The sequence below is a fragment of the Microcaecilia unicolor genome, chromosome 1, assembly GCF_901765095.1.
Source record: "Microcaecilia unicolor chromosome 1, aMicUni1.1, whole genome shotgun sequence".
In the NCBI taxonomy this organism is placed as follows: domain Eukaryota; kingdom Metazoa; phylum Chordata; class Amphibia; order Gymnophiona; family Siphonopidae; genus Microcaecilia; species Microcaecilia unicolor.
In genome coordinates, this window is record NC_044031.1 from 714,332,739 (window position 1) to 714,476,917 (window position 144,179).

General features: G+C 42.8%; 1 protein-coding gene across 1 annotated transcript; it reads right to left on the reverse strand.

The window, feature by feature from the left end:
• Window positions 1–28,236: 28,236 nt before the first annotated feature.
• On the reverse strand, window positions 28,237–113,406 carry LOC115461704 (aromatase). Its single transcript, XM_030191736.1, has 9 exons — window positions 113,208–113,406; window positions 108,617–108,767; window positions 91,418–91,572; window positions 81,791–81,967; window positions 74,364–74,478; window positions 62,172–62,286; window positions 59,586–59,748; window positions 40,295–40,536; window positions 28,237–28,509 (listed from the first exon to the last, which is right to left on the reverse strand). The coding sequence occupies exons 1-9, from the start codon at window positions 113,365–113,367 to the stop codon at window positions 28,237–28,239; spliced, it is 1,551 nt and encodes a 516-aa protein (XP_030047596.1). The 5' UTR covers window positions 113,368–113,406.
• Between the last annotated feature and the right edge of the window lie 30,773 nt (window positions 113,407–144,179).

Sequence of the window (144,179 nt, forward strand, 5' to 3'; positions counted from 1 at the left end):
CCATTCAATAAACACAGTCTCAAGCAGGCCTCTGGCTGACAGGTCCAAACATAGTCTGTGGCTGGTGGGGCTGCCACACCCCGAACATAGCCTGTAAATTCTTGGTTCTTCTCTATGTCCCAGGTTTGGCTCTAGCCAGACCTCAAAACACAACTTGCAAGTCTCAGTCAAATAGCAAAAGTGGCTTCCCACAGCCAGGTCACAATCACTGCACATCAGCAAGGGAACCCTTACACTACAGAGCAGCTTCTCTCCTCCTAGGGACTCTGTATCGGAGCCTCCCTGACCTATTCAGCTTCAGGGCTTTTAGCTCCATTCATATCTGAGCACCGCCGATCTGACTGAGCAACTGCCTCAGCTTCAGCCTCTGCCTCAGCAGAGTACAGCCCCCTGCTGCAAGGAGGCTGAACTGCACCATCTGGGAGGGAGTGCTCCCTCACATGTCATTAAACCTATCTGTGGATCCGCAATCTTTAGGGCCACTGAGAGGGGATGGGGGTCGGGTGGGGGGCAAAATTCCCTGGGCCTCCAAGGGGGCCTGGCTCTGGGGTCTTTCTCTCTCTCCTGCTCCTGACGAAACCAAGTGATCCCAACTGCTCCTGATGGGACCAACTCTGGTGCCAGGATCCCCTTGGAGGCTGGGTAGGACCCAGAGCTTCCTCCAGCGCTGCTCTCCTGCCCATTGCTTGCTGAGCAGCTGCTTTTCCTCTCAGGCGCACATGCTCAGTTTTGACACCGAGCATGCCCTGAGAGGAAAAACAGCCACAGGGGTAGGCAGTCAGCGCTGGAGGAAGGCATCTTCTGCTGACGGGACCTCGGGATCCCCGCCAGACAAGGTATTTAGGCAGCGGCAGTGATGGGGGGGAGGGGTGGCAGCGATCGGGGTGCTGCAGCAGATGATGATTGGGGGGGGGGGGCGGCAGCGGCCCTGTCCTGGTGGCAGCGGCCCTGCCCTGGTGGCAGCGGCCCTGCCCTGGTGGTGGTGGCCCTGCCCCTGGCCCGGTCTTGGCTGCCCTGGCAATCTTTTGCTATTGGATGTGCTTTCCCAGTGGTTACTCCCTTTCTCCCTGAGGCCATCTAGCTGGGGTCCCCGATTGTGAAGCTTTTAGGATCCTAATTTCGCAAGGATTTTGGTTATTCTTTGCTGATGGCATAGTTGAACTGCTCATATACTATCACTTTTACTGCACCCAGTTCTTGAGATGAAGCAGCAGCTAAGCTATTGGAGTATTCCAGACTTTAGAAGGAGTGATTGTATAGAATCTGGTAAAACACAATTCTAGACCCCTAAGGCAGGTGGACTACGCTGAAACACAGCTGTGTTGGGTCACTATGATTTGCCTTTCGGACACTACAATAAATCCTTACATCTATCATGGACTTTTGAGTCTTTTGTTCTTCTGGGCCATTACCACTCTTTTGTGTATGTTGCCTATTGGGGGGAAAACTAGTCCTCTTTTCTTCTTCTTCTATTGCTCTGTACCTGCCCAGATTTGGCATTTGTTAACAGAGCAGTTGTATGTGTTGTGATGAATCAGATATATGTGGCTATGGCAGTAAGACTTGGGCTTCCAAACTCTGCTCCTCATAAGCTGCAAACAATCCTGGTTTTCAGGATGTACATGATGAATAAGAACATAACATAAGAATAGCCATACTGGGTCAGACCAATGATCCATCTAGCCAAGTATCCTGCTCCCAACAGTGGCCAATCCAGGTCACTAGTACCTGTCAGAAACCCAAATAGTAGCAACATTCCATGCTATCAATCCCAGGGAAAGCACTGGCTTCCCCATATCTAATATATAATAAAATAGGTATATATATAAATATATATATAAACAACTTCTCCATACTCCACAAATCGCAGTCAGGTTTCCGATCCCTCCACAGTGCAGAAACAGTACTAGTCACTCTCCTAGCCAAATTCAAGCAGGAAATATCAATAGGCAAAAACATCCTCCTCCTCCAATTTGACATGTCTAGTGCATTCGATATGGTAGACCATAACATACTTATCAGATTACTAGATAAGTTCGGGATTGGAGGAAACATACTTAATTGGATCAAGAGTTTCTTAACCACAAGAACATATCAAGTAAAGTCAAACTCAAACATCTCATCACTGTGAAAAGCAGATTGCGGAGTACCACAAGGATCACCCCTGTCACCCATCCTCTTCAACCTAATGATGACCCCACTAGCCAAGTCCTTATCCAACCAAGGCCTTAACCCTTTTCTATATGCAGACGATGTCACAATATACATACCTTTCAAATCTAAACCGTCAGAAATCACCAATGAGATAAAGATCAGCTTGAACATCATGGACTCCTGGGCAATGGCATTCAAACTAAAACTCAATAAAGAAAAAACACACTGTCTCATTCTCTCATCCCAACGCAGCACTGCCCACCCCACAACTATTAATACCCCAGACTACTCCGTCCCCATCTCAGACAGCCTGAAAATCCTCGGCATTACCATTGACCGCAACTTAACACTAGAGAGCCAAGCCACAACCACATCAAAGAAAATGTTTTAGACAACATGGAAACTCAAATGTGTGAAACAATTCTTCCCAAGGGGAATATTTCGCAACATGATACAATCAATGGTACTAAGCCCCCCTTCCCGCCGCTAACCCTCTCCCGCTGCGTACCTTTGCTGGTAGGGTACCCCAACCCCTGCCAGCCGAAGTCCTCTTCTCGGCTGTGTGGCGTTGCTGACCTCCCCCGCAACCTTCTCAAACCCCTTTCTGCTGCCAACCCTCTCCCACCACGTACCTTTGCTGGCGAGGGACCCCAGTCCCCGCCAGCGGAAGTCCTCTTCTCGGCCACGTGGCATTGCTGAATGATCTGATGAAGTTTGAATCTGTCTCTGTGCGTGTAGGATGTCAGACGCACACACAGAAACTTGATCAGATCATTCAGCAAGCAACGCCGCACGGCCAAGAAGAGGACTTCGGCTGACAGGGGTTGGGGTCCCCCGCCAGCAAAGGTGTGCAACGGCAGCGGGGAAAGGTTGGCAGTGGGAAGGGGGGGGTCAAGAGGGTCGCGGCAGGGGGTCCAGGGCCAAATCTACGGGGGCCCAGGCCCCTGTGGCCCCATGATAGCTATGTCCCTGGTTGCACCACATTAGCTTTATCTAACTAACCACAACATCACTTTGTATTTGTCTACACCGAAGTCCGCAAGTGCCCCTCCAAAACTATGTAAGCCACATTGAGTCTACAAATGAGTAGGAAAATGTGGGATACAAATGTAACAAATAAATAAATAAATATCTCAATAGCAGACTATGGACTTTTCCTCCAGGAACTTGTCCAAACTTTTAAAAACCCAGATACGCTAACTGCTGTTACCACATCCTCTGGCAAAATGTTCCAGAGCTTAACTATTCTTTGAGTGAAAAAATATTTCCCCCTATTTGTTTTAAAATTATTTCCATGTAACTTTATTGAGTGTATCCTAGTCTTTGTACTTTTTGAAAGAGTGAAAAATCGATTCACTTCTACTTGTTCTATGCCACTCAGGATTTTGCAGACCTCAATCATATCCCCCCCTCAGCCATCTTTTTTTCCAAGTTGAAGAACCCTAACCTCTTTAGCCTTTCCTTATATGAGAGGTATTCCATTCCCTTTAGCATTTTGGTCACTGTTGTTTGAAACTTTTTAAATTCTGCTGTATCTTTTTTGAGGTACGGCAACCAGAACTGAATGCAATACTCAAGGTGAGGTTGCAAAATTTGCAAACATTTGCTTTTAGAATCAGGGTCATTTGCATATTTTGGATATTTTCAGAATCATACCTATTTGTGTGGCCATTGAGGACCTGAGCTGAAAATCCATGCTATTTATGCAACCCGCTCGAATTTGCTTTGCAACTTTTGCAGTATATCAAGCTCAATAAACGATAAAGTATCAGATACGAGGCATGAGAGGTTGTGTAGTTTAGCACAGATAGATAAAAGAGAGACAGAGTTTAATTGATTTTAGCTTTGAATATTATTTCAATTTATATTTTATATTATATCAGCAGAACAGGGTGGGCCACTGGGGCCATGGCCTGACCAAATTCTTGCCCATATCATATCAACAATTAGGGATCCTTGGGAGCCAGGAACAGATGGTTTGTTTGGGCCCCTGATATGTAAAGTAAGATTATCAGGCTTATTTTTGAAAGTGATCGCCGGCCATCTTCCGACATAAATCGGGAGATGGCCGGCGATCTCGCAAAAGTGGTGAAATTGGTATAATCGAGAGCGGCGTTTTTGACACCATCGCCGCTTTCCCGTCGCCGCACTGGCAAAAGTTCAAGGGGGCGTGTCGGCGGCGAAGCAAAGGCGGGACATGGGCGGGCATGGGCGTGGCTACCAGATGGCCGGCTTTTGCGGATAATGGAAAAAAAAAGCGGTGTTCATCAGTATTTTGTCAGGTTTACTTGGTCCTTTAATTTTCACGACCAAGCCTCAAAAAGGTGCCCCAACTGACCAGATGACCACCAGAGGGAATGGGGGATGAGCTCCCCATACTACCCCAGTGGTCACCAACTCCCTCCCACACTAAAAAAATAAAAATAAAACACTTTTTTGCCAGCCTGTATGCCAGCCTCAAATGTCATACCCAGCTCCCTGACAGCAGTATGCAGGTCCCTTCAGGCAGTCAGATCCAGGCCCATCCCCCCCTACCTGTTACACATGTGGTGCTAAGTGTTGAGCCCTCCACACCCCCCAAAACCCACTGTACCCACATGAAGGTGCCCCCCTTCACCCCTAAAGAACATGGTAAGGGTGTAGAGTTGTGGGGAGTGGGTTGGGGGGGGGGGATTTGGGGGACTCAGCACCCAAGGTAAGGGAGCTATGTACCTGGGAGCTATTTGTGTATTTTTTTTACATTTTTAGAAGTGCACCCTAGGGTGCCCGGTTGATGTCCTGGCATGTCAGGGGGACCAGTGCACTACAAATGCTGGCTCCTCCCATGACCAAATGCCTTGGATTTCGCCGGGTTTGAGATGGCCGGCATTTTTTCCATTATCACTGAAAAAAAAAACTGGCGATCTCAAACTCGGCGAACTCTGGCATTTGGCCGAGCTAAACCGAATTATCGAAAAAAAGATGGCTGGCCATCTTTTTCTAAAATATGGTTCTGGCCAGCTGTTGCGCCACCGCCAAAATAGATCGCCGGCGACCAATTTCGCCGGCGACGTTCGGTTATCCCTTCTATGTTCCACTAAAGCCATCACATGCTGAATTATCTCTGCTTCATTCAATGAGACATCTGCAGTAGTGTTGTTGAAATGGGTAAATGGGGCTGTTTTGCTTCTTCTAATTAAAGCTCCTTTGATGTGAGCAAGCTTTTGAACCAACACATGTCATGAATTCAGCAATTATCCCCCAGCAGATTCCTCATCATTACATTGCAGGTTATGTTCATCATGGACTTTTGAATGGATGGAAACTTTCTTCTTGACTTTCTCTTCCTTTTCTTTAAATAATTCATACTCTATCTTATTGCAAAACATTGTGTTGATATTCATCTCTTTGCTTACGAGCTACCAAGATCAATGGGAAAATAAAGGAACTGAATCTCGCGCTGTGGTCACAAAGGAGGACCAGCAAAAGAAACAATTATTGCAGGCTTAAAAATCTTTAACATTTCAGTATATTGTCCATTCATCTTTTTTACAAGGTACTTTTTAATGCTGAAGATGAGAGAAATGCACATTTTCTGCCTGTTTGCACATGTTTACATAATGGGACTATAGTCTCTGCCAGGCTGGGGCCCCTCACAGAAGCTACTTTCTGCATGTGACAAACCAGAAATACAACTTCAGGGAGATACTCTGACTAGCAGGTTTAACTCTCTGATCATTCAGGGTTTTAGTTTGGGACAGATCTAACCAGGAAACCACTGGCATTCAATTCCACTCACTCCACTTCTTCACTTCCAATAACTAAGTGCAAATCCAGGTTTGTTCTGAACCACATTTGCATAAGGTCTTTACAGATCAAATCAATATTGAAATAATTGTCAGAGTAAAAACAAAAAAAACAAACCTATGACAAGAATAGCACCTTCCTTCTACTGGGACTACTCTCTCTTCCCCATAAGTACTTTCAGGAGAATGTTGGACTCAGATATGATCACAGGCACATCACTTTAGTGAAGCTTGGCCATCGTAGTATCTGATCCCAGGTTGTCCACTATATCCTCCTTTCCTTTTTTTTTTCAGGATCAGGTTTCTCTTTCTGGATACTGTAAGGCAGTGTTTCCCAAGTCCAGTCCTGGAGTACCCCTTGTCAGTCAGGTTTTCAGGATATCCACAATGAATATGCATGAAAAAGATTTGCACACACTGCCTCCATTATATGCAAATCTTTTTCATGCATATTCATTGTGGATATCCTGAAAACCTGACTGACAAGGGGTACTCCAGGACTGGACTTGGGAAACACTGCTGTAAAGCTTCTTCATTCTGCTACGCCATCTCTTCAAGAGCAGGAGTGTTCTGGTGTAATTAACCAGAGCACACTTTCAGTGAAGTGCAGAGGCCTTAGCAACCTCTGGCTTACCCTGGTCTGGCCTGTGGACCCTAGTTTGCCTGCCCTATATTATAGGGTTTCATCACAGCTATACAAGTAACACAATGCAGAGAATTAGACCCATCTAGCCTACTTAACATGGTAACATAGTAAGTGATGGCAGATGAAGACCTGAGTGGTCCATCCAGTCTGCCCAACAGTCACATTCATTATCAATTCAAGATTTAAATCAACAATGAATGTGATATATGCTTGATTATGGTCTTTCTTTGGTGTTTCTGGGACATAGACCATAGAAGTCTGCCTGGCTCTGTCCTTATGTTCCAACTACTAGAGTTCAAAAACCAAAAAACCAAGACTCAATATCTGCTTTAAGTCCGGGCTAATAGCACTCCAAAAATTCAAGGGGAGGCCTATTAATTGTGAAACGAAAAGACATCATCACGTTATTCTGATAAGTTCACATTATGATTCACATTTATTTTTAAAGCACTAATGTGTGGGGCGATAGCACATATAGAAATAAAATGAAAGGGAGGCCCGATGAATGAAGTGCTATACCACTTGGCAACGAAACATATTGCCTTTTTACAAAAGAAAGTGGTGTTTTGGCTGAGGGCTCCCTTTATCACACACATATATATGTATTTATAAAAAGGTAAAAAAAAGGTATTTGTGATATTTCTGTCTGTACTGAACAGCAGTTTTTTGAATTTGGAGTGCTATTAGCCCGGACTTAAAGCAGATATTGAGTCTTGGTTTTTTTTGGTTTTTGAGCTTTCGTCAGTACCATAGACTGAGGGATTTGTTTTGAGAATTGCCAACTACTAGAGTTGCCATCAAAGCCTACTCCAGGCTATCCAAATCCATCTTGTCATTTGCAGGACAAAGACTGTAAAAGTCTGCCTGATGCTGTCCTCACATTCGGATCGCCATATGCAGGACTCAAACCGTACAAGCCAACCCCGCACCGGCCTTAGTTGATGCAGCCAGAATTGCCATCTAAAGATCCTCTGTGTTCATCCCACTCCTTTTTGAATTCTGCCACATTTTGTTTCCCACCACCTCCCTTGGGAGGTCATTCCAGACATCCACCACCCTCTCCGTGAAAAAGAATTTTCTGACATTACTCCTAAGTCTACCTTTCTGCAACCTCAATTCATGTCCTCTAGTTTTACTACTTTCCTTTCTCTGGAAAATATTTGTTTCCATATTAATATCTTTCAAGTATTTAAACGTCTGTATCATATTTCCCCTGTCCCTCCTCTCCTCTAGGGTATACATTTTCAGGTCTTCCAGTCTCTTCTCATATGTCCTTTGGCGCAAGCCCCATATCATTCTTGTCGCCTTCCTCTGGACCACTTCAAGTCTTCTTACATCTTTAGCAAGATACAGCGTCCAAAACTGAACACAATACTTCAGTTGGGGCCTCACCAATGACTTTTACTGGGGCAACTACACCTCCTTTCTTCTTCTGCTTACACCTCTCTCTATACAGCCTAGCATACTTCTGGCTACGGCCACCACCTTATCATTCTTCTTGCTTATCAGGATCCCCAAACCAGTGAAGATGTTCCAAGATTGAAGCATTTCTCTTGAACATTTTTTCTATCTCTTGCCCTCTCTCACTATGGATTTATTTATTTATTTATTTCTGCCATTTATACCCCACATTATCCCAAACAATTTTCAGTTCAATGTGGCTTACAATAAACAGTATAGGATACATTACAAAGAATAATGCATAAGAAAGTAATTTGCTGTAAGAATCCAATTTTACAGTACAGTATCATAAACATACTAGGATAACTATGGATATTTAACATTTAGAAAATCTATTATGAATGAGAAATTGTACATGAAGCAAAGAGAAAGTTAATGGTAAATAGAGTAATAACCAATTCAGGAAATAATTAGTTGTTTGAGATATGGTTGTTCTTTGTGAGGGTTTCTTTGAACAGGAATGATTTGAGGATTTTGCAGAATTTAGGATATTCCTGTATATTTCTTATTTTGGGTGGTAAGGAGTTCCGCCATTTGGTTCCTAGGTAATTGAAGTCTGCAGAGTGGTCAGTTTTGTAGATCACTTTTTTGTGATTTGGGAGGTGTAGTCTGAGATAGTTTCTTGCCTCATATTTAGTGTTTCTTTGGGGTAAGTTTATTAATGGTGCCATAAAGTCTGGGGTTGTGCCATTTAGAATTTGAAAGATAAAGGTACATAATTAGAAGGTGATTCTCACTTTGATGGGAAGCCAGTGTAATTTGATTAATACAGGGGAGGCACTTTCAAAATGAGAGATTTTATATATGAACCTGGCTGCAGTGTTTTGAGCTGTTTGGAGCTGGATGAGATATAAAATCTGAATCCAAATACAACAAGGGAAAGCTTGTGGCTCACAGTACTCTATGGCTTTACCCATGGGGGTCAAATTATTTTTAGTCATTCTGATTTGTACTAAACACATCCGCTTTCAAAGCCTAGATGTTCATATCTAGGCCACTAAACTTTGAACATTTTTTGATGATGGGAACTAAACCACTGGCACACCCTCCCTATCATTTCCAGCACTGATATAAATGTGAGGATGTGCTATAAATAGAATTCTGGAAAACAATTTTATTTGCTTTTAATAGCTGAGGTTTGCACATGGTCAGTTACATAGGCACAGTTCCTTTATGACTAGCAGTGAGAACGTGAGGAAAAGAACAATTAAGTTGCGGATCAGCCCCAATGGCTGTGTTATGCAATTTTCAAGTTTCAGATTTCTTTAATATACTGACTTTCATTCAGATAACTTAAGTGGTTTACAATCTGAAATATAAAAATTGAGCAGTTTAAAACTGATACAATAAAAGAAAACATTCTGTAATGATAAGGTAAAAACACACCATAAAAGAAAACTTTATTAGCAGCAAACAGAATCAAACATAAAATGAAAATGACAGAAAACTACATATGATGAATAAGCTCAAGGCTTCCCAAGTGCCATGTGGGGAGGAAAGTGTGTGTGTGTGTGTGTGGGGAGGGGGGGGGGGGGCGGGGGCTGAGATTCCTGGCTCAGGTCTTCCTCTTCTTGGGTCACTCACTGTTGGAGAGGCTGTGCAGATATTTTTCACAGGCATTGGTGGAGGGAATGGATTGATATAAAGGGTAATTCTGTATGTGGCGTGTGTAACTGCAGAATAAGCACCACTTATGTGCACTTCTGCCCAAAGCACTGTTCTGTAAGCTCATGTAAAAGTGGCATAGCATCTAATTGTGAAGGGGCATACCTGTGGGAGAAGCATGGGCAGGGCATGGGCATGTCAATCATCAGTGTGCGCAGCTTATAGAATACTGTAAGTTGCGTGCGTTGATTGGTGCATCTAGGTGCACCCACTTACAACTGCCATTGACTTGTCATAAGTAGGCGTGCCTTATTTTTGGTGCACTAGTGGGGGTTTGCGCAAGTATTCAGTGCTCAGATCTCATAATCTAACTGGATTTAACAAAAAGTGCTTTAAAATCCTTTTTTTTTCTCCTTCCATAGTGTGTGTGTCCATAGAGCCCCTCCCCTCCCCCATCAGCTTTTGTTGCACAGGTGGAGCTTCTCTCCACATGGTTTTTGTCTGCACAGAAGCTGGAAGGATTTGGGAGCGCTCAGATAAGATTATTTTCTGATTACCCCTACCCAACAGTTGTGGCGTTGGGCAACTCTCTTTGCAATCTTACTCTGTCACTGTATTTCTATTATACCAGGAAAAAAAAACAACAAACCCCCCCCCCCTTTTTTACCTGCTCAGATCTCATAATCTGTGTTTCCTAACTAATCTGTTTAGTGGCTATTTCTAATTGATACCTGTATTCTATGTAACAGATTTTAAAACTGCTTATTGGCTATTTATATTGATAGTTTATAATCTAACTGGATTTAACAAAAAGTGCTTTAAAATCCTTTTTTTTTCTCCTTCCATAGTGTGTGTGTCCATAGAGCCCCTCCCCTCCCCTATCAGCTTTTGTTGCACAGGTGGAGCTTCTCTCCAGTGTTGCCAGGTGGACGGTTTTACCGCCCAATTGGGCGGTTTTCCGCCACCCGCCACGGGAAATTTTTGCCCGCGGCGGGTTGCGGTTTTTTGGGCTTGTTTTGTGTCTTTTGGGCGGTTTTTTAAGCGTTTTTTTTGGCCGCGGGGGGCGGGGTTAGTGACATTTTGGGCGGGGTTAGTGACGTTCTGGGCGGGGCCGATGATGGGGGAGGCGGGGCCGATGACGGGGGAGGCGGGGCCGATGACGGGAGAGGCGGGGCTGATGACGGCGGGGGCGGGGTTGATGACAACGGGGGCGGGGTTGATGACGCAGGGGCGGGGGTGATGACGCAGGGGTGGGGGTGTCAGGGGCGGGGTTTGAGTTTGGGCGGGTTTTGGGCTGGATTTGGGCTCCTTTGGGTGGGAAAAAAATTTTCCACCTGGCAACCCTGCTTCTCTCCACATGGTTTTTGTCTGCACAGAAGCTGGAAGGATTTGGGAGCGCTCAGATAAGATTATTTTCTGATTACCCCTACCCTACAGTTGTGGCGTTGGGTAACTCTCTTTGCAATCTTACTCTGTCACTGCATTTCTATTATACCAGGAAAAAAAACAACAAAAAACCCCCCCCTTTTTTATCTGCTCAGATCTCATAATCTGTGTTTCCTAACTAATCTGCTTAGTGGCTATTTCTAATTGATACCTGTATTCTATGTAACATATTTTAAAACTGCTTATTGGCTATTTATATTGATAGTTTATAATCTAACTGGATTTAACAAAAAGTGCTTTAAAATCCTTTTTTTTTCTCCTTTCATAGTGTGTGTGTCCATAGAGCCCCTCCCCTCCCCCATCAGCTTTTGTTGTATTTACATTGCACAGGTGGAGCTTTGACCAGACTGTACCATTTTGGTCCATTCAGCTAGAGAATTCCCTTGACAACAGCACTTAGCTGACACATTGGGACCCCCGACACAATTGGAGGAACTAGATAAAGATCTGATCGCTGATATTCAAAAGTTGGGGAAGAAAAGAGAGGTGCTCTTGTTGGGAGATTTTAATCTGCCGGATGTAGATTGGAAGGTTCCATCTGCGAAATCAGAAAGAAGTAGAGAGATTGTGGATGCTTTCCAAAGTGCTCTGCTCAGACAAATTGTGACGGAGCCCACAAGGGAGGGAGCGACATTGGATCTGGTGCTCACAAATGGGGATAGTGTGTCAAATGTCCGAGTGGGTGCACACCTGGGAAGCAGTGACCATCAAACGGTTTGGTTTGATATGACGGCTGAAGTGGAGGGCGGCCACTCTAAACTCAAAGTCCTGGATTTCAAGCGAGCTGACTTCAATAAAATGGGGGAATACCTGAGGAAGGAGCTGATGGGCTGGGAGGACGTACGAGAAGTGGAAGGACAGTGGTCCAGGCTGAAAGAAGTAATAAATAGGGCCACAGACCGTTATGTAAGGAGAGTAAATAAAAACAAGAGAAAAAGGAAACCGATATGGTTCTCCAAGCAAGTGGCTGAGAAAATAAAGATTAAAGAGTTAGCGTTCCAGAAATATAGAAAATCTCAAGAAGAGGAACACGGGGAGGAATACCGGATAAAACTGAAAGAAGCCAAGAGAGAGGTACGTCTGGCGAAGGCGCAAGCGGAAGAACAAATGGCTAGAAATGTAAGAAGGGGAGACAAAAACTTCTTCAGGTATATTAGTGAAAGGAGAAAGACAAAAAAGGGAATTGTAAGACTAAAAGATACAGCGAAACGCTATGTAGATAATGATTAAGAAAAAGCCAATTTGCTAAATAGATACTTTTGTTCTGTTTTCACTGAAGAAAATCCTGGAGAAGGACCGCGAGGGACTGGCAAAAGTACACCTGAGAATGGAGTGGATAAAGCACCGTTCACGGAAGAGAGTGTGTATCAACAACTTGGAAAGCTAAAGGTGGACAAAGCCATGGGACTGGACGGGATCCACCCCAGAATACTGAGGGAGCTCAGAGAGGTTCTGGCGGGTCCTTTTAAAGATTTGTTTAATAAATCCTTGGAGACGGGAGAGGTTCCGAGGGATTGGAGAACGGCGGAGGTGGTCCCTCTTCACAAAAGTGATGATAGGGAAGAAGCTGGAAACTACAGGCCGGTAAGCTTCACTTCGGTTATTGGAAAAGTAATGGAAACGATGCTGAAGGAAAGGATAGTGAATTTCCTGGAAGCCAATAAGTTGCAAGATCCGAGACAACATGGTTTCACCAAAGGGAAATCGTGCCAAACGAATCTCATTGAATTCTTTGACTGGGTGACAGGAGAATTAAATCAAGGACGTGCTATGGACGTAATCTACTTAGATTTCAGCAAGGCTTTTGACACGGTTCCCCACAGGAGGCTCTTGAATAAACTAGATGGGCTGAAGATAGGACCCGAAGTGGTAAACTGGATTAGGAACTGGTTGACGGGCAGACGCCAGAGGGTGGTGGTGAATGGAGTTCGCTCAGAGGAGGGAAAGGTGAGTAATGGAGTGCCTCAGGGATCGGTGCTGGGGCCGATTCTGTTCAATATATTTGTGAGTGACATTACCGAAGGGTTACAAGGTAAAGTTTGCCTTTTTGTGGATGACACCAAGATTTGCAACAGAGTGGACACCCCGGAGGGAGTGGAAAACATGAAAAAAGATCTGAAGAAGCTGGAAGAATGGTCTAACGTTTGGCAATTAAAATTCAATGCGAAGAAATGCAAAGTGATGCACTTAGGGAGTAGAAATCCAAGGGAGACGTATGTGTTAGGCAGGGAGAGTCTGATAGGCACGGACGGGGAGATGGATCTTGGGGTGATAGTATCTGAGGACCTGAAGGCGACGAAACAGTGCGACAAGGCGGTGGCCGTAGCTAGAAGATTGCTAGGCTGTATAGAGAGAGGTGTGACCAGCAGAAAAAAGGAGGTTTTAATGCCCCTGTATAAGACGTTGGTGAGGCCCCACCTGGAGTATTGTGTTCAGTTTTGGAGGCCGTACCTTGCGAAGGATGTTAAAAAAATGGAAGCAGTGCAAAGAAAAGCTACGAGAATGGTATGGGATTTGCGTTCCAAGACGTATGAAGAGAGACTTGCTGACCTGAACATGTATACCCTGGAGGAAAGGAGAAACAGGGGTGATATGATACAGACGTTCAAATATTTGAAAGGTATTAATCCGCAAACGAATCTTTTCCGGAGATGGGAAGGCGGTAAAACGAGAGGACGTGAAATGAGATTGAAGGGGGGCAGACTCAGGAAAGATGTCAGGAAGTATTTTTTCACGGAGAGGGTGGTGGATGCTTGGAATGCCCTCCCGTGGGAGGTGGTGGAGATGAAAACGGTAACGGAATTCAAACATGCGTGGGATATGCATAAAGGAATCCTGTGCAGAAGGAATGGATCCTCAGAACCTTAGCTAAAATTGGGTGGCAGAGCAGGTGGGGGGAAGAGGGGTTGGTGGTTGGGAGGTGTGGATAGTGGAGGGCAGACTTATACAGTCTGTGCCAGAGCCGGTGATGGGAGACGGGACTGGTGGTTGGGAGGCGGGGAATACTGCTGGGCAGACTTATACGGTCTGTGCCCTGAAAAAGACAGGTACAAATCAAGGTAAGGTATACACATATGAGTTTATCTTGGGCAGACTGGATGGACCGTGTAGGTCTTTTTCTGCCGTCATCTACTATGTTACTATGAATCAGGGCACCCTGATGCTGTTACACAATTAGCGCTCCCAGCACTACATTAGGGCACCAAAAAGGAGGCACCAATTTATAGACTTACCCCCTTAGTAATCATGCAATAGCAACACCTAGTGGTCAGATTTAGGAGCCATGGTTGCAGAGTTGCTGTTGCAATGAATAGTCTAATGTAGGTTGGGAAGGGGATGGAAAATATGTAAACAAAAATTCCCGTTCAGTTGTGGTTATGATGCTGGTTCTTAGTCCTGGTTCTGACTGAGCTGAGTGTGTAAGGCTTACTAGGCCTTCACTCTGGGACAGAAGGAGTTGATGTCCTGGAGGTGTGGAAAGAGGCAGAGGTTGCTCCAACTTTTCCAGCTTCTAGTAGGAAGATCACCTGTCTTAATTTTTTGCTTTTTTTGGTGAAAGTGGGTGAATGCCTTCTTGCCTTTCAACCAAAGGAGAAAAGCTTGAGCATATTTTCTTTTGAGGTTAAGGATCTCTGATGTATGTTAGAAAACTACACTTGTGAGCTATATTTGATTGTTTAGGAGAAAACGTTGATGAAGACTCCATGGGTACAACCTTTTGAGAATATCCATTGTATGGAGAGGAGAAAGGAGTCATTATTGAAGGAATGCACCACTTATGAGTACAATAGAGAATCTGTAATAATAGCTTAGAGCTTGCTATGATTCTGGAAAAAAGCAAGAAAGGAGATGTGTTGTCTCCTTTTCTGCTTTGGACTTTCTGAGTTAATCTGGCAGGAGAGGCTAAATTGTGCTGGCTTGCTGAGGAGCAGATGATATTCAGTGACACCTCCCTGTTTACTAAGGTGCGCTAGCGGCTGCTGTGCGCTAATGCCGACACAGCCCATTCACTTTGAATGGGCTGTGTTGGCATTGCCGCGCAGCAGCCACTAGCATGGCTTAGTAAACAGAGGGGTTAATTGGACAGTGTTGCTGAATATCTGTTCTTACCACTATGGCATTCTCTGGGCAGAGTCGAAGCAGAGCTGGGAGTCCTGTGGGCATCGGCAATATAAAGTGTTGGTGCCCACATAATTAACTGAACACGTTGGAGAGCATATAATGCTGTCCTAACTATGACCAATTAGCTATGTGGGTATGCTGACCCCAGCTGACTAAATATTGACCCCCCTATTTTCTCTTGTTTGGCCCAGAGAAACACAAACTTTAAAATGGACTTATTTTTACAATCACTTTACAGAATCTTTTGAGGACACCAATGGTTTTAAAAGGTGTTGGAAATTGTATTTGAGTGACTGTGAATAATCCCTTTGTACCCAGAAGCTATGCTGCCCCTCCCCCCCCATTGGAAAATCCTTCCTTACTCTGCATCATCTAAGGTGGCTCCATATCTTCTACACAGAATGACCAGGGAAAGTGGGCTAATAGAAGTATTGAGGAGACAATTGCCAGGTCAAGAAATTAATGAAATAAAAAGGAATTTGATTCAGCTTGTTACAAGACCATTTGGAAATAGTCTCTGGCACTCAGGGAAAACAACAATCTCCATGCTACCTCCATGGTATAGCACTGGATGTCTCACAGAACTGCTAATCACTGCAGGCTTGTGCTGCCATGGAGCGGGCTCCCAATTCATTTCCCAAATCAAGCCTTCTATACCCCGAGATGCTGGGGCTGGAGATGTTGCTGAGGTAATATTCACATCTCCTGGGCTTGAGTCATGGTTATCATAGAGGATGATACCTGGTGCTCAGGTTCTGGAAGGAACAGTGGAGCATGGCCTCTGATCTTAAGGCTATAGCTACATGGATAGACTAGGAATTGCGGGAGGGTCTTTTCAATAGGGGAAAGTTCTCCATGTAGCTGTGAATGAAAGGATCCCAATACTGGTTCCAATGGAGCAGCCACTGGTCCCCTTCCTCATGAAAATGAAAAGAATCATTGGTTAAAGGAATGTATTAAGCTGGAAAGCCTAGCATTTATCCTAAGAGAGAACAAAATTGATCAGTGTCTATGAGGCAGAACAAGTGACAGCTCTGTGTCATATCTGGTAGCTGTTGACTCCATGTGGGAGATCTTACGAACTTCAGGGGCAAATGTGACATTTGTAAAATAAATTTTCATCCCAATTGTTTTTGACATTATGCCAAAGAAATGGCATGGATTATTCATTAACTCACCATCTGCTTCTTTTCTAAGGCTATTACAGTGAAGAATGGACAAACATGGATCCATGGAAGAAAATGGTCCACTGAAGGCCTGACATGAAACAGAGTGCTCCAGGGCTCTATTATTGGCAGTATAACTTTAGAATTGGATGGATTCATAAATTATAAAGCAGTATGTTAAGCTTGACAAAAGAGGTGGGGAAAGTGCCAAAAAGAGTCACCTTTCTATTTCAGCTTTCATTTTTCTTTTCTACATCTATCAATTTTACTTGGTATGTTAGATAAAAAAGAAAGAAAGAAAGAAAGAAGCTGAAAGGTACAAGCTGCAAGCATTGCATGATGGTATGTTTCACCAAATGGCTGACAGTGGGTGGTGTAGGCAGAGTGTTAAGGGCTGCAAGGCCAGAAAGTAGCATTTGTCAAGTTGATGGAGTGGGTAGATGAGACTCTGGCTGTACATGGCAAGGAGTAAAGAACACAAGAATATAAGCACTGCCATACTGGGACAGACTAAAGGTCCATCAAGCCCAGTGTCCTGGTTATAAATAGGGATGGGCATTCATTTGCAAAGATATGAGAAAGGTCAACGACATATCCCATGCCCTGAAGAGAGAAGAGGTCTTCCATCTTATGCCTCATCAGTTGTGTAAACTGCAGAAGCTCCACTAAGGTAGGTCAAGCTTATCTTGGAATCTTGCTGGAAAATGTAACTATGGTCTTTAGGGCTACGATAGGCCTGACTGTTTTGAATACTGAAGGACTGAACTTTAATTCTGGGACTCCAGGCCAAAGACCAGCTGTTTATGCTGTCTTTTTGTTTTTTTTTGAGAGTCAGACTAGTGCATGCTGTGGCCAGGCCACAGGGAAAACTGACCTGACTTTTTGCATGTTTATTTCCCCTCACCTGTGAAAGAAACAGGTTAGCCCTCTCCCTCTATATCAATAAACTGCTGTTGTTTTACTTTTAACCCTCTGTGTGGCTGTAGTTATTAAGGGCACAGGCCTGTCCGCTAGCCTCACTTCCACAGCCATTAATTCAGAATATTGAAAGCTGGCCATTTTCCTGCTGGGATAAAAATGGATTTAGTGCGTGGGAAAGACCCACATAAAGACGTGCTAAGGCCACTTTTTTACTGCAGCTAGGTAAAAGGGTCCCATAATGTGCCCTCTTTCAAAAGAGTGTGTATTCAACAGCTTTGCTCCTGTGATTGAGCATTTATAAGCCAGAAAGAAGTGTATATGGACAGCTAAAAAATAGTATTCATTCCACTTTATTAATATCAGATCGTCTATAGAAACTGCTCTTTATCTTCATGACTGAATGAGAAACCCTGACACTATCCTGATGTGCAGTACTGAGTCTTAATGCGATAATAATGTTAACTATGTTTTGGAAAACACATATATCCCAGCAACATAAGAACATAAGAATAGCCATACTGGGTCAAACTGATGGTCCATCTAGTCCAATATCTCGCATCCAACAGTGGCCAAGCCAGGTCACAAGTACCTGATAGAATCCTAAATAGTAGCAAAATTCCATGCTACCAATCCCAGGGCGAGCAGTGGCTTCCCCATGTCTAGCTCAATAGCAGACTATGGATTTTTCCTCCAGGAACTTGTCCAAATCTTTTAAAAACCCAGATAAGCTAATTACTTATACCACATTCTCTGGTATCGAGTTCCAGAACTTAACTATTTAATGAATGAAAAATATTTCCTATTATTCGTTTAAAAATTATTACCATGTAATTTCATGAAGTGTTTTTTGAAAGAGTAAAAAAATCGATTCACTTCTACTTGTTGTACACCAGTGTTTCCCAAGTCTGGTCCTGGAGTACCCCTTGCCAGTCAGGTTTTTCAGAATATCCACACTGAAAAGAGATTTGCATGTAATGGAGGCAGTATTTGCAAATCAAGTTCATGCATATTTGTTGTGGATATCCTGACTGGCAAGGGGCACTCCAGGACTGGACTTGGGAAACACTGTTCCTACACCACTCAGGATTTTGTAGACCTCTTATCATAGTCTCCCTCAGCCATCTCTTTTCCAAGCTGAAGAGCCCCTAACTGCTGAAGTCTTGCCTCATATTATAATGCATAATGCTTAAAATGGAGTAGAATGGGGTCACCCTTTTGGGGCAGCTTTCAGTATGTATAGGGCATAGGTTATCTTCTGTTTTATTTTTAAAGATAAGACCTCCTTGGACTAGAAAATATCCTCCTGGGGTTTCACTTCAGAGTGATTGTCTATGCATCCGCATCTTGTATAGAGTTCTGCTACATTAAAATGAGTTCACAGAATTTAAATTACATTTTTTTTCCTCAGGGCTGAATTAGAAGTGGAAGTCCATAGCAATGCAGCCACCCACAAAATTCCTTTATGATTCCATCTTGGCACTGCTCAACCTGGACTGCAGAGAAAACAAGATGATTCAGACTAGCCTTAATATTTGTATATATTGGCTAGAGCAAATCTGAGTAATGCTTTCTTGGTAATTAGCTTTGCAATGAACAGAATGATAATTGGCACTGAATCCCATTGCTCTGTTGGTTCAGTTTTACTCTAATGAGCACACTTGCTGAGGAAATGTAGTTTCTGAAGCATTTCAGATGGTTCTTGTAGGAAAAGTCTTAACAAATGTAAGGAGCACTGCCTGGCCTGTGTCCTATTCATCAGGGATTGTCTGAATTGTTTGGATCAGGATCTGGTGTGGGTACAGCACAAGGACAGCCTTACCCTTCTTAATAGATAACATTAGATTAAGTTTGGACAAGGGGACATCCTCAAAGTTGTCTGCAGGATCAATGGGCTGCTTTTTACACCCCATGAGGTTGTGAAGTCAGTGGGGGAAAAGGTTAATTAGCAGTTTGAATATTGTTTTATCCGGGGGCACTGAAGTTAGATTGGTTATCTTTGAGCGCTGCTAAAACAGAGATCCTATGGAGTAGGGACTCCTTTTTGGGACTGGTGTGAGGGTTGTTAGATCTGGATTTTAGCCTGGAAATATAATTTCACTGCATTAAAAAAAGGCTCTGACTGGATCCTAACATTTGATCTATGTAAGTAATATCTGTTTTAAAATAATTATTGCCTACATGCGTCACTCCTCTGAACCTCACAGCATTACACCCACTCAGTAACATTATTATTAATTAATGAGTGCAACCCAAAAAATTAATTGGGGCCAAGAAGTACAATTGCTTTCTGTTTATATGGATGTTTTCTCAAAGATATAAACTGTATCACTTTAATTGGTTGGTATTTTCTCTTTGTCATATAGGACCGATATTCAGACTGCGGGAATTAGCTGGAATGTCTCCCGTGGTCAGTGGTGAACCAGGAAATTCAATGCCAGGCCATATCCGGCAACCAACATTGAATTTCTGTTCTTTTTGGCTGCTATGTCCATAGCCGGTTAAGCCAATATTCATCGGCTGACCGGCTAACTTATAGCAGCCAAAGATAGACTCACATAAATAGCAGGTCCATCTGGCTGCTAAACTTAGCTGGTCAGCTAATGAATATTGGCACAAATAATCTATGTTGCACGACATAGACAGTGACCGGACTAGCCACTAAGGGCCTGATTCTATATATGTCTCCTAAAATTAACATGCGTTAGGCAATCACACCTAAGCATATTCTAAATACCACTCGTAAATCTACACGTGGTATTTAGAATACGCTTAGGCATAGTTCATATGACAAAATCTAGGTGTGCCCATTTACGCCAACGAAAAGCTGCTATAAATCCCTGCGCATAGATTTACGCGGACTAGCCCATATTTTATAACAACGCATGTAGATTTTGGAACACCCACGAAATGCCCATTTCCATGCTCCTAAGCACGCCCCTTTTTGCCTGCGCATGTTAGAATTTAGGTGCAGCACATTACAGAATATGCTTAGCAATGTATGAGCGTAAATTCTAATTTTTGCCAATTAGTGCTTGTTATTGTTTGTTAAGAGCTGCTAATAATACTGATTGGCTTGTTAAAACAATCTGCACGCATAGTTATAGAATATGCCTAGATTTACGCACAGAATCACACATAACTCTAGGCGTGCTATATAGAATCTGGGGGTAGGCGCTATCAGTATCAATTGTTCTTCTATTGTTAGTTGTTGTTCTTCCCCACTGTTTCATTCCCCTTAACGATATCTGGACCTTGTTTTAACTTAACTCCTCACAATGTAACCATAACTGTGTTGTAACAAATTGTACTTCCATCATTACAATGTATTGTAAGCCACACTGAGCCCGCAAATAGGTGGGAAAATGTGGGATACAAAAGCAATAAAATAAATAAATAAATCATTGAGCCAAGATAGTTGGCTATCTTGAGCTGAATATTATTGCTTAGCTGGCTCAAGGATATTTAACTGGCCAGGAGCTGTTGCTGGCTGGTTAAATAGCATTTATCTATTTAGATTTTGCTCACACTTTTTTCAGTAGTAGCTCAAGGTGAGTTACATTCAGGTACACTGGATATTTCTCTGTCCCAGGAGGGCTCACAATCTAAGTTTGTACCTGAGGCAATGGAGGGTTAAGTGACTTGCCCAAGATCACAAGGAGCAGCAGTGGGATGGCCACCTCTGGATTGCAAGACTGGTGCTCTAACCACTAGGCCACTCCTCCACTCTATGCCCTTAAGAATGTAATAGTGAAGTAAAGATTGAGTCCAACTGTATCAGCTCAGCCTGACCTACCCCTTGTTTCCCCATGCTCCCCTCCAGCACCATGACTCATCTCAAGGGGTCTAGGGTGTGATGCCTCTTAAACTTCTGTCTTCAAAATAGTGCAGGCTGATCCCTAGTGGTAGTACCAGAGATTGCCAAATAAGGGTGCATGTCTTATTTTCAAAATACTATTTGGAATGGCACCTGAATATATGCTTGACTTGATTGAACAATCCCTGAGAAATGCAAGTCCAGAAACCAGAGGCTACCTACTTCTTCACCTACCCAACTGCAGAAACATAATCTATAAAACCATCTACACAGCAGGATTTAGCTACCTGTGCTCCAAATGGTGGAACTCAATACCAAAAGCCACAAGAAGCATCACAAACTATCTTCAGTTCAGGAAAGAAAAGAAAACCTACCTCTTCAAAAAATTCTATAGCTAACTACATAAGTCACCAACATCCAAACCCTACAAATCTACCTCATCAAAACTCATCAGACAACCACACAACACAAACTTTCATCATACCTCTATCAACGTCTCATCCCTATCAACGCCGCACCTCTACAAATCACCTCATCAATACTTTTCAAACAATTACATAAATCACCATCCTACCACCCTAAAACTACCTTTCCAAAAATTCTATAGACAAAAACAGAGACTACATCTCTGAAAATTCTATAGAGAAATATATAAGCCACTTTGAACCAAAACTTGTTTTTGGATAACAATGGGATGCAAGAATGCATAAATAAATAAATAAAAATTATTTGACAATCTGTCCTAGTCTTAGCACCACAAGCATACTGCTGGGGTCAGACTGGGTTATTTTGAAGCCAGCAAGCTAAGGGGTAGGAGCAAGTGGGATTTGCACCAACCTCCATGGCCCCCCAGACCACTTGGGGTGAATTCAGGGAATGGGGGAGTGAGCCAGGCTGACTATACCTTCACTTCATTATTACTTGTTAAGGGCTGGGATTTGGGGGGAAGGGGAGTATCAGGCCCTCTTGGCCACCAGGGTGCTGAGGTCTCTCCAATTTGGGCATGTGAAGAGCACTTTTTATTGATCGCTTGAAAAAAAATAACTACAGTTCTACTTTTTGAGTGAAAATGGATTCTGTGAAACCTTTTCATGTGTCAATGCATTAATGAGCTGCTTTGCATGATTCTGCTTGACATCAGTTCATTCATGCCAAATTTACATAATATTCAGTGAAAAGAACTTTGCTTGAAAGTTTATTACAGGAATGTACTTTTGGAATTTTTAATGTTTCGGGTGTTTTTCCTTATTTGTATGTGAAATGCACTTTTGCAAAGTCATTTTGCACTTTAGTGTATAGGTCCCATGGTTTGTACATGTTACAGTAGAGCGGAATAATTTCCCTTTGATTTTCCATTTATCATTATGGGCAGAAAACAAAATGCAGAAGACAAAATGAACATAGACCTGGCTCACCAAAATTGCCAACCACTGTATCAATGATGATGGTGGTGATAAGATGTAGTGGTAGAAATATGAGTTTGCTTGCAAAGATAAAGTGAATCAAGTACAACCATGAGCTTGTGATGTAAGACCGAACGAGAAAAGATATGATTGTATGTTATTATAGGCTTAGTATAAGAAGAGATGCTGTACAACTTCTTCAGCATAATGTTTGCACTACATTAGACCAAAGCAAGTTTACAAAAACAAAGTTGTCATCCCTGTTGGGAAAAGTATCATTGGTCTTTTATACTTTCCCACTGTAATTTTTATATTCTACACCACCTTGTTCTACAAGTGGACATGTATATCCACTCCTACCATAGCTGAGATAATATTTAACCATCTCTCTGACCTCATGTGCAACTTTCTTTAAATCAGTCACCTTACTTTCTAACTCTTTTTACGCTCTTACCAATCTATATGTTACATCTTTGCTTTACCCTTCACTATCAATTAAAATGTTGACATTGCAAGTTCTATACCATGCCATACTCTGTATTGTTATTTGAATATTTTTACTGCTGTAATTGCCTATTGCTCATGTTTGATCTGTTCTTACTGTACACCGCCTTGAATGAATTCCTTCAAAAAGGCAGTAAATAAATCCTAATAACTAACTAAGGGCTCTGTTTACTAAGGTGAGCTAGAAATTTTTGCACGTGCACAAAATTAGCACACACTAACTGTGTAGGTGCGCATAGGAATATTGTGGGCACCTACACAGTTAGCGTTTGCTAAAAGCACTAACGCACCTCTAGCACGGCTTAGTAAACAGGGCCCTAACTAAATAAAGTTAGTGAAAGTGGTATAGCAAGTATATTGAAATAAATAAATGTAAAAAATGCTTTGGTTGCATCTTAAAATTAAATACATCAAAGACAGAGGATATTTCAAGTTAGATTTCATATTCTTGCCAGTGTCCTGGTCTCTAAAGAAATAATGTGCTCTTATATGACTGCAGCAATGCTTTAGTCCAACCACAGACTAGTGTGAATGTCCTCAATTTCAACGGATTTGGGAGACACATACATGGTGCATATAGCTTGGGTAAATTGAGGTTTATAGGCAGGTATGTAGCTGTAGTGGAATGTAATAAAGGAAGATCTGTGGTCGCTCCTGCACAGATCTAATTTAAAATGAATTCCAGCTGCATTAAGGTCTTCACAAGAATTAATTGTTCTGGAAATCAGAGAATGAAACAATAAAGGAAATCAAAGCCTGAATCTTGATGTTTTTGATAAGGTTTTATTATAATTGCATCTTTAAAATGGTTATAACCTTCTTCACTGGCATTATATATTAACAGACTCCAAATGACACAATCAAAATTATGGAATTGCAATTTTATGTACAAACAAAATATTATGTGAGTCTGAACTTGTGATTAAAAATCAGTCCTGTACAAAATCTTGTTTCTCAGAGTTGAAGAACTCAAATCATAGCATATTTATTTTCTATGAACTCTTTTTGGCTTTATATTTTCTTACATTTTATCTCTCTTTCCATTTTTAAAAAAATTTAAACTAGGAGTGAATAGAGAGTTAGTGCCCAAAACATTGATTATCATTTTCTTTCTTGTCTTATCACCCACTGAGTATTATTATTATTAAAAAAAAAGGGCCCTGTTTACTATGCCGCACTGTAGGTACGCAAACATTTTAGATACGCAAACATTTTAGTGTGCACTAAAAGGTTTGTGCGCCTACAAAGCTGCTTAGTAAAGAGCGCCCTAAGTAAATAATGTTGAAAATAAATAGTCATAGTCAGCAGCATGTCATTATTCTTCCCTCAGTCATGGGTGGGTGTTTGGGTGCCTGCAAAGACTATCCTTAAAACTGTGTATATGCTGCACAGGCTATTTTTCGTACTGAACCTATGAAATCATTAGGGTTGTGTACAGAATTTTCTTTTTCATTTTGCTCTGTTTTGTTTTTTTTCATTTTGCTTTGTTTCTGGATTACTTTTCTTTTTTGTACTTTGGGTTTTTTTTTTTTTTACTTGTTTCATTAAACAAAATGAAACAAACAAACAAACAAACAAAAAAAGATCAGGCTTGGTTGTCCACAAAAATAAAACAAATCCAAAAAATATCAATCAATACATAAATTAAATTATCCCGAGCCCTCTCCAGATCCCCCAAACCTCTTACTTCATGTGTGCATATAAAGTCACCAACTGACTTGAGGCTGGCACCAGTCTGAAAATCTACCATTTAACAAAATGGTGCTGGCCTCATGTTGGTCTGTGACATTAGGTTATATGGCAGAATTTCAAAATGCATCACTCTTCAATTAGCAGCTCCATTGTCTATTACGACTGGCGATCACTCCTGCGCTGTGAAGACCACTCATAGTATAAATAGCTAGGGGGGGGCCCTTTTACAAAGGCGTGCTGAAAAATGGCTTGCGGTAGTGTAGGTGCGAGTTTTGGACGCATGCCGATCCATTCATAGTGTGTCTGTAAAAAAGGCCTCTTTTTTTTTTGCCAAAAATGGACATGCGGCAAAATCAAAATTGCTGTGCGTCCATTTTGGGTCTGAGACCTTACCACCAGCCGTTGACCTAGTGGTAAAGAATCTGCACGCGTCCGTTATGCATGCCAGAAAATAAAAAATATTTTTCAGACACATGTAGCAGATGTGCACCAAAATTGAAATTACCGCAAGGGCCATGCAGTAACTATGTGGTAACTCCAATTTGGCATGCATTTGGTGCGCTTAGGTGCCTACGGCGCTTAGTAAAAGAGCCCCTAGGAGTGACTGAGTGTGTGTGTGTGTGTGTGTGTGTGGGGGGGGGGGGGGGTCAGAAGAAGGCCTTTTGGGTTGGAAGCAAAGTTTATTTTAAAACTAATCAAAATGAAAATGCCTGAAATTCAATTTGTGTTTTTTTAGTTTCATTTTATTAACAAAACAAAATAGGAAATTTTGCCGAAAATTTCTATTTCGTTTCCAGCATGGCATGCTGCCCATAAAAAAAATCTAATTAACTTTAGGCGCTACTTAAAATGATGATTTTGATACCCTGACAAACTAAGGGCTTTTACAAAGTGGTGCTACCGATTAGCAGCATGCTGAATGCAGAGAAGACCATTCAATTCCCATGGGTAGTGCCGCTTTGTAAAAGAAGCCCTAAATAAATACTTCAGAAATATTTCATAGCAAAAACATTCATGTAAAATAGGAAGTTTGAAAAGTGAAACATTCAACAGCACAATCAAAATGACAGAAGGTTGCCTACAGTTTGATACTGCTGGCTTTACCTAAAACACTTTGAAGGGCTCAAGACTTTATATATGCATCAATACATTATACATGCATACTTTACATATAAATACATATCTACATAGAGGGCAATTTTCAAACTGTCTGCATTACCACAAAACCTTGGGGTATTTTTTTTTACCCCTGCTGTTTGAGCCACTATTCAAGAAGAAACACATGCGTACTTTGAAAATGGCCCAGGGGAACCCACTGAGATTTGGCCATTTTTCTTTCTTGCAAATACTTTTCCAATCATCACAGCGCTCACAGTTTTGAAAATCCAAAGCTATGGGTATTGTTTCATGTACCTACTTAACTTTTCTATTACAGTGTGCAGGTAAAAGTATGCGCATTAACACCCACAGAACTGCCAAGTTACCCATTCCAGGAGTGAGTCTTTTTGGCCTGTCCTGGATTTAAACTTACATCTAAAAGAAGTGTAGTAGTTGTAGTCCATGATTCTATCCATTGAAATCAGTGCTGTAGGTCCCACAATGCACCAGGATGAGGATGGCAGAAATCCAGGACTGGCCAAAAAGTCTCCATCCTGGAATGGGCAACTTGGCAGCTGTGCACCCATTTTAGACAGAATGTAGAAATCAGAATTGATAAGTCCAGGTCAGGATGCATCCAGTTCCGGTTTTATTTTAGACAAGGATCTGCCAGCCTTTTCTAAAATACATGCAGGAATGCATGTTGTAGTGTATAGGATGTGCCTGGTCTCCCTGTTGTCTTTTTCATACCTGATTGCCACTATGAAATACTATTTGAGGGGGAAAGAATTTACCTTGGTAGCTGATTATGTGCCCTTTAAATGGTTGCAGCATGGAGAAGGAGGGAGTGTAATGACCAAGAGGGTAGATCCCTTAGGTCCCTATTTACTAAGCTGTGCTAAGGGCACGCTAGCATTTTTAGTGCATGCTAAATGCTAAAAACACCCATATATTCCTATGGGCTTCTCTAGTGATTAGCACGCACTAAAAAGGTTCAAAACCTTTTCCAAGAATGCTTAGTTCTTTGTAGGGGGAACTAAAAATTGGTAACCCTACCTTTTCTGAAACAGGGAATACACTTGTAGATTTTGACTCCATCCAAGTCTGCTCCAAGCCCTGTCCAAACCACACTCCCTTGCCATCTTCACATAGTGCAGATTTACAAACTGGGTCTTACTTGTCAAAGTCTGTGTATATTTTTACCTCCATAAAGTGTGGTCAGTTTTCAGACAACCAAATAATTCAAAAATCCCTGCTCAACATGCTGACAAACATGTGACCACTACATGAAAGTAGTGCTAAAACCACTGGCTTGTAGTGACTCTGTCCGACATACTGTGACCATTCACATTTTTGCAGTGGAGTTTTTTTTTATAACATTTTTTTCTCCACTTGACAAAAAATATAATACAAGTGGAGAAGAAAAAAAGCCAAATAGCATAACCCCCCCCCCCCCCCCCCAACAAACTCCAAAGGTACTATCACAGGCACACTCCCTGTCATGGTACCTTCTGTAGTCCCTGTTGTTAAGACTTTGTAGCCTTGTAGCGCTATAGAAATGATAAAAATGATAAGTAGTACTAGTAGAGGGGGTGTTTAGCTCTGAGGCTATACTCCCCCCCCTTTTTCATTTGTGTGTGCTGATTTTTGCACTGCTTTTGTGTAGTGGTCACGTTTGCCAGCAAGTTGAGCATGGAATTTTGAATTATTTGGTAGTCTGCCCTGTTCCCTCTGTGGATTATTGCAGTTTTCAGGTAAACCCATTTATGCAGACAAAATGCTTTTTTTACTCAAGGAGAGTGCTTTGAAAACTGCCTTCTGTACCATCCATCTTCTACTGTAAGCTCTCTGGGGACAGGGAAATATCTGCTGTACCTGAATGTAGCTCAGCTTTGGAAAAGGTGAGTAATTCAATCTCAAATCCAACTGTGCACATCACAGTGAAGAGCAGGTGCATTTTTCACTCAGGGATCACCTCCATTCTTAAAGCTGAGACATGCACATTGCTTTATTCTGAAGGTTGCGGCTGGTACAAAGCACCTATGCACGCTACACACACACACACCACCACAAAGCATTTATGGCCACTGTCATCTGCTTTTACTGTGAGTAGGTTTTCATTGGAAAAGTATTTGCAAAGATTTGAACAGGTCATCAACGTGACCTAAACATGACCCACCAACATCTCCGTTTAAAGTGGCTGAACGTCTACTTGTTGTAGAAGCATGTGCAAACCTTAAGCCTCATTGAGGGAGAACAATTTTTAGACAGCCGATTAATGTGGGTGAAATGCTTCTAATCCATAAAAATCACTTTTAAAATCGACCTCTATATTTCTTACAGATGTGATACCGAAGAGAAAAAAAATCCCGTAGAATGAAAACTTATGTAACATGTACCATTGTGTTTAAATATATATTTAAAGCTCATTTAGTTCTGTTCTTTTACTAGCCTCGCAATTTTCCACGTTTCTTGGAAGGAAAACCATTTCCAGACAGGATTGTGTTTCATTAGGATGTACGGATAAATCGTTGTTATTCTGAAGGTTTTCCAGACGCTGTCCTCTCAATGTCTGCACTCTGTATCTTTTCAAAAGGGTCACCAGGATTGACTTCATCATCACCACTGCAATATACTTGCCTGCACAGGCACGAGGGCCAAAGCCAAATGGTTGAAAGTAACGATGAGGAACCTGCAGGAGCCATTGAAACAATTTATCATGCACATTCAAAGGAATGGCAAAAATATTTTACAGAGAAACAGATATCTGGCAAAGAAAAAGAGGAAGGGTCCTATAGAAACATAGATGAAAGAGGAGCAGGGATGACCAAGGGGAAGGATGATAACTCCAGAGTCCACCAGATTCAAAAGGTTTATTATTGGACTCATTTTCGAAAGAGAAGAATGCCCATCTTTTGACATAAATCGGAAGATGGACGTCCTTCTCACAGAAATGTCCAAATCGGTATAATCGAAAGCCGATTTCAGACGTCCCCAACTGCACTCTGTCGCAGGGACGGCCAAAGTTCAAGGAGCGTGTTGGAGGCATAGTGAAGGCGGGACTTGGGTATGCCTAACACTTGGACGTCCTTGACCCATAATCGAAAAAAAGGACATCCCTGATGAGCACTTGGATGTTTTCACCTGGACCTGCTTTTTCTGACAACTAAGGCACAAAAAGGTGCCCAAAATGACCAGATGACCACCAGAGAGAATCGGGGATGACTTCCCATTACTCCCCCAGTGGTCACTAACCCCCTCCCACCCTCAAAAAACATCTGTAAAAATATGTTGTGCCAGCCTCAGATGTCATACTCAGGTCCATGACAGCAGTATGCAGGTCCCTGGAACAGTTTTAGTGGGTGAGTGTACTTCAGACAGGCAGACCCAGCACCCCCCCCCCCACCTGTTATGCTTGTGGAGGAAACAGCGAGCCCTCCAAAACCCACTGTACCCATACAGTGGGGGAAATAAGTATTTGATCCCTTGCTGATTTTGTAAGTTTGCCCACTGACAAAGACATGAGCAGCCCATAATTGAAGGGTAGGTTATTGGTAACAGTGAGAGATAGCACATCACAAATTAAATCCGGAAAATCACATTGTGGAAAGTATATGAATTTATTTGCATTCTGCAGAGGGAAATAAGTATTTGATCCCTCTGGCAAACAAGACCTAATACTTGGTGGCAAAACCCTTGTTGGCAAGCACAGCGGTCAGACGTCTTCTGTAGTTGATGATGAGGTTTGCACACATGTCAGGAGGAATTTTGGTCCACTCCTCTTTGCAGATCATCTCTAAATCATTAAGAGTTCTGGGCTGTCGCTTGGCAACTCGCAGCTTCAGCTCCCTCCATAAGTTTTCAATGGGATTAAGGTCTGGTGACTGGCTAGGCCACTCCATGACCCTAATGTGCTTCTTCCTGAGCCACTCCTTTGTTGCCTTGGCTGTATGTTTTGGGTCATTGTCGTGCTGGAAGACCCAGCCACGACCCATTTTTAAGGCCCTGGCGGAGGGAAGGAGGTTGTCACTCAGAATTGTACGGTACATGGCCCCATCCATTCTCCCATTGATGCGGTGAAGTAGTCCTGTGCCCTTAGCAGAGAAACACCCCCAAAACATAACATTTCCACCTCCATGCTTGACAGTGGGGACGGTGTTCTTTGGGTCATAGGCAGCATTTCTCTTCCTCCAAACACGGCGAGTTGAGTTCATGCCAAAGAGCTCAATTTTTGTCTCATCTGACCACAGCACCTTCTCCCAATCACTCTCGGCATCATCCAGGTGTTCACTGGCAAACTTCAGACGGGCCGTCACATGTGCCTTCCGGAGCAGGGGGACCTTGCGGGCACTGCAGGATTGCAATCCGTTATGTCGTAATGTGTTACCAATGGTTTTCGTGGTGACAGTGGTCCCAGCTGCCTTGAGATCATTGACAAGTTCCCCCCTTGTAGTTGTAGGCTGATTTCTAACCTTCCTCATGATCAAGGATACCCCACGAGGTGAGATTTTGCGTGGAGCCCCAGATCTTTGTCGATTGACAGTCATTTTGTACTTCTTCCATTTTCTTACTATGGCACCAACAGTTGTCTCCTTCTCGCCCAGCGTCTTACTGATGGTTTTGTAGCCCATTCCAGCCTTGTGCAGGTCTATGATCTTGTCCCTGACATCCTTAGACAGCTCCTTGCTCTTGGCCATTTTGTAGAGGTTAGAGTCTGACTGATTCACTGAGTCTGTGGACAGGTGTCTTTCATACAGGTGACCATTGCCGACAGCTGTCTGTCATGCAGGTAACGAGTTGATTTGGAGCATCTACCTGGTCTGTAGGGGCCAGATCTCTTACTGGTTGGTGGGGGATCAAATACTTATTTCCCTCTGCAGAATGCAAATAAATTCATATACTTTCCACAATGTGATTTTCCGGATTTAATTTGTGATGTGCTATCTCTCACTGTTACCAATAACCTACCCTTCAATTATGGGCTGCTCATGTCTTTGTCAGTGGGCAAACTTACAAAATCAGCAAGGGATCAAATACTTATTTCCCCCACTGTATCTAGGTGCCCCCTTCACCCGTAAGGGCTATGGTAGTGATGTACAGTTGTGGGGAGTGGGTTTTGGGGAGCTCAGCATACAAGGTAAAGGAAGCATTTTATGAAGTCCATTGCAGTGCCCCCTAGGTTGCCCGGTTGGTGTCCTGGCATGTCTGGGGGACCAGTGCACTACAAATACTGGCTCCTCCCATGACCAAATGGCTTGCAGCTGGTCATTTCTGAGATGGACGTCCTTGGTTTCGTTTATCGCTGAAAATCAGAAACGACCAAGTCTAGTGATGACCATCCCTAAGGATGACCAAATTTCAGGATTTGGGCATCCCTGACCGTATTATCGAAACGAAAGATGGACGTCCATCTTGTTTCGCAAATACAGGTTTCCCCGCCCCTGGATTGGGACGTTTTGCAAGGACGTCCAAATCGAAACTTGGACGTCCCTTTCGAAAATGCCCCTCCATACAGTGGTGGAAATAAGTATTTGATCCCTTGCTGAATTTGTAAGTTTGCCCACTGACAAAGACATGAGCAGCCCATAATTGAAGGGTAGGTTATTGGTAACAGTGAGAGATAGCACATCACAAATTAAATCCGGAAAATCACATTGTGGAAAGTATATGAATTTATTTGCATTCTGCAGAGGGAAATAAGTATTTGATCCCCCACCAACCAGTAAGAGATCTGGCCCCTACAGACCAGGTAGATGCTCCAAATCAACTCGTTACCTGCATGACAGACAGCTGTCGGCAATGGTCACCTGTATGAAAGACACCTGTCCACAGACTCAGTGAATCAGTCAGACTCTAACCTCTACAAAATGGCCAAGAGCAAGGAGCTGTCTAAGGATGTCAGGGACAAGATCATAGACCTGCACAAGGCTGGAATGGGCTACAAAACCATCAGTAAGACGCTGGGCGAGAAGGAGACAACTGTTGGTGCCATAGTAAGAAAATGGAAGAAGTACAAAATGACTGTCAATCGACAAAGATCTGGGGCTCCACGCAAAATCTCACCTCGTGGGGTATCCTTGATCATGAGGAAGGTTAGAAATCAGCCTACAACTACAAGGGGGGAACTTGTCAATGATCTCAAGGCAGCTGGGACCACTGTCACCACGAAAACCATTGGTAACACATTACGACATAACGGATTGCAATCCTGCAGTGCCCGCAAGGTCCCCCTGCTCCGGAAGGCACATGTGACGGCCCGTCTGAAGTTTGCCAGTGAACACCTGGATGATGCCGAGAGTGATTGGGAGAAGGTGCTGTGGTCAGATGAGACAAAAATTGAGCTCTTTGGCATGAACTCAACTCGCCGTGTTTGGAGGAAGAGAAATGCTGCCTATGACCCAAAGAACACCGTCCCCACTGTCAAGCATGGAGGTGGAAATGTTATGTTTTGGGGGTGTTTCTCTGCTAAGGGCACAGGACTACTTCACCGCATCAATGGGAGAATGGATGGGGCCATGTACCGTACAATTCTGAGTGACAACCTCCTTCCCTCCGCCAGGGCCTTAAAAATGGGTCGTGGCTGGGTCTTCCAGCACGACAATGACCCAAAACATACAGCCAAGGCAACAAAGGAGTGGCTCAGGAAGAAGCACATTAGGGTCATGGAGTGGCCTAGCCAGTCACCAGACCTTAATCCCATTGAAAACTTATGGAGGGAGCTGAAGCTGCGAGTTGCCAAGCGACAGCCCAGAACTCTTAATGATTTAGAGATGATCTGCAAAGAGGAGTGGACCAAAATTCCTCCTGACATGTGTGCAAACCTCATCATCAACTACAGAAGACGTCTGACCGCTGTGCTTGCCAACAAGGGTTTTGCCACCAAGTATTAGGTCTTGTTTGCCAGAGGGATTAAATACTTATTTCCCTCTGCAGAATGCAAATAAATTCATATACTTTCCACAATGTGATTTTCCGGATTTAATTTGTGATGTGCTATCTCTCACTGTTACCAATAACCTACCCTTCAATTATGGGCTGCTCATGTCTTTGTCAGTGGGCAAACTTACAAAATCAGCAAGGGATCAAATACTTATTTCCACCACTGTATGTTCAAATACGTCAACAAATTGGTTCAAGGCACTCACGATGACCCTACATAGCTATCTTTTGGTATAATAAACCTTTTGTGTCACCGCTCTTCCTCACTGCTCCTCTTTTTCAAAAATTATTTTGGGAAAACCTTGAGGGAAAATATTTTACAAAATGATATTTCACTACAAGAAATCAACTTACTTAGATTTCTCTGGATGCTGTAAAACTACTGAAACAATAGCAATGGCAAAGCATATACAAGGGTCTGTAGTATTATCAAGATAATTTAAACATTACAGTTGTATTAAAAATGGTCCCCCTCTCCCCAATGTTCACCAACATCAGTCAGTGTTTGAAAATGTCAGCTACTGTGCTGAAGTTATACCCAGATATTTAGCTGCAATATCCAGGTATTCACCAGCTTTGAATATTGAGGTATAACGGGCAGCTCCGGGAATTACCTGGATAAGGGTGGTATTCAACGCTGTTATGTGGATAACTTAGAACAGCTTTTTTAATGTCATAATTTATCTGGATAGCTATCCGGAATGGATATTAGCATTGAATGTTGATGGACCCTGAGTAACTCCCGACTCTACACCTGGACCTGGCACAGTGTGAAATGTGAAGATTTTTAGTAGTACTATCTGGAGAATGGTGCTAAAAACCTGGGTATGGTCCCAGTCAGTATTATTTATCTGAGTAGCATTTCCTTCTATCTGGATAAGTAGCTTTGAATATTGGGCCAGGTATTTATATCTGTACACCACCTTGAGTGAATGCTTTCAAAAAGGCAGTGAATAAATCCTAATAAATAAGGGTCCCTTTTACAAAGATGTGTAGGTGCCTATGCACCTCCAACGCGCGTCATATTGGCACTACTGCTCAGCTACCCTATGCCCTGGGCGGTAATCCTATTTTTGGCATGCGCCCAAAACACGGCGGTAATCAGCAGTTGGTGCGCGCTGCATGCTTACTGCCTGGTTAGTGTGTGAGGCCTTACCGCTAAGTCAATGGGTGGCGTTAAGGTCTCAGGCCGAAAATTGACATGTGTTAGTTTTCATTTTGCCGCACGTTCATTTTCTGGCACATTAAGAAATCTCCTTTTTACCAGGTGTGCTTAGGAAATGGACCAGCATGCGTCCAAAACACGTGCTGACACCAGTGCAGGCCACTTTTGGGTGCGCTTTAGTAAAAGGGCCCCTTAATAAATAAATATGTTAGCTCAGTATTTGGGGACAGCTAGGGCCGCCAAGAGACTGAGCCGGGCCCAGGGCAAGGCTACACCCCCCCAGGATTGCCACCGCCGCCCCCCCCCAGGATCGCCCCTCCCACCTCTCAATAGCTACTGCTGTCACCTCCCTCTCCTGCTCCCAAGACACCGGTGCCACAGTTCCCAGTCTCCACCTACCTACCCTCTGCTCCCTTCTGCCTGCCATCTGACCACCCTCATTTAAATTAAAAAAAAAAATCTCTAAAGCAGCAGCGAAGCGCCTTCTCTGTGAAAGCAGCAGATCGCCTCGGGCGGGCCTTCCCTCACTGTGTCCCGCCCTCATGGAAATAGGAAGTTACATCAGAGGAGGGCGGGACACAGTGAGGGAAGGCCCACAAGAGGCGATCTGCCGCTTTCGCAGAGAAGGTGCTGCGCTGCTGCTTTAGAGATTTTTTTTTAAAATGCAGGGGGTCGGATGACATGCGGAAGGAAGCTGAGGGTAGGCAGGTGGAGATGGGACTGCGGCACCAGTGGCCTGGGAGCAGAAGAGGGTGAGAGACGCCGGCGCCAGGCCCTCCTTGGTGGCCCGGGCCCAGGGAATTTTGCCTCCCCCCCGCCCCTCCCCTCTCCGCGGCCCTGGGGACAGCACGTCTGCTTCCTGGATACACCAGAACTGGTGACACTGATTCAAACTGAAGGAAAGCAGTCTCAGTTATTGTGCAACAGCAACACCTACTGATGGAATTCCATAATTTCAAGGTTCTGGAAGAAGCCATGATGCACGGCCTCAATCCAAGGACTCGCACTACTGTGCAAGTTGGGAGGGCATCCACAATAGGGGACAAATCCCTGGGTAGTTTGAATGAGTGCTCTTGGCAGCAGATCCAAGCCACAGTTTAAAATGAGCATAAGGAAGTTGATAGTGATCCCTCTAAAAGGTGTATAAATCCAGGTCAGCATTTAGATAGTGCCTGATGTCATTTGACTTGTCTACCCTTGCTCTTCTTACTTTAATACTGATGCGTTTTGTTTGATAGTCCACATAAAAAAAAAAGTTAAGTTCAACTTGTTGTTATTAGTTCTTTTGATATGGATCCCCCCCCCCCCTTTTTTTGATTCTGTGGATTCTTTTAGTATCCTTTACCTTTTGAAACACAAGGGTTTTTCTGTCTGTGATGATAACCCCCTCCGATGTTAGAAGAGTACCACGGCTCTCAATGTGAAGCCTTGTATATATATATATATAGGCTGGATAAATCCCTCCTCTCAGTACCCTTCTCCACCCTTCTCCACCAACCTTCCTGAACCCTTACGCCAAGCCCCCTCCCTGCCCGTCTTCAAGTCTTTGCTTAAAGCCCACCTCTTCAATGCTGCGTTCGGCACCTAACCCTTACCATTCAGTGAATCCAGACTGCCCCAATTTGACTGCCCCTATCGGACCGACCGTTCACTTGTCTATTAGATTGTAAGCTCTTTGAGCAGGGACTGTCTCTCTTTGTTAAATTGTACAGCGCTGCGTAACCCTAGTAGCGCTCTAGAAATGTTAAGTAGTAGTAGTAGTAGTAGTAGGTTGGGGAATTCTGAGGCTTTTCCCTTGTATTTTATTTTTATTTATTTATTTATTTATTGCATTTGTATCCCACAGTATCCCACCTCTTTGCAGGCTCAATGTGGCTTATAATTCATCATGGATACTGGAAATAGAAGTGAGTATACATTTGGTTTACAGAGGGTTTTGTGTTTCATGGTGGTGAAATACAAAATTAGCAAAAACAAAACAGGAGGTAAAAACCCTCACGAAACCCTCACAATTGTAGATATCTCTTCGGAGAGGAGTATTACAAGTTCGCTTTGCTTTTTTAGCATATTTTATATACATTTTTTAGAAGAGAGGAGACCTAAGAGAGTTTTGTCTCGACATTTCCCTTGGAGCACACATTCCGAGGTTGCAAAGACCCCTGAGGCAGGCCTTAGGGCCAAAACACGGCCGTGTCGGGTCCATTTCGTGTACAATTTGTTACTTTTTAAAAAAAATTTTCATGTGAATAAATACATATATTTTTTGGTATCCTCATCCACTCTCCTCACTTTTTGTTTTATATAGAAATACAAAATTAGAACAGATACATTCCACAGAATCTTTAGTGGGATAGATTCAAGTACTTTTTTCTGTGCCACAGCTACTATGAGAGTTTTTTTTTCTTTTTTTGATTACTTGGTAGTATTGTTCTCTTTCTCTTTTGTGATATATTACTATTTGTTTGATAGTCCAAACATTATGGCAGGACATGTGGAGAGGAATTTTTGATATGACATCTAAGTCCAACTTTGGACATTTTTACTCAAAATGTACAGAATCCGAATAGCAAATATAGCCATTTTCAAAACAGCAAAATATCTATCTTTTTTTTTTCTACTGGACATTTTCGCTTTGTTCCATTATAGCTGAAAAACATCCAGGTGTGAGGAACACCCAAATCCTGCCCTTAACACTCCCTGACATGCCCCCTTGAGATCTGGATACACTGCAAACAAACCGCATAGAAAAAACATCTGGAAAATGGGATTTGGAAATATCAATTTGGAGGTTTTGGTGAGAAAAACGTCCAAATGCTGCTTTAAGCCACTTTTTAGACGTCTTTCTCTTTCAAAAATGAACCCCCTGGACAATTGTAATGTTATTTACGTAGGCTGTACTGCAGCTATTCGAGGAAGCATCCAGCTATTACAAAATACAGCAGCCTGCTTGATTTATAGAACCTTCAGGTTCGAGAGTGCTAAGCATCTACTTTTAAATTCTTCACGGGCTGCCTGCTGAAGCATGGTCTGTTTTCAAGTTATGCTGCCTGATTTGGCTCCATTATATACAATACCATTGATTGAGCTGCTTGGTAAAAACTATTAAGCTATTAGCTCTAGACATTACTTAAGTTTACAATTTCCTTTGCCACACAAGGTTTTATAAAAAACTGAGAGGCCCTTTTACTAAGACGTGCCTAAAAGTGGCCTGTGCTGGTGTAGGCATGTATTTTGGACGCGTGTTGGTGCATTTCCTCAGCACGCCTGGAAAAAAGGCATTTTTTTTTGTGCCGGAAAATAGATGTGCTTCAAAACTAAAACCAGCCCGCGTCCATTTTCGGTCTGAGACCTTACCGCCGCCCATTGAATTAGTGGTAAGGGTTCAATGCACGTAAATTGCTGATTGCTGCCGGGTAAGGGCCTTGTGGTAGAAAATAGAAAATATTTTATACCGTGTGTTTTGGACTCATGCCAAAAATGGAATTACCGCCCGGGGCACGTGGTAGCACCAATTTCATGTGCGCGTAGGTGCCTATGTGCCTTAGTAAAAGGGCCCCTGAATTAGAAACCCCTTTTACTTATCAAGCTGCCAAGTGGTGGAATAAATTACTGAAAGTTATTAGACATCAGTCTAATTACATGAGGTTTTGGAAAGCCTTAAAAACCTGGCAGTTTTAGAAATTGGTATTGTCTTGCTATTAACCTGCAGCAATGAATATTTAATGAATTTATTGCTAGCAATTGTATAGGGCTATTCAATGCTATTGTATTGGTTTATTTTTTTTTTTCTGATGTTATTCTAGGATATGCCCTTCTTCTTTTGATGTGAGTTGCATTGATCCATTCATGGTATATGTGGCATTCAAGCATTAAGGGGCCCTTTTACTAAGCCGTGAAAGCGTCTACATGCACCTAACATGTGCCAAAATGGAGTTAGCGTATGGCTACCGCATAGCTCTTGTGGTAATTTCATTTTTGCTGTGCGTCCGATACGCAGGGCCGAAATTATTCAGCCACACGTCAAGTGGCATTTGGCACGCATAGGTCATTACTGCCTGGTTACTGCGTGAGACTTTACTGCTAGGTCAATGGTTGGTGGTAAGGTTGCAGACCCAAAATGGACGCGCGGCAATTTTGATTTTGCCGCACGTCCATTTTCAGCAAAAATTTTAAAAAGGCACTTTTTACAGGTGCGCTGAAAAATGATTCTGTGCTTGCCCAAAACCTGCACCTACACTACCAGAAGCCATTTTTCAGCGCACCTTAGTAAAAGGACCCCTAAATGCAATGAAATGGAACTATGAAGGGCTATAGGTGCAGGGCGTCAGACTCAGAGAACAACGTGCAGGACGTCAGCATGCAAGGAAGACTTTTCTCTGCCAGACAGTGCCGCTGCGTTCTACGGGAGAGGACGTCGGCTGGCGGGGAATGGGGTCCCCCGCCAGCAAAACGGAAGGTAGGTGGCGGCGGGGGGCGGGTTCACCAGGAGGGGGGTCCCCACTGAAATCTACAGGGGCCCAGGCCCCCTCAGGCCCCACGTAGCTACGCCACTGACGCTAGGCGTGGGAAGCACTGCCGGGATGCTGCAGTAGCCCAGCGGTACTTTCTGTTTAGCCCATATTGGGCTTACCATCGCTTAATAAGAGACATGTTTTGAACTGTGAAATTTTTCACTGAAATGGGCTGGCAATGCAGAAAAACTTATGGACACGATGGCTTTGTTGTGCTTTATTTTAATGCTATATACCACTTTGGGCATTTCTTTGTGTTTGAGAAGGTGGTAAATAAATATTTCAAATATATAAGCAAATAGATTTGTCTATATTTGGTTAAATAACATGTAATAGCAGAAGGGCAGACAGAGCTCTATATTCTGGAAAGTAAGATAGAATAAAGATTCTCTCTCAAAATAATGCCTTTGACACAATGTGAAAAAAAATCCTTGTCAGCAGAATTTTTAACTAGAACTTTGTGTATATTACTTCTGACAATCTATAGTTCTTTGTTTGGAAATAATTACTAAAAATATTCATGCTATGAAAGCAAAGCATGATTTTAGTACATCAGAAATGCCCAATATATTGCATGACATGAAATGTGCTAGCTAAAATACACCTGACAACAAATAATGATGAGAAAACATGGCTTAAATAATTAGATTTGGAAATGCAAATGCGCCATATTGCAAAATATATACCTAGAGATGCTTTAAATTCCTACAGCAAATAGTAGAGTGGAACCTCTAGGGATGAGAATTAGCATGTTGTTTTGTACTGTCTTTAGCTCTGCTATTTGAAGGAGAGCTGACCCACTATCTACTTTTTCAAATCTTCCACTGGAAAGCTGGGTGCATTGCACTACTTCCCAAGTCACCACCACAGTAGTAGGAAACCTTGGAGATCGAGAAGGACACAGTACTGGTCCCATCCAGCAACTCGGTCACAGTGCAAGCTCCATCAGCTGTGATTAATTTATTGTATCATATACCGACTCATCAACAGCTATTTCTCATGTCTAACGCTGTTGGATCTTTCAGTGTCTAAATATGGCTGCCCAGGAAGCGAACTGATAGAGAAAAGAAAGAAGTGATCTGTTCTGTCCCTGAAGCAGCCTGTAATGGTGAAACAAAGGCCTTTGTTAGGCAGCTTGTTTGATACCCAAATTTATAAAATTTCACTTAAATACTCACCTAAATTTAACTTCCTAAAACTTAGGGCCCCTTTTACCAAGCAGTGGTAAAAGGGGCCCTGCAGTCAAGTCAGTATGTGGTTTTGCGGTGTGCCAAGGCCCCCTTTTACCGCAGCAGGTAAAAGACTTTTTATTTTCTTTTTAAAAAGGAAGTGGCTGTATGCACGGCCATTTCTACTACTACTACTACTATTTAGCATTTCTATAGCGCTACAAGGCATACGCAGCGCTGCACAAACATAGAAGAAAGACAGTCCCTGCTCAAAGAGCTTACAATCTAATATTTGGGGGAGCCCTTATTGCCACCTATTTAGGAGGCAGTAAGGGCTCCTGTGCTAACCTGGTGGTAACTGGATAGCGTGTGGCACTGCCCAATTACTGCTGGATAAGCCCCCAGCACTAAAAATATAAAACTATTTTTCAAGTGCCAGAAATGGCGCACAGTGGGGGCAAGAACTAGCGCTAGGTTCCTGCTTATAGACCGGTGGTAGTGCCAAATTGGCATGGTAAATTGGTGCCAAATTGGTATGCCTGCAGTAGGCTTGTTATGCCTTTGTAAAAGGGCCCCTTAGGCTCCTAAGTGAAGCAGTTTTTTTTTTAAGCTGACCATCAATCTGTAGAGCACTGATACACTGATGGTATTTTGCAATGATACATGATAGTAACTTAAAAGGAAAGAACTTACCGGTTTCTCAAAGTTTTTCAGAGTAAATTCATTTGGCTTTGGGAAAAATTCTAACTTATGCATACGTCCTAGGTTCAAAATGATATTGGTTCCCTTTTTCACGTGGTAGCCGTCAATGACATCATCAGCTAAAGCCTTACGCATGACGAAGTCCACAACTGGCTGGTACCTCATACTTTCATAAATAAAATTCTCCACAACCTTTAGTTTTGGTATATCATTACTCTGTATGTCTCGATCACCTAAAAAAAAAAAAAAGCATCTTTCATTTTTCCAAGAACTTTATTGTAAAGCACATTATTTTTTCCCCATAGACAGCTTTGATACGTCAGGCCCTAAGGAATATGGGGAGGGCTGGTGGGTCTTTTTCCATGGGTAAACATCTCTTTACTTGCAGAAAAAGACCCACTGAAAATTGGCACTGGTCACACCATGGGTACTTTCATATATGTTCAAACAAGTGATGTAGATGGGGCAGAGCAGGATCATTTGAAAAGCCCCACATGTACATTTTACAGATCTACTGACCCCACCACTTGTCTACAGCTAGCTGAATTTTGAAAGGAGAAACTAAGCATAGGATTTCTCTTTTGAAAATGTGCTTTCAGTCCTGCAATCTTTATAAAAATCCTCCCCCCCCCCCCCCCACAGAACTGTGAACGGAAATTTTAAGAATCAAAACATTAGCAACATATTTGTAGAAGGGAGAGAGAGAGAGATAAGACTTTATGCTGAAGATAAAATAAATGATTGCAGCTATAGAAAGGTCATAGTTGATATAACTGACAATAATTGTTTGAAAATATTGTCAAAGTTTTCTCCTGTAGTGTGAAACAATTCATAAAGCAGATTATTGAACCTTTCATTTTATAATAAAAACAATACTAATCACTTAGGACCCTGTTTACTAAGGTGTGCTAGCATTTTTAGCACATGCTAAAATTATCACATAATAAACGCTGGACTACTACTACTACTTATCATTTCTATAGCGCTACAAGGCATATGCAGCGCTGTACACCATACACAAAAAAGACAGTCCCTGCTCAAAGAGCTTACAATCTAGATAAGAAACACCTATATATTCCTACGGGTGACTCTAGCAGTGTGTGCTAATAAACGCTAGTACACCTATAGCGCAGCTTAGTAAACAAGGTCTTTAGAATGGCACTGTGAATTCCAAAACAATATTTCCTTTAATCATCCAACTTCATGGACAGCAAACCCTTCACTACACAATATGGGCCCAATACTAAGCCGGTGGTGGGCAATGCTTTTGCTGTCCGCCGCTGATGTTAAACCTGGATATTCAATGCGACTGGCATTGAATATTCAACGTTTTTTTAAACCACTAAATAGTTAACCAGTTAAGCCAATATTCATTGCTAAGTAGTTAACGTTTTAGCGTTTAAAGATAGGCCAGCTATTTATACGGTCTGTTTTAACTGCTGATCATAACTGATTAAGCACTCAGTTGCACCATAAAATGGCCTGCGCTGGTGTAGACACGTGTATTGGATGTGTGCAGGTCCATTTTTCAGAGCACCCGCAAAAAAGGCCTTTTTTGGGCCAAACATGGCCGTGCCGCAAAATAAAAATTGGCGCATTTCCATTTTGGGCCGGAGACCTTACCGCCACATATTAACCTAGCAGTAAGGTCTCATGCATTAACTGGGCGGTAATGGTAATGGTCTATGCACATACAATGCTGATCATCATCCGGTTAGCGCCATGCACCAGAAAATTTCCGGCGCAGTTAGTGGACGCATGTAAAAAATGAAATTACTGCCTTGACTATGTGGTAGCCAGGTGGTAGTTCAAAACTGACGTGTGTAGGATGCACGTAGGTGCCTACACAACTTAGTAAAAGGGCCCCTGAATATCCGTGCCTAACTGGTTATCCAGCTCATTTTCGAAAGTGATCGCTGGCCATTTCCCAACATAAATCGGGAGATGGCCGGCGATTTATTAAAAGCGGCAAAATCGATATAATCGAAAGTGGCATTTTTGACAGCATCGCTGCTTTCCCGTCGCTTCGCTGGCAAAAGTTCAAGGGGGCGTGTCGGTAGCTTAGTGAAGGTGGGACATGGGCGGGCATGGGCATGGTTACCAGATGGTCGGCTTTCGCCGATAATGGAAAAAAAAAGCGGCATTCAGCAGTATTTCGCTGGGTTTACTTGGTCCTTTTATTTTCACGACCAAGCCTCAAAAAGGTGCCCCAACTGACCAGATGACCACCAGAAGGAATCGGGTCACCTCCCCGTACTCCCCCAGTGGTCACCAACCCCCTCCCACACTAAAACAATCAAACTAAAAACCTTTTTTGCCAGCCTGTATGCCAGCCTCAAATGCCGTACCCACCTCCATGACAGCAGAATGTGTTCTATCCTCCGACAGCCTTTCCCTGGTTGTGATGTGGCTCTCTGGTGAGTATGACACCTTTTCTGTTAGGTGCACTGCAGAGTCACATCAGCAATGCATTGTGGTGGGTGTAGGGTAGTGGGCTCTACTCCCATGGTGCTTTTCCTCCTGCTAACTGGGTAAAAGGCTGGACATTTTTGGGGAAAAGAAATGGCCGTGCGGTAATCACTTACTGCATGGCCATTTTGGTGGGGAGTCCTCACTGCCACCCACTGAGATAGCAGTAAGGGCTCCCGTGCTAACCGCACTGCCCGATTACTGCCAGTTAAATTCTGGTGCTACAAAAATCTAAAAAATGGTGTGCACTGGGGGTTGGAACTGCCACTGAGCTCCTATGGCAAGCCTGTTGCCGCTCACCAACCCTTTAGTAAAAGGGCCCCTCAGTGTGTTATCTATTTAAAAAATATATATTTTTAGAGGTGACTTGTCATAGGTGGAGAATGGGCATGGAAGCGTTAACAAGCTAGTGCATTCTCATTAGCAACTGCTGTCTAATGCTGAGTCAACGCAGGAGCACCTACTGCCTTCTAAATAGGAGGCAGTAAATGCTTCCACATAAATTGCTTTACAAGTCCCATGTGCTAATTGAAAAATTAGGGGTCCTTTCACTAAGGTGCGCTGCAAAATGGCCTGCACTGTTGTAGACATGTGTATTGGATGCGTGCAGATCCATTTTTCAGCGCGCCTGCAAAAAGGCCTTTTTTTTAAACTGAAAATGGACGTGCGGTAAAATAAAAATCTGTGCGTGTCCATTTTGGGCCTTAGACCTTACTGCCACCCATTGCAATAGTGGTAAGTTCTCATGTGTTAACTGGGTGGTAATCGTCAGCGTGCGTACACTGCTGATTACCGCCCGGTTAGCACCACATAGTAGAAAATAAACATTTTTTTCTGTCGCGTGTAAAAAAAATGGAATTACCGCCTGGGGCATGTGGTAAACGGGTGGTAGTTCCAAATTGACACGCGTTGGACACGCGTAGGCGCCTGTGCGCCTTAGTAAAAGGGCCCCTTAGTACGTGATCTGCAAAATAAAAAAAAATGTACATAAGTACATAAGTAATGCCACACTGGGAAAAGACCAAAGGTCCATCGAGCCCAGCATCCTGTCCACGACAGCGGCCAATCCAGGCCAAGAGCACCTGGCGAGCTTCCCAAACATTCTATACATGTTATTCCTGGAATTGTGGATTTTTCCCAAGTCCATTTAGTAGTGGTTTATGGGCTTGTTCTTTAGGAAACCGTCTAACCCTTTTTTAAACTCTGCCAAGTTAACCACCTTCACCACATTCTCCGGCAACGAATTCCAGAGTTTAATTATGCGTTGGGTGAAGAAATATTTTCTCTGATTTGTTTTAAATTGACAACACTGTAGTTTCATCGCATGCCCCCTTGTCCTAGTATTTTTGGAAAGCATGAACAGATGCTTCACATCCACCTGTTCCACTCCACTCATTATTTTATATACCTCTGTCATGTCTCCCCTCAGCCGTCTCTTCTCCAAGCTGAAAAGCCCTAGCCACCTAAATACTGCCGCCTTGAATCTGGGCTGTGTGTCTTAATGCGGGACTTTCTAATACTCTTTCCCTTAGTAAAAGGGCCCCTTTGTGGGAGCCGCTGGGGACCTATTGTGGGATCAAGAGGGCTATACACGCTCAAGATTAGCTTAGACTAGATTTGTACGTAGAGTAGGGGTAAAAATCAGAACTGAAACAGTCTATCCTGAAGCAATTGGAACCAGTTGGCCGGCCTAATCTAACTGTAGAGTCTATTGAGCATATAATATTTATTACAAATCTAAAATTCCAGTGGGATGAAACCCTGCATTATTAAATGCCTTTATGTTTTTGCCTACCAGATGCTACTGCAGAAGAAAACAGGTTGACAAGACATAAGTAGGACTAGACAAGGTGTACAGCAGCTGGGGAGGCTCTGACTAATTCTATAATGCTGGTGTTTACAAAGATCTTAATCAGTGGGTGAGTAAATTTGTCCCCTTTTGGCTCGCCAGTATCATCACGAACATGTTAGTCAGTGAATTTGTTTGCTAATATTCATCAGACTCTATCCAGTTACCAGAGAAATGTATCTAAAGCTATTTTAAAAGGCTTTCTGAAAATTGCTCCACCTCCTGCAGGTAAAATTATGCATTGCTGTTCTACAATGCACACATTTTTACTGCATTCCCAGGGGATAGGGTGAACATTGCAAAATAGCAGAAATAGTTTAGCATTTTCCAAACAATGTGCATTGTTTTGAAGGAAAAAAGTAGCTGCAGAAAAAAGCAGATGCAAATCTCTACAGGCATTTTACCACTTTTGTGCCCTTCCCTTTCACAACTGGTGCAAAACCCACTGGGAACAGTATCTGTGAACTTTGCAATTACTGCAGACTTTTGAAAATTGTTCCCATGTAACTGAATACAATATATTTTGATGCCATCTGATTACATGTGTGATTTTTATGATACGTTTTTCATTTTTGCTTTATATATATTATGTATGTTGTTTTATACGCTGCTTAGGTATAAATGGAGGAGTAGCAGATTTTGGTCCTGGGGAATTAGGTTCAATTCTCACTACACCTTCTTGTGACTCTGGGCAAGTCACTTAACCCTCCATTGCCCCAGGTACTACTACTACTACTTAGCATTTCTATAGTGCTGCCAGGGTTACGCAGCGCTGTACAAGTTCATAAACACCTGTATATAAACCGCTTTGAATGTAGTTGCAAAAGCTATAGAAAGGTAGTATATCAAGACCATTCCCTTTTGACTATAAGGAGCCTTCTTGTTTATTTAGATTTTGCTCACACCTTTTTAGTCAAGGTGAGGTACATTCAGGCACAGTGAATATTTCTCTGTCCCAGGAGGGCTCACAATCTAAGTTTGTACCTGAGGTAATGGAGAGTTAAGTGACTTGCCCACAATCACAAGGAGCAGCAGTGGGACTTGAACTGGTCACCTCTGGACTACAAAATCAGTGCTCTAACCACTAGGCCACTCCTCAGTAAGTTGCAGTAGTGTTTTTGGTGCATGCTGGACCATTTTTTTTAATGCGGCTGTGGAAAAAAAAAAAGCTTTTTTTCAATGGGGGCAGTAAATGGCTGTGCACTAGAATTAAAAGTAGTGCTCAGCTATTTACTGCCTGAGCCCTTACCACCACCCATTGACCTAGCGGTAAGGGCTCACATGTTACATGCACGGTACTGATGCAGTGCGTGCCAATGTGGCCGCGCTGCCAATTACCACTGGAATGCCCACCCTCCCACGGTAGAAAATAGAAACAGCACACACCAACTTTGACAATACCGCTGGATGGGCGCACTAACCGGGCAGTAGTGTCAATTTGGCGCACACTACCCTGCTGTAGTCCTACCGCCACTTTGTATGAAGGCCTCTAAGTGAATTAACCATAATAATAACCATAATTCAGCATGTACCTTTAAGCTCATAAGTTAGATGCCTATTTTCAGCTGGACGTAGGATCCTTGGGACACTATTCAAAAACACAGCTAATGCATGATGGGAAGATCACTTATCCACTTATATTTATGCCTGATATTTGTTGGCCCTATCTGTTTAGGTAGGACCACTGAATATACAGTTTTAAAATTAGATGAATAACTTTAAAGTAGGGACTGCTGTGAATGTGGCCTAATAAATTTACCTGGATAGCAGCGGTAATTGGGAAGCAAAGCTAGTACTAGGCAGACTTCTACGGTCTGTGCCCTGAAAATGGTAAGGACAAAACAAGGTCAGGTATACATATAGGCGTAGACTAGTGGTTAGTGCAGTGAACTTTGATCCTGGGGAACTGAGTTTGATTCCTACTACAGCTCCTTGGGACTCTCGGCAAGTCACTTAACCCTCCATTGCCGCTGGTACAAAATAAGTACCTGAATATATATAAACCACTTTGAATGTAGTTGCAAAAACCTCAGAAAGGTGGTATATCAAGTCCCATTTCCCTTTATCTTGTTGGGCAGACTGGATAGACCGTACAGGTCTTTATCTGCCGTTATCTACTATGTCACTATCTATCAGGCTTATTTTCGAAAGAGATCGCCGGCGATCTTCCGACACAAATCGGGAGATGGCCGGCCATCTCCTAAAACCGGCCAAATCGGTATAATCGAAAGCCGATTTTTGGACACACTCGCCGGCATTCCGTTGCGGAGGCAGCCAAACTTCAAGGGGGCGTGTCAGCAGGGTAGCGAAGGCGGGACGTGGGCATGCTTACGAGATGGGTGGCTTCAGCTGATAATGGAAAAAAGAAAACCGGCGATGACGAGCATTTGGCCGGTTTTACTTGGTTTATTTATTTTCACGACCAAGTCTCAAAAAGGTGCCCAAACTGACCAGATGACCTCCGGAAGGAATCGGGGATGACCTCCCCATACTCCCCCAGTGGTCACCAACCCCCTCTCACCCAAAAAAAAAACTTTAAAACATTTTTTTGCCAGCCTCTATGCCAGCCAGCTCCATGAAAGCAGTATGCAGGTCCCTGGAGCAGATTTAAAACCAGGTGCACTAAACTGCAAGGAAGAGTCCTTCCCTTACTGATCCCTTAGCGAATCGGTAAGGGAAGGGCATGCATGAAGGAAATCGCATGCAAATGAGTTGCTCATTTGCACGCGAATTTCCTTCCCTAGGAGGGGAAGCCAGTCGGCCAGCTCGTAAAAAAAAAAAAAAGGATCTTGCTGATCAGTTATGTTATGACTTGTTCTGGAGTGCTGTATTTTGTGATACTGTTTTGAGAAATGTTCAATAAAGACTTCATACAAATTTAAAAAAGTCCCTGCCATGCATTTCCTTGCCATTCCCTTAATGGCCCCCAAATGGGGAAATCAAAACTGTTTTTGCTCATAGCTTTTTTAGTAGTCACATTGGGATTTGAACCAGCCACCTCTGCATTACAAGCACAGTGATGTAGCCACTTGGCCACAGCTCCACTTAGTTGGCTGTCCCTCACTTTTGATTATACCCCTTCAGATCTCTCTCAGCCAATCACAGCGTGTTTAGCTGTCTGTAAGTGGCTGAGAGAGACCTGGAGGGGCATAATCAGAAGGGAGGGACAGCCAAGTAAGTGGAGCTGTGGCCAAGTGGTTACATCACTGGTCTTATAATGCAGTGGTGGCTGGTTCAAATCCTGCTGTTACTACTAAAAAAGCTGTGAGCAAAAACAGTTTTGATTTTCCCCGTTCGGGGAGAAAGATGGCCATTAAGGGAAGTGCACGGCAGGGACTTTTTAAATTTGTATGAAGTTTTTATTGAACATTTCTCAAAACAGTATCACAAAATACAGCACTCCAGAACATATAAGTCATGACATAACTGATCAGCAAGATCTAAATATCCAGAAGTACCAGTGAACTATGAATGCTGGCCCCTCCACGGCCAAATGCCTTGGATTTGGCCGGGTTTGAGATGGCCGGTTCCAGTTTCCTTTATCGCTGAAAAACAAAGTCGGCCATCTCAAACCCAGCGATCTATGGCATTTGGCTGGCCCCAATCGTATTATCGAAACATAAGATGGCCGGCCATCTTTTTTGATAATATTGTTCCGGACAGCTCTTTGCAGCGCCGCCAAAATAGATGGCTAGCCATCTATTTGGCCGGCGCCATTCGATTATGCACGTTATGTTACTATGAATATTGCTGCTGTTATTTGACACTAATCTGACCCATAGTGTTAGTGTTGCAAGACTACTGATATGGCTCAGGTGGTGCCATTTGAGAAGAGGCAGGCCACCAGGGCAGGACAGAGTGGAAATCATTTCTGACTCTTATCATCCCTTGTTTCCCTTGGGTTATTCATAATTTATCAGATTTTTAACCTTCCTTTTTATAGTTTTAGTGATGGACAAACCAGTTTGGATTTAATCGAAACACTATTCAAGTCAGGGTTGAACCAGAAAAGCCTGGGAATCAATCAGATACATCTGAACCATTGTAATTTAGATATTAAACTCTGTTTCCTTCTGGACCTTCTTCCCTCCCCAGGCCAAAGGTTCAGGTACCTGTTGGTTCCCTGTCAGCCTCCACGGCTGAATTTACTGCTCTCGTTCTATCATTTGAATTATTATTGTAGGGCTGTTCTACATTGCACTTTGTGCAGTCTCTTAATACCTTCATGCCTGAATTGGTTTGAAGGAGTTTGGCCATGATGACGATGATGCAAATATCTCTAAGATGACAAATCATTTTTAATTAAATAAAATAGAGAAAACATACTGTAAGAAAATTTGAGCATGGAAATAATCATAGTTTATTTTCACAGTTTTATTTGCATTTCCCTAGTCTACAAACATTATTGCAGTTTCAACAGTGGCGAGATCAGATCTAATTTAAAATGCAATTGTTATGCTAAGAGCTTCTCTTTTACTATTGGTGAAAGAGTAAAATGGGTCTCTGAGGAATGCTTTAAAAGGCTGTTTTTGAATTAGCTACTATCTCCTACGTTGGTGTGTGAGAATATAGGCCAGGAGGATAGACCCCAGAGTATTGTAGAATACCAGAGCCAGTGGCATCCCCAGACAGAAATATTTGGGGTGGCACCAGGGGGGCAGGTCAAAAGGACCTTTTTTTTTTACATAGTACCTGTCTTCCCCTCAACACACACTTTTAAATTTAGCATTATAATTGATAGCGTCATTCAACACATTCTTCTGTATGGAAGTGGTCTCTACATGATCTTTACATAAACTCTAAAGGTCCAGTTCTATAATACAAACTTCATATTACTACTACTACTACTTATCATTTCTTTAGCGCTACTAGACGTATGCAGTGTTGTACACTTCAATATGAAGACACAGCCCCTGCTCGACAGAGCTTACAATTTAATTAGGGCAGACAAACAGGACAAATAAGAGATAAGGGAATTACTAAGGTAGGAATGTTAAAATAAGGGTACTGAACAAGTGAGTAAGGGCAAAAAAAGGTGCCGGTACGCCGTACCATTGCGTATCGGCACAAAAAAAGCACTGGTCCTTTGGTGCTTGGGTAGTGGAGGTTTAGGTATGATCGTGCTGATTTTATTGTGTGTCTGGTTGGCAGGTCATGTACCCCGGTGCTTCGCCATAGATAATTTTGTGAACTGTCGTGCAGATTTTGAAAGCGACACGTTCCTTAATTGAAAGCCAGCGCAATTTTTCTTGGAGTGGTTTGGCACTTTCAAAACGCGTTTTCCCAAATATAAGCCTAGCTGCTGTGTTTTGGGCAGTCTGAAGTTTCTTTATAATTTGTTCTTTGCATCCCGCATAGACTCCATTACAGTAGTCTGCGTGACTTAGTACCATTGACTGTATCAGGTTGTGAAATATTTTCCTCAGGAAGAATGGTGTCACGCGTTTGAATTTCCACATTGAGAGAAACATTTTCTTTATGGTGGATTTAGCTTGGGTCTCTAGTGAGAGGTTTCAGTCGATTGTTACTCCAAGAATTTTCAGGCTGTCTGATATAGGGAGGGTGTATTCTGGGGTGTTAATGTTTGTAGGTTTGTATGTGTTGTGTTGGGATGAGATGATAAGACAGTGTGTCTTTTCTGTGTTGAGTTTTAGTTGGAATGCATTTGCCTATGAGTTCATGATGTCTAGGCTGAGCTTGATTTCGTTGGTGATTTCTGTTAGATCATGTTTGTAGGGGATGTATAATGTAACGTCATCAGCGTAGATAAATGGGTTAAGTCGTGCAGCAGAATTTTGAACAGATTGAAGAGGAGAGAGATGGCTAAGTGTGAGACCTGAGAGTTCTGGTAGTGTGCTCAGAAAGGAAAGGGAGAATTCCCCAACAATGGAGCTATCCCTCTTAGAAGTCACCATAGAAAAAATATTCAAATTGTGTTTATCACCTCATGAACAGTACACACACTCCTTCCACTGCCAGATACTTTGTTTAAATGTAAGAAATCATCAACCCAGCTGTTTTATCATTAATGATAATTTTGTTCCTCTTTAGATTCAAATACCAACTTCAATTACTCGCCGACCAACTTCTTCAGTTTTTTCATTAGAAAATCTTCTTTATTAAGAAAAAAATTAAGAAGTTGGTCGGTGTGTAATTGAAGTTGGTATTTGAATCTAAAGAGGAGCTAAAATTATCATTAATGATAAAACAGCTGGGTTGATGATTTCTTACATTTAAAGTTACCTTTGCTGGTACCCTCCCACCCCACCGACTTGACTGCTGTGTTAAAATCATGGCATAATCTGCCGCTCATTGCAAAATGTCCCCCCTTCCTGTCAGGGCCTGAGCAGTGATTGGCTCAGGGACAGACAGGAAGGGAGACATTTAAAAAAAGTCAATGGCAATCTGCATCAGCTCCAATCTCCCTCCACCCTGACCTGACTTGACCAAGCCCCTGCTCCACCAGATTTTAAAATAAATTTCCTGGTGTCTAGCGGCGCCCTCCCACCCCAATGTACATGGACGCTGAGGCTGATAATTCGGTAGGTCGGAAGCATGCAGTAATTATTAGAAACGAATTAGCGATTTAAAAATAGATTGAAAATAGAATGATCCTTCGCTTATCTTTTGCTCTTTTCTTGACAGATTTGGTGATACTCCCCCTTGATAAAGTCAAACGAAATGGGAACCTGTCGGGGTATAAGAGCTCACCAACATGCCTGAGATAAGTGTAGTGTGCATAGATAAGTTAAGTTAAGATGTGAAGTTATAATATACCATCAAGATTATTAGTAGGAGGTGGGAGGAGAGTCTATGATTAATTTATGAGCACCAGTGAGTGATTCACCTTAGGGTGAACTGATAACATTTATGCCATTTGTATGAGACTCTATCCCATTCAATTGGATTTGATTTATATAGCTAACTTGTTGTAACACTTGGCCAGTTATTTGTTGTGTTAAAATCATGGCATAATTTGTAGCTCATTGCAAAATGTCCCCCTTCCTGTCAGGGCCTGAGCGGTGATTGGCTCAGGGACTGACAGGAAGGGAGACATTAGAAAGTCACTGTCAGTCTGCAACGGCCCCAATCTCCCTCCACCCTGACCCGACTTGACAAAGCTCCTGCTCCACCAGATTTTAAAATAAATTTCCTGGTGTTTAGTGGCACCCTCCCACCCCACTGACATGACTTCCCTCCTACATTGACTCAAAAATAAAATCCCTAGTGTCTGCTATGAGTGGTTGATTTGAAGGACTTTCTATACAGAAGAGGTTGCTTTGGTTAATGCTTTGGTTAATGTTTCTACCCTGAATAATTTCTATAAATTCTTAAGAGCTGTTCTGGCTACAGGACTGTGAATTTTGAGTTGCGAGCCTTTGAAAGTATCCATGGAAAAAGTACTTCCAATGTGGCAAGGAAGGATCCAACTCTGATCTGAAAAAAGTGGCATGAAGTGGCTTTTGGAAGTTTTTCTCAAAAAAACCCATTGACATCACGATTTTTGAAACTTGGATTTGCGACCTTTTTCTCTGCAGTGCATGCAAATTACAAGGGGGGGGGGGGGGGGGGATTTGTGCATACCCAAAACTTGGACGTTTTTCTGCTGTAATGGAACAAAGCAAAATTCTCCAGGGCTAAAAGTTAAACGTTTTGGTCTAGATTTGTTTCAATCACACCTAAGTCACAAAAATGTCCCCTAATGACCACTGGAGGGATTAAGGCTTAACCCTCCCTACTCCTTCAGTTGTCACTGACCCTCTCCCACCCCCCAAAGATGTGAAAGAAACAGTATGTACCAGCCTCTATGGCAGCTTCAGATGTTATGACTAGTCCTATTAGAGCAGCAAGCAAGTCCCTAGAGTAGCCTAGTGGTCAGTGCACTAGGGGACCCAGGCCCATATCTCACTCTAACTGGTACACTTGTGATGGAACGTGCAAGCCCTCCAAAACCCACCAAAAACCTACTGTACCTACATATAGGTGACACCTGCAGGTATAAGGGCTATTGTAGTGGTGTACAGTTGTGTACACTAGTTTTTTGGTGGGTTTTGGCGGTGTCCTCATACAATATAAGGGGCTAATGGTGAGATGTGTACCTGGGACCTTTTATTTGAAGTCCACTGCAGTGTACCCTAGGGTGCCCCACTGCTCTGCTGGGATGTCTGTGTAGCCAATCTACTAAGAATGCCGCCCCCTCCCCCTAATACATCCCATTGGCTTCTTTATATATGTTTTTCCTGTGGCCTTTTTTTCCCCAAAATGGTCCTAAAAGATAGATGCGCACTGAGCACAAAAACATCTAGCAAATATCCATTTTAGAAACAAAAAGTTGGACATTTTTCTGGTTTGAAAATAGCCATGTTGCTACTGAACTTTTGGAAGTTTTTCCTAAAATGTCCAAAATTGGATTTAGACGTCGTATTGAAAATGTCCCCTATCAGGGCCGGTCTTAAGGCGAGGCGACCGAGGCGGCCGCATAGGGCCCCGCGCTCAGTGGGGCCCCGCGCGCCTCAGGTCGCCCCGCCCGCTCGAGCTCCAGTCCATCCGAGCTCCAGTCCGTCCATCCTTTCGTCCTCCCTCCCAACGAATCCGATGCGCGGCGACGGCGGCGTGGTGGGGGCGGTCCGCCCCCCCCGATGTCAGCGGGTGGGGGGGGGGGGTGCTCTGAGTCGCTGCTCTCCTGTCACTCCTGCCTTTAAAAACGCAATTTGGAAGCGCCGAAGACAGTGACAGGCAGCGCCTCGCGTCTGCCCGCCCTGCTACTAAAATCTGTTCAACGTCATTGGGCCTCCCACATTGAGTCCCGCCGTCCTCTGAGGTAACTTCCAATTACCGCAAGGGCGGGCTGGACTCAATGTGGGGAAGGCCCGAATGACGTCGAAGAGATTTTTAGTAGCAGGGCAGACCGAGGTGCTGCCTGTCACTGTCTCTCCGACGCTTCCAAATTGTTTTTTTAAAGGCAGTGAGGGTGGTGGGCGGCAGAATGGAGCTCAGCTGGTAGGTGGGTCGTGGGGAGGGAGGGACTCAGATGTGAGAAGGGTGGGGGTTCTCAAATGGGGAGGTGGAGAGGGGGATCACGGATGGGAGAAGGGGGTGGGGAGGGGGTTCTTGGATGGTTGAAGGGGACTGGGACTGGGGTTGGGAAGGGGGTCACGGATGGGAGAAGAGGACAGGTGGGGAGGGGACTGGGGTTCTTGAATGGGATAAGGGGACTGAGGTGGGAGGGGTATTCACGGATGGGAGAAGGGGTGGGGAGGGGGTTCTTGGATGGTTGAAGGGGACTGGGGTTGGGGAGGGGATTCTCGGATGGGAGAAGAGGACAGGTGGGGAGGGGACTGGAGTTCTTGAATGGGATAAGGGGACTGAGGTGGGAGGGGTATTCACGGATGGGAGAAGGGGTGGGAAGGAGGTTCTTGGGTGGTTGAAGGGGACTGGGGTTGGGGAGGGGATTCTCGGATGGGAGAAGAGGACAGGTGGGGAGGGGACTGGGGTTCTTGAATGGGATAAGGGGACTGAGGTGGGAGGGGTATTCACGGATGGGAGAAGGGGGTGGGGAGGGGGTTATTGGATGGTTGAAGGGGACTGGGGTTGGGGAGGGGATTCTCGGATGGGAGAAGAGGACAGGTGGGGAGGGGACTGGGGTTCTTGAATGGGATAAGGGGACTGAGGTGGGAGGGGTATTCATGGATGGGAGAAGGGGGTGGAGAGGGGGTTCTTGGATGGTTGAAGGGGACTGGGGTTGGGGAGGGGATCACGGATGGGAGAAGTGGGCGGGGAGGGGGTTCTTGGATGGTTGAAGGGGACGGGTGGAGAGGGGACTGTGGTTCTTGGATGGGAGAAGGGGACTGTCACTTGGGTCTGAGAAGGGGCCATATGGGGCCTGGGGCTGGTGGGAAAATGGGGCATGCGTGGGTCAGGTGGGAGAATGGTTCTGAAAAGGGGGCCCTAATACAAGGCATGTGGATGAAGGGGGCTGGAACTGGGGGCTGAAAAGGAGGGTAGGTGGGATAAGGGGGCTAGTACTGGGACTGGAGGCTGAAACTGGGGACTGGGGGCTGAAAAGGGGACAGGGAGAAGTGGCTGGGGGGCTGAAGCTCGGGACTGGTGGGATAGTGGGGCTGGAACTGGGGGCTGAAAAAAAGGGGCAGAGAGAGGGGCAGATCCTGGATGGGGGAGCGAGAGGGAGGGCAAACACTGGATGAATGGCAAAGGGAGGGCAAATGGTGGATTGAAGGGGCAGAGAGAGAGAGGGCAGACAGTGGATGGAAGGGATAGAAAGGGGAGAGAGAGGGCAGACAGGGGCAGATGGTGGATGGATCATGGAAGGGGCAGAGATAGAGGACAGATGTGGATGGAAGGAGCAGGGAGAGAGGGCAGACATTGGATGGAGGGAACAGCAGAGAGGGCAGACACTGGATGGCAGAGAGAGACCGAAGACAGATGCTGGATAGAAGGAAGACAGTGAAAAGAAGATGAGGAAAGGAGAAACCTGAGACAACAAACTGTAAATAAAATATATATTTTTATTTTTTTGCTTTAGGATAAAGTAGTATTGTAGATGTGTTAATAAATGTTTATAATATAGAACATGTAAACAAGGTAATCTTTTGATTGGACTAATTTTAATACATTTTGTCTAACTTTCGGAGAACAAAACCCCCTTCCTCAGGTCAGGATAGGATACTGTAACAGTACTATACTATATTGACCTGATGAAGGATGTTTTGGCCTCTGAAAGCTAAGTCTATTAGTCCAATAAAATGGTATTATTTTATTTTCTATATTTGTTTTATTTCTATGTGTTAATTTGTAAAGTGGTGATTGGTATTTGTTAGGTTTTTTTTTTCAAATTTACATCTGCTGTCTTTATATTTTGCACAGTACTAGGGGACATTTTCTGTTTCTGTGGTGTTGCATTGTATGCAGAGTCTGGCATCTTGGGGGTTCAGTTTAATTTTTGTCTAAATAGAAAGTTTTAATATTACTACTTATTCTATAGTGGATTAGGGTGTATCTGTGTTTGTGAAAAAGACATGGCTTTCACTTGGCATTGACTGTGCAGGATCGACGACGATCTGTACTATTCTGTCTGGTTTCATTTTACAATAGGTGAATTGATGCTCTAGTGCTCACTGTAGTGTTTTAAGATGTTTTCCTTTTCTTTGTGTGATTTAGTAGAAATGACTGCTTAGGGTATGGTAGAATTGCTCTATAGGTCCTGAGTGTTTTGTATTCTCGGCATACCTAGTACTGGATTTTGGAGGGGGATGTTAAAAAATGACTGGGAGGGAGGGGGGCCTTGGAGCTGGGAGGGAGGGAGGCTCTGGAGCTGGGGGCCTTGGAACTCGGAGGGAGCGGTCTGGGAGCTTGGAGGGAGGGGTGGCCGGCCCTGGAGCTAGGGAGGGGGCGGGGCTAGGGGCGTGGCTAGGGTGGGGCCCCATCAAATTGGTCTGCATAGGGCCCCGCACTTGCTAAGACCGGCCCTGCCCCCTATGTCTCCAAAGGATTCCTACTATGTGTGGTGCAACAATATACAAAACCCCCCCGCCGCCACATCATCATACCTTGGCTGGCAGGGGTCCCCAACCCCCGCCAGCTGAAGCGTTTGTCCCATGCTGGTCTTGCATTGTCACACCACGCACTGAGAAGAGCAGGGCAGGCAATGCGGTGAGACCGGCATGGGACAAATGCTTCAGCTGGCGGTGGTTGGGGACCCCTGCCAGCCAAACTAGGGGCCCCAGAGCCAATTTGGGAGGCCCAGGCCCCCATGGATATATTTGCATGCACTTCTTCCAATATATGAAAATCTATCTCATGCATATTTGTTGTGGAGAGCCTGAAAATCTGATCGACTGGATATATCTCAAGGATTGTATTGAGGGTCACTGGTATAGGATATTAAAAGATTCATTATTTTATTTATTTATTTAGATTTTGCTCACACCTTTTTCAGTAGTAGCTCAAGGTGAGTTACATTCGGGTACACTGGATATTTCTCTGTCCCAGGAGGGCTCACAATCTAAGTTTGAACCTGAGGCAATGAAGGGTTAAGTGACTTGCCCAAAATCACAAGGAGCAGCAGTGGGATTTGAACCCCCACCGGTGCTCTAACCATTAAGCCACTCCTCCACTCAATTAGTCCCCCAACTCTCAGTTTCTTCTCCAGAATGGTGTGTCAGCTCCCAAAAGCTAGTCAAGATATGTATTAAATTTGTCCAATAAAAAGTAGAGTTGGGAAATTAACATGATATTAACGCAGAACAATTTTTGTAATGCTAGCTGGTATTTTTAATGCTGCCCCGCCCCTCACCCTCAGCATTTACCTCATCTCCATTCTCGAGCAGCAGCATTGATCGCTACGCTGCCGACCTGGAAGATGTGCCTCTACCTTGTCCCACCCCCTTCCACGACGCAACTTCGCCTGTATGCCAGCAAGGCTTCTGGGTCATCAGCAGTGCTTGAGGGAAGAGAGGAAGCATGCAGATGTTGTGCCCATTCTCTGGATTGTAAAGCAGTGGTGTAGCCACACCTTGATGGGGGGGGGGGGGCAGAGCCAAAAGTGGGGGGCACATTTTGGCCCTGCTCTTCTCAGTCATGTTGTGCAAGCTTACTAAAATGAGAATGCGTTGCGTGACTGAGAAGAGCAGGGTAGGCAATGCGGCAAGACCAGCATGGGACAAACACTTCAGCTGGCAGGTGTTAGGGACCCCTACCAGCCAAACCTAGGGCCCCACAGCCAGTTTGGGAGGCCCAGGCCCCCTGGGCCTCCCATAGCTATACCACTGCTGTAAAGTGTGCAGGCACTGTGTCCTTTCTCTGGACTGTAATGTGTGCAGACGCTGTGTCCATTTTCCGGATTGTAAAGCGTGCAGAGCAGATGCTGTGCCCATTCTCTGGACTGTAAAGTGTGCAAAGCAGACGCTGTGCCCGTTCTCTGGATTGTAAAGCGTGCAGACATTGTGCCTGTTCTCTAGACTGTAAAGCATGCAGAGCAGACGCTGTGCCCGTTCTCTGGATTGTAAAGCGTGCAGACATTGTGCCCGTTCTCTAGACTGTAAAGCATGCAGAGCAGACGCTGTGCCCGTTCTCTTGAATGTAAAGCGTGTAGATGCTGGGCCCATTCCAAGGATTGTAAAGCATGCAGAGCAGATGCTGTGCCCATTCTCTGGACTGTAAAGTGTGCAAAGCAGACGCTGTGCCCGTTCTCTGGATTGTAAAGCGTGCAGACATTGTGCCTGTTCTCTAGATTGTAAAGCATGCAGAGCAGACGCTGTGCATGTTCTCTGGATTGTAAAGCATGCAGACATTTTGCCCATTCTCTAGACTGTAAAGCATGCAGAGCAGATGCTTTGTCCATTCTCTGGATTGTAAAGCGTGCAGACACTGTGCCTGTTTTCTGGACTGTAAAGGGTGCAGAGCAGACGCTGTGCCCATTCTCTGAATTGTAAAGCGTGTAGACACTGTGCCCATTCTCTAGACTGTAAAGCATGCAGAGCAGACGCTGTGCATGTTCTCTGGATTGTAAAGCATGCAGACATTTTGCCCATTCTCTAGACTGTAAAGCATGCAGAGCAGATGCTTTGTCCATTCTCTGGATTGTAAAGCGTGCAGACACTGTGCCTGTTTTCTGGACTGTAAAGGGTGCAGAGCAGATGCTGTGCCCGTTCTCTGAATTGTAAAGCGTGTAGACACTGTGCCCGTTCTCTTGACTGTAAAGCGTGCAGAGCAGACGCTGTGCCCATTTTCTGGATTGTAGAGTGTGCAGACACTGTGCCCGTTCTCTGGACTGTAAAGCGTGTAGACACTGTGCCCGTTCTTTGGATTGTAAATCGTGCAGAGCAGATGCTGTGCCCGTTCTCTGGATTGTAAAGCGTGCAGACACTGTGCCCGTTCTCTGGACTGTAAAGCGTGCAGAGCAGATGCTGTGCCCTTTCTCTGGATTGTAAAGCGTGCAGAAATGAAGCCCATTCTCTTACTAGACTGTAAAGCATGCAGAGCAGAAGCTGGGCCCATTCTCTGGATTGTAGAGCGTGCAGATGCTGTGTCCGTTCTCCGGACTGTAGCCTGTTCTCTGCGGTAAGGCCTTTTACCTGTCCTGCAATAGAGGGAGAGGACTGGAACTGTGATGGGAGGGAAGATGGGGGCTGAAAGAGGGGGAGAGGGCGTTTAGCTGGAGCTGTGCTGGGGGGGGGGGGGGGGGCTGTGAAGTGCCAGTCCCTTTAGGGAAAGTCTTTTGGTTACAGTGCACCTCTTATGTACAGGCATAAGTGGTGTACTATAACCCAAAAGTCTTTCCTTAAATGTCTTGGCACTTCTCCCCCACCTCTCTGTCTCCCAGCACAGCTCCTGCCATACCCCTCTCCCTCCCTCTCTCTCCAGTACAGCCTCAGACTCATTCTTCCCCCATCAGATATTAAACTTCCTAGACCAGAGAATGGTGGTGATGAAGGTTTTAAAAACTGTGCAGTCAACCTTAAAAAAAAAAAAGTCAAGGCATGTACTGGATAATCTCAGCCATGCTGAGCATATGTTCACCTTCCAAACGGATGTCTGGAAAGTATGTGCATGATTTTAATCACCAATGCTGAGCATCTGTTCAAAAAGGATGTAAAGGCATATGACACTTTAAAAAGTTTGTTACATTACCATTAAAGTATTGATTTTCACTTCAGTTTGAGTATTACATTTTGTTGGAATTACACTTTATGGCCTAAAATCCATACTTTTTTATCCAAGCAATTAAAAAATGTAGTCGCACGATTGATTGCTGTTACAATTTTTAATCGGTGCCCACCCCTAATAAAAAGTTATCAGCTTATATTTACTCTTTTATCAAGATAACCATATGTAAAAGTCATGTGCCAAGTACTCCAAACCTTACTCCAGCAACTTCAATTCAATTATCTTGTTGCTTTAGTTTAAATGAAATATCCTTTCAAAACGTCTCAAAGTAATCCTCACCAATAACATTGTGGATTTCTTCCAATAGCTGTGCTTCAACGCCAGGGTGGTTTGCAATCAGCATTAGCATGAAGAAGACGGACACAGACAAAGAGTCAGGGGCAGCAATCAGAATTTCCAGGATACACTGGCTGACATTCTCCTTAGTCATATCTCCCTGATTCTAGAAAATCAGAGGGGAAAAAGATGCCTTAACAAAAATCAGAAGAGTAAAAGCTGCCTTACTTGTAATTTTTTTTGCCAATTTTACATTTATATTTGGAATCCGCTTTGAACCATATTTTGAGAGTTGGCGGAATACAAGTACAATATCATATATCATATCATATCATTAACCAGCCACATTCCTCTACAGTACAATACATGTCATCATTGTGTGTCATCTGCATGTAACCTGGGGGTGTGCATGACCAAAAATGATTGGTCAGACTTCATTTTGAACAAGATTTTTGTGATTTTTTTTTCACATTCATATTTTTTGGGTACATCGTTTACACACAACTTTTGCATTTGCAAATCAATTGTATGTTTGTTACTTTATAGTTTTAGACATGTACAAGTCATTTGCAAACACACGTAGAGGGCGATTCTGTAAGGAGGGCACCAACATTTACATACCAAGAACACATAAATGACCAGATTACTCGCATATATGAAACATATGTGATCATACATATGTAAAGACCAATATTCTTGGTACATACTATTCTAACATGCATAAAAACTTTATATATAGAGACCCCCCCAAACCTTTTACCCTGTATATCAATGTCAACTAATCTAAAAATAGGAGGAAAAATTTCACAAATGAGAAAGAACCCAAACCTCCCCTTTATTCTCGATATAAATGTCATGTAATCTCTAAATGGGAGGAAAAAGCCTCAGACCCCTATCTATAGATATAGAAAACTTCCTTAGAAAAACTAAATCATCATATCTCCAATGTGAAAAAGGTTTTTACTTAATCACTCTATGCAAACTAGTGGTGCGACAGTCCCACTGACAGTGGCCAACATTTCACTAAAATCTATTACAGGGAATATGGACCATTCAATAAATCAAAATTTAATAGCTGCATTCTATTAACATCAGAAGAAAGACAGAGTGCTGCTATTAAATTTATGATCAATTGAATGGTCTGTATTCACACATAGTTGTAGTATGGAGAATATACCCAGGGAATATTCTTAAGACATTTGTATAAATATTTATACCATTAAAAGATATATTAGTTCCAACAGCAGTACTAGCCAGCCTCACAAACTTTCCTCTTTCCACTTCCTGGAAACTTGCTCCTTTCATATTTAAGAGCAGATTTAAATTGGACCCACTTTAAAGTGACCTTAAAACCCTGCAAATTCACTCTAGCATTGGCAGATGAGTGATTCTCGACCTAAGTTCCTAGGGACATTGACTCTTTTCTCCTCCTTTCTCTTTTTTCTCCTCTTTCCCTTTATTGAATTGTAGTTCTTTCTTGTAATTTTATTGGATTTTATTGTAAACCACTTTGCTTTGCCCTTTTTAGATTAAGATTTCCAATAAACTAAACTAAACTGAATTCTTTGTATACCATCGCTTATATGGAAAGGCTGCTCCCTAGTGGTAGTACCATGACATTACTGCTAAGGGTCATCACCATTATATTGACACCCAGATCCAGATGGGGCAGCAGCAGCTGCTGCCCTGTTCCACTACACCACCACCGATAGCCCCTGGGTGAGTCCTGGATGTGGTTGAAGAGTACTGACATGTTGAAGAGCTTTTGTATCGAGGAAAAGGTCATGGTAGGGGATCAGGAGAGGGGGTTCATACTGGGGAGGGATGCCTGCAGTATGTGTTGATCTGTGCACGGAGAGGGGTCCAGGAGGGGGTTCTTATCGTAGAGGGGTATCTGCAGTATATGCTGATCTATGCATGAAGGGGGATTGGTGATAGTGGGGTCTCAGAGGGGTGCCTGCAGTACGTGTTGATCCATGCATGGAGAGGAATTTTGGGGGCTGGTATGCTTGGGGTGATCAGATCAGGAAGGTGCTAAGGGTACCGGCACTGCAGGCATGTATAGTTTGGCATGATGATCCAGCTTAAACCCCCCTGGGAGAATGTATAAGCTTGGGGGTCATAAGTATGCACTTCTCTTCAGAAATGGGGAATCCTGTGGTCCTGTTTTAATCCTGCCCAAACTATACTCCCTTGCCATCTGCATGTTCTGGTGATTTAGACATTTCAATCCTGGGCTTTTTAAAATCAGGTGTCAGACATCTTAGATAGACTGTTTTGTGCCAGATTCAAATGTTTAAATCACAAATGGGGCTCCTGAAATAAGGGCCATACTATTACTCTTTTCCCCAGAAAAATCTATCATTAGCTAAAACTAGGTGATTAGTGCTGAAAATCAGACATCAACTAAGCCCTCTTAAAAAAAAAAAAAAAACAGCCAAAAAACAACAAAAATCAGATTCTTCAAACTGTGAAATGCCCCACCCAGCCAGATCCCTCCCTTCCTTCCCTCTGAGCTTCTGAATTGGAAAAAGAAAACTGAGTCCTTCCCTCCATCCTTTCCTCTGTGATTCAAAGTTACTAAAGTACCTGAGCAAAAATTAATTGTGATGCAAAGTCCATGTTCTTATCCAGTGTTTCAGCGCTGTGAAGCATTTGTCGCTTTTTCTCTACAAGCTTTTCGATCTCTTCTCTCAAGTTTTGACTGCAAAGAAACAATACATTCAAGCAGTGAGCCTAACTTGGGGCTTTTCTGCTGCATGAGATGCTAGACCACAGAAACATAGCCAGGACTGGATCAAGAAGGAAATTCATAGACAGATTTCAAGAAAAGAACTCATAACAGGAAAACAGAAGAACCAGTGGTGATTTTCCACCAGGTCGAGTCAAGTCGCTAAGCTGGAACCTTTTGTCAATGGCCTGGTATTTTTAAGAACTTGCTTCCTTTATGAATTTGTTCCTCTGCTGTCCCTAATCCAGTACTTGCTTTCAGCAGACATGCTGCCTTTAGTATATTCAAAAGGTTGTAGATGATCCTTTTATTCAACCAACTTAATACTAGGCTTGTGCTGTCATCCCATGTCATTGCATATCATTAAAACTCAAAAATGAGCAAAATTCATTGTTCTTCCAAGAATAGTGGGAACTCTTTTGAAAGTGTGGGTCCTATTTGGAAAAAGAGCATGCTCTTTCTGAATGAGTACGCACTCTTTTCCTGATAGTCTGCCATTGAGCATGCATGAGCCATCGTGTATGTGTAAACCACTGTGCATGTGTGAATAACACATGCATAAGAACATAAGACCAGCCATACTGGGTCAAACCAATGGTCCATCTAGCCAAGTATCCTGCTTCTAACAGTGGCCAATTCAGGTCACAAGTACCTGACAGAATCTCAAATAGTAGCAAGATTCATGCTACTGAGCCCAGGGACAAGCAGTGGCTTTCCCTATGTCTATCTTAACAGCAAACTATGGATTTTTCCTCCAGAAACTTGTTGAAACCTTTTTTTAAACCCAAATACACTAACCGCTGATACCACATCCATGCTTTCACATGCTATTGAAAAAAGAGTGCACACTCTTTCTGAAAAAGTATGCCCTTTTTCCGACCCATGCATGCTCTTTCAAAAGAGTGTTTATTATCCCTGGATTCTATATAGGTTACTCAAATTTGGGTGCCGGAATTTGTGTGTGGATTTCAAAATAACAAGTTAATAGGCAACAACTGGCCACTTAATTGGTGCTTGATTGCAGTTGTGTGTGGATCTCCACTGCACACTTTTCTATAGCTTGGTGCCTAACTTTTCCCATGCACATCCCAAAAGAGGACATGCCCATGGAAGGGGCATAAGTGGGTCATGGGCATCCCCAAAAAGTTAAGCACCAAATTATAGAATATGCCAATCCACATCTAATTTGGGATGCTGGACTTCCACCTGTTTCTATCAGGTGTAAGTCTGGCACCCAAAGTTAGGTGCAACCTGCGTGCTATTCCGGTATTCTATAAAGGTTGGGCACCCTGCATAGAATAGGTGCTCAGTGCTAATCTTTTTGGCACCTAGCTTTTCTCATTGTGTATAGAATTCCCCCCTATATGACTTTGCTCTCATGGCAAAAAAAAGACCAAACAAAAGCAATCTAAACAAACATTTTCTGAATCAACATGGGAAACAACTATGACACGAAAATGTTTCCCTTTCCCATCTCTACTTAATACATCTATGACAAGCTTTTTGGAAGGTACTGTTTTTCTAAACATTATAAATATATATTATGTTTTGTTTCATGCAATAATGATATTTCTCAGCATTTATTGAATCTAAATGCCTTTTCAGCTAAGCAATGGAAGGGCTGAGGGGCACCATTTGGGTTGTGCTTAGGACATCAGTTGGATTTAATCTGGCCCTGTACATAACCAAGCCACATCATATATACCATCATATATACTTTGATCTAAGAGACAGAGATGAACATCTCAAAGTCTTGACTGAATCCTTCAAACAAAGAAGTGATAACATCAAAATCATTTCCTGGAAGATTGTTTCTTCACTTAAAACTTGCCAGGCAAATCTCCCACAGTACAAACAAGAAAACCACAAAGAATGTACCCAAACTGTAAAAACTAAGAAAAATCAAAGAAGACTTACATTCACTACTGCAAGAGCAAGGACATCAAACTATCCTTAGTGGGGGGGGGGGGGGGGGGGGGGGCAGTCTAGTTTTCAGGCTATCCATAATAAATATACATGAGATAGTGGCAGTGCATGCAAATAGATCTCATGGATATTCATTAACGTTACTCCTCTAATGTAACTATGAGTTTATCTTGTTGGGCAGACTGGATGGACCATAGAGGTCTTCATGTGGAGGCGTAGCCTAGTGGTTAGTGCAGTGGACTTTGATCCTGGGGAACTGAGTTCAATTCCCCCTGCAGCTTCTTATGACTCTGGGCAAGCCACTTAACCCTCCATTACCCCTGGTACAAATTAAGTACCTGAACATATGTAAACCACTTTGAATGTAGTTGCAAAAAAACCTCAGCAAGGTGGTATATCAAGTCCCCTTTCCCTTTATCTGCTGTCATTTACTATGTTATGTTTTCATATATTAATTTTACCAAAATCTCATGTATCATATAAAAGACTACATTTTATTAATCAAAATATAAAACCCTCCAATCTCAAAATTTATTCGATATAACAAAAGTCCAAAATCGCAAACACTGATACTCCATGCAGTTCAACACTATAATGTAAATGCTTCCTGAGCTGATCTCTCAAAAAAAGAATCAATGTACTTTCCTTCTTCTTAAATGTTCATACATTGCAATAACCTTGAATATTCATATTTATTTATCCATTCTTGTATCCCACTATTATCCAAAAACAAGTTTCGGTTCAAAGTGGCTTATAATTTACATTGTGGTGGAGTTACAATAGTGTTGTGCAATGTGGAGAGGGCATCTATAGTTCATGTTGCTCATAGAGGGGGTCTTTTACTACTAAAGAATTAGCTCGATTTACTCCATAGGAATAAAATGGACCCTGCTGCAGGTAACTTGAGCTAAACTTTAGTAAAAAAAAAAAAAAAAAACAGAGTTTTTGAGGAGATAGATTTGAAGTGGAAAAGGTAATGGTAGCTTTTGTGTTCAGTTGTAGAGTTTTGGTGATATTCATATAGTTTTTGAAGAGGTAGATTTGAAAGGAAGGCGATGATATCTCTGTGATTAGCTGTATAATTTTTTGAAAAGGTAGGTTTTCATTTCTTTTCTGAACTGGAGATTTGTGATGCTTCTTGTGGTTTTTGGTATCGAGTTCCACCATTTGGAACCCAGGTAGCTAAATCCTGCTGTGTAGCTGTCTTCCATATGTTCGAATAACATTAGAATCTTGTCACCTCTAATGCGACAATATTTTTTTTTCAGATCCAAAGATTAAAAAGCTCTCAACAAAAGCAGTTTTTGCCCGACATGGACCACGTTTTGCTGCCTAGCATCTTCAGGGGCTAAAATTGTCACTTATCATGCTACTCCCAGCCACAATTCCAAAGTAGACTCTCCATGCAGGACTGTTTTAGTCAAAATGGCACTTTGGAATTGTGGGATTGGAGGGTTTTATGTTTTGATTAATAATATGTGGTCTTTTATATGATATATGAGATTTTGGTGCAATTAATATATGAAAAGAAAATGTATAATAGTTACTTTTGAGGAGCAGAGTTTATATTGAACTCAAACTTGTTTGGGATAATGTGGGATATAAATGTCATAAATAAATAAATAAATAAATAAATAAATAAATAAATAAATAAATATATATTCAGAAAACATGACTGGTTTGCAGCTTCCCAGGATTCAATTTTGACACTCCTGTTCTAGTGGATGACTCATTAATAGAGATATTCCCTTGTCTGCCAGAAATGGCCTTTCAACACCCACCTAATCTGAGGCAAGAATTAGTGCAAAGTATTCTTCTACCAGAAAGAGAGAAAAGACTGGCATATGTCCCTACAATATACCACGCATAACTGTGTCAACACACATCACAGTTTCACAAAGTTACCCAAATGGGAAAAACATTCAGCATAAGGGGATCCTACTCATACTCCTCTCCTAATAAAGTATATTATTCAACGTTGAAAATGGTGAGGGAAGGTACACTCAGTGGTGTGTTGGAGCTGGCTCGCACCGGCTTGCAAGAGCCGGTTGTTAACTTTGCTCGGCTCTTGCGAGCCAGTTGTTGAATTGCGTGAGCCGGCTCTCTTCCTCCCTCCCAATCCGGTCCCTTACGTCAGCGACTTCACAAATTCTTTGGGGTCGCAGCAAGCGCTGACTCTCCCACGCTGGCACTGCAGGTTCGCATTTTAAAAATGGCCGCCGAGACTTCCAGAGGCGGCCTCGCGAGACTTCTGCCGAAGTCTTGGAGGCCGCCCTTGTAAGTCTCGGTGGCCATTTTGAATCACGAACCTGCAGCGCCAGCGGGGGAGAGTCAGCGCTTGCAGCGACCCCGAAGAATTCGTGAAGTCACTAACGTAAGGGACCAGATCCGGAGGGAGGGAGGAGGGAGGGAGTTGAATTCGCCAAACTCGGGAGGGGGTGGCAAGGGAGAGAAGGGAGTCGCTGGGCATTTGTGAATGGAGGGGAGAGAAGGGTCACTATAGGTGCATGCAGGGCAGGGCAGGGGAGAGGAGGGTCACTGCTGGACATAGGTGGATGGAGGGCAGGGGAGAGGAGGGTCACTGCTGGACATGGGTGGATGGAGGGCAGGGCAGGGGACAGGAGGGTCACTGGACATGGGTGGATGGAGGGCAGGGGACAGGAGGGTCACAGCTGGACATGGGTGCATGCAGGGCAGGGGACAGGAGGGTCACTGGACATGGGTGGATGGAGGGCAGGGGAGAGGAGGATCGCTGGGTTTAGGTGCATGCAGGGCAGGGCAGGGGACAGGAGGGTCACTGGACATGGGTGGATGGAGGGCAGGGGAGAGGAGGGTCACTGCTGGACATGGGTGGATGGAGGGCAGGGCAAGAGACAGGAGGGTCACTGGACATGGGTGGATGGAGGGCAGGGGACAGGAGAGTCACAGCTGGACATGGGTGCATTCAGGGCAGGGGACAGGAGGGTTACTGGACATGGGTGGATGGAGGGCAGGGGAGAGGAGGGTCACTGCTGGACATGGGTGGATGGAGGGCAGGGCAGGGGACAGGAGGGTCACTGGACATGGGTGGATGGAGGGCAGGGGAGAGGAGGGGAGAGAGAATAAATGCTGGGCATGGATGGAGGGGAGAGAAGAGTGAGGAAGGAGATGAGATGAGGGAAAAGGAAGAGAGGAGAAAAACTGCATATGGATGAAGAAAATAGGCAGAAGCTGAGGACCAGAAATGAAGAAGAAAGGAAGAAAGAAAGAAATGGAAAGGAAGCCCTGGAAACAGAGTTAAGAGGACAGATAGCAGCAGAATTGGATACTGGGCCAGCATGATCAGAAAAACTGTCACCAGACAACAAAGGTAGAAAAAAAAAATCATTTTATTTTCATTATAGTGTTTGGAATATGTTCACTTTGAGAATCAGGTGCTCAACATTAAAAGTTTATATTTATTTACTTATTTATGGCATTTTATCCCACATTAAACATGAATTAGATTGGAACCTGGGTTCATTTAAATTTTTTTTCCTGGAGAGAGTAATGCATTGCCCCCCCCCCCCCCTGCTATAGCCAGCTCTGCAAATTTTTTTTGGGGGGGGGGCACAGAGGTGGACGGGGGGGGGGGGCACAGAGGTGGACCGGGGAGAGAGCCTGTTGTTAAAAATTTACCAGCACACCACTGGGTACACTAGATATTAAAAGCAGGAGTTAATTCGCACAGACATCAGATTCAATACCACAAAGCAGACAATGGTTATACTGCTGTGGGGTACCACTTTTGGGACCAAAACACTAACCTTAATCATCAGGATACTCAGGGGTGTAGTTATCAATGTGGGCTACTGTTAAGACGTGTTATTTTACCACTAACTCACGCTATTTTAGCACAGGTCCCATTTTATTCTGTGAGATCTAGTTACTAATAACTGGGGTGAACAGTAAAATTACACATCTTAATGGTAGCCCACATCGACAACCTCCTCCTTTAGATTTTATTTATTTGTTTACATTTGTATCCCGCCTTCAACTAAGGTGGGTTACAAAATAAATAGTCATAATAAAATAACATTACAAACACATGAATGAAGTTATCCAACATTAAACTATTAGCATCAAATATTAACTCTTGGCATTACTGAAAACGAAACTATCAATACAAAGAAACTCCTTACAGAAAACATTTATCACCCTTCTAAAAAAAAAGGCTTTTAGAAATAGACGAGTTTTCAAAAAAAAATGCTTAAACTGTTGTACATTAGAACATAATCTTATATATCCAGGAAGACTATCTTACAAGCTAGGACCAGCAACTAGTGTCAGCATAATTGTAAGCCATTGCTGACGGCAAACACAGCTGCTGGGACTTTTCAGAATGTAATGCTATTTTAGTACAGGTCCCATTGTATGCAATGAGACCTAGTTACTAATAACTGGGGTTAACAGTAAAATAACACATCTTAATGGTAAGCCATGTTAATAACTTTCTTCCTTCATTAAAGAGTAAAGAAAGATCTGTAGAAAAAATCCCTGCTATATGTAAAAAAAGTGAGCCACGTACAGGGCAATCAAACCATTGTGATACCACTGATGAGGTTGACTCTTAGGCATTGGTGGAATGAGGCATTATGACATCACAATATCAGCTCTAGTTACCAGAGATTGAGGGACATAGTTATTAGACGATAGTGGGAAGTTGAAGGAGGCTTGAGAGAGACCAAGGACACAGGATGTTTAACTATGATATAAAACACTTTATTGACGATACATGCAAGAATATGCAAAGCCCGACACAGCACCATGTTTTGGCACGAAGTGCCTGACTCAGGGGTCATAAATTGTTGAAAACACTGTTTAAATCCAGAAATAGAGAACTCACTTTTGTGAATGAGGAAGACCTTTGTGATTGCGAGGCGCCTATAGCAAAGTGCAATTCGAACAGTGTTCTCTCCAGTGTCCCTGGTCTCTTTCAAGCCTCCTCCAACTTCCCACTATCGTTTGTTCACTACATTCTACGTGGGATTCTTTTCAGTTCCTTTTTCTTTCCAGGGACATAGTTATTAACATGGGGTAATGTTAAGATGTGTTATTTTAATTAACATGCTATTTTAGCCCAGGTCCCATTTTATGCAACGAGATCTAGTTACTAATAACATTGGTTAGCTGCAAAATAACTCATCTTAACGGTAGCCCACTTTGATAACTTCCCCTCTTAAACTCCTCTAAACAGTTTCTTTTTTTATTTTGAAATGTATCTTCGTTAACATCTCAACCAATACATCCACTGAGAGGTTACAAAGCCCAAAACACAACCATCCTGATCTTTGAAGGGGCAGAGTAGGTGAGATGTTTTTACTTTAGTGATTGTGGAATTTTGCTGTTCTCTTTTCCTGGCTAAAGTTATTTATGACACTCACGGATATCTGCCCTGCTTTAAAGCTCAACTCCAGAATTCATCTATGACAAAGTTTCTTTTGCTTAGCCTTTATTTTAGTGGCGGTGATAATCAGGCTTATTTTCAAAAGAGAAGGGCGCCCATCTTTCGACACAAATCGCAAGGTGGGCGTCCTTCTCACAGGGTCGCCCAAATCAGCATAATCAAAAGCCAATTTTGGTCGTCCTCAACTGCTTTCCGTCGTGGGGATGACCAAAGTTCATGGGGGCGTGTTGGAGGCGTAGGTAAGGTGGAACTGGGGCGTGCCTAACACATGGGCGTCCTCGACCAATAATGGAAAAAAGAAGGGCGTCCCTGATGAACACTTGGATGACTTTACCTGGTCCTTTTTTTCTTACGACCAAGCCACAAAAATGTGCCCTAAATGACCAGATGGCCACTGGAGGGAATCGGGGATGACCTCCCCTTACTACCCCAGTGGCCACTAACCCCCTCCCACCCTCAAAAAAATATTTTTTAAATATTTTTTCCAGCCTCTATGCCAGCCTCAGATATCATACCCGGCTGCACGACAGCATTATGCAGGTCCCTGAAGCAGTTTTAGTGGGTGCAGTGTAATTCAGGCAGGTGGACCCAGGCCCATCCCCCCTACCTGTTACATTGTAACATAGTAGATGACGGCAGAAAAAGACCTGCATGGTCCATCCAGTCTGCCCAAGACAAACTCATATGTGTATACATTACCTTGAATTTGTACCTGTCCTTTTCAGGGCACAGACCATATAAGTCTGCCCAGCAGTATTACCCGCCTCCCAACCACCAGTCCCGCCTCCCATCACCGGCTCTGGTACAGACCGTATAAGTCTGCCCTCCCCTATCCTTGCCTCCCAACCACCCCCCTCTTCCCCCCAACTGCTCCACCACCCAATTTCAGCTAAGCTTCTGAGGATCCATTCCTTCTGCACAGGATTCCTCTATGCATATCCCACGCATGTTTGAACTCCGTTACCGTTTTCATCTCCACCACCTCCCGTGGGAGGGCATTCCAAGCGTCCACCACCCTCTCCGTGAAAAAATACTTCCTGACATCTTTCCTGAGTCTGCCCCCTTCAATCTCATTTCATGTCCTCTCGTTCTACCGCCTTCCCATCTCCGGAAAAGATTCGTTTGCGGATTAATACCTTTCAAATATTTGAATGTCTGTATCATATCACCCCTGTTCCTCCTTTCCTCCAGGGTGTACATGTTCAGGTCGGTAAGCCTCTCTTCATAAGTCTTGGAACGTAAATCCCATACCATCCTCGTAGCTTTCCTTTGCACCGCTTCCATTTTTTTAACATCCTTCGCAAGATACGGCCTCCAAAACTGAACACAATACTCCAGGTGGGGCCTCACCAACGTCTTATACAGGGGCATTAAAACCTCCTTTCTTCTGCTGATCACTCCTCTCTCTATACAGCCTAGCAATCTTCTAGCTACCGCCACCGCCTTGTTGCACTGTTTCATCGCCTTCAGGTCCTCAGATACTATCACCCCAAGATCCCTCTCCCCGTCCGTGCCTATCAGACTCTCTCCGCCTAACACATACGTCTCCCTTGGATTTCTACTCCCTAAGTGCATCACTTTGCATTTCTTCGCATTGAATTTTAATTGCCAAACGTTAGACCATTCTTCTAGCTTCTTCAGATCTTTTTTCATGTTTTCCACACCCTCCGGGGTGTCCACTCTGTTGGAAATCTTGGTGTCATCCGCAAAAAGGCAAACTTTACCTTGTAACCCTTCGGCAATGTCACTCACAAATATATTGAACAGAATCGGCCCCAGCACCGATCCCTGAGGCACTCCACTACTCACCTTTCCCTCCTCCGAGCGAACTCCATTGACCACCACCCTCTGGCGTCTGTCCGTCAACCAGTTCCTAATCCAGTTCACCACTTCGGGTCCTATCTTCAGGCCGTCTAGTTTATTTAAGAGCCTCCTGTGGGGAACCGTGTCAAAAGCCTTGCTGAAATCTAAGTAGATGACGTCCATAGCACGTCCTTGATTTAATTCTCCCGTCACCCAGTCAAAGAATTCAATGAGATTCGTTTGGCACGATTTCCCTTTGGTGAAACCATGTTGTCTCGGATCTTGCAACTTATTGGCTTCCAGGAAATTCACTATCCTTTCCTTCAGCATGGTTTCCATTACTTTTCCAATAACCGAAGTGAGGCTTACCGGCCTGTAGTTTCCAGCTTCTTCCCTATCCCCACTTTTGTGAAGAGGGACCACCTCCGCCGTTCTCCAATCCCTCGGAACCTCTCCCGTCTCCAAGGATTTATTAAACAAATCTTTAAGAGGACTTGCCAGGACCTCTCTGAGCTCCCTCAATATTCTGGGGTGGATCCCGTCCGGTCCCATGGCTTTGTCCACCTTTAGCTTTCCAAGTTGTTGATACACACTCTCTTCCGTGAACGGTGCTATATCCATTCCATTCTCAGGTGTACTTTTGCCAGTCCCTCGTGGTCCTTCTCCAGGATTTTCTTCAGTGAAAACCGAACAAAAGTAGCTATTTAGTAAATTGGCTTTTTCTTCATCATTATCTACATAGCGGTTCGCTGTATCTTTTAGTCTCACAATTCCCTTTTTAGTCCTTCTTCTTTCACTAATATATCTGAAGAAATTTTTGTCGCCCCTCCTTACATTTCTAGCCATTTGTTCTTCCGCTTGCGCCTTCGCCAGACGTACCTCTCTCTTGGCTTCTTTCAGTTTCATCCGGTATTCCTCCCTGTGTTCCTCTTCTTGAGATTGTCTATATTTCTGGAACGCCAACTCTTTAGCCTTTATTTTCTCAGCCACTTGCTGGGAGAACCATATCGGTTTCCTTTTCCTCTTGCTTTTATTTACTCTCCTTACATAAAGGTCTGTGGCCCTATTTATTGCTTCTTTCAGCCTGGACCACTGCCCTTCCACTTCCTGTTTGTCCTCCCAGCCCATCATCTCCTTCCTCAGGTATTCCCCCATTTTACTAAAGTCAGCACGCTTGAAATCCAGGACTTTGAGTTTAGAGTGGCCGCCCTCCACTTCAGCTGTTATATCAAACCAAACCGTTTGATGGTCACTGTTTCCCAGATGTGCACACACTCGCACATTTGACACACTATCCCCATTTGTGAGCACCAGATCCAGCATCGCTCCCTCCCTCGTGGGTTCCGTCACCATCTGTCTGAGCAGAGCACTTTGGAAAGCATTAACGATCTCTCTACTTCTTTCTGATTTGGCAGATGGAACCTTCCAATCTACATCCGGCAGATTGAAATCTCCCATCAATAGAACCTCTTTTTTCTTTCCTAATTTTTGAATATCTGCAATCAGATCTTTATCTAGTTCCTCTAATTATGTGGGGGGTCTGTAGACAACACCCAAGTGGACAGTAGTTCTATCCTCTCTTTTTAAGGTGATCCATATCGCTTCTTCTTTTCCCCAGGTCCCTGTCATTTCATTACACTTGTGGTGGTAAATGTGAGCCCTCCAAAACCCACCACAAACCCACTATACCCACATGTAGGTGCCCCCCTTCACCCATAAAGGCTATGGTAATGGTGTACAGTTGTGGGGAGTGGGTTTTAGGGGGGGTTTGGGGGGCTCAGCACACAAGGTAAGGTAGCTATACACCTGGGAGCAATTTCTGAAGTCCACTGCAGTGCCCCCTAGGGTGCCCGGTTGGTGTCTTGGCCTGTCAGGGGGACCAGTGCACTACGAATGCTGGCTTCTCCCACGACCAAAGGGCTTGCATTTGGTCATTTCTGAGATAGGCGTCCTCGTTTTCCATTATCGCCGAAAATCGGGGATGACCATCTCTAAGGTTGACCTAATTTCGCAATTTGGGCATCCCTGACCGTATTATCGAAATGAAAGATGGACGCCCATCTTGTTTCGTTAATATGGGTTTTCCCGCCCCTTCGCCGGGACATCCTGCGAGGACATCCTCAGGAAAACTTGGGCGCCCCTTTCGATTATGCTCCTCAATGTCTCCATTAGAGTGCTTTTCTTAAGCGTACATCACTGATCAGTGATGTCATTTTCTTTGCCCAATAATATATTTCTAATAGTATGAGAGCCAGTTATATTCTGGTAGAGTAGAACAACTGCAACAATTATACTGCAAAACTTTTTCGATGGTTATTATACTCTTGTTGTGGTAGATGGTGCTAATCCCTTCCCTCAAAAATCTTGTGGTAAATAATCAATATAGGGGTTGCGGGTAAAGGGTGAAGAAAATGTTAGGATCTCAAAGTTCAAGTAACTATGGGTAGAATCTTCATGTAATACCATAATTTGCAGAGTGCTGGAAGTAGATATCTTAAAATTAGCGTTTCAATAGTTATTACCGAGTTTCACACTGAATGATCGTATGGTAACACTTCCTAGGCATTTATATTGATCTGCTGAATTGCATTGGTATTGTTGCAGTTCTTTGGCCTGTCCTGATTTTTGTCTTTAAACCACTGGTCAAGTGACAATTTTTAGAAAGGGTCCCTGAGAGCAAGTTGGTCCACTAGATCAAAGAGCGACTGCAAAGGGAACTCTTGCTTTCTGGGGCCTCTCGGAACTGCAAGAGAGGAATGCACAGAATTCATACCATAGAGACAAACAACACTGCCAAACTAAAGATAGAAAGGATTGTGTAACCTCTCATTTGCTGTGCTATTTAAGCTAGTTCATTCAGTGTTTTTCCATTAGTGTCTGCATAATTGATACTTACGCTGCCTTCTGATACTTCTTATATAACCAAGAAATCTTAAAGTAGATGTCAGGCTTCAATAAGAGTGTCTGCCAGGCATCGAAGTACTTCTGGATTTTATGTACCATGTCATATTCTGAAAATAAACGTTGAAAAAGCAAGAAAAAATAAATGTGTTGGGATAACATAGCCATTTGGCGCCTAAAAAATCAGTGCGGAACTAAGCGTATTCTATAAGATTTAGGCGTGGTATATAGAATACGCTTAGTTGATACCGTAGTGCCTAAATGAACGCACATCTATTTACACCAGTAAAAACCTGGTGTAAATCCCTGTGCATAGATTTAGGTGCACTGACCCGTATTCTGTAACTATGCGCAGAAATGTTGAAACACCCATGAAACACCCATAAATACGCCTATAAACATGCCCCTTTTTAAGCTACATGTGTTTACTTTGAACTGCGTACTTTACAATTTAGGCGCAGTTCTTTATAGAATACACTTAGCAATTTCCATGCATAAATTGTAATTATTGCCAATTAGTGCTCGTTATTGCTTGTTAAGTGCTGTTAAAAATGCTGATTACCTTGTTACACTAATTAGGTTATGTGAGTATTGTTATGTGCGGAATCTAGGCACCATAAATAGAATCCGGGGGTTAAGACCTAAGTCACTAAGAAGCCCGTTTACTAAAGCTTAGCACACGCAAATGGAATTAGCAAGCACTGAATGCTGCACAGCCCATTTTATACCTATGGGCCACATAGCATTTAGCACACGCTAATGTCCATTAGTGCGCACTGAGGGACCCTTTTACAAAGAGGCAGTAGGGCTACCGCTGGGTTTGCGCACAGCAAATTGGTCCTACCGCTGGGTTCGCCTAAGAGTCCAGTGGTAGTTCTGGGTCTGCTGAGTGTCATTTCCAGTCTAGAAAATATGTTTTACTTTCTAGTGCTGGTGGGCAGAGAGTAGGTATGACTGGTGGTAATTGGGCAGTGTCACACACTGCATGATTACAGCAGGGTTAGCACAGGAGCCCTCACCATCTCCTAAATAGGAGGTGGTAAGGGATCCAGGAGTAAATGGCCACAGGGCAATTTTTTATGTACCCCAGGGCCATTTACTGCCCTTTCTTTTTTTTAAACTTTGACCCACTGTGGTGAAAGGTGGTTTTGGCATACAACAATCCCACATGCCGATGCCACTACAGGCCTCCTTTTAATGCTGCTTGGTAAAAGGGCCCCTAAACATTTTTCCCTATAGAGGGAGATAATATTATAACTTTGCAGATGTTATAATATTCCTGAACAGTTCCTACAATGCTTGCAATCAAATATAACATACTATCTCATGGAATTTTCCTTCAAGAAATGGAAAAATAAGTCTGACGTCGGTGCCGGGGAAATGGTAGAGGCTATTATTAAAAACAAAATTACAGAGCACATCCAAGGACATGGATTACTGAGACCAAGTCAGCATGGCTTTTGTGTGGGGAAATCTTGCCTGACCAATTTACTTCAATTCTTTGAAGGAGTGAACAAACATGTGGACAAAGGGGAGTCGGTTGATATTGTGTATCTGGATTTTCAAAAGGCGTTTGACAAGGTACCTCATGAAAGGCTACAGAGGAAATTGGAGGGTCATGGGATAGGAGGAAATGTCCTATTGTGGATTAAAAACTGGTTGAAGGATAGGAAACAGAGAGTGGGGTTAAATGGGCAGTATTCACAATGGAGAAGGGTACTTAGTGGGGTTCCTCAGGGGTCCGTGCTAGGACCGCTGCTTTTTAATATATTTATAAATGATTTAGAGATGGGAGTAACTAGCGAGGTAATTAAATTTGCTGATGACACAAAGTTATTCAAAGTCGTTAAATCGCGACAGGATTGTGAAAAATTACAAGAGGACCTTACGAGACTGGGAGACTGGGCGGCTAAATGGCAGATGATGTTTAATGTGAGCAAGTGCAAGGTGATGCATGTGGGAAAAAAGAACCCGAATTATAGCTACGTCATGCAAGGTTCCACGTTAGGAGTTACGGACCAAGAAAAGGATCTGGGTGTCGTCATCGATAACACACTGAAACCTTCTGCTCAGTGTGCTGCTGCGGCTAAGAAAGCGAATAGAATGTTGGGTATTATCAGGAAAGGTATGGAAAACAGGTGTGAGGATGTTATAATGCCGTTGTATCGCTCCATGGTGCGACCGCACCTTGAGTATTGTGTTCAATTCTGGTCGCCGCATCTCAAGAAAGATATAGTAGAATTGGAAAAGGTGCAGCGAAGGGCGACTAAAATGATAGCGGGGATGGGACAACTTCCCTATGAAGAAAGACTAAGGAGGCTAGGGCTATACAGCTTGGAGAAGAGACGGCTGAGGGGAGACATGATAGAGGTATATAGAATAATGAGTGAAGTGGAACTGGTGGATGTGAAGCATCTGTTCACGCTTTCCAAAAATACTAGGACTAGGGGGCATGCGATGAAACTACAGTGTAGTAAATTTAAAACAAATCGGAGAAAAGTTTTCTTCACCCAACGTGTAATTAAACTCTGGAATTCGTTGCCGGAGAAAGTGGTGAAGGCGGTTAGCTTAGCAGAGTTTAAAAAGGGGTTGGACGGTTTCCTAAAGGACAAGTCCATAAACCGCTACTAACGGACTTGGAAAACTCCAAAATTCCAGGAATAACATGTATAGAATGTTTGTACGTTGGGAAGCTTGCCAGGTGCCCTTGGCCTGGATTGGCCACTGTCGTGGACAGGATGCTGGGCTCGATGGACCCTTGGTCTTTTCCCAGTATGGCATTACTTATGTACTTATAATCCTAAACCCAATTCCCAAAAAACTACAATCCAGCTTGAATGAAGTTTCATACTACAGGCCTGCAGCCTCTAACCCACTGTTAATTAAAATAATGGAAGGCCAGGTTACCCAACAACTCATGGACTATCTTACTCTTTCTCGATATTACATGCCTGCCAATCAGTTTCAGGTCCTTTTATAGCACCAAAACAGTCCTAACAATGCTTATTGCAAAGTTCAGAAAGAGCTAAGTAAAGACAGAAAGATCATCATCTTACAATTGATATGTCCAGCACTTTTGATACAGTGGACCATGACATTCTACTCAATCTGTTAGATTTTATTGGTATATCTGGCAACGTTCTTCAGTGGTTCAAGGGCTTTCTCAGCTCTAGGTTCTACTAAGTAAAACAATCAGGCCTCATCTAATTGCGAAGTGCCACAAGGCTCTCTTCTCTCCAGCGAGCGTACCAAGGGCGGAGCGGTCCGGTCTGCCCCGGGTGTCAGCAGGTGGGGGGGGGGGGGGTGCTCCACTGGAACTGGGGGCCGAAAAGAGGGGGCAAAGAGGGGGGGGGACAGATACTGGATGGAAGGGGGAGTGAGAGGGAGGGCAGACCCTGGATGGATGGGAGAGGGAGGGTAAGTGGTAGATTGAAGGGGCAGAGAGAAAGGGCATACAGTAGATGGAAAGGATAGAAAGGGCAGACAGTGGATGGAAGGGGGAGAGAAAGAGGGCAGATGGGCAGATGGTAGATGGAAGGGAAAGCGATAGAGGGCAGATTTGGATGGAAGGGAGAGATAGGGCAGATGTGGATAGAAGGGGGAGAGAGGGCAGACAGTGGATGGAAGGGGCAGGGAGAGAGGGCAGACATTGGATGGAGGGGACAGTAGAGAGGGCAGACACTGGATGGCAGAGAGAGAGCAAAGACATGCTAGATGGAAGGAAGACAATGAAAAGAAGATGAGGAAAGCAGAAACCAGAGACAACAAAACTGTAAATAAAATAAATATTTTTATTTTTTTTGCTTTAGGATAAAGTAGTATTGTAGCTGTCTTAATAAATGTTTATAAATAGAACATGTAAATAAGGTAATCTTTTTATTGGACTAATTTTAATACATTTTGACTAACTTTCGGAGAACAAAACCCCCTTCCTCAGGTCAGCATAGGATACTGTAACAGCACTATACTGTATTGACCTGAGGAAGGAGGTTTTGGCCACTGAAAGCTAAATGTATCAGTCCAATAAAATGGTATTATTTTATTTTCTATATTTGTTTTATTTCTATTTGTTAATTTGTAAAGTGGTGATTGGTATTGTTAGTTTTTTTCAAATTACATCTGCTGTTTTTATATTTGCACAGTACTAGGAACAGTTCTGTTTAGTCTGTGCTGTTGCATTGTATGCAGAGTCTGGTATCTTGGGGGTTCAGTTTAATTTTTGTCTAAATAGAAAGTTTATGATTACTTATTCTATAGTGGATTAGGGTGTATCTGTGTTTGTGAAAAAGACATGGCTTTCAGTTGGCATTGACTGTGCAGGATCGACGATCTGTACTATTCTGTCTGGTTTCATTTTACAATAGGTGAATTGATGTTCTAGTGCTTCACTGTAGTGTTTAAGATGCTTTCCTTTTCCTTGTGTGACTCATAGAAATTACTGCTTATGGTATGGTAGAATTACTCTATAGGTCTTGAGTGTTTTGTATTCTCGGTATGCCTAGTACTGGATTTTGGAGGGAGCAGTGGCATAGCTAGGTGGGGCGCCAGGGGAGTGGCTGCTCCCCCAAATGGAGTTCTGCTGGCGCCTATTTTTTTTCATCCTGTTGCACTGAAAATGTGCATCGGCGGATGTCCACTCTCGCTCCCCCCACGCCATCAACCTGCCTCATTCTGGCTCCGCTTCTGGGAGGGGGTATTATAAAATGACCAGCCCCGGGTGTCAACTACCTTGCTTCTCTCCCCCATCCTGTTTAATATAATGATGGCACCCTAGGTTTATCTACTTGAATCACATGTTTCACTGTTTCATGTATGCCAATGATGTTACAACCTATGTCACTTTTGACAATGATATCGAAATCTTAACCAATATAAAATCAGGCCTAGACCTAATGGAATCATGGGCAACAATTTCAAACTGAAACTTAACAGAGAGAAAACCAAATTCGGAATACTAACAAACCCTCACCAACCAATTACTTCTTCTACTTTTACTATTGGTAACAAAACTTATCCACTGGAGCATAATTTGAAAATCCTGGGAATAATAATTGATCAACACCTCTCATTTGAACCACAAGTATCCAAATTAGTGTCTAATGTATTCAAATTATTATGGACACTAAACACAATTTTCAGATCTTTAACTCAATCTTTGGTACTATCAAAATCACATTACTGCAAAGCGGTCTATGCAGGACTTAAGACCTCACAAATCAGAAAATTACAACTGCTCAAAACACAGCAACTCATCTTGTACTTAAAGCTACCCGATACTCCAAAGCGACCCTGCTTCTACTCAACCTACTATAAGTTCACACATTAGTTTCAAATTATGTGCATTCACCCACCAAATAATTTATGCTTCACCTCCATCTTACATGCAGAATCTTATAGAGTTATCAATACACAATGCTAAAAAAATCATCTAGAGACTTTCTTGTATTTGAAAAGCAAAAGGAATATAGAGCTGCCAAATCACCCTGTTCCTGGAGGTAGACATTTTAGCCAGTCCTGGTTTTAAACTTACATTCTAGTGCAGTGTGGTATTTGAAGTCCCTGAATCTACCCACTGAAATCAGTGCTGCAGGTCCCATAATGCTCCAGGATAGGGTGCATTATGAGACCAGCCTAAAATCTCCCTGCTAGAACTGGGTAATTGGCAGCTGTACAGCTCTAAATTAAGCTGTCCATTCGAACATGTGCTTGCCTAGTCCCTAGAGTGGTGCATGGGTGGTGGGCACTATAGACAAACCTTCAACCTTATACCCCTCCCCCTCAATTAACTTTCAAGCCTGCAGCCCACCCCCGAGATTTTGATAATTAAATTCAACAATCATGGTCATCATATAAACATCCTATACAAATGCAGGTTGTTAAACCAAGTGCTGAAGTTTTTTTGAGTTTGTCAGGATCTATTTTCTTTGACTGCAGCTGCCCTTTGCTGCCCCCAATACGCTGCTTCCCTCGGCGATTGCCTAGTCTTGCCTAATGGTTGGGTTGGCCTACTAGTCCCCATGCATACTCACAAAGTACTGCACTTTTCCCTGCTACTTATGGAGAGATGCAATGTGGTAGAAAGGCCGTGAATCAAGATTGAGGAGGGCAGGGATAGTGAATGCGATTCTAGGCAGATCTCAAAACATTTCCGTCACATTTCTCTGTTTCTATGCACGTGGGATCCCGTAGGAAAAGGAAGAGTTAGGGGATACAGAGGATGGGCAGACTGGATGGGCCATCTGGCCTTTATCTGCCGTCATGTTTCTATGTTTCTATTTCTTTTTACAGATGCCTTCCGCTAGCCCTGCTGACCTGTGCTGGGAGCACTGGAAGCAGGTCTTGGATAGCACAATCTCTAATCTCCTACGTTCTCCCCCTGCTATCCTATCTAATACTGTAGTCCCCACTCCTTTTTTGTCCAGTACATCAACTGTACTATATTTTTTAGACTGTAAGCTGTTCAGATGGTTTATCTGTTGGGCAGGATAGTACATCTACTATAATAAAACGCAGCCTCAACGTTCTGAGGACCCTGACGTCACTGAAGTCACTCACACACCGGTTCGTGGTTTCATGGTGGTGAAGCCACAACATCTTCATGCCCCGCTCTCGCGTCACACGTGATGACGTCGAGGGCGGAACACGAAAACAAATTAACACAGGGGGAGCAGTAGTTTCCCTACTCCTCCCCTTCCAACAAATCCCAGCCGCCGCCGATGTGCACATGAACCCGGCCCCTTTCGCCACATAGCCCCGCCCCTTACAACTTACCGTCCCGCCCACGGTAGCACACGCTTAACCTCACCAACCTCCCTCGCCCCTGTCACCTCCCCTCCCCTTACGCATGTCTCCCTGGTGGTCTAGAGGTACCTGTTCCGTCGGCCCAGGAAAGAAAGAGCCCCCTCTTTCCTCCCGTAGCGGTGGCTTCCTTGCTGCAAAGTGTGGGAGTCCGCCTCTCAGTGTTTGAAAATGGCCGCCGAGAGTTCAAGCTGCCTCGCGAGACTTCAACTCTCGGCAGCCATTTTGAAACGCCGAGAGCCGGACTCCCACACGATGCAGCAAGGAAGCCACCACTACGGGAGGAAAGAGGGGGTTCTTTCTTTCCTGGGCCGATGGAACAGGTACCGTAAGGGGAGGGGAAGGGAGTCCCGTGCCCGCTAGCGCCCGTTTCATCGGCGCCAGAAACGGGCCATGTTTACTAGTTTTAAATAAACGTGAAACTTGAAAGTAGGGGGCTGAGGAGAGAAAAGAAGTAAATGAGTGTCCATAGTGGGTTTGTGTGTGTGTGTGTGGGGGGGAGGGGGTAGGTGGGGGCACAACTGTATGTTTGCCTGGGGTTTAATATAGAGCTAATTCGTCCCTCATTTCTAATGGTAAACAGACAGTCAAACATTAATTTTAGCTGGAGATCCAGCTCTTTACCATCTATAGGCATCCTCAGGAAGAGCTTGTTGGAGGTGTCCATCATAATCAGCCTCATTAGCACCAGTGCATTCACATTTCCAATCTCATTGGTCACCTGATGCAATCTCTCCAGATTTGCTATTGTTGTTTTGGCACAGATTTCTGCAGCCTGTGTAATGACCGGCCCTGACAAAGCTGAAATTTCACAGACACCAAGAAACAGATAATTCTGTCAGTTTACACATATTTTCTGTTAACATTTTAGGTTAATATTCATAAAAGAATGCGCCTCTTGCTGAAATAAAACAGTCAAAAAGAACTTAATTCCAAGTAAACATACAACTTCTCTTTCTGTTTTACTTTTGCTAAAAACGGGGTTTTGAGAAGTTAGTGGAGAGATGAGGTAGCCATGTTAGTCCACTTTTAAAGGTAATCAATAGAAATAAAATAAAACATAGAAACGAAAATAAGATGATACCTTTTTTATTGGACTAACTTAGTACATTTTTTCATTAGCTTTCGAAGGTAATCCTTCTTCATCAGATCCAAAATAAGCAAATGTTGATAAATAATAGTATATACAAGTGAAACATCAAAGCATTCCAGTGACAGTCTCACAGAATGAGGGTAGGGTGGGCTAGGTGAGAGACAGGGAGAGCCAGGTGGATGAGGGACAGGGAGAAATTAGTGTGAACCCAAATCATTCTGTTCCACAGAAAATTTCATTTCTTGTTGTTGTTGTTGTTGTTGTTTTGGGGATAGGGGGTTGTTCCATTTTAATTTTTTTGTTTCATTTCATTTAAGTGGCCTTTTACTAAGCCACACTTAAAAGTGGCCGGCGCTGTTGTCAGTACATAGGCTTCCCACGCACTGTGGCCACTTTTAAGGCCCCTGTCTTTCTTCTATGTTTGTGCAGCGCTGCGTACGCCTTGCAGCGCTATAGAAATGCTAAATAGTAGTAATAGTAGTAGTAGTAGGGAATAATCGAATGGGGGGCGCCCATCTATAAGGGCGGCCATCTCTAATGACGGCCCTGTTAAGCGGCGTACCCAACTGCATCTTTCGTTTCGATAATACAGTTGGGGCCGGCCAAATCTCAACATTTAGGCTGCCCTTAGAGATCGCCGGCGTTAGAGATGGCTGCCATTGGTTTTCGCCAATAATGGAAACTAATGGTGACCATCTCAACCGGCCAAATCCAAGCCATTTGGTCGTGGGAGGTAGCCAGCATTTCTAGTGCACTGGTCCCCCTCACATGCCAGGACACCACCGGGCACCCTAGGGGGCACTGCAGTGGACTTCACAAATTGATCCCACGTGCATAGCTCCTTTACCTTGGGTGCTGAGCCCCCCAACCCCCCCCCCAAAATCCACTACCCACAACTGTACAACACTACCATAGCCCTTAAAGGGTTTAGGGGTTCACCTAGATGTGGGTACAGTGGGTTTCGGGTGGGTTTTGGAGGGCTCTTATTTACCACCACAAGTGTAACAGGTAGGGGGGTATGGGCCTGGGTCCGCCTGCCTGAAGTGCACTACAGTACCCACTAAAAACTGCTCCAGGGACCTGCATACTGCTGTCATGGAGCTGGGTATGACATTTGAAGCTGGCATAGAGGTTGGCAAAAAAAAGTTTTTTAATTTTTTGGGGGGGTGGGGGGGGGGTGGGAGGGGGTTGGTGACCACTGGGGGGTAGTAAGGGGAGGTGATCCCCGATTCCCTCCGCTGGTCATCTGGCCAGTTCGGGGACCTTTCGAGGCTTGGTCGTGAACAAAAAGGGACCAAGTAAAGTTGGCCAAATGCTCGTCAGGGCCGGCCTTCTTTTTTCCATTATTGGCCAGGCTGGCCATCTCTTAAACCACGCCCCCGTCCCGCCTTCGGTACACTGCCGACATGCCCCCTTGAACTTTGGCTGGGCCCTGCGACGGAAAGCAGTTGAAGCCGGCCAAAATTGGCTTTGATTATACCGATTTGGCCAGCCTTAGGAGAAGGCCGGCCATCTCCCAATTTGTGTCGTAAGATGGCCGCCCTTTTCCTTCAAAAATAAACAGAATAGGCAACTATGTGTGCCAAACGCACGCCAGATTGGAGTTACTGCCCAGTTACCGCGTGGACCCTTGCGGTAATTTCAATTTTGGCACACGTCCGTTACACATGTCTAAAAAAATATTTTTATTTTCTGGCACATGTAATGGATGCACACCAAGTGGCATTTGACGCGCGTAGGTCATTACTGCCCAGATTCTTTACCGCTAGGTCTATGGCTGGCAGTCAGGTCTCACTCCCAAAATGGATGCGTAGCAATTTTGATTTTGCCACACATCTATTTTTGGCAAAAAAGAAGCCTTTTTTACAGGCACGCTGAATAATGGATTGATGTTCACCCCAAACCCACGCCTACACTATCGCAAGCCATTTTTCAGCTCACCTTTGTAGAAGGACCCCTTAGTGCAGTGGTAAAATGGCTGCATCTCTATATTTTTCTGTAATGGCCGTGTATTACTTTCCCAGTTAGTGTTTGGCCATTACTAACACCTTTTGTAGTTTCCAAGGGCTCCTGCATTAACCCTGTAGTAATTGGGCAGTGTGTGGCAATGTGCCTGCACTACTCAATTAGCACAGGGTACACCTACTCACTGCCCCATATTCATGCCTCCCATGCTGAAAAAAAATATATATATTTGTTGGGACGGGATTAGCGGCCGCTGATAGGCACATTACTGCGGGATGTCTCATTGGGTTCTGCGGCAGTGATTTTTGCTCGTGCCTACTGCGGCTTAGTAAAAGGGCTTCTTAGTGAAATACTAAATGGTTTTAGTGTTTGCTAAAATGGTCTATTTGAAGCCTATTCTATAAAGGAAAGTAGGTGCCTAGGATGCTTTATAGCAGTGTTTCCCAAGTCCAGTCCTGAAGTGCCCCTTGCCAGTCAGGTTTTCACTAAAAACAAGCAAGTGCATGGGGGAGGGGGAGGGGGAAAGCAGGGCAGGCAGCATGGCGGCAAATATTGCCGCAGGAAAGCTTCTGCTAGGAGGGCTTCGGGACCCCAGTCAGCCAAACCAGAAGACCTTGGGGGGGGGGGGATCTCACACCCAAATTGCGGGGCCCAGGTCCCCAAGGACCCCATGGCTATGCCACTAATAAGCACAAATGTGTTTTGGCACGGTACTTATGCCAGCCATAGAGCTGGTCTAAATGCTATCACTTAGATTCAGGAGATATGCACATAAATTATAGTATTCAATAAGATACATAAGTGTAGCCCTGCCCATGATCCGCCCAATCGCCAGTTATGTGAACACCCACCTGTAAAGTATGTACTATCAAAGTTATGCACATACTTGCAGGATTGTCATTTACATGTGTACATGTTCACATACACATGTAACACATGTACATGCCATCTGACTTTAGCATGTTCCTTTATATTTTACATAGGTGTAGTTTGACTGTTTCATTTGGGGGGGGGCAAAGAATGGGCAGAGCATATTAGCATATCATTTGCATATATACATATGCAAATGATATGCTAATATGGAGGAAGGAATTGAAATTTACAGGCAAAATATGCACATTTCAAAAAGCTGACACATTTCAATTAATAAATTATGAATAAAATACTTTTATCTACCTTTGTTGTCTGATCATTTAGTTTTTCTATTCGCTTTGGTCCCAGTGTCTTCTGTTTTATGCAGTGTCTTCTTTCCAGTAGGCTTCCCTCTGCTCCCCACCCTCCCAGTCCCAGCCATCTCTTGCTCCTTCCCTCTGCTCCCCACCCCTCCCAGTCCCATCCATCTTCTGTTCCTTCCCTCTGCTCACCATCCCTCCGTCTCATCCATCTTCTGCTCCTTCCCTCTGCTGTGCCTGACCTCTCCCAATCCCATCCATCTCCTGGTCCATCCCTCTGCTCCCCACCCCTCCCAGTCCCATCCATCTCTTGCTCCTTCCCTCTGCTCTCCACCCCTCCCAGTACCATCCATCTTCCCTCTGCTCCCCACCCCCCAGTTCCATCCATCTTCCTTCTACTGCCCCCCCCCCCGAGGTCCAAGATCATGACTCCGTTTACCCCCTCTCTTCCTCCCTCCCTCCGGCGCAGGCAACAGTCTTCAGCTTTTTCAGCATTCCTGGCAGCGGTAGTGATGTACACGCTGCCTTCGGTCTGCCCCGGAAGCCTTCTCTTCAAGTTCCTGTTTCCCACCTATGCGGGAACAGGAACTTGAAGAGAAGCTTTGGGGCAGAGCGAAGGCAGCGTGTACATCGCTACCGCTGCCAGGAACGCTGAAAAAGACTGCTGCCTGCGCCGGAGGGAGGGAGGAAGAGAGAGGGGTAGACGGACACGCTCCTCTCCGTCCGCTTGGCTTCCCTGCCCTCTCTGTCTGCGTCCCGCCTTCCTCTGACGTCAGAGGAAGGCGGGAGCAGACAGAGAGGGCAGGGAAGCCAAGTGGATGGAGAGGACCGCGTGCCTGCATGTGTTTTTTTTTTAAACTAATGGCGCGGCGGCGCCTCATCGTCGTTTGGGGGGGCATTGCCCTCCCTCGCCCCCCCAGTCTACGCCTATAGAACAAAAAACTGAAAAGGGGGAGCGACCACTGATGTTCAAACTTTGGGATATTTATTAATAATTCAAAGCTACATTAAAACCCTATATATGACTCAACACAATCTTGCGTTTCGGCGGAGAAGGCACCTGCCTCAGGAGTCTTATAGTTGTCAAAATATAGCAAAACATGTAACGAAACACCATTTTAAAAAAAGGTGATATCAAGTGACACAGTATAAAACAAAACCGAAAAACACCAGTGCAACAAGATGCAGCAAGCCTTTGTAAAAGGGGCCCTAAACCCTCCATTGCTCCAGATACAAACTTACCCTCCTGTTTACTAAGCTGCGCGATCAGCTGCCGTGCCGCAATGTTGACACAGCCCAAAGGGTTATATTGTGAGCCCACTAGGGACAGAAAAAGTTCCTGCATATAATATATGTACCCACAGAAAGGTGGTATATCAATATATCTCAATAAACAATCGTGTCCTGAGTTTTTATAAAAATTATATCAAACAAAACACGTCTATGATATACATTCTGATTAAATAGCTTGCAGAATGCCAAAAGTAAGAAGGGAAACAAGTCCAGCCCACAAAATCCACAAACTATCTAGACGCACTGCTTTTGTGTTTTGTGCTACATTCAACACATAAATCCTTGAATTCCATAGCAATCCAAAATAAAATGCCAAAGAGTAAAATACCAAACAATAAAAATAAAAAAGCAAAAAGGGGGGATTACTTACTCTGCTCGCTTCTCTAACCTGCGTGCATAACTCGCAGCAGGCATGTGAGGTGACTGTTCCAAGCCCCAATACATTGACAAAGCGATGATGATACGGATGTCCGTTGGGATTTGTGGAGCCGAGAATAGGTATCACATTGCTTTATTTATTAACACATCACCGCTAGCAATCTTTTGTGCACGTTATTTGTTTTTGGATGGAAGGGGATTTTTCTGATCAATGATTTATCCCCGAAGGTTTCGAACATGGATCCTTAACATTTGAATAAGTGGAGCACAAACCTGGTGACTAATGAGACCTTTTCCCCCATTCTTTTCCTATACACAAATTTAAGCATTTGTATGGTGATTTATCAGTCCAACCTCTGTTGATATTGAGGAGAATAATCGAATGGCGCCGGCGAAATTGATGGCCGTCCATCTTCAGGCCCGGTGCTGTAAGTGGGCGGAGCCAAGCGTATTTTCGAAATATGCTTGGCGCTGGCCAAATTGCTCGCTGGGTATGGAATAGGATCGCCGGGTTTAAATGAGATGGCCGGCTCCGATTTTCAGCCATAATGGAAACCGGACTCGGCCATCTCAAACCTGGTGAAATGCAAGGCATTTGGCTGGGGGAGGAGCCAGCATTTGTAATGCACTGGCCCCCCTGACTACTACTACTACTACATGCCAAGACACCAACCGGGCACCCTAGGGGGCACTTAAAAAATCTTAAAAAACAAAAACAAAATTAGCTTCCAGGTGCATAGAACCCTTCCCTTGTGTGCTAAGCCCCCCCAAATCCCCCCCAAAACCCACTGCCCACAAGTCTACACCATTATCATAGCCCTAAGGGGTGAAGGGGGGCACCTACATAATGGGTACAGTGGATTTTGGGGTTTTTTGGAGGGCTCAACATTAACCACCACAAGTGTAACAGGTAGGGGGGTGGGCCTGGGTCCATCTGCCTGAAGTGCAGTGCACCCACTAAAAACTGCTCCAGGGACCTGCATACTGCTGTCAGGGAGCTGGGTATGACATTTGAGGCTGGCATACAGGCTGGCAAAAAAATGTTTTAATTTTTGTGTGTGTGTGTGGGAGGGGGTTGGTGACCACTTGAGGAGTAAGGGGAGGTGATCCCTGCTTCCCTCCGCTGGTCATCTGGTCAGTTGGAGCTCTTTTTTGGGACTTGGTCCTAAAAATACATGGTGCAGAGAAGGGCGATAAAAGGGATGGGACGACTACCTTATGAGGAGAGGTTAAGAAGGCTAGGACTCTTTAGCTTGGAGAAAAGGCGACTGAGGGGTGATATGATAGAGGTGTACAAAATAATGAGTGGGATAGAGCGGACAGATGTGAAGCGTTTGTTTACGCTTTCTAACAATAATAGAACCAGGGGACACAAGAGGAAATTAGAATGTGGTATGTTTAAAACAAATTGGAGAAAGTTTTTCTTTACTCAGCGTGTGGTTAGACTCTGGAACTCATTGCCGGAGAAGGTAGTGACGGCAGCTGGCCTTGCTGAGTTTAAAGGGGGTCTGGACAGATTCCTGAAGGAAAAGTCCATTGATCGTTATTAAATTTTGGGGTTTTGCCAGGTTCTTGGGGCCTGGATTGGCCGCTGTCCGAGACGGAGTGCTGGGCTTGATGGACCTTTGGTCTTTTCCCAGCGTGGCAGTGCTTATGTACTTATGTACTCGTTTGAGCTGGCGTCTTTTTTTTCATAATAAGGTGAAGCCGGCCATCTTGTAACCTCGCTCCGCTCCGCCCCCTTCCCACCTTGGCTACCGTACCAACACGTCACCTTGAAGGTTGGCCGGCGCCACAATGAAAAAGCAATTGGGGCCAGCCAAAATCGGCTTTTGATAATACCGATTTGGCCGGGATTGAGAGATCGCCGGCGATCTCCCGATTTGTGTTGGAAGATCTCCGGCGATCCCTTTCGAAAATAAGCCTGATTGTGACCCAACTTTGAGTACCATTTAAAGAATAACATTTAGTGTTCATTTTTTTTAGCTCCCAAATGGGTGCCATTTATAGAATTTAGTGTGAAACTAACTTTTAAGTATTTGAAATTATGATGTCCAGTTATCTGTTCTTAAAGGATCATTCTGGGAGGAGTGATGTTGAAGTGATCATGATTCTGAGTTTAATTATAAAAATATCAAGAGGGAGACTAGGGACCTGAAAGTTAACAGAGAGAGCAAGGCTGAAAGTTTGCCTTGGGCACCTAATTGCCTAGCACTGGTCCTTGTCTACAAGTGATTCCAAACCTGTCTTGGTGGACCCCCAACCAGCTGAGTTTTCAGAATATCCACAATGAATGTGCATATAAGAAACCTGCATGCAATGGAGATGGAACATGCAAATCTATCCCATAAATATTCATTGCAGATTCTTAACAGCTGACTAACTAACTGGGGTTTCCCAGGACAGGTTTGGGAACCACTGATCTATCTATCTATCTATCTATCTATCTATCTATCTATCTATCTATCTATCTATCTATCTATCTATCTATCTATCTATCTCTCCACTTATGTACCTAATAACTTAGGGGCCCTTTTACTAAGCCATGTAAGCGTCAATGCATGCCCAATGCATGCCAAAATGGAGTTACTGCACAGCTACTTTGTGGCCCTTGCGGTAATTTCATATTTGGCGCAATCCGCTACACGCGTCTGAAAAATATTTTTTATTTTCTGGCGCTTGTCAGCTAAGTGTGCTAAGTGGCATTTGGTATGTGTAAGTCATTACCTCCTGGTTACCACGTAATACTTTACCTCTAGGTCAATGGCTGACGGTAAGGTCTCAGACCCAAAATGGATGCGTGGCAATTTTCATTTTGCCGCATGTCCATTTTCGGCAAAAGTAAAAAAGGCATGATTTGCAGGTGCGCTGAAAAAGGATTCTGCGTGTGCCCAAAACACACGTCTACACTACTGCAGGCCATTTTTCAGCGCACCTTAGTAAAAGGATCCCTTACTACTCATGGAGGGGCATAATTGAATGGGGCGCCCAAGTTTTCCTGAGGGCGTCCTTGCAGGACGTCCCATAAAGGGTCGGGGAAACCCGTATTATCAAAATAAGATGGGCGTCCATTATTCGTTTCGATAATATGGTCGGGGACACCCAAAAATCAACATTTAGGTCGACCGTAGAGATGGTCGTCCCCGGTTTTCGGCGATAATGGAAACCGAAGATGCCCATCTCAAAATGACCAAATCCAAGTCATTTGGTCGTGGGAGGAGCCAGCATTCGTAGTGCACTGGTCCCCCTGACATGCCAGGACACCAACCGGGCACCCTTGGGGGCACTGCAGTGGACTAACTGATGCACTAACTGAACGGAAAAAGCCCTTCCCTTACTGATCCCTTAGCAATTCGGAAAGGAATGGGCATGCATGAAGGAAATCGCATGCAAATGAGCTGCTCACTGTTAGCTCATTTGCATGCCGCCCCTGAACGTCCAAAATGTTTGAAAGAAGGACGTCCGTGCCTTCGCTATGTCTCTGCTGAGACGCTCACACCTCCCCTCCCAGGGACCTGCATGCTGCTGCGATGGATCTGAGTATGACATTTCAGGCTGGCAAAAAAAGTTTTTAAAGTTGTTTTTTTCAGGGTGGGAGGGGGTTGGTCACCACTGGGGGAGTCAGGGGAGGTCATCCTCGATTTCCTCCGTTGGTCATCTGGTCAGTTTGCGCACCTTTTTGAGGCTTGGTCGTAAGAAAAAATGGACCAATTAAAGTCAGCCAAGTGCTCATCAGGGACGCCCTTTTTTTTCCATTATCGGTCGAGGACGCCCTTTTTTTTTCCATTATCGGTCGAGGACGCCCATCTGTTTAGGCATGCCCCAGTCCAGCCTTTGCTATGCCTCCGACACGCCCCCGGGAAGTTTGGTCATCCCACGATGGGAGCAGTTGGGATGCCCAAAATCGGCTTTCCATTATGCCGATTTGGGCAACCCTGAGAGAAGGACGCCCATCTCCCGATTTGTGTCAAAAGATGGGTGCCCTTCTCTTTCAAAAATAAGCCTGCAGGTGTGTTACAAGATTTTAAGGGAATATTTTATAACTGCCAACATCATTGAACACAGCACATGTATTTATCATTTTATGGACTTTGCAGAATTTTCATTTGCTCTTAAGGGGCCCTTTTACTAAAGCTTAGCATGCACTAATGGGCATTAGCGTGCATTAAATTCTAGGAAGCCCATTATATACCTATGGGCATCTTAGAAATTAGCATATGCTAATTCTGTTAGCGCACACTAAGCTTTATAAAAGGGCTCTAGAATTTCTTCAATAGTGATTAGTATCTTTCACTGCAATATATATCAAAAGTATGGGTTAGAGTACAATGTAGCACAGTAAATATTTACCTTTGATGAAGAAAGGCCGAACTAGTGTCCAAATGGATGGATTGTTGTTAAAAATGAGCCCATTTTCATTCATGCCAACGCACTCTAACCCATGTTTACTGCCAAATCTGGAATTGTAATGGCCATGCTTCATTACGTGGAATGCAGCAGAAGACCTGAAAAAAGATTGTAAATTGATGGACTTTCAAACATACTTGCATGGTTTAATTTATTATTTTATTTTAAGACATTTACAATTTTATTCAAGTACATTTCTTGAAAACAGAAAAGATGACACATCATGATAAATTCTATCTCATATAGTCAATTCTATGAAACTTATTCAAATATCACATGATCCTTTACTCATCTATAGACCACAAATATGGAGGCAATTCACAATTTTAAGGGAATTATAGAGAAAAACTCTACCAATAAGGATTTGAAGGCTTGAATAAGAGATTCCAGGATTATTACTACTGATTATGGAGTAGAAGTAATTACTATTCTTGATTATGACTTAGGTGTAACAGCCATCTTAGAATCTAAAAAGGAATTTAGTTGTTTAGGATCAAAAAATACATACTTAACTGAGTTTAGCTTTAATACACACAGGGAAAGTTTAACCAAAATAAGGTGCCCAATTGCAAAACTTTTGGACGCAGTTTAAGTACATGCTTTAATTTAAAACAAGATTTTTACCACTGGTTTGCATATATTTAAATGAACAGTATTATCAGCTGCTTAACAGTCCATAAGTACATAAGTATTGCCATTCTGGGACAGACTGAAGGTCCATCAAGCCGAGCATCCTGTTTCCAACAGTGACCAACCCAGGTCTCAAGTACCTGGCAAGATCCCAAAACAGTACAATAGATTTTATACTGCTTATTCTAGAAATAAGTAGTGGATTTTCCCCAAGTCCATTTTAATAATGGTCTATGGACTTTTCCTTTAGGAAGCTGCCCAAATCTTTTTTTAAACCCAGGTAAGCTAACTACTTTTTACTACATTCTCTGGCAACGAATTCCAGAGTTTAATTACACGTTGAGCAAAGAAATATTTTCTCCGATTCATTTTAAATTTACTACTTTCTAGCTTCATTGTGTGCCCCCTAGTCCTAGTATTTTTGGAAAGAGTAAGCATGCAATTATGTCTACCCATTCCACTCCACTCATTATTTTATAGACTTCTATCATATCTCCCCTCAGCCATCTTTTCTCCAAGCTGAAGAGCCCTAGCCACTTTAGCTTTTCCTCATAGGGAAGTCATCCCATCCCCTTTACCACTTTCATACCCTTCTCTGTACCTTTTCTAATTTTTTTTTCTAACAGTGAATATTGACAACCAGCCCTCATTTATCAAGGAAGGCCAGTGGTCTATAACCATTAAACCTGCTGATCATCTGCCTTCCCAACAGTTGACTTGACTCCCTTATACTTCATGGTCTTCAATTCCTTCACTCTTCATTATTCTTGAACTGAAGGGTGGTGGAGGGAGAAGAGATAATGCAGACAGAGTGAGGTGAAGATAGGAGAATGCATGGGAGTGGGTTGTACAAAAGGGAATATATATTGAAGGTTGGGAAAAAACATTTGGGAGCTGCATGATTTGCTACAGGGATGGGCAATCATAGGTTCCAATTTATGCAATGAGACCTAGTTATTAATAACTGGGGTTAACAGTAAAATAACACATCTTAATAGTAGTCCACATTAATAACTTCCCCCAAGAGTCAAACAATTGATTTGTAAACTCTATATCGTCTACTATTTGGTTTCTCTCTTGCTATGCAAAAAGGATACTTAAGAATCCAGATGACAACCAATAAGTAAGAGTTGAGATGTGCCAATGTTTGTGATTGAAGCATTTGCCAATTGGGGTAGACCCAATTTGTATAATAAAATGGTGAATGAGCAATTTGTGGTCACAACGTTGGGCAGGCACATGCAACAGCCAAGAAATTTTGGCTCTGTATAGTGAGTTGGGAGGGGACTTTATCTAAACATTTCATAGAGGTATATCAATGTTGATTACAGAAATGTTTCTGAAGTTTGTAGAATACTGGATTATGATCCCTGAAGCAGTCTTTAGGAAACTCTTATAGCATCATGATAGTTTTGTGAAGTGGAAGTGTCGAATTTCGGCACTGAAGCAGTTGTGAAGAGTTGATTGCATACTTTGTCAACTCAAGCTAAGTATTTGAATTGGTTTCAGAAGTTATATTGATGTAGATGGTTTTAACTTAAGTATCAGCAGATGTTATTTTTTTGTCACAGTTGAGTGAATTAATTATGGGGGTCGCTATTAGATTGTAAGCTCTTTGAGCAGGGACTGTCTTTCTTCTATGTTTGTGCAGCGCTGCGTACGCCTTGTAGCGCTATAGAAATGCTAAATAGTAGTAGTAGTAGTAGTAGTTTACCGAGGTGCTCTAGCATTTTTAGCTCAAGCTAAAACTCACACTCATTATATTCCTATGGTGTCTCAGCATTTAGCGCCACCTGATTTTTAGCGAGAGCTAAAAACGCTAGAGCACCTTAGTAAAAGACCACCTAAATAAGAACATCCAGTGGATACCTCACAGATTCTTTTCAAAATTGTTTAACAAATGGTGCTCTGAAAAATATTAGTTTACGTGTATTATAAACTTATTTTTCAGCAACAGAAAATTTACGTTCAACGTTTTTTTCTATATGATATAAAGGAGTTTAAAAAAAAAATCTGATGGAATGATACCCTTAATGGCATCAGAAACTATTGTCCTGCTGTTTGACTGTATTTTTCAGAGGTCTTTTTTTCTTCCTTTTTAAATATTCTTTTATTTTTATGATCACTGTGCTCTTTGGGGCCCTTGTACTAAGGCACGGTAGGCCTAATGCAGGCCTACCATATGCTAAAAGAGCACTACCACGGGATGCACTGAGGTGTTTATGGTAGTTTTCCACTTAGCATGCACTAATCCTGTACTAAAAAATATTTTTTTATATTCCAGCGTGGGAGTATGTCCATGAGTGGTGATGTCTGCACTAATCGGGTACCACGGGCACATTACTGTGCACTGTAGCATGAAATAGATGGCGGTAAGGGCTCCCGCGGTAATGGCCATGTAACATTGGGAAAATGAAAGTGTGATCATTACAAAAAAAATACGGTGTTAGCCATTTTACCACCACACTAAAAGTGGCCACAGTGCATGGAAAACCCACGCACTGACACCAGTGCCAACCACTTTTTAGTGTGGTTCGTTAAAAGGATCTTTATATTTTATATGTTTCAATGGAAGTTCGTACAGTGTAACCAAAAGTTACACTGTTGTATTTGGGGACTAACCTGTATTGTATTGACCCTTATTTGTGCCCATTTCATGAAAGCACATACCCCCAAATTCTCTTTAAGGCACTTTAAATTCTGTGCACTAATTTGACCACACTGCCAAGTTGCGTTCGCAACTTAATTGATTAATGAGCTAATCGACACTGATAATTGGTACTTAACCAATTAGCAGCACTAATTGGCTTTAAATAGAATTTACATGCAGAACTTTCTAGGCTTATTCTATAACACGGTGCACGTATACTCTAATGCATGCAGTTGAAAAGAGGGTGTGGCCATGGGGGCGTGGAATGGGTGAGTTGTGGGCGTTTCAAAAACAAAAATACACCTGAACTGCACCTAACTTAGGTGCAGGTATTTAGGCCTGGTTTTAGGTGGCCTAAATGGGTGTACCTAAATTTTAGTCACAAGAATGGTGCGTGTGCATATTCTGTAAACTACGCCTAACTTTAGGCTTTAGGTGTAATTTATAGAATTATGCTAACCACGTGGTTTTTTTTGCTCCAATTATTAAGGCACCATTTGTAGAATTTGGCCCATAAGCAATTATGGTACATAAAATAGGCACCTTTTTGGACATTTCAGATAGGCATCTTAGCTAATTAGCAAATTAGCTCTCTGACCTCAATCTTTCTAATCATGAAAACTGGTGCAATGTCTATGCCTCAGTTAGAAACTTGGGAATAAAACAAGTCGATCAGTGATCAGTCCAAAGCGTTCTTTATTGTTGAATCACAATCAGATAAAATGCCCGACATAAGTCGTGTTTCGCCCAAAGGGGTTGCATCAGGGGCTGTATAATCTACACCCAACAATCTAAATGGTGTATGTGGTAGTTTCAACCATGTATAATTGGGAGTAAATAGAAAGTAGCGCAAAAAGATAAAAACCAGCGGAATTCCTACTTCGGAGTGAAGGGGGCTCTACATAAGAAGTGTGGCGTGCTCCCATCCTAGTGTCACTGGAAAAAAGTTAGAAACTTGGTAATGATATGGCAAGGACTCTGCGGTTCTTTCTTTATATACTACTGAAGTTAAACAAATTTTAGAGATAAGGTACAAGGTTTTCTCACATAGATACATTGAGCCAGGAGTTCTAAACAATTTTTCTATAGACAGAAATTAAGAGAAACCTCTTAGTATATTTGCCCAAATGAGTTTTGCGATGAGATGTGTCATAATATCTTGAAATGAGCTTTCATAAAGGAGAAATAAAAACGAATGCAACTGCATTGGTAGAACATGGCCTGGAAGTCATGCTTAATTAGGGGGAAGAATGTGTCTTAAGTTTCTGGATTCCTAGACTCAAACAAATGTACTACAGTGTAAAGTTTGAGTGGGGAGTCGAGGAAATAATTTGAAATATCTAATCTGGACATTTCAAATTATTTGTCTATTCAGCAATGCTATACATTTAGTAAGCAACAGTGAATATAATAGGTGCACTGATTATACATATTAGGGTAGATTCAGTAAATGGTGCCTAAAGATCAGCACTGAAAAACCCGCTTAAATGGTATTCTATAAGCTGCACCCAAAGTTCAGCATGATTTAGAGAATAATGCTTAAGCGTTATGGTTGCGTGTAAATTTAGGCATCACCATTTGCACCAATGAAAACATGGTGCAAATGCCTACGTATAAATTTGCATGCAAAGCACCCTAATTCTGTAATTATGCACATAACTCAAACCCATGTCTTTATTCCACCCCAAAACACCCATGACTGTTCCCTTTCCGCATCTTCTTTTTCGGGCTATGCATACTTTTTAGACATGGATCATGGGCCTATCTTGACGCACGTAACACCCAATTAAATCTAACTAGTGCAAATAGTTGCTTGTTAAAAAGCCAATTATTGGCACTAATTGGCTCGGTATCTTATTAAATTGCGTGTGCAAATCAGCACCACGCCTAAATTTGTACACACAATTTTCAATTATCTTTATTTATTTTGCTGCATTTATATCCCACATTTTCCCACCTATTTGCAGGCTCAATGTGGCTTACAATATAATACAACTACAATCACATTTACAGAATCAGGGGCATTAAGTCCCATTTTACATAAATTGTAGAGACTGGAACTGAGATGTCCAGATCGGGATGATTCCGATTGTATTTTAGAAAAGGATCTGCTGACGCAGAGCCTTTTCCTAAAGACACGCAAGAGTGCGTCTGTATTTACTGGCATATGCAGAGGGAGCAGCTATTGTGCAAATGTTCACACTGAAAAAATTAGTGGCATGGAGCTGGCAGTTTCCACATGAAGGTATCAGCACTCACACATGGAAATGGCGATGCTGACACTTTCACATTTAGTTGCCCCAAGTTGCAAACCTACATCTACAATTAAGAAGTAATTTTAATGTGGTTTTATCAGCGGTGGACAAAACTCACCCACATAGAAAATTCTATGTGGACAAAACTCACATAGAATTAAGGGAAATGACTCTTAATCCCTCGTTTAGGGGCCCTTTTACTAAGCTGTGCTAAAAAGGCCCTGCGTTAGGGGAGGGATCCTTTTTGCCGTGCACTGAGGTCCTTTTTACCACAGCTGGTAAAAAGGCCAAAAAAAGACATGGTCATGCGGTAAGATTGCTCTTACCATGTGGCCATGCGGGGGGTGGGGGGGGGAGCACTTATCGCCACACATTTCGGTGGCAGTAAGGGTTCCTGCTCTAACCGGATGCTAACCGGGTAACATGCGGCGCTGCTGAATTACCACCGGGTAACCCACTGCAGATATATTTTTTGAATATTTCTTCTAGCACCAGAAATGTTACACACTGGGGATGGAACTACTGCTGGCTCCAGATTGGAATGTGGTAAACCTGTGGTGGGTTTACCGCCGCTTTGCAAAAGGGCCCCTTAAAGCCCTGGCTGAAAACATAGTAACATAGTAGATGACGGCAGAAAAAGACCTGCACGGTCCATCCAGTCTGCCCAACAAGACAAACATATGTGTAAACCTTACCTTGATTTGTACCTGCCTTATTCAGGGCACAGACTGTACAAGTCTGCGCAGCAGTACTTCCCGCCTCCCAACCACCAGTCCTGCCTCCCATCACTGGCTCTGGCACAGACCATATAAGCTGCCCTCCACTATCCTCGCCTCCCAACCACCAACCCCTCTTCCCCCCACCTGCTCCGCCACCCAGTTTCGGCTAAGCTTCTGAGGATCCATTCCTTCTGAAAGAAGCGTTTTCTAAAAATCTATACATGCCATTGAGCAGGTATAAAAGCCAGTGTGGATCTTTCTCTCCATATACATGTATTCACTTTGTGAAGTGGAGAATATGCATGTAGGTATTAGTCCTGTTCAATTCCCACCCAAACCTCATCCCTTTGAAATCTATACATAGTTTGGATTTTCACATCTAAATAGTGGCTTTCTGAAAATTTTTTTTTTACATGTATGCTATGTGCATATGTAAGTGCAGCTATTTCCATGTGGAAATAGTGAATAGGACTTCTGAAATAACCCCCCCCCCCCCAATCTATAAGTGGCAATATTCAGCTCTTACATATATAGATTAAGAGACAATGTTCCAAAATTGAAAACATTTATTTATCAATATCCAAGACTCAACATTAGCCGTGTTTCGGGCTATCAGGTCTGCCTCGGGAGTGTTCTGAAGGATGCTCGTACTGTGCAAACACTTGCAGCTCTGGAACACTGTGAGGTTTTTGCTAATCCTCTGAAACACTATTAGCCAAAGATATATCTCGCTAAGAGTCAGTAAGACGCTGAACCGGAAAGGCTTTGAATGAGTTTGAAGAGGCCATGGTCTCACATCTTTTGGGTGGGACTAGGGCAGGGCGGAAAGATACATATGCTTTCCCCCTTTCAGAAGATTAGCGAAAGTTGTTCATTTTGTACAATACTCCACCAGAGGGATTGGGGTGGTCACCCTCTTAATCCCCCAGTATTCCCTCCCCCCTCACATTTGATACTAGCAATGATATCTGGCTATGTGACTGCTTCAGAAAACATAGACATCTGTGTTTCTGAAATGGTTGGCATCTACATACATGTATTTGTTCTGAAATAACCAACATATACATGAATTTGCACCATATTTATTTATTTTCAGCACTTGATATACTGCAAGTGATCTCTGAGGTGACTGTGCAGTTTACAATTTCTATTACAAGTACTTAGCCCTATTGACCCCTTTAATATTTTTGACATTGATGCTTGTAAAATGGATGCTTCCACCATTCATACCAGGGGCGTAGCCAGATTTTGGGTGGGCCTAGGCAAGAAGTGGGTGGGCACCAAGTATTCTCCCCCCTCCTCCACCACCAAAAAAAATCTCAGCTGGCGAGAAAATGCTTCTTTCCACCTTGGCAGTCTGCAGCAGGCATGTGCTGAAAACTGAGCATGTGCAGGTGCTGGTATCGTGAAGAGTAGCATTTGCATTAGCATCAGGGGGAAGTCTTCAGCTGGCAGAGCTTGGGATCCCCAGTAGATACTGCTAAACACGTGCTACTGTTGGGTGGGCCTGAGCCATAAATGGGTGGGCCCCGGCCCACCCAGGCCCACCTGTGGCTATGCCACTGACACATACATATCCATTCCTGCATGCATGTTAGAAAGTTCTATGTCAGTAGATTCTGTTCTAAAATACTAGTGGAACTTGACACGTCATGACCTAGATGTCTCAATTTCAATTTGCACATTCTTTCTAAAATTCACCTCCATATGTTTAGCTATGCCACCCCAGTTATACCTACTTTTTGGATATCATGTCTAAACATGTGAAAACAAATGCTACATTGAATATAGTAACTGGCATTAGCACATCTAGGTCTGGACATATACTATTTTGTTAGTATTTACAACAGGATATTCGGACATAGAGCTGTTCTGAAATATATGCAAGAATACACAAGTAGGCACTGGCTATGAGCAGCGGGAGGTTCCATTACAAAAAAAATACATGAGGAAAAAAAAATCAATGGGGAAAGCACATAAGTGGTTGCTGACATCAACATGTGTAGGTTTATTTTAGTTTTAGGGGTCCTCTTACTAAGGTGCACTGAAAAATGGCTTGTGGTAGTGTAGGCGCGGGTTTTGGGTGTGCGTCGATCCATTTTTTCAGTGTGCCTGTAAAAAAGCCTTTTAAAACCTTTTTTCCAAAAATGGATGTGCAGCAAAATCAAAATTGCCGTGTGTCGATTTTGGGTCTGCGACCTTACCACCAGCCATTGACCTAGTGGTAAAGTCTCATGCGGTTACCGGGAAGTAATGACCTACACGTGCCAAATGCCACTTGGTGCGCGTCTGATAAGTGCATCCAAAAATAAAAATTATTTTTCGGCCGCGTGTATCGGATGCACACCAAAAATGAAATGACTGCAAGTGCCACGCAGTAACTCCATTTTAGCATGCATTGGGAGCTCATAGAGCCTTACATGGCTTAGTAAAAGGGCCCCTTATTTATTTATTTTTTTTATACCAAGCAGTGAACATTCAGGTATAGTAGGTATCTTTGTGTCTTTGGAAAGAGAGATGTGGTAGACGTGTTAGTCCACTTTTAATGGTAGATACCGCATATAGCTGCATGAAAAAGCAAATAAACAAGAAACAAAAGTGAACAGTCATTTTTATTTTCTGACAATCTGCAACATCTCCCTGTCCCTCATCCACCGGTTCTCCTTGTCTCTCACCTAACCTACCCCACCCTTATCCTATGAGACTGTCACTGAAATGCTTTGATGTTTCAGTTATATATACCATTACTTATCAACATTTGCTTATTTCTGATGTGATGAAGAAGGATTATCTTCGAAAGCTAATCAAAAAAGTATTGTTAGTCCAATAAAAAAGGTATCATCTTACTTTCTTTTCTATGTTTTATTTTCTTTTATTTCTATTGACGTCCTTGGGAAGGGATGCATGGAATGACCTCCCGGTGGAAGTGGTGAAAACCAGGACTGCATCTGAATTCAAGAAAGCGTGGGACAAACACTGAGTTGAAGAGATGGTAGAAGGCATGGATGGGTGGACTTGAGAGGCCATATGATCTTTATCTGCCATGATTTTCTCTGTTTCTGTGTTTCTATAGAATATACAGTACTTTGAAGGGCCACTGAAATCATATCCAGAACAAACTTGCTTGAAATCTCTACCTGCTGCAGCATATCTGTATGTATAGTACTTTTCTACTTGACACATATCAATCCATAATGTACACCTGAAAATGTCTGATAACTCTTCTAAGATTATCTTCTTGACTTTTAAAAGGTGGCTGCTTAGAACAGCGAGCTGAGAACTCCTTATAATCTTACTTCAGGTTATAAGACCTCTGGGGACAGAGAAATACCTGAAAGTAATTTGCCTTGAGCTACTTCTGAAAAAGGCATATGGGGCTGCTAGAGATATATTTCCCTCTAGGGGGAGCTGCTACATTACAAATGCTGATGGAAAAAAAAATCCCACTGAAATCAATGTCAAAAAAATTAATGGGAAAGAAATCTAAGACTGGCTCACAGATAATTCTTTCACTATTATACTATCAGGCTTATTTTCGAAAGAGAAGGACGCCCATCTTTCGACACAAATCAAAAGATGGGCATCCTTCTCACAGGGTCGCCCAAATCGGCATAATCGAAAGTCGATTTTGGGCGTCCTCAACTGCTTTCTGTCGCGGGGACGACCAAAGTTCCCGGGGGCGTGTTGGAAGCATAGCGAAGGCAGGACTGGGGCGTGCTTAACACATGGGTGTCCTTGGCCGATAATGGAAAAAAGAAGGGCGTCCCTGACGAACACTTGGCCGACTTTACTTGGTCCATATTTTCTTGTGACCAAGCCTCAAAAAGGTGCTCGAACTGACCAGATGACCAGCAGAGGGAATCGGGGATGATCTCCACTTACTCCCCCAGTTTCTCACTAACCCCCTCCCACCTTAAAAAAAACTTTAAAAATATTTTTTGCCAGCCTCAAATGTCATACCCAGCTCCCTGACAGCAGTATGCAGGTCCCTGGAGCAGTTTTAGTGGGTACTGCAGTGCACTTCAGGCAGACGGACCCAGGCCCATCCCCCCCTACCTGTTACACTTGTGGTGGTAAATGTGAGCCCTTCAAAACCCACTGTACCCACATCTAGGTGCCCCCCTTCAACCCTTAGGGCTATGGTAGTGTGCAGTTGTGGGGAGTGGGTTTTGGGGGGCTCAGCACCCAAGGTAAGTGAGCTATGCACCTGGAAGCAATTTCTGAAGATCACTGCAGTGCCCACTAGGGTGCCCAGTTGGTGTCTTGGCATGTCAGGGGGACCAGTGCACTACGAATGCTGGCTCCTCCCATGACCAAATGGCTTGGATTTGGTCGTTTCTGAGATGGGCGTCCTCGCTTTCCATTATCGCCAAAAACCGGGGATGACTATTTCTAAGGACGACCATCTCTAAGGTCGACCTAAATGTTGAGATTTGGGTGTCACCGACCGTTTTATTGAAACGAAAGATGGACGCACATCTTGTTTCGATAATACAGGTTTCCTCACCCCTTCACAGGGACGTCCTGGGAGGACACCCTCAGGAAAACTTGGGTGCCCCTTTCGATTATGCCTCTTCACGTGGTCCACATTTCGGAAATAATTTTATTAAAGGACATCTCTTTGAGAAGTCCCAAAAGTTGTCAAATTGAATCCTGTTTTACAAAGGCAACCTAGGCTGCCAAATCCAGCCCCAACAGCGTGCAAATACAGACAAACAAATTTACACCTGCTTTGAAGCAGGTGCAAATCCATATATTCACTTGTATGGTTTACAAAGTATGCATGTATGTTGCAAGTGCAACTCCCCTTGTTCTGCCCAAGCAATGCTTCAGAACATGTAAACATAGAAGCACCTTTCCATGCCCCCATTTTTACATCCATTTATGACCACACAATTTTTAAAGAGACCTTTTCTCTAAAACAGACTTTTCACATGAAAAAGATTTATAAAATGAATCCAGTGGGGAGGTAATTTCATAACAGGGTACAAATGTCTAAGTTGAGAAAAGGTGCCTTTTTATAAAGGCAACGTAGGAAGGCACCAGAACCAGTCCCAGGAGTGCACAAATTTACCCGTGCTATGATGATGTAAATGTGTGCATATACACAAGAAGGGCAATTTATACTCTTGTGCGCATAAATGTATAGAATACTAGCACTTATGTGCACAAGTGTACATTTACCCATGAAAGTGCCACTAGGGTGCCTGTGATGTTCTGTAATGGTTTGTGTAACTTACATAGCAAGTAAATGCATGGGAACATGGGCATTGGTAGAGCATGAATGGAATGGATGAGACTCCCACTTGCACACATACCCTCAGGTTCTATAAATGGCATGCAGATTTACTTGTGCAAAATTGCACACTATCCTAAGATGTGTACACAACTAAATTGGCTAATGAGCCTCTTAACACCAATAATTGGGAGCTAACAGTCCATTGTTGTGTTAATTGGCAACAATTTGGATTTGTGCTTGCATCTTACTAAGTGCTATTCTATAAGGATCGACACGCAAATCTTATAGGGGCCCTGTGCTAGCAGCAGTGGGCATTTTTGCCGTGCTCTGAGGCCCTTTTTACTTCAGCTGAAAAAAGAAAAGGCCATATGGTAGGATTGAATTTACCGCGTGGCCATGCGGGGAGAGCACTTACTGCCACCCATTGAAGTGGTGGTAAGGGCTCCCGCGCTAACTGGGCAGGGTTCAGCACTATCCAATTACTGCTGGGTAAGCCCCCTGTGGAAATATTTTCAAATATTTCCTCTAGCGCCGAAAATGCCATATGCTGGGGTTGAACTACTGCATTGGACTGATGGTAGTTCAAGATTTGCACGTGATAAGCCCGCGTTGCGCTTACCGCCACTTAGTAAAAGGGCCCCATAGAGTTTAACTCAAAAGGGGGCATGGGCAGGTCAGGGGCATTCACTAAAGATGTGCACAGGATTTACACCAGGTTTCAGTTGGTGTAGATTCTCACACCCAAAGCTTGGTGTGGAAATCAGCTCTAAGCGATATTCTATAAGTGGTGCGCAATTCATGGGTGTAGTTTGAAAGTTTCATTTGGGGGGCAAAGGGGGGCGTGTCTTTCTCGATCTCCTTCGAGCCCGCCGCCCCACCCCCGCCATTGCCACCCCCACTTCCCGTCGTCACAACCACAGCACTGGCGTCTTTCAGTGGCGTCCGGTATAACCCTCCCCCGTCTTCTAATCCCCTGAGCCACTGGCAGCCTGAGCGAAAGCAGCATGCACACTGCTTTAGACCTGTCCCAGAGGCCCTTCTCTCTCCTACAGCTTCCCGCCTACACGGGAACAGGAAGTTGAAGGAGAAAGAAAGGCTTCCAGGGGCAGGTCTAAAGCAGCGTGCTTGCTGTTTTCTCACAGAGGCTGCTGGCGACTTGGGGGATTGAAGGATGGGGTGGCAGCTCATTTTGGGGGGAGGGGCACTGCCCCCTTGTTCCCCTCAAACTATGTCCATGGTGCAATTGGAGAACTGTTTATAGAATAGCACTCCGTATGGATTTTTTTTGGTGCTGTTTTTTTCAATGCCATTTACTGAATCTAGTCCATGACTTATAAAATACAGTAAGGTATGTGTATTCGTGCCACATTTAGGAACCCACTATTACCCCAGGTCTTTGACTGGTGTAACTGTGGGCATGTAAATGTTTATGTATTAGGATTTGTTTACCGCCTTTTTGAAGGAATTCGCTGAGGACAGTGTACAGCAAGAATAAGTCAAACATAAAGCAATAGACAATTACAACAGTACAAATATTCAAATTTCAATACAAAGTATGGTATAGTATGGATTTGCATTTATTACGTCACCGGTTTTCTGGAGAGTAGTTATTGCATTGCTGAGTTGTTCCTCACTTGGGAAGATATGACGATTTACATACCCAAGGATTTTGACATCTTTTCAGGTTTGTTTGACCCCTGAGGCAGCCTTTGTGCCAAAACATGGCTGTGTTGGGTCGTTTCTATGACTTTTATAAAAACTATTCTTATATATTTTGATATCTTCTTTGGATCCGCCTCACTTTTTTGTTTTATTGCTCATGATAGTATACTACTTACAATGTCAACACAATATGTAATAAAACATTTTAATAGACACCACAGAATGTAAGCAAAGATAGAGTAACAGGAGTAAGAAAATAAGGTACTAATTTAAAGAAAGTTGCACATGAGATCAGAAAGGTGTTTGAATATTATCATAACTAGGGTAGGAGTGGATAAACAGGCAGAATCACTCCTTGTGTGTGTGTGCCTAGCAAGTTAGTTACTTCTTCCCTTAAATTTATTTATTTTACTTATTGGGATTTATTAACCACCTTTATGAAGAGATTCACCCAAAGCGGTGTACAGCAGGTACAGTTTAACATAAAACTTACAATTTTGTTAACTGCATAACAATAGCAAAATGACCAAAAGCATAAATACAATAAATGAGGTAAACTTGAAAACAGTAAATTAAAACTTAATAATAGAACTAGGGTGGAACAGTATCAAAAATACGCTTGGAATGCTCATTTAAATACTAATGAGCCCTCCTTATTCACTTGTTCAGAACCCTTATTTTATCATCCTCACTTCAATATTCCCTTATCTTGTTTGTCCTGTTTGTCCTAATTAGATTGTAAGCTCTGTTGAGCAGGGACTGTCTCTTCATATTCAAGTGTACAGCGCTGTGTACGTCTAGTAGCGCTATAGAAATGATAAGTAGTAGTAGTTCTAATACATTTGCATAGGGTTCTTGGTGGCTGCCACGGAAATCCCCTTTGTGTATTACTTGCTAAATAACATTTGCTTTAGGCTGGCTACAAGCAGTTTAAAGCAAACGTTGCCAGTAAGGTAAGCTTTGTGCATCAGGCCCTAAGCTTTAGTAAAAAGGTCTCTTAGATTGTTAGCTCTCCAGGGACAATGAAATACCTCCTGTACCTGAATGTAAGTCACCTTGAGCTACTTCTAAAAAACAAATATGAGCTAAATCCAAAATAAAGAAATAAATAAAACTTCAGAGCTGATTTAACTGGGAAGGACAAGAAACAAGTCTTACTATTCTGTGCCTTAAATATGTTCATTTACTTTCAACCAGGGTTTTCTTTGAGGGGGTACTTGGGGGTACTGAGTACCGGCACCTTTTCCATTGTCTGTTTTAAGTAGAGGAGTGTGGTAGCCGTGTTAGTCCACTCTTAAGGTTATCAATAGAAATCAAACAAAATAAAACATGGAAAAGAAAATAAGATGATACCTTTTTTATTGGACATAACTTAATACATTTCTTGATTAGCTTTCGAAGGTTGCCCTTCTTCGTCAGATCGGAAATAAGCAAATGTGCTAGCTGACAGTGTATATAAGTGAAAACCTTCAAGCATTACTATGACAGTCTGACAGGGTGGGAGGATGGGGGTGGGTCGGAGGTATGCATGGGGACATCAAAGCATATCATTGATATTCTAACAGGATGGGTGTGGATAGGTGAGGGGTGGGGTGATCAACAGAGAAATACAGCTTTATGGTTTATAATGGGCTAGGAACCCCAGATCCTTGTTAAGTCCTTTCTGTTGGGTGTTAAAATATTCAATCATTCTGACTTCAAAGGTCTTACGTTCTTGTATGGTTTTAAAGTTACCTTTCAGTATTCTCACTGTGAAATCACTGGTACAGTGTCCTGGTTCTGTGAAGTGCTGTCCCACCGGGGTGGGGGCCCTACTGGCTGTATTGTTCATGTGATGTCTATGTAAATTGAATCTTGTCTTAAGCATCTGGCCTGTTTCTCATTGTCTGTTAAAATTGATCCATGGATCCCAAGTTTTAATTAAAGAGCTCAGGCTCTACACACCAATTCTGCCTTGTCATAGATTCTGTGACTGGTTGCAAGGGCCCTGGCTATTGTGGGGTGAGTCCCACAGTGACCACCCCACCCCTGAAGCGTGGCTTAGCATTTGAGTACCGGCACCTTTTTTGCTAGAAAATATGCACTGCTTTCAACTGACATTTTATCACAGTAAGTTACTCAAATATAGTCCAAAATTATTATATTTCATCACTAGCAACCTGACTGAGGGGCATAGTTATTAAATTGGGCTACTGTTAAAACATGATGTTTTTACCAGTAAGAGCACAGGTCCCATGTTATTCCTTAAGACCTAGTTACTAATAATTGGGGTTAACAGTAAAAACACATCTTAATGGTAACCCACATTGATAACTATGCCCCCTTAATTAAAGATAAAAGAAATGTTTATAGAAATCGAAATGCCCACTATATGTAATAAAAGTGAGCCAAATATAGGCAATTAAGCCATTGTGACATCACTGATGAGGTTAACTCTTAGGCATTGGTGGAATGAGGCATTATGACATCACAATATTAGCTCTAGTTACCAGAGACTGAGGGATATAGTGATCAACATGGGCTACTGTTAAGATATGCTATTTTCCAAGGAGTAGAAAAAAAGCACTAGGTGCCTTCAAAAAAGGGACACATCTTTTTAATAATGTAGCTTAAACATGAATCTTGTAACTTGAGTCATTGATACAAGACTGATGTTTATTAAGCTACCTTATTAAAAAGATGTGTCTCTTTTTTGAAGGCTCCTAGTGCTTTTCTTTTCTGCTGCTTTGGACTTTGTCTTGTACTTTGTACACTCTCTGTGTTTGCTTTAAGATGTGCTATTTTACCACTAACTCATGCTATTTTAGCACAGGCCCAATTTTACGCAATGAGACCTAGTTACTAATAACTGGGGTTAACAGCAAAATAACTCGTCTTAACAGTAGTCCACACTGAGGGGCATAATCGAACGGTGCCGTCAAATAGCTGGTGACCACTGGGGGAGTAAGGGGAGGTCATCCCCGATTCCCTCCGGTGGTCATTTGGTCAGTTAGGGCCCCTTTTTGAAGCTTGGTCGTGAAAAAAAGGGACCAAGTAAAGCTGGCGAAATGCTTGTCAAGCCTGGCTTTTTTTTCCATTATCAGGCAAAGCCGGCCATCTCATGAGCACACCCCTGTCCCGCCTTCACTACTCTGCTGACATGCTCCCTTGATGTTTCACCGGCTCTGTGACGGAAAGCAGTTGAACCCGGCCAAAATCGGCTTTCGATAATACCAATTTGGCCGGATTCACCGCGGGCCATTTTTCAGCATACCGTTGTAAAAGAGTCCCTACGCTTGTTGAGTTATGCGCATTGTTATAGAATCTGCTTGGATTTTGGCGTAGATCTCTAGGCGCACTATATAGAATCCTTAGGTTTATGCACTAGAAAGCCAATGTAAGGTCATGCTAAGACCACTTTTTACTGCAGCTTAGTAAAAGTATCTCTTAGGGGCCCTTTGACTAAGCCACGGTAGGCACTAACATGTACCTACCATGTGCCAAAAAGCAGTGCCACAGGACGCACTGAAGCATCCACGGTAGTGTGCTGAGCAGCTTGGACTACTCCTGCGCCAAAAAATAGTTTTTATTTTTAGGCGCGGGAGCCGTGGCTGTGGGTGGAGAGTAGGCTTGCCCTGCGCTAATTGGGTAGCGTGGGTACATTGTCATGTACTGCTTGATTAGCACGGGAGCCCTTACTCCTTTTAAATAGGTGGCAGTAAAGAGTCCTGCATTAATGGCCACAGACTAATTGGGAATCAACATATGACCATTAGAGAGACATATACAAATGTGGCCTTTTTTCCGCCACCCTGAAAGTGAGCACAGCGCACGGTAAACTGACGTGCTACAAACAGCACCGCCCACTTTTCAGCGTGGCTTATTAAAAGGGCCCCTTAGTGAATAGCCCCTTAATTTGCAAACAATAGAAAAGCAAATTTTTTTTTCACCACAAAGTACTTAATGAAAACTTCGGCTTAGATGAGAAAGATTTTTGAAAAGATGTACTTGCTAATGAGGATTGTTTCCTCTCCTTTGATCCAGACTCTCACAATATCTCCATATATGCTGTTGTAGTAATTGGTGGCTCTGCCTATCCCTGAGCAGAGAAACCTGGTATAAGAAAGAAGGGGTCCGATCCCAAAGCAATAACCAGGTCCTATGAAATAAAATAAAAAAAGTTTTAAGAATAATGTGCATATTTCCCATACTAGGTCCAATCCATTTCATTCCCTACAAATGCAGCAAAAAAACTGAAAAGCCCTTTTACAAAGTTGCAGCAAAAACTTGCCTTAGCGTCCCTTACACGAGTCTTTCCTGTGCACTAAGTCCATTTTTGCCTCAGGGGTAAAATGGCCGAAATTCTAATTTTTCCATTAATGGCCACATGTTATGGCCATTAGTGTGTAAGCCCCTACACCATCTATTTTGTAGGTGGTAGGGACTCATGTGCCAAATCTGAGCCAATCGGTTAACACTCGGCAATGCTGGCATGCTAACCAATTTGCATAGACACACCCACTCTCTGCCCCCTAGACACCCCCCTTTCTGCAAAAACATTGAGAATTCAGCACATGGTTTTGGTTTGCATGTGAACATGGCAATTTTATCAAGGGATGCCTCAGTACGCCATTTTAAGTTGTGGTAAGCACGTGTTAGTGCTTTCTGCTTTGTAAATGGGTTCCTGAGGGGGTCTTTTACTAAAGCGTAGCTCGAGTTATCTGCAGCAGTACCCATAGGAATAAAATGGGCCCTGCTGCAGATAACTTGAGCTAGGGTTTAGCAAAAGACCCCCTGAATGATTTACTCTTCAAAGGGTTTGTCCATCATTTTCTCTTCCCAGCAGTTTAGCTCTGTACCCAGGTCATGTCAGATTTCTGTGTTGTATTGTTTCATGGAGCTTCAAGCCTCACTGGCCTTATGCACAGTAGTACAGAAACACATTGATTTTGCAGTATGAAAGCACTTTTATTGGAAGTCTGTGATAGAACAGAATTATGATCTTGGGCATGTCACTAAGGGGTCCTTTTACTAAGTTGTGGTAAAAAGTGGCCTGTGGTACCGTGGACGCGTGAAATTGGCGCACACACTGGGCCATTTTTTACCGTGGCTCGGAAAAGGGCTTTTTTTTAATGGGGGCAGTAAATGGCCGTGTAGTGAAATCAAAAGTACTGTGTGTCTATTTACTGCCTGAGCCCTTACCACCACCGTTGACCTAGTGGTACGGGCTCACGCACTACTTGTCTGGTAATCAGGCAACTCGCACCAATGTGGCCGCGCTGCTGATTACCACTGGGAATGCTCTCCACGGTAGAAAGTAGAAAGTTATTTTCTACCGCAAGAAACAGCGCGTGACAACTTTGGAATTACTGCCGTGTGCCTGTGCTGATTTGGTGCGTCCTATCTGTGCATTAGCCCTACCGCTGCTTAGTAAATGGGCCCCTTAATCTCTATTGCCTCAGGTAGAAACTTAGAGGCCCTTTTAGTAAGCTGCAGCAAAAACTGGCATTAGTGTGCCCTTGTGGGGTTTTCCCCCCACACGCTAAGGCCATTTTTACCACAACAGTAACATGGCTGATTTTGTAGGTGTCCATGCGCTAATGTCACCATTTGCACACAGTCATTAAAAACAATTACCACATGAGCGCTTACTGACACCTTTTTTTGTAGGTGGTAAGGGCTCACGTGGTAATCCTGCACTAACTAGTTAGCATGTGGTAATGTAGGCACACTGATTAGCACAGGAATGCCCACTCTCTGCCCCTGAAATGCCCCTCCCCCCCAAAAAAGAAAAAGATATTTTTTAGCACACATTTAAGATGTGCCCATTTCGGATTTATTGCAGGACACCTGAGCATAGGAGCCAGCTTTTCAGAATTATTAGGGGTGCTTAGCCCAGTGGCAATAACCCCTCCCTGGGCACATAGAAGGAATTCTTTCAATATTGGGGGTGCTCAAGCACTCAGAGCACCTACAGAGCCGGCTCCTATGCACCTGAGCATGTCCCACAGTGCACCATTTAAGTGACATTAGTCATGTGTTATCACCTAATGCAGCTTAGTAAAAGGGCCTCATAGGAATCCTTTTACTAAGGTGCATTAATTGATTTAGCAAGTGCTAAAAGTTAGCCAACGCTAAATGGCAGGTAGCCCAGTGAGGGGCCCTTTTACGAAGCCACAGCAAAAAGTGGCCCATGGCAGTGCGAGAACGTCTTTTGTGTGCACGCCGGGCCAGTTTTTACCGCATCCTGGAAAAAAGGGCTTTTTGTTTAAGGGGCTGGGAAATGGACGTGCGGCAAGATAAAACCCAGCGCGCATCCATTTTCAGTCTGAGACCTTACCGCCACCTATTGACTTAGCAATATGGTCTCACACACTACCCGGGCGGTAGGCGTGCAGCGCGCGCACACTGCCATCTACCGCCAGCTGAGTGCCACAGGGTAGAATATATTTTCTACCACATCTTTTCAATGCTCGCCAAGTTCAGAATTACCGCCCGAGGCATGCAATAGCCGGGCAGTAATGCCACTTTGGCACACACTGGACACACGTAGGCCCTTACAGGCTTTTGTAAATGGGCCCCTGAACACCTATGGACTGCATGGCACTTAACTCACACTAATTCTTTAGCTTGCACTAAATCTATTAGCACACTTTAGTAAAAGGGCCCCTTAGATTGTAAACACTCTGAGGACAGGAAATTATCTAGTGTACTTGAGCTACTACTGGAAAAGGTTTGAGTTAAATCGAAACAAACAAATATCAATAAAAGTGATGCAAATGTAAAAATGATATCACTGAAGATGTGTGGACCTATGTTTAGGGATCCTTTTACAAAGCTGCAGTAGAAAGTGACCTTAGCGCACTAAGTCCATTTCTACCACAGCCAGAAAAACGGCCAAGTTTCCATTTTAGTGCCTGGCCATTAGCAAAAATTAGCGCGTGAGCCTTTACCGCTACCTATTTTGTAGGTGGAAGGGGCTCGTGCGCTAATTTTGCGCTAATCGGCATACAGCAATGTTGATATGCTAACTGATTAGCATAGAAACACCCACTCTCTGCTCCCCCCAGACACACCCCCCTTGGCCAAAAAATAAAAAATCTTTTTTAGGACACGGGTGTTACACACACCTTTAAAACACTGTGGGATGCCTTAGCATGCCCCAGGTTATGCTATTTTAAGCTGTGGCAAGTTTGTGTTAGTGTCTACTGCAGTTTAGTAAAAGGACCCCTTAATATTCTAAAAAAGCTTGTTACCGATTTCCTAGTTTGCATTTTCAGTTAGCATGTAGTAAACTAGAGAATACAATTTCAGCTGAGCAATATGTTCTGTTACATCAATGAATTTAAGAGGTTTTTGATAAAACAAAATTATAAAATGACTGTGGGAAAAAATACATTTTCAGGAATTCAAACCTCATTGCCAAGATTTAAAATAACATTAATTTAGGGTCTTTGTAATAATAAGTATTTTGCCAGCATTTCTAACAAAAGAAAAAAGCTATTTTTCAGAATAGTTACTCTGAAAATATTATAAACTGCAAAAACAAAACAGGCTTGTTTTTATAAATAATAAGATAGATGTTTTTTTAGCTGCTTTTATAATAAAGGCCACGTTTGAGGATCAAGCAAATTGAGGACATTAAAGAGCAAAATGTTTTCCAATATTGTTTCTTATGGAAGAATCATAAATGTCCTGTAGCATCTTGAAACTTGAAAATTTCATACAAAAAAGTAAAATAAAATATGTAACCTAAAACCTTTTTGCAAAATCCCATGCAGGATGTTTGCATGTGGAGCAAAAATTTCCCAGCATCAGTTGTATAAAACATTTTATGTGTACAACGTTTTCAGGGAAATATTTCCCTTTTGAAAGCTGTGGGATGTTAAAGCTTTCAAAAATAAATGTTCCCTGCAAAGTATTGTAAGCAAACTGGCTGCAGGTGTTAACACTTCTCTAGCATCATTTTTTACCTTTTATTTAGGCAATATTTATATAGAAATCCTACAAGTATAAAATTGAAAAGCAATTAGGAGCGATCAGATTCATAGATTATAAAAAAGATTAAAAAAATAATAAAAAGTCCACAAGAAGCACTAATTTTACCAGATCCTTAAAACTGACCTTTAACCAGTTTAGCAGCTGGCCATATCAATTTTCTCTGCTTGCACTCTTTTCAAAATTTTGGATACAGAAGTTGCATTAAGCTCTAACCTGGTTAACCCAATTGGTCAATTTGAGCTTTTCACATACTTAAAGTACCTCAAGCGGCTCTGAAGTCTGTATCAGAAGATGTTGCTCATAGTGCTGAGTAAGAAACGTTGCTTTGTAAGCCACAAAGCCCAATGGAGGGCTCCGAGCTGCCAGCAGGAATTAATTCCTACTGCAGTCAATAGTATTTTGGATCCAACAGCAGAAGAAGGTTGTTAATGCTAGCAGCTAGGATTCCCTTGGAGCTCTGAGGCTTGCAAAATTAAAATTGCAGAAAGATCAATCCACAATTATATATCCTCGCTGAAGCATGCTTTTTCAGTTTTTAGAACATAATTAGGAATAAATGCCCAGCTTGGGCTTATAGGAGTAATGAGTCAGAGGTTACCTGGTATGGAAGATGATGATGGTGACGACGGGTCTTCATAATTCCAAACAATAAGCAGGAAGCAGGCAAAGAGCAATATTGGAACTGTAGCTGCTGGTATCACTTCTGGAACCATGTTTGTGATGTTGTAATGCATGAGGTTGAATTTTTCCAAAACCATTTTGTCAAGAGTCTCTTCTTTACCACCATGCAACAAGTTATCAAAACAGGCAAAATAAAATTAAAAACCTCACCCGTGCATTAACCTTCAATATCTGTGGTTCATGTTTCAAGCCACTGTGTAAATTATTCCAGCATAACTTTTTTTTAAAAATTTATATGGAGAATCTAGCTGATATGGCAAGTCCAGCTAACTCACAAGTCAAAACAGAAAGATACTACACTTTCGCCCAGATACAATAAGGGCTTCTAGCCTTGATATTGAACTTCAGGTTTCTTTTGATTCTGAGAGGACAGGCTTTTTTATCTGCCATATTGCCCTTGACCAACTTGAGATGACGTTAACTCCAGACAGTGTGCCAAATTTCTAACCATAATAAAGACTATTAAACTGTGCATGTGCAGCTGCTTAGGTGAAGGGGTGACTAGTAGGAGGCAGACACATGTGAATTCCATTCTTACTTAGCCTTCTAAGAGCATGTGCAATTCTTGTCATGGTTCTGAAATGCATAATGCAGAGCTCAGCCTTTTCCAAATGGCTCATGCTGCGATACCAGCCCATGACTGCCACGATCATGTAATTACTCCTGATTTTGCTTGATATAATGACAGTATTATTACAGTTATTAAACAATGTTGCCTGTAATTGTAAGGGTTGTACTGATCCTGGAGAAACCTGAACTATACATTGGACATGAATTGATCCACTTAATAAATCCAGTAGGTGGTCTCAGAAGTCAGACATTAAAGAACACTTCAAAAGTACACATGGCAAGAAGCAATACTTAAGAAAACAGAAAATAAATCTTGTCATAAGTTGTCGAATTCTGCTAAAAAGCTATAAAGCCAGGGTAGCTCATCATGACAAAAATGGGAAGACCCTGAGGGTCACAAAATATTTACAGAGTATTGAACAATCCCCAGGAACTCCAATGAGGTTATGTGCATTCTAAAAACCAATCAAGCCTTTTTACTAGATCAGTGTTTCCGCTGCATCCTAGACTTTATACGATGGTTGTAAAAGACCACAAATGGAATGTTTAAAGAGCTTTGACATGATTTTGCAATAAATATTCCCCCATTGGAGTACCTAGGGACCTCTTGATACTTATCTTCTATTAATTACAACTATTACTTGAAGCCATGATCACTTTCACTGCCACCTAGGGAACAATGATGTGTGTAAGAGTTTCATAAGAGATACCACTCACAAAGGCATTTGATTGGTTTGTGCACTTTGTTTAAAAAGATATTTACATGGAATTGGTACCATGTACAAACTGGCTCCCATGTCTCTGTGGTCTAATGCCACTCTTGTGTCAGTATTAATTATATTATATATGGCATTATTTATGAAGTTGCATTTATGATTTTTTTCTTGTACCTAAATCAGTTGTGTTTCCACTCTAAATAACCCTCTTCCCTCTGACTTCTGAAAGTTGGAAGTGAGGATAGTCTTTTCATCTCTCAGCCAGTGTATAGGATCTTATGAATATTCTGAGATGGTCATATGATTGACAATACATTTTGGAGGTCATTTTAGAAGGGCAGTGCAGCATTTATACATGTAAATGGCAGCAAATACGTGTGCAAATGGCCAATAACAAATGCTGATTTTACAATGCCACTATTTACATATGTAGATGTAGGACACTTGAAAGCAATTCTATAAGCTTGAGCCTACATTTATGCACTAGTAGTGCACCTAGGGGTCATTTTACCAAGGTGCGGGAAAAAGGGCCCTGCGCTAGTGGCAGCAGCTCTTCTTCCCGTGCGTCAGGGCCCATTTTACCGCAGCGGGTAAAAAAGCCCCCAGACACACATGGCCCTGCGGTAGGAGAAGTCTTACTGCATGGCCATGCAGCAGGGAGTCCTTACCACCACCCACTGAGGTGGCGATAAGGGCTCCCTTGCTAACCCAGTGGTACCCGGGCAGTGCACAGCGATGCCCCATTACTGCCAGGTTATCGCCATGCAAGCCATTTCTGGGGGTTTTCTTTTTCTTCCGAAAATGGCGCATGTTTGGGGCAGGACAACCACCGGTGGCTGTGTTGGACCGGCGGTAGTCCCGGAAGAGCGAGCAGTAAGCCCACGTGAATATATGTAAACCGCTTTGAATGTAGTTGCAAAAACCTCAGAAAGGCGGTATATCAAGTCCCATTTCCCTTTCCCCTTCCCTATTTATGTGCTTGGTTCTAATAATTGGCACTTATGCACATCAGTGTTAGGTGCTTGTCTATAAACATTGGGCCTGATATTCAAAGTGATTTAAATGGCCAGGAGAACAGTCATAAGAACATAAGAATAGCCATACTGGGTCAGACCAATGGTCCATCTAGCCTAGTATCCTGCTTCCATCAGTGGCCACTCCAGGCCACATGTAGCTGACAGAAATCCAAATAGCAGCTACATTCCATGCTACCAATCCCAGGACAAGCAGTGGCTTCTCTCATGTCTGTCTCAATAGTAGACTATGGACTTTTCCTCCAGGATCTTGTCCAAATCTTTTTTAAATCCAGATATGCTAACTGCTGTTATCACATCCTCCAGCAACAAATTTCAGAGCTGAACTATTCTGTCAATGAAAAAATATTTCCTCCTATTTGTTTTGAAAGTATTTCTGTGTAATTTCATTGAGTGTACCCTGGTCTTTGTACTTTTTGAAAGAGTGAAAAATCGATTCACTTTTATCCGTTCTAAACCCTCAGGATTTTGTAGACCTCAATCATATCCCCCCATAGCCATCTCTCCTGACCGTTGAGAGTTGAAGTGACCTCGCGAGACTTCAACTCTCAGAGAAAAAGACAACAAAAACGGAAGATGTACAGAAAGACCAAACTAAAATCACAAATGTAAAAAAGCCAATATCATTTATTAAGACCCTACACGGTCCGTGTTTCGGCCAAAGAGGCCTTCTTCAGGGGTCTAAGATAAAACAAAACAAAAATACAACGCATATATAATAAAAGTTAATAATAAAACATTTACATTATTGCAAGCTAATACATCATAAATGCGTATTTCAAATAAACATAAAAATATAAAATATAAAACAAACCGCATTAAGGCATATCTAGATAAAAATGTCAAATATGCAAAGGCAGTATGCAATAGTAATGGTGGAAGTTTAAAACATAAACATATGAAGGTTATCTTGTAAAGGCAGGGATATTAAAGACATAAATAATAGAAATGATAATGCACCCAAAAATGACCAAAGTCTGCGAACTGGCATACATTGATGATGTTTTAAATATTAATGTGCAATTGTAAATACAGCCATACTTAAATAATATGAACCAAAGATAAAAAATATATATAACGACAAGCGTAATAAACTTACATAAGTATAATTTAAATAAAATATAACATACCTATAAATTGGCATATATAGTTATTCTTCCAGAAGTTCACTCAAATCAAGACAGATCTGGACCGAAACACATATAAATAATATATTTATAAAAATATGAAAATACAATTTAGAGAAAACAAGTGAGAAGTGATATACCACCACATAAATTTCTGAAAAAATAAATAAAAAAATAATGATGGATGGCATGGGCCCTATAAGAGCATGAACATCGATTAGCTTAAAAGTAATGTATATTATATCCTTGAAAAAAACCCCGTGCCAAACATATGGCCACCACAGTTACTTATGCAAAATGCACTATAAGTGTTTACCTGTAAGAACTGAACTACTCAGAGGAGTTAATATTCAGATTATTTTAAAATTGCCAGTTAGACTAAATAAAGAGGATAGTGCCTACTTGGCTAAAAAACCAGTTAAATTTGTAAACAAAAGAGCAATAGTAAGATCTAAAGGGTAAAAACCTTTTCAATAAAAATTAAACGGTATGCGCTCTCCGAGGGTAACCCTTTTGTGAACGATGGTTCTAAACAATGTTTTTGTTGTCTTTTTTGGTGTTTTTTACGGGAGATTTGGACTCTTTTTGTCGCTGTTCAACTCTCGTAGGCCATTTTGAATTGGTGCCAAGATCACCAACAGGAAGGGTGCATGCAGGGCAGCGCTCTGGGCAGGAAAGAGGGGGCTCTTTCCTGCCCCGAAGAGGTCACTAGACCACCAGGGCAGTAGTAAGGTAAGGGGAGGGAGTGACGGGGAGGGGGGGTGACGGGGTGTGTGACAGGGGGGAGGGGAAAATGTGACAGGGGCGGAGCGAGGCCGTGAAAGGGGGCAGGGCAGGGAGTGAAATGGGTGGGGTGGGTGTGTGGTGGGGGCAGGGCATGTGTCTTCCTTTTTGGGGGACAAAATATGGTAACCCTAGCTACTGGGAATAGGGGGTCTGGACAGGTTCTTAGTGGCATCAACACACCTACTGCCTTTCAAGATTTCAGTACTCATCAGAGACTGTGACACAAGCCACATCAGTACTATGCTTAACCAGCTCTAGGTCATAACCAACCCTCTTAGTAAAAGGGGGGGCAGGAGGGGCAGAAGTTAGGGACGGCAAGAACATAAATCTGTCACTGAATATGTCACTAAAACTTATATAAAGCTTTGAAACTTGTATTTTTTATTTAAAACTGGTCCCAAGAAAAAGAAAAATTAGATTCTATTATGCTTAGCTTATCTTGAAAGACATATCCATTCCACAAAACAGAAAACAACAGAAGTCTATTGACTGATAATGATCATGTGACAGGAAACAGTTCAGAGGTTTCTTGCCTCTCTGGCTAGGAAGAACATAATCAGTGGGACAGGCTGATGTGACAAAAAATCTGCAAGAGCTGTTAGCATTCTCTTAGGGGCCAGTGAGGTAACTCTGCATTACAGCCATGCACTAAAGCTCAGCATGTGATTTTCTAACACAAGCATAATGCAAAAATATTGCTTCCCAATTAAGTATGCAAATAGTATACAAATAGGCTGAGGGCACACCAGATGCATGTACATACAGATCTGAATTAGTGGCAACTGTATCACACACCAAAAAATTGTATCGGCATTTCTCAGATTACATACCAGGGGCCCACCCGTTAGTGGCGCATCTGCATCTCTAGAAGTTGGCGCTCCCCATGCCCCACCTAATGAAGACTCTCAGCATCTCTCAATCCTCTCCCCTTTAGGCATTCTGGCAACTCAACTCTCACCCAACCCCCCATACCATTTAAAACCTTCATTTGTTTTTGTTGGCAGCAATCAGTAACTCCTACCTGTGCCAGCCCCAAGCCTTCCCTTGGACAAAACCTCCTGTTTCCACACTGCTGGCAAAGAAATGAAGGCTTTAAAAGGTATAGAGGGGTGAGCAGGTGGGCAGAGTTGAAAAACTGCCAGTTGCCTAGGGGGACGGAGAGACGCTGAGAGGGGGTGGGGTTCTTGAGCCCATCAATTTTGGGCTTAGGCCCATCCAAAATAGGATATCTGGCTACGCTCCTGTTGCATGCACAAACCAAATCAAACAACTCAACCCATTTTTTGGATACTGTAACTCAACTTTCACTTTTATACACTACTATGACCTCGTGCCTTGATTATTGTATTCTTTGTTATGCCTGGCTCCCCAAATCCCTTGTCAGACATTTACAGTCCATTCAAAATAAGTCTGATTGCTATGCCAAGCCAGTAAATTCAGCCATGTCACCGCACTACTTGTTCAACATCTTTGGCTACCCGTTTCTTACCAGATACAGTTCCTGACATTGGTTCATTGGTACACTGGTCTACCTTTCTATCTTGCTTCTCTGATTATACTTTATACGACACCTAATTTTTTTTTTTGCTTTCATCTAACACTTATAGACTTTTCATTCCACTTCCAGCTTCAGTTTGTCTTGAATCTGCCAGATATCCTGCCTTTTTCCTCCTGAGACCCTCACTGTGGAACTCTATACTGATTTCTCTGCTGCTTGAAGCCTCTTTTGTTATGTTCTAAGCTGCTCTGAAAACACATCTTTTTACTAAGGTCTATGGTGACCTGGACTGTGAGAACTGCATTCATTCCACACCTAGTTGCTATTTTACTATGTTACTGTTAATATTTTACTATTTTACCTTTCTATTGGTTGTGAAGATATTGATGTCATCTATTTCTTCTTAGAAGTAACTGACAAGTGTAATGGACACTGCTGAAGATGCTTGAGACCACTCCCCCTGAAGCAGATATCTTGAAACACTGGCCGTGGGGATTTTGGATCTTACAGATTGGAATTGGAGCTGCTGACAGCATTTGGACTGTGCAATTTGGAAAGAAAAAAAGAAAATAATATATTTGGGACAGGTTGCATGTTGAGAGATCTCAAGCACCATTGAAAGCACTATTTTCATTATGTTATTTTCAAAATTATTTTTGACTATATTACTATTCTTATTATTATGACATTTATATCCCATATTATCCTGAAAATGGGCTTGAGTTCAATGTGGTTTACAGATTAGATTAAAGATACAGAGTATAGAGTACAACAATATTGAAATAGTATACTATACTGGCTAAGAATTATAGAATATCTGTACATATTGATGGATTCATAAATGAACGGCTAATATTAAACATACTGAGTCACAATAAGAACAGAAACCTGGAATTGTCAGCTGTTTGTTGCAGTATAAAGAGATGAATTTTGAAATTAATTTGAAAAGAAATGGGATTTTAGCAGTTAACAAAATTGTAAGTAGTCTGAATGACATCTAACAGATTTAGAAAGAGAGTTCCAACATTTAGTTCCAATATAAGTGAAATCAGCAGATAGAACTGATTTGAATACTACATTTTTAAAGTTTGGTGGGCAAAGTAAAAGGGAGTCTCTGGCTTCAAAGGAGGTTTTACATGAACATACCTCTATTAAATGGTTCATATAATCTGGAGTCAGTCCATGAAGGATTTGATAAATGAAAGTACACAGCTTGAATGAGATCCTGACTTTAAAGGGGAGCCAATGTAATTTCATTAATAAAGAAGTGACTCACTCAAAACGAGACAGTTTGAATATAAAACGGGCAGCTGTGTTTTGTAGAGTTTGGAGTCCTTTTAAGACCCCCTTCTTACTCCCTAAATAAATGGCATTGCAGTAATCCAGCTGAGAGAGTATTAGAGAATGAGTTTTAAAGTTCCAGCTGCAAAGTAGGGTCTGATGTGTTTTAACTTCCAGAAAGTTGTGAATGACTTGACAATGACTCTGGAAATATGGTATTCAAACGTGAGATGATTAGCAACGAAAACACCTAGAATCTTCAGAGTGGATTCCAGAGGATAGGAAATCTGGTCAATGGTGCATGAATTAAAGAAAGTGGGATTGTGTGAATTAGTAATGACTAGAAATTTGGTTTTGTCCCTATTGAGTTTTAATCTGAATTCAGATGCCCAGGACTCCATAAGGTCGAGGCCTAATTTAATTTGGTACAAGATTTCAGAAATGGGTTTAATGGAAGGGAAGTAGATAGTGACATCGTCTGCGTATATAGGAGTAAACTCTATAAATTGTGCCTAAAAATCCAACACCGAACAAATAGCACATAGCACTAATCTATAAACGGTGCTTAAAGGTAGGTGCCATTTATTTAATAGCGCTTAACGCTGGAACCACGACTATATTTAGGCATGACCATTTATACCAATGAAACCTTGGTGTAAATCCCCATGCCTGAATTAGGCACAGATCCCCTTTATAACAACGTGCATAAACTAAAGGAATGTCACTGATCCACCTATGACCATCCCATGGCTGTGCCCTCTTTTTCGACCCATACATAAAATTTATACATGGATCCTGCACCTAAATATTAATAAAATCCAATTAGCACTAATATTTGCTTGTTAAAATCTCAATTAACGGTGATAATTGACTCATTCAATTAAATTACATGCAAATTATGCAAAATTTGTCCTTGCCATTCTCAGGGCACAGATCGTACAAGTGTGCCCAGCACTCTTCTTGTACTAAGTTCTGAAGCTAACGTTGAAGTCCCTTAAAATTTACACTCCAGCCCATCCCTATCTATTCAGTCACAATCAGGGCATAGACCGTAGAAGTCTGCCTAGCACTGGTTTTGTTTCCCAATTACCGGCGTTGCCACCTAATCTCCGCTAAGATTTCGCGGATCCAGTCCTTCAAAACAGGATTCCTTTGTGTTTATCCCACGCATGTTTGAATTCCATTACAGTTTTCATCTCCACCATCTTCCGCGGGAGGGCATTCCACATATCCACCACCCTCTCCGTGAAAAAATATTTCCTGACATTACTCTACTACTACTACTACTATTTAGCATTTCTATAGCGCTACAAGGCATACGCAGCGCTGCACAAACATAGAAGAAAGACAGTCCCTGCTCAAAGAGCTTACAATCTAATAGACAAAAAATAAATAAAGTAAGCAAATCAAATCAATTAATGTGAACGGGAAGGAAGAGAGGAGGGTAGGTGAGTCTGCCCCCCCCCCCTTCAACCTCAATTCATGTCCTCTAGTTTTACCGTCTTCCCGTCTTCAGAAAAGGTTCGTTTGCGGATTAATACCCTTCAAATATTTGAACGTCTGTATCATGTCACCCCTGTTTCTCCTTTCTTCCAAGGTTACATGTTCAGATCAGGAAGTCTCTTTTTGTACAGGTTGCAATGCAAATCCCATGCCATTTTTGTAGCTTTTATTTGCATCGCTTCCAGTCTTTTTACATCTTTAGCAAGATACGGCCTCCAAAACTGAACACAATACTCCAAGTGGGGCCTCACCAACGTCTTGTAGAGGGGCATTAACACCTCCTTTCTTCTGCTGATTATGCCCCTCTCTATTCAGCCTAGCATCCTTCTGGCCACGGCCGTTGCCTTGTCGCATTGTTTCTTCACCTTCAGATCCTCAGACACCAACACCCCAAGGTCTCTCTCCTGAGTCGAGCATACCAATCTCTCCCCTCCTATTTGGTATCTCTCTTTAGGGTTTCTGCACCCTAAGTGCATTACTGTACACTTCTTGGTATTAAATTTTAACTTACCACCTCTTCAATGAAACCTTTGGCTTTTTGTATTTATTCTTTTTTTTTCTTTTATTTATTATGCTCTTATTTCATATTATAAAGTTTCTTTCTTTTAGTGTATGTAGTACTCAGTTTTCATATTATTAAACCGGCTTCAATGGCACTTAGTAATATTACGCTCAAGACATCATTGCACTACAACCCTCCCTACCACCTTTCAATGTTGGTGTATATTCTTGTAGCTTATTTTCCACTATATTCTTTCATGTTTACTTACCTTAGGGTTGTTTCGCCTCTGTGCTGTTATTTATAGTCCGGTGCCTCCGGTGTAACAAATGGTGCTTTAAACGTGCTCGTGCACATCTATATAGTCCTCATTCCTCATTTCATTCTCTTTGCTGACTCTCACTTCTCCAGTTCTCAACACTAGCTGTGTTTCGTTGTTTATATAAATCATACAGGTCCCATTTTTCTAAAATTATTGAGCCATACATCACTCATCTCTACTTATGTCAAAAACTTGAATTAATCTTGTTATTTGTGTATCCTGCTCTCAGCAAACTTAATAATCATTATTTATGGCATATCCTCTCAAGATTATCTAACCAAAAGACGCTGGCGCATGTGTCCTGCTTTTATATACCTCACCATTAACGTCATCTAATTATTAACTCATAGGTATGCCCACTCGATTTCTCGGTTCAATCCCCGAGGCATCTCCGTATCCATTTGAAAAATGAATTGCTGTTCCTTTCGCAATAAAATTTTTGTAATGTCTCCCCTATTCGAAAGATAAACCTGTGCTAAAATTACGTATTTTAGATCCTGTAGATCATGGTTCATTTCTGTCCAATGGTCCACCAAGGGGGCTTCCTTCTTTTTTATCCTCAGGTTGCTGATGTACTCTGCTATTCTTTGTTTTATTTTACGCATGGTAAATCCTATATACCACTTTTTGCATGGGCAAATTATTCCATATACTACCTGCACCGACTCACAGTCCGTGGAGGCAGTAAACCAATGTGGTCTCCCCGTTCTCGGGTATGTTATGAAGTTGGTTTGCCAAATATATTTGCAATAGACACATTTAGAGCAAGGTTTATGTCCTTGACCTTCTGCATTAATGTGAGCACCCCAAATTGTTTTCCTCTGTTGTAACAATTCTCCCATGTTGTTCGCCCTTGTATAAGCAAATTGTGGGGTTTCCTCAAATTTATGTAAGGATAATATGGGCCAATGCTTTTTTATTATGTTTTTGATTTGATAGGCGTCCTCTGTTTCCATTATGGCCAAAAATCGGGGACGACCATCTCTAAGGACGACCATCTCTAAGGTCGTTTTAAATTTTGTGATTTGGGCGTTCCTGACCATATTATTAAAATGAAAGATGGACGCCCATCTTGTTTCGATAATATGGGTTTCCCCTCCCCTTCGCCGGGATGTCCTGCAAGGATGTCCTCAGGAAAACTTGGGCGCCACTTTTGATTATGCCCCTCTTGGTGTGCAATACAAACTATATGCAGATGATATACAATTCTTGATCCCAGCTGAGAATTCTTTTGATGATAGTTTTGCAATTTTACCCAGTAGATGGAGAGGAATCATCTAAAATTGAATATTTCCAAGAATCAAATTTTGTTACTTTCAGGCTCTCCTGATACTATGGTCCCCAGCTTATTTAAAATGAATTCAGTTGAGATTCCAATTCTGAATGAGATCAGGGATCTTGGAGTCCAGCTTGACTCTGCACTCACAATAAAGAAACAGGTCCTGAATATGATTCGTAAGGTTTTATTTATAAACTCAGAATGGTTAGGCATGTTAAGCCTTATGTTACTGATTCAAATTTTCATAAAATAATCCAAGATGTGGTTGATGGACTATTGTAATGGCCTTCTTATTGGCATTACAAAAAATTCACATTTTAGCCATATTGCACCCATTTTGAAGTCCTTACATTGGCTACCTATGAAATATTGTATTGAATTTAAGATTTTGTTGTTGTTTTTTCAGGTTATTAATAAATATGTTTCTCCTATATTATGTTCTGTTTTGAGATTTTACCAATCAACACGTTCACTGAGATCCTTTCAGAAAAACTTCCTTGATGTACCATCTTGTTGGTTATATTACAGGCCCGAAATTATGGAACACACTACTTAGAGAGCATATCTCATCACAGAACGTATCTCAATTCAAGAGATAACTGAAAACTCATTTTTTTTGTCCAAGTATATGGATCAATGGAACAATGAAAACATAACTGTAATGTGCATACTGCTGTTTACATGGCTGATTGTTAGTCCTGGTGAGATGTTTTACTATGTGTTGTTTGAAATATTTTTACTCTATTATGTATGTGATTCTGTCCCTCATTTAGAATTTTCTGATAATGCAGGTTATAAATACATTTTTTAAAATTATTATTATTACTATTAGACATCCATAGCCTGACTTAATGAAATTGGAGTTTGGATGTCCATGCGATATCTAAATGCCAGTTTTCAGACGTCCAAAACACAAATAGAGCTTCTGGCCATAGAGTATTTATTTATTTATTTGTTGCATTTGTATCCCACATGTTCCCACCTATTTGCAGGCTCAATGTGGCTTACATTGATCCGTACTGGCGATCGCCAGTTCCGAAATGAGAAATACAAAGTGATATAGCGTTAGAGTTATAAGCAACAGCATAGATTAAACAATCAAGAATAAAGAATTCACATCGTAGGGAGAGATAAAGTAGTATTGCATTAAAGTTCATTAGTAACGGAGTCATTTAAGCAGTCAGGAATAGAGAGTTCAGTTTTGTTCAGTTATGATAAGGATTTTGTTATTTGGCATCAATTTACTGATGGGTTGATTTCTTTTATTTGATTTTACCATTCATAAGTGGGGTTTGTAGTAGTAGGTTAATCCGGATTGTGTGTGCATACATTCACACAGATGCTACAGTGCATGCAATTTTTGCAATACCAATATATAAGGACAGAAGAGCATTCTAGCATATGTGTGGGTGTATGCGCATGCAACTCTGAGTGCCGATACCCAATTGTAAACAGTCCAGTACTTTACTCTTTCTTCAGCACACCATGCTTTTTATGGAAGCCATAAAAAAGTTGTAGGTCCTTAAGCTGCCATTAAAGGGGGAAAGCAGGCATGAAATCTTTACAGAAAAAAAATGAGCAAACCTATTATTCCCCTCAGACCATGTGGTAAAGCCCCAGCGTTCCACTCAGCCTTCTGTGCACTGCTCTGCATCTGGGCAGACTAGCTAATAGCTTCATTACCATGGACTAAAATGTGCTGTGCTATAGTGTCTGAGGCTTTGTGCACAGTTAAGATAATGCATAGAACTTATGTCTATACAAAATTGTGTGTAAATGTCAAGCGAACCTGTGCGCAAAACCTAACACACTTTACTGTATTGGCCTCTCTATGTTTGAGCACTCCGGGCACTGGATTTTCACTGCTAAATCATCTACTCCAATGCTTGTATGTTTCTCAAGGTCGGAATTTCTAGGGACACGAAGAATCTTGATTGTAACAAATACTATAAATAATATTTGTTTTCTTCAAGTACACTGCAATAAGCTTTCAGTCAATAATAAAAGCCTTGTGCTATGGTATGGTAGGCACAGTCACACAGGATAATCACTGCTATATAGTATATGTCATCCAGCACTGAGGTGATTGATTTCTGTGGTATTGCCATGTTCTCTGTGCTTTTTAGAGTATAGTAGATGAATTTTTTACAGTTGTGATAAGTTGAAAGAATAGTCTGGAATGCATTTTCTCATCAAAAGCCTGCAGAATATCTATCTACTCTGCATGCTTTTGATCAGAAAATGCATCTATTTTGCAATGCTTAGGGATGTAGTTTTCAACATGGGCTACTGATAAAATGTGTTATTTTACCACAGACCCCATTTTATACAATGAGACCTAGGGGCCCTTTCACTAAAGCGTAATGCACGCTAATGGAATTAACATGCACTAACTGCTAGATTTTATATATCATAGCCAATAGAGTGGATACCCTGGAAGGAGTAGAAACAATGTGAAGGGATCTCCGAATGTTAGAAGAATGATCAAGGGTCTGGCAGTTAAACTTTAATTCCAGAATTATATATCAAATAATCTTTATTGACACACCAGTGTCAATCAACACTCTTAAAAATGTTATAACATTTACTCATTCACTCACATGCATACATCAGTCACCCTTCACATCATGGTTACAATACTAACAACAAAGCTATAAGCTAATTATACAATATAACACAGTACTCCCAAACAATACAGTGCTATTTAAACTTGATATTGTAATCACACATAAAGCTAGAATGCAAACAACGGCATTAAGCCACCCGACTGTGGTTTTTTGTTGACATCAGTATATCACGATAATATTTGAGGTTTATCATTTTGAGAACTATTCACACGGTGCAACATTCGAATATACAAGATCTGGTGGATCAACGATGGTCTGAAGGCCACGAATGAAGACTGTTTGCGGCGGTTAATGCCATTGTTTGCATTCTAGCATTATGTATGATTACAATATCAAAAGTTTTCAAGTTTAAATAGCACTGTATTGTTTGGGAGTACTGTGTTATATTGTATAATTAGCTTATAGCTTTGTTGTTAGTATTGTAACCATGATGTGAAGGGTGACTGATGTATGCATGTGAGTGAATGAGTAAATGTTATAACATTTTTAAGAGTGTTGATTGACACTGGTGTGTCAATAAAGACTATTTGATATATAATTCTGGAGTCTTTTGTTGTAATAAGTGTACTTATTGACTCTGGTTAAGGAATAATTTTCCTCTAAGTTTAATTAGTTAAACTTTAATGCCAAGAAATGTAGAGTGATGCACTTGGGGTGCAGAAACCCAAAAGAGAGATACCGGATAGGAGGGGAGAGATTAGTAAGCTCGACTCAGGAGAGAGACCTTGGGGTGTTGGTGTCTGAGGATCTGAAGGTGAAGAAACAATGCGACAAGGTGATGGCCTTGGCCAGAAGGATGCTAGGCTGCATAGAGAGGGGCATAACCAGCAGAAGAAAGGAAGTGTTGATGCCCCTCTACAAGTTGTTGGTGAGGCCCCACTTGGAGTATTGTGTTCAGTTTTGGAGGCCGTATCTTGCTAAAGATGTAAAAAGACTGGAAGCGGTGCAAAAAAAAAGCTACAAAAATGGTATGGGATTTGTGTTGCAAACCGTACGAGGAGAGACTTGCTGACCTGAACATGTATACCTTGGAGGAAAGAAGAAACAGGGGTGACATGATACAGACGTTCACATATATGAAAGGTATTAATCCATATATGAACCTTTTCCTGTGTGTTTGAGCTTGGTTTAACCCTTTGTCTGCAGAGTTTCCCTGCTTCTGGGAGTTGTCTGCTTGGTGCAGTTTTCCCTTGTGACTGTCAGTCCTTTCTTTGTTGTAATTATCTTCAGTATTGCTGAGCACTGTTCCTTTCTGTGCTGGGGATGTGTTAGGCACCGCACTCCGTTTTGCTGACTTTTCCCTCTCCTGTTCACTGAGGGTCTCTGCTTACAGTATCTTTATTTCGCAGACCCTCGTTTCCTTTGTGTGCTGGTGCTCTAGTTCTCATAGAGACCTCCTCAGTTTTTTCCCTTCTTTCTCCCCTCCCTACATATGAGTCAGTTCCGGTTAGGCTGTGAGGCCCGCATGCTTGAATTCTGAGTAATTGGGTTCCCCATCGGCCGTGAGGCCCACCTGAATGCCCTATCTTCCATTTTCTGGAGGTGCAAGTTGGTTGCTGCGTGTGTGTGCAGGACTTGGTAGCTGGGGTAGTGTGTAGTGCCTGCTCGGTCCACCCCGGCCTTGGCCTAACACCTATTCTAGGCCTCAGCCTGGGCTCAAGGGCTCACAACCAGACTAACAGGAATCCTGTTTAGAAGGCATGGTTCCATGGAATCTTAGCAGAGATTGGGTGGTGACACCGGTAATTGGGAAACAAAACGGGAGCTGGGCAGACTTCTACGGTCTACGCCCTGATCGTGACTGAATAGATAGGGATAGGCTGGAGTGTAAATTTTAAGGGGCTTCGACGTTAGCCTCAGAACTTAGTACAACAGTACTGGGCACAGTTCTATGGTCTGCGCCCTGAGAAAGGCAAGGAGAAATCAAACTCGGGTATACATATAAAGTATCGCTTACCATGTAAAATGAGTTTATCTTGTTGGGCAGACTGGATGGACCGTACAGGTCTTTATCTGCCATCATTTACTATGTTACTATGCTTTGCATTCCATGCCTAAATCTAAGCGTATTTCATAACAATGCACGTATATTAAATGGCTAAACAAGCCAATCAACATTGTTAACAGCACTTAACAAGCAATATTAAGCACTAATTGGCAGTAATTAGAATATACTTGCATAACTTGCTAAGTGTATGCTGAAACTTGCACCTAATTTCTAATGTGCACATCCAAAAAGGGGCATGGTTATAGGCAGGGAAATAAGCGTTTTATGGACATTCCCAAATTTATGCACGTTGTTATAGAATATGGCTCATTTCATGTAAATCTACATGCCAGGATTTACGCCATGTTTTCATTGGTGTAAATGGATATGCATAGTTTTAGGCACTGGGATATCAAGTAAGCATATTCTATATACTGCGCTTAAATCTTATAGAATATGTTTAGGCAAAAATGATTTCTATGCAGATTTTCCAGGCGCCATATATAGAATCTCCCCCTAAATGCTAAGAAGCCTTTAGGTATAAAATAGGTTTCTTAGCATTTAGCACACGCTAATTCTGATAGCGCACACTACGCTTTAGTAAAAGGGCCCCCTAATTATTAATAACTGCAGTAACAGTAAAGCAATGTATCTTAATTGTAGTCCACATTGATAACATCTCCCCTTAATATATCTCTAGACATTGAAATCACTTATATGTAATAAAAGTGAGCCAGGTATAGGGCAATCAAACCATTGTGACATCACTGATTAGGTTGTCTCTTAGGCATTGGTGGATTGAGGCATTATGACATCACAATATCAGCTCTGGTTACAAGAGGCTGAGGGACATCTTTATCAACATGGGCTAACTCTTGCTACTTTAGCACAGAATCCATTTTATTCAATGACTACTACTACTACTACTTATCATTTCTAAAGCGCTACTAGATGTATGCAGCACTGTACACTTGAACATGAAGAGACAGTCCCTGCTCGACAAAGTTTACAATCTAATTAGGACAGACAGACAGGACAAACAAGAGATAAGGGAATATTAGTAAGGATGATAAAATAAGGGTTCTGAACAAAATGAATAAGGGTTAGGAGTTAAAAGCAGCATTAAAAAGGTGGGCTTTTAGTTTAGATTTGAAGATGGCCAGAGATGGAGCTTGACTTACCGGCTCAGGAAGTCTATTCCAGGCATATGGTGCAGCAAGATAAAAGGAACGGAGTCTGGAGTTAGCAGTGGAGGAGAAGGGTGCAGATAAGAGAGATTTACCCAGTGAACGGAGTTCCCGGGGAGGAATGTAGGGAGAGATGAGAGTGGAGAGGTACTGAGGAGCTGCAGAGTGAATGCACTTATAGGTCAATAAGAGGAGTTTGAACTGTATGCGGAAACGGATAGGAAGCCAGTGAAGTGACTTGAGGAGAGGGCTAATATGAGCATAACGACACTGGTGGAATATTAGTCATGCAGCAATGAGACCTAGGGGTCCTTATACCAAATGGTGGTGAAAGGTAATCTTCAGTAGTAAAGGTGCATGGGATTGCCACATGCTGAGGCCACCTTACTACCGTGGGTAAAAGGTAATTTTCTTTAAAGGGCCAGTAAATGACCATGTGCTAATGAAACACATTGGTGTGCTAGAAAATATTTTTTTTTTTTTACAAGTACCAGTAAACATTACATGCTGGAAGCTAGAACTACCACCAGGCTCCTGAGCGAGCCCGGTGGTAGGGCCAATTTCCCATGCACAAACCCAGCAGTAGCCCTACTGCCGAATAGTAAAAGTGCCCCCTAGTTACTAAAAACTGGAGTTAATAGCAAAATGACTCATCTTAATGGTAGCCCATGTTGATAACTTACCCTCTTCTTAATTTGAAAATATTCTTTTCAATATTTGATGTAACCTATAGAGTTGTATGTCTCTTTTTCATGCAATTATGGTACCTATGGAAATCTTAATGTGGCTGCTTGCCTTTTGTTAGCCATCCACAGAAGTTAAAAATAGAAAACAATTTTACATTCATTAGGAGACTTACATGTACTAGTTCATAATGACTTTAGAAACTATAAGAGATATTCAATGCAATACACTTTATCTCTATAGGTGTTATATTTCATGATTTTTATATTATCAGACTAGCAAGCTGTGGTACCAGTCATCAAAGTTGAACACCGCTGAGCTGACTGGCTGCCAACATTCAGCGGCCATTGAAAATCTCCACTAACCGGCCATTCCCTAACTGGCTAGGGGGCCCTTTTACTAAGGTGCACATGGGTAGCATGTGCCAAAACGGCACTACCGCTGGGCTAGTGTGTTCACCCACTGGTAATTCTGAGATTGGCGCACGCCGAATGCTGCAGTAAAAAATAATTTTCTCTTTTTCTATCAGGGGGCCATTCCCGGAAGTAATCAGCAGTTGGCACCCGCTCCTTGGTTACTGCGTGGGTAGCACATGAGCCCTTACTGTTAGGTCAATGGGTGGCGGTAAGGGCTCAGGCCGTAAATAGGCACACGTTAGTTTTAATTTCAGTGCGCACTCATTTCCCGGCCTATTTACATAGTAACAAAGTAAATGACAGCAGATAAAGATCTGTACTGTCCATCCAGTCTGCCCAACCAGATAAACTCATTATACATGGTATACGATACTTTATATATTTATATTTAAAAAGCCCTTTTTCCCAGCCGCAGTAAAAATAAATGGGCCGGTGTGCCCACACTACAGCAGGCCACTTTTTACCACAGCTTAGTAATGGGACTGCTAGGTTAGGGATGCTATGGGGCAGAGACACAACTTAGCTGGTTAGTGGCAATATTCAGTCCACTAACCAGCTAAGTAAGCACATAAAGTTAGGATGGCAAAAAAGTTGTCCTAATGTTGTGAACAGAGTTAACCATGCACCAATCTGAATATTGGCCAGTGCCTCATTAACTTCTGGATCAGTGCACATGCCCAGATATTCAATGCCAGGAGCTGTACATGCCATGGCGTTGGATATTCGGGGTTAGATCAGACTGTAGCGGCGAGTCACTTGCAAGCCACTCCCTGAACTTCATGTCACCTCTCTCAGTTATTCCAGCTTCTTCTAGGCTACCATGCAGTACGTTTGCATTTGTAGATAGAGAACTTTCTGACAGGTACAAGGTTGGAAGGTGGGATGTGGGGTAGGGGGGAGGTCCCTCCTTTACCAGTTGAGATAATGCTCTTAAACCACACCACCTCTGTTCTTTCTTCTCAGCTTGTCATGGTCGTCGTCAACAACGTCTGTGCCTTGCTCGTCTGTGCTCTGTTCCTCCTTCTTAACCTATTAAAATTACCTGCAGTTCCAGTCAGTGGCCTTTGAGGACACTGTAGAGTGGTGGAGGCCAAGCTTGTGTTGTCATCATCACTGAGCACTTCTTAAGCTGGCTTCTGAGTGTGCTCAGTGATCTGGCAATTATCCTTGATTGGGCCCAGGCCTTCCTGAGCTCTGCTAGTTCCAACTTCTGTTTCTTTGCGAGGCTGTGGTCTGAACCTTTGCCTACAGATTTTCCTTTATGCTGTGTTCCAGTGGAAGTCTGCTTCCAAACCAGGTAGTCCTGAGAGGTAAAGCTTTGCTACAGCTTTCTCCTTATGCTGTGTTCCAGTGGAAGTCTGCCTTCAAGCCAGGTAGTCCTGAAAGGCAAAGCTTTGCTACAGCTTTCAACTAATGCTGTGTTCCTGTGAAGCCTGCTTTCAAGCTTGGTAGTCCTGAGGAGTAAAAGCTCTGCCTACAGCTTTCACCTTTGCTTGGGTCCAGTGAAGCCTGCTGCCAAGCCTGTGAATTCAGAGCCTCCTATGCCTCAGCTGAGATTCCAGTCGCGCACCGTGGGTCCTTGGTCGCTCTATACAGCGAGAGGCTTTGTGCTGTGCTTGGGACTGTGTGGTCTGGATGACAGGGAGTACTGCAGGTGCAGCGGCTGAGGCCATGTCTCGAGGTATCTCTGGATGAGGGAGCGGTGCTTGGAGTGTGGAGGGGTCCATGTGGGCTGATCCTGGCTCTTGGGTGCTGTGCAGGGCCATTGAGTCTTCTGCCTTGGGAGCATCGGGTCAGGTTTGGCTTCTTCACCTTGCTTGCCTTGGGAGCGTCGGCTCGGGCTTTGTTGCTATATCTTGCTTGCCTTGGGAGCATTCAGCTCAGGCGCCTCAGTGACTGTTTGCTTGCTTGTCTTAGGTGACATTCCTAGTCTTCTGTGAGCGGAGTGTCCCACTCTGGCCTCTACCTGCAGTGCAGGTCCTTAAGGGACTCTTTCTTTTCCCTTTGTTTTGCTTCTGCTCCACTCTGGTTTTGAGGGAGCTTATCGCGGTTGTTCAGTGGCTCATCTGAATGTACTGACAGAATGAACCCTTTTCTTAATGTTACCTCTGTCAGCCAAGTATTGCCTGTTTGTCTTTGTCCCGCTAGAGTGGGCCCATTGCCTTGTCTATTGAGTTCTACTGTATGCCATATGTTTGTATTTATTTATTTAGATTTGCTCACACCTTTTTCAGTAGTAGCTCAAGGTGAGTTACATTCAGGTACTCTGGATATTTCTCTGTCCCAGGAGGACTCACAATCTAAGTTTGTACCTGAGGCAATGGAGGGTTAAGTGACTTGCCCAAGATCACAAGGAGCAGCAGTGGGATTTGAACCGGCCACCTCTGGATTGCAAGACTGGTGCTCTAACCACTAGGGAGATAATATAAAAAACCAGTTTATTCAGAATATTCATATCAAGGACCCGACACGGTCCGTGTTTCGGCGCCAAAGCACCTGTCTCAGGGGTCACAATCAACTTTCTCTGAGAAGAAGCTGATAGGCTTGAATAATTCCTTTATGTATGCAAGTTAATCCACAGAGAGAACAAAAGAACAGCCAACCGATCAGCAAACACCATGGCTGTTCTTTTGTTCTCTCTGTGGATTAACTTGCATACATAAAGGAATTATTCAAGCCTATCAGCTTCTTCTCAGAGAAAGTTGATTGTGACCCCTGAGGCAGGTGCTTTGGCGCCGAAACACGGACCGTGTCGGGTTCTTGATATGAATATTCTGAATAAACTGGTTTTTGATATTATCTCCCTGTTGGTTTGCGCATTTGTCAGCCTCTACTTTTGCTGTTTTGCTTTGACTTTCTGTGGAGGCTCCTCCTGTCTTCTTGGATTTGCTCTAACCACTAGGCCACTCCTCCACTATTGCTTTGGGTTTTTTTTTTTGCTTTGCTAGTATGAGATGTGCAGCAAGGCTGCTTATGTTTGATTTCCCTATACAGCTAGGCTGTTCTACTTTACCTTTACTGTATACTTTATGCTTTGCATTGTTACCGCTAGTATTGAGATGCGCAGCTAGGCTGCTTATGTTTGATTTCTCTATACAACTAGGCTGTTCTTCTTTTACTTTATTTTATGTAATATGTTTGCTTTGCTTCAGCTAGGTTAGACTGTATAGCTAGGCTGCCTGTTTTCCTTTCTCTTCCGTTTGGCTACCCTTTTAGCCTTGTGTTTTTTGCTACTAATAAAGCTGCCTCAGTTCATCTCCACTTGTGGTCCAGTTCTTGGGAGTACTCTTAGTTCTGAGGGGACTCGGTCTACCCAGAGGTGGTTGAATGATTCTCATGCGGTCACCTCTAGGCCAAGGGCTTACAAACGTCACAATTGGCTTGGTGAGGTTTCATCTTCAGCAGGATTCTGGACTTCTACTCATTCAGCCTCTGCCTGGTTCTTGGGAGGTAGGAATTCAGGCACAATGGGAAAAATTCTCTTTTATAGTCCAGGGCCTTAGTCAGCCTCCATTATGTATTTGTACACAGGCTGGAGCAAGTGGTACCTCTGTCACAATAAGTAGTATACATGTTCTGTTTCAGACATAGGACAATTCATCAAATACTGCTTAACACTAGGAATGCGCTAATGCCAAGCTGTGGTAAAAGAGATCCTGTGGTAGCATTGGCACATGGATTTGCCGTGTGCTGAGGCCTCCTTTTACCACAGTGAGTAAAATACTTTTTTTTTTTTTTTTAAAGGAAATGACCGTGTGGTAAGTGATTCAGTTGCCGCGTGCACATTTCCCAGGGGAGTCTTTACCACAATCTATTTAGGAGATGGTAATGGCTCCCACATTAACCCAGTGGTAACTGAACAGCATGCGGGGATGCCCGATTAACCGGCACTAAAAGAATGAAAGTATTTTTTCAGCACTGGAAATGGCATGCATTGGGGGCAGGCAGTACTGCCGGGCTCCTGCAGTAGCCTAGCAGTAGTGCAGGATTGGTGCCCGGCAAATTGGTGACTTTGTAAAAAGGACCCTTAGAGGGTAATTTTATAACAGGGTACCTAAGTTAATAGGGCAGGAAGGTGCTTATTTTCTTACCCACTTTATAAAGACACTTAGAGGTTCATTTTCAAATCACATAGACTTACAAAATTGCATAGGTTACTCACATAAATTTGTAAGTCTATCCTGCTTATAATCGAACGAGAAAAACGCCCAAGTTCCGACCTAAATCGGGAGATGGACGTTTATCTCACAAAAACGAATAATGCGGTATAATCAAAAGCCGAACTTGGACGTTTTTAACTGCACTCCATCGCGGAAGCGTACAAAGTTGATGGGGGCATGTCGGAGGCGTGGTGAAGGCGGGACTGGGGCATGGTTATCACCCGAACAGAGATGGGCGCCTTTCGCCAATAATGGAAAAAAAGTATGCGTTTGTAGCTAGAATTTAGGGCACTTTTCCTGGACCCTGTTTTTTCATGAATAAGGCCCCAAAAAGTGCCCTAAATGACCAGATTACTCCCAGTGAGAATCGGGGATGACCTCCCCTGACTCCCCCAGTGGTCACTAACCCCATCCCACCACAAAAAATGATGTTTCACAACTTTTTATTTTCACCCTCAAATGTCATACCCACCTCCCTGGCAGCAGTATGCAGGTCCCTGGAGCAGTTGTTAGGGGGTGCAGTGGACTTCAGGCAGGTGGACCCAGGCCCATCCCCCCCCACCTGTTACAATTGTGCTGCTTAATGCTTAGTCGCCCAACCCCCCCAAACCCACTGTACCCACATGTAGGTGCCCCCCTTCACCCCTTAGGGCTATAGTAATGGTGTAGACTTGTGGGCAGTGGGTTTTGAGGGGGATTTGGGGGGCTCAACACACAAGGGAAGGGTGCTATGCACCTGGGCGCTCTTTTACCTTTTTTTTTGTTTTTGTAAAAGTGCCCCCTAGGGTGCCCCGTTGGTGTCCTGGCATGTGAGGGGGACCAGTGCACTACGAATCCTGGCCCCTCCCACGAACAAATGCCTTGGATTTATTCGTTTTTGAGCTGGGCGCTTTCATTTTCCATTATCACTGAAAAACAAAAACGCCCAGCTCACAAATTCTCGAATAAAACATGGACGTCTATTTTTTGCGAAAATACGGTTCGGTCCGCCCCTTCACGGACCCATTCTCGGAGATAAACGCCCATGGAGATAGACGTTTTCGTTCGATTATGCCCCTCCACGTGATCTGAAAATGAGCATCTTAAGCACCTTTGTGTTTTGTTAAAATACTTAGGTAAATCCTGCAGAAACTGAGCCCAGACGGAAGGTGCAAACATTATGCCTTCTCAGAATTTCTGGTGGTCTAGGAAGTCTGGGGCAGAAACAATCTGTCACGCCTGCCCCTGCCACTTCTGGATTCAAAATGGCACAGGTGACCCCTAGCAGTAGTCTCATGTACTAAAGGATCAAGCCACCATATAAAGACAAAGGCAAATATCCTAATATGGTGGTTTCACCCCTAGTGAGAGTACCCCATGACTACTGCTAGGGGTCACTGGAATCAGTCTGAACCTGGTGCCGCCAGGGATAGGAGCAACTGGAGATTGCTCCTGCCTCAGACCCCCTAGCTCACCAGGGATTAACTAGTAAGGGTGATAATTTTGGAGGAGGCTCCAGATGGCCTAAAGGGAGGTTGAAATACAGGTATGACTTGTGTCAGTAGGGCGGGGGAGGGAGATTTGGATATATGTGGAATGTGGAAACTAAAAAGAATTAAACCATTTTTCCCAAGGTCTGTCTTCCGCAATCTGGTACAATCACTAGTACTCAGTCACCTGGACTACTGTAATTCATTATATGCTGGTTGCAAAGAGCAAATACTTCAAAAACTCCAGACAGCCCAGAACACAGCGGCCAGATTAATATTTGGCAAATCAAAATATGAATGCGCGACACCACTACGAGAAAAACTACACTGGCTCCCACTTAAAGAACGCATCATGTTCAAACTTTGTACCCTAGTCCACAAGATCATCCATGGAGATGCCCCAGCCTACATGTCAGACCTAATAGAACTACCCCACAGGAACACAATAAAATCTTCTCGCACTTTCCTCAATCTTCATCCTCCCAATTGTAAAGGTCTGAAATACAAAGTGTTGCATGCGTCTACATTTTCCTATATGGGCTTGCAGCTATGGAACGCACTACCACGCAACCTGAAAACGGTCCATGATCTGGCCAACTTCCGCAAACTACTAAAAACTTATCTCTTCGAAAAAATATATCACAAAGATCAACACGTGTAACTGCACAATCTTTATTATAGATAGTAATGTCTTATAACGTCTTTTGTTATAATACAACCATGTACTTCACCACCATGTAACCCAAACCTTCTATAAACCAAATGTATATTTTCTACTTTCTATTTCCAATATTCACAATGAATTGTAAGCCACATTGAGCCTGCAAAGAGGTGGGATAATGTGGGATACAAATGCAATAAATAAATAAATATGTATATATATATATTTGGAGAGGGAGGGGGACCCTTGGTTCATTCGTCTATTTATGCATTTCCAGCCCCTTTAAGAAAGGCTCCCTGGGAGCACTGTGTTGGGTGTTAGTGGCCCCATGCTGCTGGGTTGCTGAATAATGTAGCTTGAAAGTTGATCACAAGTTGCATTATTCATTTGCTCAGGAAGTCATCAACCTATGTACTGAGTTACCGCAAAGTGACTCCTGTGGTAAACTAAGCTGCAGTAAAATGCCTTATTTTACCACAGCTTAGTAAATTCCCCTCTTGATTTAGTTCTAGCCCAAACCAGTCCTCTTAGGCCCCCTTATTTAATGTAATTCTTCACCGTTTGCCTATGCAACTTTCCAACAGAAATAATGTCTGATGAATTGTTCAGGATCCTAGCCCTTCTGCTAGAAGAAAATATTTAAGCTGCAGTATTAACAGCAGCCTGACATCCATTCTGCATTTTTAGAAAAAAAATACTTTTCTTAACTATGCTACTGACATGTATAAAATAATGTTACAGGCTTCATTGCAGTTCACTTAGAGCATTTCTTTCCCTACCTCATCCTTGTCAGCTCTTCTGCTGATACTTAGCAGATGGATGATATTTGTATTTTCATGTGAAGCCTTATTTTGCATAGATTCTCTAGACAGGGAAAAAGATGTCCAAGTTGAGATGTTCAAATTGTGCAGGAAGTTTCATAAAAGGCTCATTGAATTGGAAGATATGTATAAGGTTGAAGAAAATATAAAGGTGTCTACAAAACATCTATCCCCTCTGTTTACTAAGCCTCGCTAGGGGCTGCTTTGCACTAATGCCGACACGTGGCAGCCACTAGCGTGGCTTAGAAAGCAGAGGGGTATGTGTGTTACATTTGTAAATGTTTAGAATAGTTCAATTCACATTTCCCCTGCAAGATAATATCTTAAATAGATAGTAGGCTCTCTTACTATTTCTAAATTCAATACTTTTAATGTTTTTTCTGAGAAGTTCTGAGAGAAGAGGACATTTCTCTGGTAAGTGAACGCTACTTTGCTTGTGCTTTGGGAACTTAAAGATTGGGGTTTAAAGGAGGAATTGTAGGTTAGTGTTAGGCAAACTTAAAAAGCAAATTTCAACAGCTAACAGAAAACAGCTAATCTCCATAGTCTTTTCCACTTAGTTTTAAAAGCCTTGCACCACAGCATTAACAGATAGAATCTAACAGCCACTGCAGGATCTAATTTAGTATTAAGGGCGAATAAAAAGAGAGAGAGAGGGGGAAAAGCAAGCAGGGCCTAGTTTAGAGGAATAAAAAGAGAAAGAGAGAGAGAGAGAGAGAGAGAAAAGCAAGCACCATTAACTAGTTGCCATAGTGTATAAACCCCTTCCCCACAGTTTTAAACTGAACTTTTCTCTAGAAATAGGCATTTTCCACATAGTTTTAAACTGAAACTTTTCTAGAGGTAGGAACTCCTTTGTTCTAAACAGCAGTTATTTTTCTTTTCCTTGGCTGCTGGCTGCTGGCGAGTTAGCTCATCCAGTGACCTAGTTTTAAACTGAAATCTTTTCTAGAGGTAGGAACTCCTTTGTTCAAAACGGCATTTATTTTTCTTTTCCTTGGCTGCTGGAGAGTTAGCTCATCCAGTGACCTAGTTTTAAACTGAAACCTTTTCTAGAGGTAGGAACTCCTTTGTTCTAAACGGCAGTTATTTTTCTTTACCTTGGCTGCTGGAGAGTTAGCTCATCCAGTGACCTCAATTAAGTGATAATTAAGGTGTGGGGGAAGTAGAATACTTGCATAGGTTGCTCAAAAGAGGCCCCTTAGATTCAAAAGTATATAAAGAGGGAAGGTCCCACTGAACTTTCTTTCTGAGAAGTTCTGAGAGAAGAGGACATTTCTCTGGTAAGTGAACGCTACTTTGCTTGTGCTTTGGGAACTTAAAGATTGGGGTTTAAAGGAGGAATTGTAGGTTAGTGTTAGGCAAACTTAAAAAGCAAATTTCAACAGCTAACAGAAAACAGCTAATCTCCATAGTCTTTTCCACTTAGTTTTAAAAGCCTTGCACCACAGCATTAACAGATAGAATCTAACAGCCACTGCAGGATCTAATTTAGTGGAGCGCATGATCTGGTGAGGGACGTTATGGTACTGGGGCCACTTGATAACAGTGACCATAATATGATCAGTTTTGACATCGACCTTGAAGTAACTGTACACAGAAAGTCAAATACGTTAGCGTTTAACTTTAAAAAAGGAGACTATGATAAAATGAGAAGAACGGTAAAAAAAAAAAACTTCGGGGGGCAACTGAGAGAGTAAAAACTGTACAACAGGCGTGGACGCTGTTCAAAAATACCATCCTGGAGGCCCAGGCCATACATTTTCCGCAAATTAGAAAAGAAAGACGGAAGTCCAAAAGACACCCGGCCTGGTTGAAAAGTGAGGTGAAGGAAGCTATTAGGGCTAAAAGAAACGCCTTCAGAAAATGGAAGAAGGAACCGTCTGAAAATAACAAGAAACAGCATAAGGAGTGTCAAAGCAAATGCAAGGCGCAAATTAAGAAGGCCAAGAGGGAGTATGAAAAAAAGATAGCATTAGAGGCAAAAAAACATAGTAAAAATTTTTTTCGGTATATTAAAAGCAGGAAGCCGGCAAAAGAATCGGTTGGGCCGCTGGATGACCGAGGGGTAAAAGGGGCGATCAAGGAAGACAAAGACGTAGCGGAGAGACTGAATGAATTCTTTGCTTCGGTCTTCACCGAGGAAGATTTGGGTGGGTTACCGGTGTCGGAAATGGTATTTCAAGCGGACGAGTCGGAGAAACTTACTGACTTCACGGTAAACCTGGAGGACGTAATGGGGCAGTTCGGCAAACTGAAGAGTAGCAAATCTCCTGGACCGGATGGTATTCATCCTAGAGTACTGATAGAACTGAAAAACGAGCTTGCGGAGCTACTGCTAGTGATATGCAACTTATCCTTAAAATCGAGCGTGGTACCGGAAGATTGGAGGGTGGCCAATGTAACGCCCATTTTTAAAAAAGGCTCCAGGGGAGATCCGGGAAATTATAGACCGGTGAGTCTGACGTCGGTGCCTGGGAAAATGGTAGAGGCTATTATTAAAAACAAAATTACAGAGCACATCCAAGGACATGGATTACTGAGACCAAGTCAGCATGGCTTTTTGTGGGGAAATCTTGCCTGACCAATTTACTTCAATTCTTTGAAGGAGTGAACAAACATGTGGACAAAGGGGAGTCGGTTGATATTGTGTATCTGGATTTTCAAAAGGCGTTTGACAAGGTACCTCATGAAAGGCTACAGAGGAAATTGGAGGGTCATGGGATAGGAGGAAATGTCCTATTGTGGATTAAAAACTGGTTGAAGGATAGGAAACAGAGAGTGGGGTTAAATGGGCAGTATTCACAATGGAGAAGGGTAGTTAGTGGGGTTCCTCAGGGGTCCGTGCTAGGACCGCTGCTTTTTAATATATTTATAAATGATTTAGAGATGGGAGTAACTAGCGAGGTAATTAAATTTGCTGATGACACAAAGTTATTCAAAGTCGTTAAATCACGACAGGATTGTGAAAAATTACAAGAGGACCTTACGAGACTGGGAGACTGGGCGGCTAAATGGCAGATGATGTTTAATGTGAGCAAGTGCAAGGTGATGCATGTGGGAAAAAAGAACCCGAATTATAGCTACGTCATGCAAGGTTCCATGTTAGGAGTTACGGACCAAGAAAGGGATCTGGGTGTCGTCGTCGATAACACACTGAAACCTTCTGCTCAGTGTGCTGCTGCGGCTAAGAAAGCGAATAGAATGTTGGGTATTATTAGGAAAGGTATGGAAAACAGGTGTGAGGATGTTATAATGCCGTTGTATCGCTCCATGGTGCGACCGCACCTTGAGTATTGTGTTCAATTCTGGTCGCCGCATCTCAAGAAAGATATAGTAGAATTGGAAAAGGTGCAGTGAAGGGCGACTAAAATGATAGCGGGGATGGGACGACTTCCCTATGAAGAAAGACTAAGGAGGCTAGGGCTATACAGCTTGGAGAAGAGACGGCTGAGGGGAGACATGATAGAGGTATATAAAATAATGAGTGGAGTGGAACAGGTGGATGTGAAGCTTCTGTTCACGCTTTCCAAAAATACTAGGACTAGGGGGCATGCAATGAAACTACAGTGTAGTAAATTTAAAACAAATCGGAGAAAATTTTTCTTCACCCAACGTGTAATTAAACTCTGGAATTCGTTGACTGAGAAAGTGGTGAAGGCGGTTAGCTTAGCAGAGTTTAAAAAGGGGTTGGACGGTTTCCTAAAGGACAAGTCCATAAACCGCTACTAAACGGACTTGGAAAACTCCAAAATTCCAGGAATAACATGTATAGAATGTTTGTACGTTTGGGAAGCTTGCAAGGTGCCCTTTGCCTGGATTGGCCGCTGTCATGGACAGGATGCTGGGCTCGATGGACCCTTGGTCTTTTCCCAGTATGGCATTACTTATGTACTTATGTATGTTTGTTTTTGAGGACCATCAGAAGGCTCTCTCTAGTCGTAATTTCTTTCTATGCTCATAACTCTCAAAGGGGCCCTTTTACTAAGCTGCAGTAAAAGTGGCTTTAGCACACCCTTATGCCAGTGGCGTAGCCACAGGTGGGCCCGGGCCCACCCACTTAGGTGAGTTCAGGCCCACCCAACAGTAGCACATGTTTAGTGGTAGCTGGTAGGGATCCCAAGCTCTGCCAGCTTAAGACTTCTCCCTGATGGTAACGAAAACGCTACTCTCCAAGATACCGGCACCTGCGCATGCTCAGTTTTTTGGCATGGGGGGGGGGGGAGAACATTCGGTGCCCACCCACTTCTTGCCTAGGCCCACCCAAAATCTGCTGTCTGGCTACGCCCTTGCCTTATGCAAGTCTTTCCCATGCGCTAATACCATTTTTGGGGGGTTTGTTTGTATTAATGGCCATGCATCACCCATTTTGTAGGCAGTAATGGCTCATGTGCTATCCGTGTGCATAATGTAGCTACACTAACTGATTAACACAGGAACGCCCACTCTCCACTCCATGACATGCCCTCAAAACAAATAAAAATATGTTTAGCATGCAGGTACGTCCAAATTCCATATATGTGCACCCAATTTAATGCACATAACTGAATAACAAGGAAATCAGCACTGATAATTGGTAATAACAGCCAAGTATCAGCACTAATTAGCTCTAATTAAGATTTATGCGCATATCATGTTCTATAATGACCTGCATGTAAATCCTAAAGCCTGTAACAATTTGGGGGCATGGCTAGGGGTGTTCTGGGGGCGTATCTACTACTACTACTTATCATTTCTATAGCGCTACTAGACGTACGCAGCGCTGTACACTTGAACATGAAGAGACAATCCATGTTTGACAGAGCTTACAATCTAATTAGGACAGACAAACAAGACAAACAAGAGATAAGGGAATATTAAAGTGAGGATGATAAAATAAGGGTTCTGAACAAGTGAACAAGGGTTAGGAGTTAAAAGCAACATCAAAAAGGTGGGCTTTTAGCTTAGATTTGAAGATGGTCAGCGATGTATCTAAATTTTATGCATGTGCATATAGAATCATGCCTGACTGTAGGTGCCTATAACTAGGCCTACTCGTAACAGGTCTAATTGCAGGTGCCTACAGTTATGTGCTAAGGGCTGGATTCTGTATATGGTGCCTAGAAAATATGAGCAGAAAATATTTCCGCCTAAGCGTATTCTATAAGCTGCGCCTAGATTTAGGCATGGTAGATAGAATATGTTTAGTTGATATCACAACGCCTAAAACTATGTGCCTCTATTTACACCAATGAAAACACGGCATAAATCCCGGCATGTAGGTTTAGGTACAGAGGGCCATATTCTATAACAATGCACATAAATTTAAAAATGCCCATTTCCCTGCCCATAACCTTGCCTCTTTTGCCTGCATGCATTAAAATTTAGGCGCAGTGCGTTACAGAAAACACATAGGGAGTTGTGCGTGTAAATTCAAATTATTGTCAATTAGTGCTCATTATTGCTGCTTAAGTGCTGTTAATAACGCTGATTGGTTTGTTAAGCCAATTAACTTATGCGCATTGTTACAGAATATGCTTGGATTTCAGCGTGGATCTCTAGGTGCGCTGTATAGAATCTAGGGGTATACGTGATTGTATAAAGGATACATACCCCTTATAGAATCGTGCTAAGCATGTTAAATTTTCAGCGCTGATTTTTAGGCGCTACTTAGAGAATTTGGCCCTTATTGTGCCAACTTTGGCAATAACTGCAAGATGCCTGACCATGTCCCATGGTATGCCATTTTAAGATATGTTGGGCATGCAGTAGTGCCCCCAAAGTTAGGGGCATAAAACCTTTGAATTCTGGACCCAGTGATTTTATAAAAATACACACTCATAAAAGAGCAACATCTCTTGGGCCTTTGAATGAGTAAATAGCTGTACTTATATGTATATGATCTAAATGTCACAAAACTGGATATCCAAAGGAAGCCAATTAATGCCCCAAGATTGGAGTGGAGGAGTGGCCTAATGGTTAGTGTAGCAGCCTTTGATCCTGGGAACCTGAGTTCAATTCCCACTATAGCTTCTTGTGACCTCAGGCAAGTCACTTAACCCTCCATTGCCCCAAGTACAAAAAACTTAGATTGTGAGCCCTCTAGGGGCAGGAAAAGTACCTGCATATAATGTGTACAGCACTGTGTACATCTAGTAGTACTATAGAAATGATTAGTAGTAGTAATAAGATTTAAAACTCACATTCTTATATTTCTGAGGTGGTTGTAAAGGTCAGAGGGGTAAGCAAAACTACTCTCTTCACTCACTCCTCTAATATTTAA

Coding starts and splice junctions, on each gene's coding strand:
- LOC115461704 (XM_030191736.1), bottom strand. CDS start 113,367: ATGGTTTTGGAAAAATTCAACCTCATGCATTACAACATCACAAACATG. Junction 108,768..113,207: donor ATCATCATCTTCCATACCAG/GTAACCTCTGAC, acceptor TTTATTTCATAG/GACCTGGTTATTGCTTTGGG. Junction 62,287..74,363: donor AAGAAGTATCAGAAGGCAGC/GTAAGTATCAAT, acceptor GTTTCTTTGCAG/TCAAAACTTGAGAGAAGAGA.